This window comes from Halichoerus grypus, chromosome 9, assembly GCF_964656455.1.
Source record: "Halichoerus grypus chromosome 9, mHalGry1.hap1.1, whole genome shotgun sequence".
NCBI classification, from domain to species: Eukaryota; Metazoa; Chordata; class Mammalia; order Carnivora; family Phocidae; genus Halichoerus; species Halichoerus grypus.
In genome coordinates, this window is record NC_135720.1 from 129444931 (window position 1) to 129589109 (window position 144179).

Genomic DNA, 144179 nt, shown 5'->3' on the forward strand with positions numbered 1-144179 from the left:
ACTCCCCTTTGTCTACAAACCATAGCACTCCTTCTTCTATCTGGAAATCATAGCCTTGACTTGTGAGGGTTGTCTCCCAGGATTCTATACCTTCCCAAACTGGGCAACCACCTTGAACCCACTTATCTTCCCCACCCAGGTACCTTTGCATACCCTCCACTTAGACTTTCTTTGATGCATTTATTCAACAAGTATTTAGATGCCTTCTTTTGGCCTTGTAAGGGAGTTACCATGGAAACTAAGGTGGCCCTGGCCCTTGTCCATGTGAAACTTTGCATCCATGGGACAGTAAGACATTAAATAATAGCACACCTAATCATGTAACTATGAGCTGTGTGCAGAGGAAATTTACGTAATAACATGAAGGTTAAATAAAAGGGCTGGACGCTAACTGGCGGATATCCCCAAGATCCAAAGAGTATGTAGGAGTTAATTTGGTAAAAGATAGGGGAAGTGTCTGAGGCAGAGCGAACAGTGTGAAGGTAGGAAGGGAGCCTGAAACACAGAAAATGAGACAACAGCACAAGATGAGGTAGTGAGGAAGGCAGGGACCAGACTGGGCCATAAACTGGGCCCGAATAAGGCTTCAGACTATTTCCTACAGGTAATTGAAAGCAACGGAAGGATATAAACAGAGGAATTATGCAGTCAAATTTATATTTTAAAGACCATTCTGGGAAAATAGACATGAATAGACATTAATTTTATATAACAACAATAGTAAATGAAATTAAAAGTAATTATACACCCTGACTAACTGGGGTTTATTCTAGGGATGCAAGTCGGTTTAATATGTGAAAATCAGTCATTGGAATCCACCATATTAACAGGTTTAAGACAGGAGAAAAATCATATGGTTGTATGAATCAATTCAGGAAAAGCACTTGACAAAATCCAACACCCATTCATGATAAAAACTATCAGAAAAATAGGAATAAAAGGGACTTCTTCAAACTAGTAAAGAATGCAATATAATTTGCATCAGTAAATCAGACTTAATGGTGACTGATGTTTTTTCACTAACATTGAGAGTAAGGTCATAATTGCTATTCAACATAGAACTGGAAATTCTAGCCAGTGCAGTAACGAAGAAAAGGAACTAAATGCATACAGATTGAAAGGGAAGTAATAAAACTGTGCCTACTTGCATATTACATGATGTCCACGTAGAAATCCTAAGGAATCTACAGAACAACTCCTACAACTATTGAATTCACTGCTACTACAAGATCAACATACAAAAATCAGTTGTATTTATATACACTATCAATTAACATGTGGAAACTAAAATTAAATAAATACTACTTAGAATCACTAAAGAGACGAAATACTTAAGTATAAGTCTAACAAAACACATATAGGATTTATGTGCTTAAAAATACCAAAGAAATCAAAGATCTAGGGCGCCTGGGTGGCTCAGTTGGTTAAGCGACTGCCTTCAGCTCAGGTCATGATCCTAGAGTCCCGGGATCGAGTCCCGCATCGGGCTCCCTGCTCAGCAGGGAGTCTGCTTCTCCCTCTGACCCTCCTCCCTCTCATGCTCTCTGTCTCTCATTCTCTCTCTCGCAAATAAATAAAATCTTAAAAAAAAAAAAAAGAAATCAAAGATCTAAATAAGTGGAGAGATATTTCATGTTCATGAATAGGAAGATTCAATATAGTAATGATGTCAATTCTCCCCAAATTGATATACAAATTTAATATAATTCTTATTAAAATCCCAGCAAGGTTTTTTGAAGACGACAAGATTATTTGAAAATATGTATGGGAGAGGTACCTGGGTGGCTCAGTCGGTTAAGTGTCTGACTCTTGGTTTCGGCTCAGGTCATGATCTCAGGGTCATGGGATCAAGCCCCTCATTGGGCTCCGTGCTGAATGGGGAGTCTGCTTGAGGATTCTCTCCCTCTGTTTCTGCCCCTCCCCCCTCTAAAATAAATAAATCTTTAAAAAAAGATATGAAGAGACACTGCACCGAAGAAGATACGCAAATGGCACATAAGCACATTAAAAATGCTCCACACCACTAGCCGTTAGCTAAATGCAGATGAAGAAATGAAGAACAAGGTGAGAGAACACTATACACCCATTGGAACAGCTTAAAAAATGATGACAAGGACGCAAGGAAGGGGATGCAGAGAGAGTGGATCTCTCCTACATTGCTGGTAAAATCATACAGCCATCTGGAAAATGATTTGCTAGTTTCTTACAAAACCAAATATACAATTGCACTCCCGGGCTTTCCAGAGAAATGAAGACTCATGTCCACATTAACACCTGTACACAATTGTTCATTTCAGCTTTACTTGTAAGAGCCAAAACTGGAAACAGCCAAAACGAATTCATAGGAATTCACTCATCTGTAACATGAGTACTACTTAGCAAAAAAAAAAAAAAAGGAACAAACAATTGATATGCAACAACTTAGATCTCAAGGGCGTTATCTTGAGTGAAAAAAGCCAATCCTAGAAAGTCACATACTTTATGATTTTAAGGGGTTTGGCATTTTTTTTTTAAATGTTTTATTTATTTATTCATGAGAGTGAGAGAGAGAGAGAGGCAGAGGCAGAGGGAGAAGCAGGCTCCCCGCCTAGCAGGGAGCCCGATGCGGGACTCGATCCCAGGACCCTGGGATCATGACCTGAGCCGAAGGCAGACGCTTAACCATCTGAGCCACCCAGGCGCCCAAGGGGTTTGGCATTCTTGAAAAGACAAAATTATAGAGATGGAAAACAGATTGAAAGTTGCATGGGTTAGAAATGGTGGGGAAGACAGTGGAGAGAAGTAGGTGTGACTACGAAGGGGTAGCATGAGGGAGGTCTCTGTGGTGATGGAATAATAGTTCTGTACCTTGATTGTTGTAGTGGTGGTGACATCAATCTACACATGTAATAAAATGAAACAGGACTATACTCACACATTGCACCAATGTCAAATTCCTGGCTTTGACCTTGTACTATAATTATTCAAAATGTAACCACTGAGGAAACTAGGTGCAGAATATGTGGGTCCTCTCTCTCCTATCTTTATACCTTCCTGTGAATCTATAAATACTTCAAAATTAAAGTTAAGAAAAGGAGGTTGCTTTGGTTGTGGTATGAAGAGACTAAAGGAAGAAATGGTAGAATGGTTTTGGGCTCAGGGAAATGACAAGCAACCACTGGGAAGTTTCCTATAGTCATCGCTCTGATGAGGCTAGTAGTGAGAGAAATGGAGAAAAGTGAACAGATATGAGAGATTTTTAGGTCATAAGATGGAAAGTTTTCCTTTGGTGTTGTACATAGGATGAAGGAGAGGACATTGTCAATAATAACATTCAGGTTTCTGGACAACGCAATTGCCATGATGGTGGTGCTATTCAGTGAACGAGGAAATGGCAAGAAGAACAGGATAGGGGTGCAGGGGTTTGGATGTGGAGATTGACTTAGTTTTAGACTCACTGAAATTTGAGTGCTTTTGAGAGCAAGGAAGAACTGTTGACAGTCAGAAACTCAGAGTTGAGTATATGTGAATCCAGAACATAGGATATTTAAAGCCACATTGAATGAGATTACTTTAAGAAAGTACAGCAAGTAGAAGAGTGAAGACCTACTAGTCCTACCTAGGATCTAGTTTTGAGAAATTCCAACATTTAATAGGTTGGGTAGAGAAGTACAAGTAGACAAAGGATACTGAGGAGGAGTTGCCAGAGAAACAGGAGAAAAACCAGGAGCAGATAGTACCAGGGAAACTGAGGACAGAACGTCTTTCAGAAAGAGAACGACTCACAGTACCGGATGGTCTGGGAAGTTCTGGTAGATTAGAACATATGTCCCTTGGGTTCATGACATAGAGGTGGCCTTATTGAGCGTCTCTTTCCCTCCCCAAGCATGGTGGAGTTGATTAAGGAGGCAGTGGAAGGGAAGACAATGGATATGGCAAAGTATATATAATTTTTCCTGAAGTTTGGCTGTGAAGGGACAGAGAGAGCCATGGAGGGAGGTTTTCATTTGTTTGTGGTTAGCTGGTTTCAGAGACATGTCAATGGAGGAGGATTGAAAATACACACAAGTAAAAGTACATGATAGAGTACCTGAGAGGCCACAGGTTCCAGAGCACAGAGGTGGAGACATCATGGACCATTTTTCGAAACCAGAGAGAGAAGTACCTTTCATTCGGCAGTGACAAGGTTTGGGTTGCAACGGTAATCATGGCACTTGGGTTTAGTCTGAATTCTTCATCTGAATAAATATTCTTTCCTTAAATTACAGGTTAGAAGGTTAGACATGTCAAAGAAAAGTAAGAAGGGACGTTGGAATCGACCCAGCTTAGAGGCTGAGAAGAGTTGCTCCTCCCAACGGTGTGTGGGACTTGGACGGAAGCCACTGGACTTGCTTTCATCCCTTGCATTCTCTATCAGGTCAGCACCCTTCTCTGAGCCTAGGCTTCTTCAGGTACAACATGAACCATATGGTTTTGGAGAGGAGAGGTCTTTGGGATGATCTACTTTTTTGTTGATATTACTTTGAAAAAAGTTGTACTTTCTCTGCTCCCAGCTTCTCTTAGGAGCTGACGGGCCTTACAGGTAAATCTGGCCAAACCCCCTGATTACAGTGCACCAGTCTGCACTGTGGCACCCAGTGTTATACTGGAAATATAAAGAACTGATTGGTTTTTAGGTGTCTATTTAAGAAGGAGTGGTGGCTCACTTGTATTTGGGCAGAGAAGCCCTGATTTCTTGTTACACCCAGCAGGCCTCATGACAAGTCAGGTCCCCAGGCCCCATCAGCAGGGCAGGCTGAAACAGTAGGACAGGCACCTGTGCTCTTGTATCTGCTGAGACCACAGGTGGTGGTTCTGTTCTTCTTCTATGGTACAAAGAAGAACTCTGTTTTCTTGAAGGGCCATAGGCTCAATAGAATCAATTCTCTTTCTGCATGCTTTTGTTGGTGCTTGGAACCCTGCCAATTTAAAATCTTTTATAATATTCTCTGCACAGAAATGTCTCCCTCTCTATTATGCTAAGCGAAATAAGTCAGTCAGAGAAAGACAGATGCCATATGATCTCACTCATATGTGGAATTTAAGAAACAAAACAGATGAACATAGGGGAAGGGAAGGAAAAATAAAATAAGACGAAATCAGAGAGGGAGACAAACCATAGCAGACTCTTAACTCTAGGAAACAAACTGAGGGTTGCTGGAGGGGAAGTGGGTGGGAGGACGGGGTAACTGGGTGAAGAGCATTAAGGAGGGTACGTGATGTAATGAGCACTGGGTGTTATATGCAACCAATGAATCACTGAACTCTACCTCTGAAACTAACAATACACTATGTATCAATTAAATTGAATTTAAATAAAAACAATTAAAAAAAAGAAATGTCTCCCTCTCTTTTTATGTGTATATCTGTTGGGGCTTTTTGTTTGTTTATTAATTTATTTTAGGGATATTTTAAACAATATATTATGAATTATTTTAGTGTTATAACCAAATTGTAAAAATAGTCCCAAAAGTTTTCATATACTCTTCTAGCTTCCACAAATGAAACCATTAGACAACTATCAAAACCAGGGAAGTAAAAATAGTACAGACAATACCATTACTTAATCAACAGACCTTATTCAAATTTTGCCAGTTGTCATACCCATGTTCTTTCTATAATCTAGGATCCGAGCCAGCATTTCACAATTAATTGCATTTCGTAGTCATGACTCTCATCTGGGACAGGTCCTCATTGTCTTTTTGTCTTTCATAACCTTGATATTTTGAGCTTGTCTCTTAGTGTGGGTCTATCTGATGTTTCCTCACAGTTGAATTTAAGTTTGTGTGCTTTTCCCTTTTAAGCACTAGGTCTTGGAGTTTGGGAGCCGGAATTTGTATACTACCCATTCATCATGAGCCTGTGTTCTTAGTGAAAGGCACATTCATTTAGAGAAAAAAGAATCTGCTCCTGGCTCTACCTCTGGAGCTATAAAATTAATCCTTAATGCAACTAATACAGCACTTACGGTTCACCTCCTGGGTTTTCATGAAATATTTTTTTAAGGAACATGAACTTTAAGTGTTATATTGTTTAATGTGCTATTTAAAACAGCTAAGTACCTGAGGGTATCAGTTCTTAAATCCCTATCATTAGTCATCATTAATTCACAAGGAACACAGCTAAATCATCAAAAAACTAATGCTTAGCCCAATTACTGGATCAACAGAAATTCTTCAAGACTAAAGTCACCCATAAATAACTTCACAGCATAAAAGTGCCTAGGCCAAATGCACCAGCCACCAATCATGCGGCATGAAGGGGCTGACTTCCCAAGAGATTTGCAGGCTGGGTACCATTACTGACACCTCTAAAATGAATATGGGGAGCTGACAGTGGTCAAGAAGCTCTTTTAAGTTTTTAACTCAAATGCCACATGAAAACTCTGACTGGGCTAGGAATCAGAAGCCCCATTCCAATGTCCCAGCTTATTACCATGTCATCTTAGTCAAGGAACATGACTTTGCTCATTATTCATCCATTTCTTTTATTGACCCATGTTGAGTTAAAATAGATCAGGTCTTTGGCCAAAAGGGATAAGGAATAGTGTTCTGGGGGTGGGTGGTGGGTGGAGGGCAAGTGTGAACAGAGCCGTTTGGAAGAGGAGAGCAAGGGTTTTGCAAAGAGGTCACTGTAGATAGATGGCAAGCAAAAAGGGCAAGCAGCATAGGAGCTAACTCTGTAGGGTAAGGAATGGTGAGGCTTTGGGGAGCACTGCAGGGAAAAATTAACTCAAAATGGATCCTAGAGCTAAATGTAAAAGCTAAGATTATACAACTTTTAGAAAGAAATATAGGAGAATTTGAGTTGAGATCCTGAGTTAAGCAAAGATTTCTGGGATGTGATACTAAAAGCAATTCCACACAGAAAAAAAAAAATGATAAAGTGGACTTCATCAAAATTTAAAACTTCTGCCTTTTTTTTTTTAAGATTTTATTTATTTATCTGAGAGAGAGAGAGTATGAGTAGGGAGGAAGGAGAAGCAGAAGGAGAAGCAGCAGACTCCCTGTTGAGCAGGGAGCTGGATGTGGGACTCGATCTCAGGACCCTGAGATCATGACCTGAGACAAAGGCAGACACTCAACCAACTGAGCCACCCAGGCATCCCAAAACTTCTGCCTTTTAAAAGATACTCTTAAGAGAATAAAATGGCAAGTCCCAGGATAGCAGAAAATGTGAAAATATTTGTAACCTGAATATGTAAAGAGCTCTCATAACTCAATAATAAAAAAACAAACAACCCAATTAAAAACTGAGCAAAATACTTGAACAGATACTTCAGCAAAGAATATATACAGGTGGAAAAAAAAAAAAGCAGATGAAATGATACCTCAACATCATCAGCCATTAGGGAAAAACAAATTAAACCACAATGAGATAACTTCATGCCTATTAGAAAGGCTAAAATTTAAGACTTATCATACCAAATGTGGCAGAAGATGTGAAGGAACTGGAACTCTCCCATTACTGGTGGGAATGTAAAATGTTGCAATCACTTCGGAAAATTCTTAGTAGGTTTTTTTTTTTTTTTGAGAGAGCTTGAGCACGTGAGGAGGGGGAGGGGCACAGGGAGAGGGAGAGAGAGAATCTTAAGCAGACTCTGTGCTGAGCCTGGAGCCCAATGCCAGGCTCTATCTCACGACCCTGAGATCATGACCTGAGCTGAAATCAAGAGTCAGACGTTTAACTGACTGAGCAACCCAGGCGCCCTTTGGCAATTTCTTAAATTAAAATATTACCTACCATATTATCCAGATATTCCACCCTAGGCATTTACCCAGAAGAAACGAAAGCACATGTCCATACAAAGACTTATACATGGATCTTCATAGAAGTGCTATTTGTAATACCCCAAACCTGGAAACAACCCAAATGCCCATCAGCAAATGAATACATTGTGGTATATCTTTTTAAAGGAATGCTACTTAGCAGTATAAAGGATTGCTAAACCATTGATACTTGTAACAAGCTGAATGTCAAAATAATTATGCTGGGTGAAAGAAGCCAGACGAAAGGTGTGTACTCTGTATGATTCTATTTCTGTAACATTTCTGGAAAATCATTTTCTGTAATGACAGAAAACAGATCAGTAGCTGCCTGGGAAGAGGTGGGGGTGGGAACGAGTGGGAAAGAAGGATTACAAAGGAGCATAAGAAAAAACTCTTGGCAGTGATGAATATTATCATTATTGTGATGTTGGTGATGATTCTGCAGGTGTAGATGTACATCAAAAATCATCAAATTATATACTTTAAATATGTGCAGCTTATTGTATGTCAATTCTGTTTTATTCAATTATATGTCAATTCTATTTTATTCAATTGTGTGTCAATCTAATTTTATTCTATTGCATGTCAATTCTATTCTATTCTGTTTGTCAAATCTATTTTTTTTTTAAGGTGGGGGGCGGGGCTGAACTATCCATGTCTCAGATAATCTCCCAGAGGGCTAGAGGACTTTATCTGGAGGCTGCACAACAGGGAACAGAGTTCAAAATTGTCTTGCAAACTTGCCTGGCAATCACCCCACTGCTAGGTTCTAGATGTGGGGCCTGGTACAACCAGCTCCGGGGTAGGATTGGACTAGAGATGCTCCCACTTGAATTGCTGTCCCTGCTGCCTCCTGAACAAAGATGTAGCTGCCCCTTCCAAGTCCAGCATGGATCCTGAGTCCTCATTTCTCTAACTTCGGATTCAGAGTCTGAATCCAACTTCTGAGTCGGAGCTGCATCATAGGTGGGTCCTGGGCCGAGTGCCTATGTGGTAGCTGCAATAGAGGCTGGGAGCATACATGCTTGCCCTGTGAGACTGGAGGGTTCCCCAAATACTGCAAGGGCAACCGGATGCTGGGTAGCCAAGAACAGCCAACATCAGGAGTCAGGGCCACTTTTGAGCTTACCCTTCATGCCCTTCACTCGCTAAGAAAGGAGTTTTTAATGAAGATTTCTGTGAGAATCCAATGAGATCATATACGTGGAAGTACTTCGCAATTTTCAGTATAAATGCAAGCTGTTATTTTTCAAACCCATAAAACTTTGGAACTGAACATTTTTTTGGCCAACTAGCGTCTTAAAAGAATACGCTAAACAGCGGAGGGAGAAGGCCCTGTGAGCAGACAGTGGGAGATGCCAGAAGACGGAGAAAGCCCTGGATTCCAGGTTGTGAAGCAACCAGCAGAGGGCCCAGAGAGCACAGCCCAGAAAAGACGACTCCTTGAAGGAAATTCTTTCTATAGCTATTTCTGGAACTTAAAATATAATAAAGATGGGTGTCTTAGGAAAAGCAGGACAGTTCATAAATGTATACACTTTGAAATCTTACATATACCTGTTATAAATAAGTTGAATAAGAACACCCTTACAGGTGTCAGAAAATATTTTTGTATGAATGTGTTTGTATCTGTGTAACACATATTACCGATTCAAAATCTGGGGAAATGCTATCCTATCCATTCTAATTTAACTGTTTGTTCTATGTTGTCTGATGGCATCATTTTGCATCCCCATCCTTAAAAAAATAAAACATGCCACACATACAGAGTTTGTTAATGCCAATTGAACGGACTAGATTCTTTAATTCCATGCATAACTCCTATGACTTGGCTTTCCTTTCAGTTTGTACTACCATGGTCAACATTGAAAGTAAGAGCCTTTAGTCTACAGAGACACACAGACAAAGACCTCACAACTGCATTTAGGAGGTTAAATATCTAACAGCACCCGCGATATAATAACGAAGTAATGTTAATTCCTTCAGGTATTATTTGCTATATGTTTTTAAATAAACTTTTGTATTTTAGAACAGGTTTAGAATTACAGAACAGTTGTGAAGACAGAACAGAGAGTTCCTGGATATTCCACACCCAATTTCTCCTATTGTTAACACCTTGAGTTAATGTGGTGCATTTGCTGAAATGGGTAATCAGTATTGTTAACTAAGGTCCGTATTTTATATTCTCTTCAGTTTTCACCTAACGTCTCTTTCTGTCCCAGGATGCCATCTAGGGATCCACATTACCTCTAAGTCACTGTGTCTTCTTAGGTTCCTCTTAGCTGTGGTGGTTTCTTGTTTTCAGATGACTTTGACAGTTTTAAGGTTTACTGCTTGGGTATTTCTTAGATAGTCCCTCAGTTGGGATTTATCTCATTTTTTGTCATGATTAGACCAGGGTTATCTGTTTGTGAGAGGAAAATCATAGAGGTGAAGTGCTCATGAGTGAAGACACTCATCATGTCATATCAAGACACACGCTATCGACAGGACTTCATCACCATTGTTGTTGACCTTGGTCACCTGAGTTGGATGTGCTCTGTACCGTGGTCACTCTGTGCTCTAGAAACTCCATCTGCCATTTACGTTTTCATTGTTTTTCCAACATTTTCTCATGAGAACTTGAAAACACACAGCAAAATCGAAGTTGTAAACAAGTTTTTATAATATTTACATATATCCCCAACATAGATTCTACAACTGATCTTTTACTTCACTTCCTTTATCACATACCTGTCTATCCATTCTGCCATTCAGCACGTCAAATCATCTTTTTTAAAAAAAGGTACCAAGTTGCCATTTACTTTAGATTCTGCCAATTTTGCCCCACAATACAAGAGGAAATAGGACAGACTTGTTGCAAAGAAACAAAAGAGAATCATATTGGATTTTAAAATCCAGGTTCTAGAGATATGGGAGCAGGGGCACATCAAAGAGAACCATAGAGGGTAAAAATTAGCCTGCAATTTAGAGACTAGTGGAATGTCCTTTGACATTAGAAAGTGTGTCAAAAATACCACTGCAACTCCAAAGATTGCCAAGCATCCCATGGAAAGACGCTAAAGAAAACTATGTCCCAAGGCATGTGTGACATCAGGGCATTTGAAGAAAATGGAAGAGCATTTGCCAGTTTGGGATAGCAGGAGCAGATCTCCAAAGGCACTGTGTCAGAAAGATCTGGAATTGCCTTCCCATTTCCTGGATCCCATTCCCAGCACTAAATGGAAAATGCTGGGGTACCAGATTTTAATGATCTATTCCCCTAAGGCAAAGAACAACACAGTGAATGTCCCTTTACACTTCTCCTTGTCCATCAGTGTGAGGTTTTCTCCAAGAGAATGGTCTTTGTATTAGTTCTCTAGAGATGCTGTAAAAAGGTACCTCAGACAGGGTCTTAACAACAGAAATGTATTTCTCACAGTTCTGGAGGCTCAAAGTCTGAAATGGATGTCTGCAGGAATGGTTCCTTCTAAATGTTGTGAGGATCTGTTCCTGGCCTCTCTCCTTGGCTTTAAGATGGCCACCTTCTCCCTAAGTCTCTTTGCCCTGTATTTCCTCTGTCTCCGTGTCCAAACTTACCTTTTTATAAGGACACACCAGTCATATTGATTAGGGCCCACCCTAATGACCTCATTTTCACTTGATTATTTTTATAAAGGTCCTATCTCCAAATAAGGTCATATTCTGAACAACTGGGCTTAGAACTTCAATGCATGAATGGAATGGAGGCGGGGGGCGGCGGGCACAATTCAACCTGTAAGTCTTCAAATTCATTTCTTGTATAAACCTTAAAAGAATTTGGAGAAACTATGTACCCCTCACACAGTTTAACACTGACATTTGAGAATTTAAATCATAGGTTTAAAACAGTTCCGAAGGATAAAATTGCTGACATTTTGTAAATATTAACATTTTTAAATAAATGATTACTCTTTCAAGTATATCCAAAAGAATCTAAATCCCTTAACAATTTGATTCAATGATCATAATCATTAAAAATACATGCATAATTTCCTATGGAAATTTTAAATCTTTCCGTTTTCCCCTTCCCATTCCAATTCTCCCAGAGTTTTATCTTTGTGTAATATATTTCCATGCCAGGAAGTCCCATTTTTGATCATCCTATTATATTTCTTTTTGATGAAATTATGAATGGAAATTAAAAATTTTAAATGTTTTATTTCCTGGGATCATAAGTCTATTATAAGTGTTTAAACTTTCTTTTTGGTATTGTTATGCAATTGATCAAGAAAACAAAATGATGTTATAAAATAATTATCCTTTTGTAATTTATTGAACAGAAAAAATAAAATATCATTGAAAATGCTTCTCTAGAAATAATATAAATAGTGCTTCTCCCTCCAATTAATTCATGTATCCATTGATGAATGGCTTTATACTAGAACAATACAGATTTCTGCACTGATTTTATTCCTGTCCTCCACCCTATTTTTACAGAAGTAACTGCTCAGAAAACATATTCATTGTAATAAATAAATGGGAATGAAAAGTGTTTGTTACAGCGATTTTATCCGATTCTTTGAAATTCATTCAAATTACATGCCAAATACTAACTAGTCATTTACCATCAAAAATTATTTTTAGTATTCCTCTTGCTAAAAATTCTATTAAATTCTTCTTCAAATTGGTGAAAATTTAAAACCACCTGACATGCGAATGAGAGTTATTCACACGTTCAAGTTCTCAGAGGGACATCTAGATTTATCAAATAGCTCTTGGTTATACCTGTTGCTCTTTTACTTACAGCACCTTGTCTAGAACAGATCGCTATCTTAGTTAGAGTTCTTCAAAAAAGCAAAGCAAACTCTAAAATGAAGTCTTGGGTTCAAGTGGTTTATCCGAGCGTCGATCCCAGAAAATATATCACAGTGGGGACTTTCTGAGTACCATGTAGAAGACACCTCAGAACTGTCCCATCAAGCATGCCCTTTCATTACCTGCCCCTGTACCTGGGAGAACCAGAGAGAACCTTCCTTAGGCAAACACTCGGGCACTTACCACGAGAAGGTGCAGTGAACTCAGAGGTGGGCTGGAGGATACACTGGAAAATCAGCGTAGTCTGTAATACTGAAAAAAAAGGGAAACATTGTAATTTTCGTGACTGATAAAAATATGTATCTTATCACATTTTTTTAAAGATTTTATTTATTTATTCAAGAGAGAGAGAGAGAGTGAGCACGAGCAGAGGAGCGGTGAGTAGAGGGGGAGAAGCAGACTCCCTACTGAGCAGGGAGCCAGATATGGGGCTCCATCCCAGGACCCTGGGATCATGACCTGAGCTGAAGGCAGCCGTTTTACCTACTGAGCCACCTGGGCACCCCTCTTATCACGTTTTAAAATATATTTTCATCAAAACCTTGAAGCTGCATTTAATTTATAAAAAATATTCTCCCTATATTGACAAAACCAATAACCTTTGTCAAACCTATCAGCAAAATAAAACATTTTCTGACAACAATAGTTTAACTTCATTTTTGATTCAAATAAATGTTAATATAGGATTCAAAAATCTCTTTAGCTATTCCTTGAATTGAATTTGAATTTAATATAGTAAACATGAAACACTACCAACTACTGAGAAATAAATTTCAAGATGCATGTTGTAAAGAGATGATTCAAATGGTGTAGAGATAATTTATTTATTCACTTTATAATAAGTCATCCAAACAAGAAAATGAATTGACATGTTGTTTCTCATTATTTAATTTATAATAATGTAACATATTATTTAGCTAAAATTGTAAATTATTTTTGAAATGAGGTATATGATAAAAAAGCATGGTATTCCTTTGATAAGTGTGTTTGTGTGCATATATGGATTATTGGTATTCTGCTCTGGGGAATAATTAACTTAGAACCCAGTAAAGATGTCATAAATAATGTCATTAATTTCTAGACCTCAGGATAAAACATGTCCTCGTCTTCAAAGGAAGAGAAAGATACTGCTGAAACTCATCTGTGTAGAAGAAACATATGATTTTATTTTTTTGTTGTTAACAGTAATAAAAAACATTAAGTGTTTTATAAATAAAATTAGATGGAAATTAATTTCAACTAGAATAGATTTTTAATGATATGCTCTTATAATGTGCATTTTAGCTGCTTTATTTAAGAGCACACACCAAGAAATAATGAACACATTTTAGTTGTGGATTTTTATCCAATTTACTTCGGGCAGTTTGCGGTTTCCAGAAAAACATGCTGGATCCATTTAAAAAAATCAGAGTCACTAACATATACTTCTCTGACTATTTAAAGGTGTTTTACTTTCCTACTAATGAAACATTTTAGGCATAAATATTGAGGATGGCTTAACAGAATTGCCTGCACCTAAACACACGAGAAAAGTCAGGTATTAAAATAATTTAAAAATTTTAAATAATTGAAAACTTTAGCCACGATTTGCTCTCATGAACTCCCCCCACCCCACCACTACAAATAGAGTTGCCATTTTTGACATTAGTCGAGGAATAACAGAAGCAAAATGGTTCAATGAACATGATCATCTCTTCCACCTCTTTCTGCAATGTAACCCATTATCTCATTTTATTTTATTATTTTTTTAAGATTTTACTTATTTATTTGTCAGAGAAGGAGAGAGCACAAGCAGGGGGAGTGGCAGGCAGACAGAAAAGAAGGCAGAGGGAGAAGCAGGCTCGATCCCAGGACCCTGGCAGACACTTAACCAACTGAGCCACCCAGGCGTCCCCCATTATCTCATTTTAGACCAAGGCTTCACTCTTAACAGAAATGTGTACACAGAGACTAGAAGACCAAAAACTCCATGGTGTTTTAAGGAGTCCTTAAAGGAGGCTGCTTTTTTGTTTGGTTACCCATAGGTTTTTGAACTCAGGAGCCATGCACTGAAGTAGGATTTGGGATGGATGTGGGAAGGGCTTTTGTGAACACAGGTAGGCTCTTAGGTCAGTCTGGTAAAAACCTCCGAACTGATGAAACCTTTGAATAGCCCTGATGTAAAGACCACCAGAATGCTGGACATGCATGTATTCAATGTTAAAAAATACTGCCAAATTGCCCCCCACGGTGTTGGTGCCAATTTTCACTTTCACCACCTGTGTGTGAGAGTTCCCATCACTCTAGCTACCTGCCAACATTTGAAACCATCGGACTTTGAAAGTTGTGTCAGCTTGGCAGGTGGGTTTTGCTTTACAAAATTTCCAAATAATCACAATGATTTCATGGATTTTGCTTTCCATGTTCCAAATTATTAGTGAGTTTTGGCTTATAGGGTTGTCAGCTGAGTTTCTACGGAAGTAAATCGTCCTTATTTCTTTGCCTCATTTTTTGATTTTTAAAATTGAATTTTGAAGTTCTTTATATACTCTATATGCTACTCCTTTGTCTGGTTTAGTGTTGAAAATGTGGTCTCTAATCTGTCCCTGTACCATGACTTTAATTCATCGTCCTCATTGTTATCATCATTTTTATGCCTCGACTACCACTAACATTAAAATACATTGAGTGCTTACCTTGTGCCAGGCCTGTTTAAATAACTCATGTGTATTATCTCATTTAATTCTCACAATAGGCCTATGAAGTAGGGTTTATTATATCCCTGTTTTGTAGACAGAGAAACTGAGGTATACCAAGGCCTAAGGAAATCAATCAAGGTTCTCCAGCCAGTCAGGGACAGAGCGCTCATCCTTAATCACTAGACTGTCTCATATAACTTCATCATAATACAATACAAAGATTATTGCAGTGTTCAAGACTTAATTTTGGTATAGCATAAATGGTACTGAGTTTTATAGTCAAAGATATAGTCCGTTTCAATTCGATTGACATTAAGTTCAATGGGTTATACATTATAGGAGACCTTCGGACTACAAAAAGGAAAAGGAAAAAGAAAAAGGCAGAGTCCCTGCCCTCGGACTGCTTACAATGCAGAAAGAAAGACAGACAATTTTAATACTGCATGATGAGCCCTATAATAAGATACGGCAAAAGTTGCTAATAGAATATCTAGGAGGGGGCCCTAACATGCAATCATGTGTGGTTCTATAAATAATCATACCATAAGAATGATTTATATTGAATGTTCATTCAATAAAACGGCCTCATCTCTATCATATGTACCAACCTTCCCTTATTTTATACATTAGTTTAGACATAAATGTCCTAATGAATATGGCTGATCTGCTTGAGATCTTTGGGACTCAGTGGCCGTCCTGCTGCTTCTTTCCCTTTTCCTTCTTCTTCACTCTTCTCCCCACTCCCCGCACCGCCCCCCCCACCCCACCATCCAAAGCTGCATAATCGCTTCAAAGAAATTAGTGAAGCTTTAAGTTTTCATTTGAGCTGAAAATAACAAGAGATCACTTAAAACTGCTGACACCTCAATTTATTCCTCTTTAAAATAGAAAAAAGTAATGCTAGACACTAAATGAAAAATTGTAGTTCCTTAGTGTGTTTTGGAGGGAAGGAAGATTAAGAGCTGCAGGAGATTAACTGTGCTTGCAAACATTTGTGGGGCCAAAGGGAAAAAGCGCATCCAGTGGTAAAGCCGTTTGTGACTTCACACGGGAGCAAACATTGTTGTATCTGGGTTTGTCCTATTATGTCATTCCAGATTGGCTATTTTTAAGCACACAGGCACAAATATTTATTTCTTGGCTGCTAGTTTTCGGTCTCACCTTGGTTGCTATTTTAGCAATCGTCCTATAAAGGGCCGGCTCTGTGATCTCACAGGGTGCTGTGAAAAAGAGGGAGGATCGGGGAGGCAGGCAGGAGGGCCTGACGAAGAGGGCAGAGGGTCTGTTTCCAGGGTTGTTAGCAAGCACAGGTGAGCCGGGAGAGCAAGCAGAAGCCAAGTCCAAGATGTCGCCGCTGCAGAGGGCTGGGCTGTTTGCCATTTACGGGAGAAGAGCGAGGTTCTTTAAAATTCCGAAGGAGTGAGGCTGGGTGACGTTGGCAACAGAAGCAAACCAACAAGAAGGAGCAAGTAGCCTTCTTCCCTGGTCATTCCCCACTGGAAGACGCAAAGGTGGAGGCAACTGGCAAAACAAAAGTGGAGTTTGCAGAGTCAGTGTCAGAATCTCAAAGCTGAGTATTCAAGCCTGAGTTGGAAGCTGAGAGAGAAAGTCTTAATAGCTGGCTCACTAATGAAGTCCACTAGGATGGAGCCTTAGCCTCGCTATCATTTAGTACACTCAGAAGACACGGTCAGAGTCAGGACAGTAATTAAGGAAGTAGGGGAAGACATATACCTTCTCCAGGGAAGAGAATAGTATTAGTTTCCCTATGAAAATGTTGATTTTTAAAGTACCCCTGTGGGGTTACTCATGCATACTATTGAACATTATTTATTAGCGCATGCATTTATTTAACACATGTCAGGATGTACCTTCTAGGTTTATGGTGTTTGCAGCCTAAGGATTCTGTAGGTGGAAAAGGGGGCTCATTTAAAGCTAACTTTTCCACTGTGGCCATAACAAATGTGTCTAATGCTGGCCAGGGTCCTAGGCAATTATCTTTTACCATGGCCCATTCTTTTTCACCAGGAGGGCTGTGTTGGAGAGAAAGAGAGAGAGAAAATTAAAAATATTTTAAAATATAAACAACATATCATCCCTGCTACTTAATCCAGTTTTGCAATCTCTCAAGAAATTTGGGAGAGGAAGGAAGTTTGAGTTTCTGTCTTTAGGCACTGATTATATAAGGTGAGATTAATTTTCCCATATGTGCATGAAATCCACCTCACTGCTCTGCAGGTATACTTCCGCCTCACGTAAGTCTATTTGCATCTAGCTAAGCACACAGAGTAGGGTGTAGCTTAGAATAGAAAAAAATAAGAAATGGAAGGTAAGAAGAGAGAAAAAAAGTGTGAAGGGCAAAGGGAGACACAGCAGATAATTTAATTCAAGGCTCATCCTTCAGAATGGGTCAAACCTATTAGGGTCTAGTCACTCATTCTATCATGTAGTATTTATTGACGTTCACATGCAAAGTGTTGCAGGGTAGTCTGTAGGTTGCAAGCATACAAAGAAAAATAAAACACGACCCCTACCCACTTAACCAACTGAGCCCCCTTTTCCACCTACAGAATCCTTAGGCTGCAAGCTTTTCATACCAGGGGTGCCTGGGGGGCTCAGTTGGTTAAGTGTCTGCCTTCAGCTTAGTTCATGATCTCAGGGTCCTGGGATCGAGTCCCATGTCGGGCTCTCTCTGCTCAACGGGGAGCCTGCTTCTCCCTCTCCCATTCCCCCTGCTTGTGCTCACTCTCTCACTGCCTTTCTCTGTCAAATAAATACATAAAATATTTATTAAAAAAAAGAACTTTCTGTCCAGTGGAGAAGCTGCATGAGGGAAATAAGCCACAGTGTGATACGGCAAGAACTCTGATGAGATGTATGCAGGGTGCTGTGCGAGAAGAGACGAATGGCATCAAAATCACACTCGAAGTCTGGAAGGCTTCCTAGAGGAGACAGTACTTTGAGTTGGATGAGAATAAAGGACATAAGATTTGGGGAGGTACGATCAGCATCTTTTAAGGCACAGGAACAGGAAACAGGTCAGTGCAACCAGAGCATGGGTTGAGAGATGGAACAAGAGATAGGAGAAGATGGAGCTATCAAACACTGTGGAAGGTATGGAATTTTCTGCTACTTACAGCCTAACATGTTAGCATCACGGCAGATGATACAAGACTCCTGGGTCAGAGACAAAGTGCTTTATTATCAATGGTGTAGCAAGAACATGAGCTTCAGCATATTCGCACTGGTTTCCTTTCCCCCAAATCCCACATGAGTGATGTGATGGACCCAAGTGGATGCTACATGTTCAGTGGGTTTGCTTTGCAGCTGAGGCACGCAGACCCAAGGGCACAGCCTCTTGTAAGCAAGCAGCCAGCTATCAAGTCCCCCCACTCCAAGGGAGCGAGCAGATATGCAGTGGTCACCTGGATCTCCTTAGATCCCTCTGTGACCGGCTGCAGGTACTGCTCGGTGTCAGGAGATGGACAAGTCTTGCAGTCGGACCCACTCGGCAAGAGGGTGCAGAGACACTCAGCACCCATGGTGGAAGGTATTTCCCAACAGGGGCTGGAGAGCTAAACAGGGGCTATCCCACGAAGGGCATTTTAGTTGATGCTGAGGAATTTGAACTTTGCCTGAAAGCATGCGGAGCCACTGAAGACATGACCGGAGAAATGTGACGATGATCACTACAGTCTGAAAAGATGACTCTTGTAGCTACTTGTGGGGAGGACTGGACAGCTTGCTGAGATGGAGAAGAAAAGCCAGTTAGGAAGCAGTGCCAGTATTCCATGTGTGAAGCAAACTCCCCAAAGTCAAGGTAGGACAGGTTGGGGTGGGGGAAGGCGGCAAGACCAAGGATATTATGTAAAGTAGGATCTGAAGCAGTTCTGTGGGGTTGGTTTTCCAAAAAAAAGAAAATTTAAAGATTTAATTAATTAATTAATTAATTTGAGAGAGACTGTAAGTGGTGGAGGGGGCAGAGGGGAGGAGAGAAGGTGAGGGAGAGAAAAATCTCAAGCAGACTCTGCACTGAGCGTGGAGCCCACTTCAGGGCTCAATCTCAGGACCCTGAGATCATGACCTGAGCCGATACCACGAGTCGGATGCCTGATTGAGCCACCCAGGTGCCCCACTCCAAAAAAAGAAAATTTAAGAAAAAAATCTAATGGGCAATATTACTAATAACTTACTTTGTGTTCTGCATTTCATTAGCATTTTGCATGTATTAATTCATTTGATCTCATTCTCTGTGAAGTAGATACTATTAATATTGTTATTTTATAGATGAGGAAACAGAGAACCTAGAAGGTGACCTCTCCTAGTTGCCAGGTAGGCAGCTGGGCAGATGGTGCTGTTCTCCACTGAGATGAGGCACAGCAGAGGTGGGGCAGGTCTGGGAGGGAAGACTAGGCATTTGGTTTTGGCCCATATTATGAACTGAATGTTTGTGATTCTCTTCCCCCCCACCAGAAAATCATATGTTGGAGCACTAATCCCCAAAGTGATGATATGTATTTATTTATTTCATTAATTTTTAAAATATGTATTTATTTTAGAGATAGATGCATGCGCGTGCACAAGTGAGTGGGGGGAGGCAGAGGGAGAAAAATCTTTGAGCATTCTCCCCGCTGAGCATGGAGCCTGACATGGGGCTCGATCTCACGACCCATGAGATCATGACCTGAGCTGAAAACAAGAGTCAGATGTTTAACCGACAGAGCCACCCACGTGCCCCAATGATATTCAGAGATATGGTCTTTGGGAGGGTGGCTAAGGTTCAGTGAGGTAGTGAGTGTAGCACCCTTATGATGAGGTCAGTGCTTTTCAAAGAAGAGGAAGACAAAGAATTCTCTCTCTCTCCATGAGCATGCACTGAGTAAAGGTCATGTGAGTACACAGGGAGAAGCTGCCATCTGCCAGCCAGGAAGAAGGCCTTCACTAGGAACTAAATTATCTGGCCCCTTAATCTTGGCCTCCAGAACCATGAGAAATAATTTTATGTTGTTTAAGCCACTCATCCCATGGTGTTTTGTTATGACAGGTCCAAGCACACTCAGACAGCACAGTTGAATGTGTGATATCTGGGAAACATCTGAATGGAGATTCTTAGTAGATATTTGAATACATAAATTTGGACTCCAGAAGGGAGCTCTTTGCTGGAGAAATAGATTTAGAAGTAGTTATTGAGTGGGTGGTAAGTGAAACCATGAATTTGGATGAAGTCATCTGGAAAAGTGGGAAGAATAAGAAGAGAAAAGGGTTATAGGATGAAGCTGAGACAGGGAACCTTAAGGCACCCCATGAGAAACTGTTTTTTTGTTTGTTTTTTGTTTTTTGCTCCTTTTCCTGCTTTTATTCTTGCTAGGACCTGCATCTCTGCCTTACAGAGATGCTTTATAGAACAAATAATGTTTGTCCTCCTTGCAAAGGTCAAGGAGTTAATAATTTCTTTGGAGTCTTCAAGCATACCAGAAAACATCTAAGGAGTGACCGAGTGGGGTTGTCATAAACATTTTCCAAGACCACTGACTCATTAAGACCTCTGTCTCCAAGGCATAAGTGACTTATGGAGGACACCTAAAAACCTATCTTTTTTCTTGGATGCCTGAGAACACACGTGCACGGAACCACAACCCTCAATAAAAACCCCAGACCCCAAGCAAAGATGAAATTCGCCGTCTTTTCCTTTCTGAGTCTCCCGGATGCTTTGTCTATATCTATGCTCTCTCTATGTCTTTAATGAACTCACTCTCACTTCTTCTCAGCTTGCACTTGATTTCTATCCTGCATGAAGCCAAGGACCCTCTTGGCTTGTCCTGAGGGACTCCCCTCTGGGTCCCTCAAAGCTGTAAACACCTACATTTTAGGGGCAGGTAGAGAGGAAAGCCCCACAGAAGACCAGAAAGAGATGATCAGAGTGGTTGGAAGGACACAAAGAGAGAAGGCACAGAAGCCAAAGGAGGGGAGAATTTCACATAGAACGGAGTGCTTCATAAAAACTGGACCTCAGATGGATTGAGTAATAGAAGCACCATGCACATTGAGTGAGGCAATGTGTAGGCAATTTCTGAGTGTAAAGAGAGTAAGTTAAGGCAGTGGATAGGTAGGGAGTCATTGAAATCTGAATTGTGGGTGACAGACTTGAGACACCATGTGTTAAGTGAGGAATTTACCTCGATGATAACTTTACAGGATGTCCCATCTGTGTTGGTTGGAGGAATATGTGTGAAGCAGAAATGGCAACAAAGTGGACAGCCTTCTCCTTTTCCTAAAATATATGTGATTCTATATCTCTCTGGAAGAGAATATTGTTGGCTTTTAAGAAGGTCATAGCAAGAATATGTATTCCTCTTGCATAGATTGGAAAAATAAAGTGGGCATGTGTCCCAGATATCTTAGTTGTGTTTTAGACAGCATTTGGATACTGATCTAGTATCCCTGTGCCTTGATCTTCTGCAAAAAATAAAAATAAAAAATTGAAAGTGAGCAGTTAAGAGAACAGAGCTAGCTATCTTGTTGGTCATGCTAAATGTACTATTGTTTTTTGAAAGTGTTAGGAGCATTGTAAGATAGTAGGAAGAGAGAACAGGCCCAAAGAGACCAGGCATGGAGACCTCTCTTATCTTTCACTGCAGTTACTTAACCAGCTCAGGGAGAAGATAAAGGAGAAAGAAATGCTTAATAAATAAATAAATAAAACATGGGCATAGGGTCAAGCAGAGTACTTATTGTAGAAGGAGGTGATTATTATAATTAATGGTGATACATATGGGTAATGTCAATTTGTGAAAGTTGTGCTGGTCTCTTATTTATTCTATTCTTCTATCTTCTTCCTCTGGCCTCCTTAATAGGCCTCTGCTAACTCAGCTACTCTTCCCTGTTAACCTGGTGGCCCTGCTTCTGTCTTTGTATTTCTGATGTGTGTGTGCACGCGTGCATGTATGTGCATAATTCTAAATAGCTAGATACATAGCTATGACAAACAGTTCTACAGACAGCAAGAGTCCCCAAATAACAGAAAGGGCTGGATAATATTCTTACTTGAATGTAATCCAAAATGCAATCAAGTTCATGGTCTCCTGTGATTAATAGGACTTAGCCCTTGCATCAAAGATGAAAGAGGAGGATGCTCTTCCCTTGATATTGACTATTGTACATTATCTAGCCTATGGAAGAATTACAAGGGTTTTTAGAAATCAAAATTTCTAACTTTTTGTCTCTATAGATGAGAAGACTAAGGCCTAGAGAGGCTAAATTACAAGGTCACACAGCTGGACGGTGGCTAGGCCAGGATCATCACAAAGGTTTTCGAGTAACTTTACTGTTCCTCATTTCATGTGGCATACCTGTGATTAGAAGAGACTGAAGACATTATTATGTGTTCAGACACATTTGAATATATTTTTTAAAAACTTTGCTCTCACTACTATACCCTTCTGTTTTTCATGCACAGCCATGGGTTCAAAGACCTATTTAGCTTTTACTTGGATATTCTTGGACAACAAAATTTTGTTATTTGTAGAGTATCAAGCTGTATCATTGAGATCTTTACCCCTTTTATCTTTCTATATCCTAACTTTTAAAAGCTTTTTGGGGAGGGGTGCCTGGCTGGCTCAATCAGAACATGCGACTCTTAATCTCGGGGTTGTGAGTTCAAGCCCTACACTGGGTGTAGAGATGACTTAAGTAAGTAAAACTTAAAAAAAATATAAAAAGCTCTTTGGGGAAACTTTCAGGATGATGATGAAGGAAATAATATTGTTAGCTTGACATAAGCTCAAGTTCCCTTTGATAACCGTGTCGAAGGAAAGATTCCTTAGGAAACGGGGTGGTGTCTAAGCTGGGAGGTGGAGAAGAGGAAGCAAAGAACACTCAGAGGGGTTGAGCTAGAGAAAACTGCAGGGTCTCAGTGGCAATGTCTCTAGGTCCTCCTGTTTGGTCTCTTCTGGAGATTTTTGCTACCTTGCATATTCACCTTTGAAACTTGCTGTTACTTCCTTCCTTTAAATATAGCAATCATGTCCTAGATGCATGTCATTCTCTCTGACATCAAACAAACAGCTCATGTTCTTTGCTGGCATTGTTTCCTTTAGCTCAAGAAGGGCCTCCCATAGCAGGTCATGGGCTCGTTAGTCATAATTTCCCATCTTCACTCTCCTTTCTACTTTCTATCAGAACCTAGAGCACCAAGTATCAAATAATTGATTTTCATGAACGTTTGTATTAGTTACTATTTTTTCCATTTACCTTTGCAAAGAGCACTGTCGAAAGTTCTGACGTTAACCACTTCTTAACTCTGTGGCTAGAAACAAATCACTCTGGCTTCTCAGAGTCTTTTTTTTTTTCCTTTGTAAAGCTGGAAAATTTATACCTGATCTGCTGCTCCAATGGGATAAAATGGGAAAGTGCCTGTCATTTTCTGGTAAGTGTGATAAGCAGAATTCAAAGATGGGCCTTAAGATTCCCACCTCCTGGTTTATATACCCTGTGTAATCTCCACTCCTTGAGTATGGGCAAGACGTGTGACTGTGACAGGATTTCACTGCTATGAGCCGATTACAACTCAGTTGACTAGTAGCTGTGCAAAGGGGTGGGCCTGGTCTAAGCAGGTGAACTTTTGAAAGAGAATGAGAGGCTTTCTAAAGGAAGAATATAAAGCCAGAGAGATACTCCTGCTGGCTTTGAAGAAGTCAACAGTCCTACTGTGAGCTGTCTATTGGGGGGGTGGGCCTGTGGATATGGCAAGGACTTGAGCGTGGCTCCAGGGAGCTGAGCATGGTCCCAGCTGACAGCTAACAACAAAGCAGGGATTTCAGACACACGGCTGCAAATACAAAATTCTTCCATCCTCTGAGGGACCTTGAAATGGATTCTTCTCCAGGTGAGCTTCCCAGTGAGAAAGCAGCCCAGTCAACACCTTGATTCCAGCTTGGTGACGCCGTGAGTGGAAAGCCCAGCTAGAGGCTGTACTGGAATTGTGGCCCATGGAAGCTGTGAGATAATAAATTAGTGTCATTTTAAACCTAGTCCTTATTATGCAGCAGTAGAACCTAATACAGCTACTCGGTACTGAACACCAAGAGGTGAGGGGTGAAGGAAATGGAGATTCTCTATTCTCTCCCTCCCCCTGCCCGCAACAGCTAGGGCACAGGTGTGGCCAATCAGACGTGTCCACCTGGAACTGTGCATCTATAGAGAGGGACACAAAGACTCAGAGACTATTAGGGGTCCACCTCTGAGGCCAGAGGCAGTGGCGGCAGAGCCTAGCACAGTTTCCAGACAAGATGTGACCGTGATCTGACTGGTTAAGCCACATGGAACCAGGTCCCCTTAGTTCCTGACTATGTTCCATGCTTTGGGGCTCATGTAAATTCTGTGAACTGTACGCTGCCCTTCTAATGCGTTTATTCCTGCTGCAACTAGCCAGAAACTAGCTTCTGTTATTTGCCACCAAGAACTTGGATTATTATAGATCATACCTGTAAAAATACCTTGTAAACCATGACAAATACCATAAATGTAACATGTTATTTTAACTGTTTCTCTGCCTTCACTTTTATTCAGGCTCACACGTGTAACCTTAGGTCTTCTCTGAGCTGCTATAATTCTTGGTGTCATTCTGCATGTTGATATTCCAATAAATAAGTGTACCTTCATTCTAATAAATAAATGGGACTCATAGATAAGTCTTTGTGAAAACAAAGGGACTATCATCAAAAAACAAAAAACAAAAAACTGAGGGAGAACATTTAAGCTTTAAGAGAGGGACCATTTCCTGGGAGCTTGAATGGTTTAGGTTTAAAGGACTTGGTTTAAAGGACTTGCCTCCGGTCAAACTTGAAGGTCAAATGGAGAAACAGGTGTCTGCTACAGTGGGGGTCTCCAGGGAAGACGTGTCCTTGACCATCCTTCAGAATGGGCTTGAGTCCTGGAAACATATATTCCAATTGGTTTACATTTCCATATAGGGTTCACATCCTCACGGGTAATGAACCAGAAGCTTGTGTGTATCTTCTCAGACTCCCTGCATTCCTGCCACTGACAGAATGGGAAACCAACGAAATGAGAAAGAATAAACACACAGGGGCACCTGGGCGGCTCAGTCGATTAAGCGTACAACTCTCGATTTCGGCTCAGGTCATGATCTTGGGGTTGTGAGATCAAGCCCTGCATCTAACTCCACGCTCAGCACAGAGTCTGCTTGAGATTCTCTCTCCCTGTCCCTGTGCACCTCCCGCTTTCTCTCTCTGAACTAAATAAATCTTAAACACACACACACACACACACACACACACACACACACACACAACCACTGCATTCATCAGAGTTGTCTCAGGGGCTTTCGGGTGTGGCTGGGCAAAGGGCTGGGGTTGGGCCACCCACCACGTTCAGTCCTTGCCGCCATGCTCTTGGATGAAATATTGGGGTTTGAGGCTATAACAAGTTTGAGAGCACCTGAGAGCAAGTATATCTGTTTTGACTAGCTAAGTCCAGGGCCCTTGGATCGATTTACATATGGCCACTGGGGGTCTGGGGACCCTTTGTGCAGAAGGGCCTCTGCATTTTAAGGAAAAAGACTACAACCATGACCTTCTCCACTCACCATATTTATGTCTAGTCTGCAGCAAGGGGAAATGAGGTGTTTGCCGTGATTCCTGGCAGGAGAGCAATGGTGAAGTGGAAGGCCTACTTGGGGCTGGAAGCGGTCAGGAAGAAAGTCTTGTCTGTGGAACACAGAGCAGGTGGCGGGAAGAGGAGGAGTTGGTGGTGGCGTGATGCTGCGCTGAATAGCTTCCCAGCGTACCGACCTGAGCACTTCATTTAAGTTCCTAAATAGAGAAAAAGCCATTAACATGACCTCAGCAGAGAAAGCTGTAAAAGTGAACCAATTTAGCAACCTCGGGTAGCGGTTTACCTGTAACACTTGGAACAGAAATGGGGAGAGTGCGAGAAAGCCAGTGGCCCAGTGACAATGGGAGAGGCAGAGCACATGGGAGCTGGAGGAGCAGAGCAAGGGCGGGAAGTGGCCCGCCCACCTCACTGGCATCAGGCTGGACAGGGGTGGAGGGAAGGTAGAGGGGATCAGGCTGAGGGCTGCCTCAGACGTGGCTCTGGGCAGGGTCACAGCTGTCCTGGAGGATCCTGTTAACCTAGGTTCTCCACATTGACTTGGCATTAATGGTTCATCCATCAGCATAGGAGAAGGCCGAGCGTGGCCAGGGGACTTGGCAGCTTTTGAGTGCCATGGCTTCTACGTGGTCACTTTCTTTACAGGTGTAGGCTTGGCTGGGAATAGGGTTGCATGCCAATTGCCGCAGCAGAACCAACCTGGCCATCAACCCCTTTTGGTTGCTGCGAGATCAGAGGAGCTATGAACATGGCCTGCAATTGAGCGAGGCCTTGTAACTTTCAATTTTCCTTTGAAAAGGATGCATTCCACTGAAGATAATATAATTTCAGTGTTTCAAGACTCCAAAGAGAACTAAAAATAGCTAAACAAAGTTTAAATTATATTTCCTGGTTTATATAAAAATGGATATGGTTGTAAGTGAGGCACTTTATGTTTAGAACAATTGATGGCCAGTTTATACACACGGTTCACTTTGTTCATAGTACCAAAAAGTCAGAGCTGCAGCATTTAAGCTAAAAACCTGAAAGTTTCCATGACAGAACAGGGCATGCTGGTATTTGCAAATACTTGGACGAGTTACTGGAACCTGACATGATTGGCACCAGATACTTTTTGAATGGACATTCTGATCAGTGACTCTGGGCAAAGCTTCAGTATGGCTGAGAAAGGGAAGATTCTGATTAAGAGCTCTCCAACCTACCAAGGAGTGTCCAATTGGCCAGGAATGAAAAGAACCATGGTGTGAACAAGCCAAGGGCCATACAGTATACGTTGTATCTTCGAATCACCACAACATGATGTTAGGTATTAATATCCCCGTTTTACAAGTTAACAGTCACATACCTAAGTTAGTAGGTGGTCAAACAATGATGATGGTGATGATGAGGATGACAATGAAGGTGAGATCCTACCTATCATGCTTTTCTGGTTACAGAATAAATTATCATGATCAGTGATCTCATTTGATCCCTATAGTACACAGGTGATGCAGGTTTTGTTATGATCATTTTTATTTCTTGTGTAGGAAAACTTGGACCGAAACTGCTTTTTTTCCAAAGTAAGTATCGAAAGTAATACTCATTCATATTTGTGGCAGATCCACAGATTTTTTTAGCTGTGTGTCATTGAGCAAACAACCTAACTTCTCTAAACCTTAGTTCCTGGCACTGACTTTCCAGAGTACAAGGAATGAATGTGATAATCATTGTAAATTGTTTTTGTATTGTTAGGGCTCAATAAATAATAACTATTTAAAATTCATTATCATTAGGGGTGCCTGGGTGGCTCAGTCAGTTAAGTGTCTGCCTTTGGCTCAGGTGATGATGCCAGGGTCCTGGGATCGAACCTCAAGTCGGGCTCCCTGCTCAGCGGGGAGCCTGCTTCTCCCTCTTCCTCTGCCGGGCCACTCTGCCTACTTGTGCTCTCTCTCTGTCAAATAAATAAATAAAATCTTAAAAAAATAAAATAAAATTGGTTATCATTAGAGATTCAAAAATCCTTGGGCCTTTTTCATGGGGTTTATTTTACAAAATTGCCAAAAAGATGTTCATATCCTGGAAATGTACCCTGGCATAACCAAGACAAACTGGATTGAAGCTAGATTGTCTGCTTATATATTTTGTGTTTTTATGCTTTCTCCTCAATATATTAACTCAAGAAATACATAGTTAATGCGAATACATAGTTAATGCTGTGTACCTTTAATTGTGCAACGTATCAGAGATGAGCCAATGCACCAAACCTGGTCCTGCTTTCAAGAGCTTACAGTCCAATGGGGCAACCATTTATGTGAATAATCCCAGTACAGTGGGGTGAGTGCATTTTGACCCAGCAGTTCCACTTTTAAGTACTTTCCTAGGAGAAAAGAGAAAATGGGTCAACATGTATCCATAAAAGTACTTGTATAGGGGGCTGTTCATTGCAACTTTATTTATAATGGCTCAAAATGTAATTGATCCAAATGTCTTAACAGTAGGAAAATGGAAAACCAGATTGTGTTATATCTGTACACGTAAAAAGCAACAAAAAGGATAAAACCTGGATGCAAAGATATGGAAACCTTAAGAACATCATGCCCATGCTGAGGATAAGAAGCCAGACACAAAAGAGTACATCCTATGTAATTTATATGAAATTCTATATAGATAATACTAATCTATGGTGAAAGGAATCAGAAAAGTGGTTGCTTAGAGTTGGAGGTAGGACAGGTATTGACTGGGAAGAGGCATGAGGGAGCTTTCTGGAGTGATGGAAATGTTTTCTATCTTGATGGAGGGAGGTGTGGAATAGAATACACAGGTGGATGCATTTGTCAGAACTCATCAAACTGGACATGTAAGACGTGTGCATTTCACTGTATATACATTCTACCTTAATACACAAAAACCTCTGTAGTCTTTTATGTTTTTACACTTTATAAATGGTATTTTTAAAAATCTTATTTTCCAAATATTTGCTATTAATATGTAGCAAGACAATGACTTTTTATATATTGGCTTTGTATCATCTAACATTGATAAATTCACTCATTCATTCTGGTAGTTGGCTTTTTATGTAATTTTCTCTGGGTCCTGAATGTGGTAAACCTCTTTCAACCTTCCATTTCTCTTAACTACCCACTTATGTTTCCCATTTGTGTCTACAGTTGGGATAATTTCTTTCGATCTGTCTTCTTGTTCTCTGTAGTTTGTTGATTCCACTCTCAAACTCATCCATTGAGTTTTTAATTTGCATTTTTGTGTTTTTCATTTCTAGATGTTCCATTTGGTTATTTTTCAAATCTGTTAGGTCACTCTTCCCCCCCCCCCCGCCCCACTCAAGTTCCTGTTCACTGCAGATATTTTTAATTCTAATTTCTTTAAACATAGCTATATGTTTATATAACATCTATCTATATATATATGTTATAAATTGCCTCTGATTATTCAAGATACTGAAGTCTTTCAGGATCTACTTAGATAGTGTTTGGTTTTTTTTCTGCTGGTTTTTTTCCTTGATGTTTATAACTTATTTTCTTGTGGCTTGGTTACCATGACTTTGCACTGCTCACTATCTATGAGACATGACTTTTGGTGGTTACTGTGGCTTAGGTGAAGGAGCTCTTCTCCAGTTTTGCATTTGCTTCTGCCAGACATTTGGGGACACTACCTCTCTGTAACCAATTCAAATTAAGTCATGGCTTAAAGTTTTCTGAATCACTCCTAGGTTTTTAATTTAGGTTATAATTTCTCAGGGGGCTGATCTCTGGGTAGAACTACCAAGAGACAGTGTGTGTGTGTGTGTGTGTGTGTGAGTGTGTGTGTGTATGTGTGTGCTTCCCTCCCTCCTTTGCTCTATTCAACATTAAGACACTTCTATCTTGGGAGGTTTTTTTGAGGGGGGAGAAGCAGGTAGTTTTACTTCGGATTTATCTTTATTCTGAGAGTTCTTTCTTTGGGATTCTAGGTTAACATAAGAGAGACGTCTAATATTAATCTTTCAACCTGGTGTCCATCCTTCTTACTCTGTAAGGTCTTTAAAACAGTTACATAAGTCCCGAGCATATGTCTTCAGGGCAAAAGAATTTTGTTGCTTTTCTTGCCTTTATGGGTTCTTGGAGTCTCTTAGACCTTGGTCTGGTAATTTCTTATTATCTTGTTATTCCTTTGATGTTTTTAAAGAGATTGGAAAATTATTGTTTTCCATTATTTTTAGTTGATTTTAACAGGAGGGTTGGTTCAAATGGCCTGGCCCTTTTTTATTGGAAATGGAGGAAAATGAAATTTGAAATACTGTTTAATAGGCTCTTCTTCATAATTTCTAAGTATAAAAATAATCCTCTAAATTGGTAAGTTTCACTATGTAAAAATTTAAAATTCTGCATGGCAAGAAATAAAGGACATAAAAAAGAAAGAAATCATAAGGAAGAAGGAAATAGACATTCAACAAATAGGGAAAAGTATTTGAACTCATATAAAGAAGCTCAAACTCAAGAGAAAGGACTTATAGTGTTAATATATGTAGAGCTCTATATTATGGTTGATTGATGCATAACAGATTACCCCCAAGTTTATCAGCTTAGAGCAACAAACATTTCTTACCTCTCAGTTTCTGAGGTTCAGGAATATGGGAGCAGCTTAGCTGGGTGGTTGTGGCTTTCAGAGTCCATCATAAGATTGCAGTCAAGAGGGGCGCCTGGGTGGCTCAGTTGTTAAGCGGCTGCCTTCAGCTCAGGTCATGATCCCAGGGTCCTGGGATCCAGCCCTGCATCGGGCTCCCTGCTCAGCTGGGGAGCTTGCTTCTCCCTCTCCCACTCCCCCTGCTTGTGTTCCCTCTCTCGCTGTGTCTCTCTCTGTCAAATAAATAAAATCTTTAAAAAAAAAGATTGCAGTCAAGACTGCAGTCAGCAGGGACTGCGGTCTCATCCGAAGGCTCAGCTGGGGCTAGAGGGCCCTCTTTGAAGGTAGTTCATGTGACTCTTGGCAGGAAACCTCAGTTCCTCACTGGCCACTTGCTGAAGGCATCGGTTCCTCACCATCTGGACTTCTCCATCAGCAGCTTGGCTGACATTGCAGCTGGTTTTGCCCCAGAACAGATGACTCAAGAGATAGTCCCCAAAAGAGAAGCCAAATGTTTTTTGCAAGCTAATCTTGAAAATGACATACCATCTCTTCCGCCATGTACTGTTCATCACTGAGGCCAATGTGGTACAGTGTAGGAAGTGACTATGAATGAAAGTGGATACCAAGAGATAAAAGTCATCTGGGGTGTCTTGGAGGCTGCCCACTACAAACTGCTAAAGTTTAATTCAAAATAAAAAATCCACACAGAAAAATGAACAAAAGATATAAAAGTCTATGCATATAAAATACACATAAATAACACATATTAAGATACATCTGAAACATAAAAAAGGTGTTCAACCTCATTCAAAATAGGAATAATGTCAATTAAAACTATACCAACATGCTATTTCTACCCATAAGATTGTATAACCCACTGCGTTGTTGAAGATTTGGGGAAATAGGGTCTCATATTTTGTTGACAAAGATAAACATAGGTGAGATCTCTATGAAGAGTAAATTGGCAATAACTATCAAGAGTAGAAATACACATTTCCTTTGATCTGAAAATTCCACTTCTAGGAATTTATCCCAAGTATTATCTGGCACATGTGCAAAATGATGCCTGTATGAAGATCTTTATTGCAGCATTGACTTATAATAGCAAAAGATTAGAAACCATCTGAATTTCCATCTAAAGGGAACTGATTACATAATTTATGGTAATATACATATAATGGAATTCTATGCATTTCTTAAAAAGGAATGAGGCAGACCTCTATGCCGATTTAGAATTTTCTTTGTCATATACTGAAAGATGTGAAAGCAAGGTTCAAAACAGCATGTTGTCACTTGTGAAAAAAACATATATGTATATGCTTGCACATGAATACAATATCTCTGGAAGCATATGTAAGAGATTGGAATTGTAGTTGCTTTTGTAGAGGGGAATCGGGTGGCCAGAGAATAAGGGTATGAGAGAGACTGACTTCTTACGCATTCATTAATGTACATTTTGAATTTTATAGTGTGTGTATTAACTACTCGAAATAAGTTTTTAAAATACACTTTTAAAAAGCATATGGTAATAAACTGAAATGATGGTGCCTTAAACTAAGCTGGTGTCAATAGAAACACAGAGAGAGAAAATTAGTAGGGCATGGTGGATAACTGCCTTGGTGAGCAGGAGGAGGAAGAGTTCAGAATGGTGCTCAGATTCCTGGCACAGGCATCCAAGTGGATAGAAGAGAGAGAACCTAAGAGTATATCTCTTAGAAGAAATTTCTGTTCCTCAAAAAGTTTAAAATAGAGCTATGATGCAGCAATTGCACTACTATGTATTTACCCCAAAGACACAAATATAGTGATATGAAGGAGCACACACACCCCGATGTTTATAGCAGTGATGTCCACAATAGCCAAACTATAGAGAGAGCCCAGATGTCCTTCAACAGATGAATGGATAAAGAAGATGTGGTGTATAAATATAATGGAATATTACTCAGCCATCAGAAAGGATGAATACTTACCATTTACATAGACATGGATGGAACTGGAGGGTATTACGCTAAGCGAAATAAGTCAATCAGAGAAAGACCATTATCATATGGTTTCATTCATACGGAGACTATAAGAAACAGTGCAGAGGACCATAGGGGAAGGGAGGGAAAACTGGATAGGAAGTCATCAGAGAGGGAGAAAAACCATGAGAGACTCTTAACTATGGGAAAGAAACTGAGGGTTGCTGGAGGGGAGGTGGGTGGGGGGATGGGGTAACTGGGTGATGGGCATTAGGGAGGGCACGTGATGTGATGAGCACTGGGTGTTATATGCAACTGATAAATTATTGAACTCTACATCTGAAACTAATGATGGACTATATATTGGCTAATTGCATTTAAAAAAAGAAATTTCTCTAGTTAATAAAATTATCGTTTTATTTAAAACCCCCACATTTTTAAAAATTCAAGGTTATTCATTTCTATATTGTACCATGAACTTCTTGCAATTAGAAATGATATGTTGATTAACATAATAAAAAAAGAAATGATACTTTAAATGTCCTTGTATCTCTTATAGTACCTTGTATAGTATTTGACTTTTTTAGATACTCAGTAGATATTTGTTAGGTAAATGTCTTAAAATGAAATTTGTAAAAATGTGTTTCATCTTTTCAGAAGGTAGATTAAATAATTGCCCAGATTTGTGCAGAGTGTGGACATCAAAGAGATTGAAAAGAAAATATTTTACCATCTCTTTACTTGAGGGTGAAGGGGCCAAGGTGGAGAAAAGATGAAGTTTATGCAGCAAGTTGCTAATTAGAACAAGGCATAGAACTTTGAAAACACAAGATAATTTGTTTTAAGATCTCTAAAAAAGGGGGGAAAGCCAGTCTAGCCAGCAGAGGGCTCTCATCATTCCATTCAATTGTAGGCTTAGAATTATTCATGAGATAAAGACAAATGCTAGTTGAAGACCAGTAGAGAATAAATATCCTCCCCCACCCCATTAAATTTATACAACCATTGTAAGGACATCCTGCCAAGTCATCTTATTACAAGATGAGGGAATTGAAACTCAGCAAATGTGCTTTAAAGACTACATTTCCAAATGTCAAGGATGGCATCCTTGTCTTGTGTTAATTGAAAACTGAATTTATCTCTAGTACCCTATAACACGAGGATTGCTTGGAATTTTTCCATATGTTGGATGGCAAGAAGAAGGAAGTTGTAATGGGCTGTGTCCCCTAATGTAAACCTATCTAAAGCAGTGATGTTTGTTGAAATTTTAGTGCTTTATGAAGACCTAGAGGGTTCTAAAAACTAGAATTACTAGAGTCTATGCATTTACAATTTTTCATCGCTTTTCCCATTTTTATTCTGCTGGGTCATATGTAATGGTCTCTTATTTATACTTGAAGTCAGGGAATTATTGGGACCTTCTGTTGATTTTGTGAAGTCACTCAGACAATAAGTTAGTGTCCCTCCCATTAAAATCTTCTGACCCCGGGTGCCCTCATCATCTGCTTTGTCCTCTGTGATTTAACACTGAATCTGCCAGGATCATACATATAACCTATAAATATCCTTCATTGGATTAATAGAGCCTTTGAGTTAAGAGAGCAGAGAAGGACATGTATGTTCATTGATTTCCAAACACTGGGCTGTATTCTTGGTCCATTATGACATTTCCATCCATCCATTACAGTGACTCTAACACAAGGTATGTATTGTACCCTCAATTTATAGTTGAGGAAGCCCAGCTCTGAAGGTTGAATGAGTCACCCAGAATGGTAAATGCTGTGGAAATGGGACTAACTGGGTTTTGCCTGCCTATAGAGTTCATGCTCTTTTTGACACTGCATTGTGCCCTGTAATATGGACTCAGGCTTTGGCCTTTATCTCTGGCTACCACCCTCTCCCCAAGCCATTCAAGGGATCTTGGGTGGGGCTTTAAGGCAGTGTGTTCTATAACCTTCGCAGTGTCTACTGGGAATGTGGTTTAATGATGGTTAGAGCAACAGTGCAAAGCCCCTCTCCAGCGTCTTCCCAACTGTCCATCAACCATAGTGGACATAGCAGACAGTGATGAGACCCATGCAGGTCTTTTGTAGTAACTGCCTTGGTATGGCCATGGCTGCTCTTCCAATTCCAGCTACTAATGACCTCTGACTCTGGGACAGCCTGCCAGTAAACACAAGTGGGGTTAATGAGCCACCCAGTCAGTACTCGTGCTCCTTGTTGTGGACTTTACGTATTGACCATATGCGTTGAGCTTGTATAATAATGATCCTTACTCACAGGAGGAAGGCACAATGGCCCATGGTCAAGAGGACATACGCTTCTGGGTTTGCGCAGACTCCTTCACACCTTCTCACCCAATTCACCTGGAAGGCAATGTTATATGAGCAGGATGGTAGTGTGAGGCTGGTTGTAAGATCTATAACCATGGAGGACAGGGGTCTTTAGCAGCTCAGTCAGGAAGCCATACCAAACACCACGGCCTTGCGAGGATCATTAGCACATGGGAAGATGTGCCAGGTACAGATGTGCACAGGGAGTCCAGCCCCAGTCCTATCTAAGGCAGAGGATTATGAAACCCCATCTCCCCTTAAAGTCATGTGTGGAACAGTCTTGCAAGGTAATTTTCAAAGCAACACTCCAACACTAGGGTTTTCTTTCTGAAATCTGTTTCACTGAATGGGCTCATCTGAGGGAGGACAGACTGTTGTTTCCTTGATTGGATGATGTGGGATTTCGGGAGATTCTTGAATGAAGGGAAGAGAGGGAGTTTGGCAAATGGAAGCTGAGGGCTATTATAGGCCTATGAGTCAGAGGGACTGCATGCAAATGATTTAGAGAGGGGTGAGTGAGTGAGTGAGGGTAGGCGTGAGCCAGGGCTGGAAGGCAGACCCAGAGAAAAGAAACCAGGCCAGGGAAGAGGGAAGGTAGAGCACATGAGTCAGGGTTCTCCAGAAAACAGAACCAATAGGCTGTATGTGTCTGTGTGCATGTGTGTGTGTACATATATGTATGTGTGTACTTCCATACATTAGAGGGAGAGGATTTTAAGTAATGGGCTCATGCTATCATGGAGGCTAGCAAGTTCAAAGTCTGCAGGGTGGGCCAGCAGGCCAGAGACCCAGGGAAGAGGTCACGCTACAGTTCCAGTCCAAAGCCTGACCACTGGCAGAATTCCCACAGGAGCCTCTATATGTCCCAGTGACCTGGGCTCTTTGACTGTGAAAGAAGTGCATTGAGGTCTGAGATAAACGTGAGAGCGCCTAACCACAAAGTTCTGCAGAGGCCTCTGAACCATCCCCAGAGCCTGGGCCCACATCCTCTCTCAACATTGCATCCAAAGGGACCAGGCAGTCAGTCATGTTACCGGCTTTGCCGAGCACTAGGATGGCTGGACTCCAGAAGACAGCTTGGGAAGAAGGCTCTTCCAGGCGATGTTCAAAATGACCTGAAACTTATTATATTCAGTCAGATTTCAGTTGCTGCCATGTCCAAGGAAAGTTCAAGGAGAATTCCTGTACATCAGTGCTTCCAACTTTGGCTGTGCACTGGAATGACTTAGAGGTGCTTTTAAACCTCCCAATGCCTAATCTATAACCCAGATGGATTCAGAAACTCTGGAGGAGGGATCTGGGCATAAGTGTTTTTATAGCTCCTGAGGGCTCCAAATAAGTAGGCAAGGCTGAAGAGCTCTGCTAGACCCCTCCAGCAGTACTTTGTATTTCCTTCCCTCATCCCACCCCTTGAGGCTCTGCTCAATGTCCACTTAACCCATTTTGGGGGCCATTCAAGCTGCTAGGCATGGGAAAGAGGGTTTTCTTGGGGCCTGCGCCCTTCCCATATTGCCTCAGAAGGTTTAAAGTGAAAATGTTGAATATTTTGATCTTGAGGAGACAGAAAGAACAGTTGATCTTCTAGACATCATGAGGGAAACAGAAGCAGGATTTGGGGGAGATCACAGGACATAAAAGAAAGGGGGCAGGTATCCGAGCTGATCAGAGTGGGCTTGGGCCCCATTCTTCCTGGGTAATTCTTCCTTGGGAAAACCCGTCAACCTCACTGAGCCTTAGTTTCTTTATCCTTAACATTAAGATAATAATGTCTACCTTTCGGGGCTGTGAGGAGGACTAGAGATGAGGAACAGCAAATGGCCATGTGTAGTAGGTGGTATAATCACCTGTGGTATAACTTACTGGTGATTGCTTAAATTAAGACAGACAAGTAAGAAGAATTAAAAGCTGGAGTCTGATATCCAATGACCTCTGACCCTCAATCCTCTCATTTGTAAAATAAGGATAATGTTCCGGGTTGAATAGCCTCCCCCCAATATTTATGTCAGCCTGGAACCTCAGAATGTGACCTTATTTAGAAATAGCATCTTTGCAGATGTGATTAGTTAATTGATCATCTTTCAGATAAGTTAAATTAGAAGTGATCATCTCCCCTAGTCTCATAAATCAAAGGGGGGGGGTTACAAAGCAAAGGGGACACAAAGAAATCTCAGAAGCCTAGAAACAGATGGGCTCACGTGGCCCTGAGTTCCTGCCCTAGGAGAGGGGACAGGTTTCCTGGCCAACAAAGTATACTAGGAACAAACCTTCCTTTTTTAATTCCTCCAACTGAAAAGCCTGATCTAGAAAACCATTCCTTTTCTTGCTTCTACCATTGTGGGGGGAAGAGCCTGGCATCTCCATGGTGCAGGTGGATTTAACTCTGGGACCCCATATCTTTCTCCTCTAGGCACTGCCCCTGCAGCCAAGGAAGGTGCACTAGGGGATGGGGGATATCTCTGTGGTGGGGTGGTTTGAATGAAGTCATTCTGGACTTAGGGGAGCCCTAAAAGCAATGACTGGTGTCTTTAAAAGAGAAAGGAGAGGCAGATTTGGACACAGATTTCAGATTCCTACTATGGTAAGAGACACAGAAACACACAGGGTAGAATGTCATATGAAGATGGAAGCAGAGATTGGAGTGGTACAGCCACATACCAAGGATTATCAGGAGCCATCAGAAGGAAGCCTTCTTCTCTAGAGCCTTCCAAGGGAGCATGGTGTTGCTGACACCTTAATTTCAGGCTGCTAGCCTCCAGAACTGTAAGAGGATAAACTATTTTTTTAAGCCACCTAGTTTGTGGTCCTTTGTTGTGCTAGCCCTGGGAAATGAATACAGATAATAATAGCTCTACCACTTCTAGTCTGTTATAACTATAAATGAATTTATATTGTAAATATAATTAAATTTAGTGATGGTTTAGGCTAAATGTTAACTGGGATTATCCAGATACTGGATAAACCGTCTAGCCTGATGTTGACTGGCACCTGGAGGGTCTTTCAAGGATGACTGTATGAGGGATGAAGTGCAGTGACAAATGTTGAGTGGAGAAGGGGGCGAGGAGAGAGGCACTCAGGCAATAAGTCAAATCCAAAGCTGCCCACCCTTGGCATCTCCACCCACCAACAGGGAGCAGAGCTGGCTGCCCTTAGATCGCAGGTACACAACACAAATAGCCTAGAGCCTCGCTGGCTCTCATCTTCAGAGACCCTGCACCCCCATCACGGAGTTGTGCTTTCAAGCTCTTTCCCAATAAGCAACTACAGGACCAAGATTTATGTGCATGTAGCATTTTCATTAAACCCCTTAGAGTGCACAGGAATCTCCCTTTATGGTTGTTAATGCAGTCATGGAAGTAATCCCTGTTTTAAGTAATCCTAGGGTCTAAGATGGCTCCCAGGTGGGCCCCCAAGAGTTCATCTGTGAGTTGGAAGGACATTTTGCAATAGGTCTTTTCTTTCCCACTGCTGAGCAGGGAGAAATGACTGAATTGGCTGCAGACCTATCTCTTGGCGTCTTCCTTTTTTCTTGGTGATATGTGAGGGTGCCAGAAGGTCGAAATGGCCGCACGTCCAGCAGAAGAAAATGCAGGCAGTACCGATGCAATCTATTTTATAATAAAAATAATTTTACTTAACCACGTGACTCTACACATTGGCAAAGTTGAGATTACGCATGTATGTAAAATGACAACGTGAGTGCATTTTAAAATACACTTAGGACAATTTTCCAATGGAATAAAACACAACATCTTAGATTGAGAGTTTTCAGAATCACATACCAAATTCCTGCCAAGGTAAGAGTCATACAGTATTTGTTTTCTTAACTCAACTTCATCTAACTTCATTGTTTGAATCTTAATAAAATTAAGTGTTGAGTGAAAACAAATCCCTACAGTGTCACCAAATGTATCAGCTCAGGCCAGACTTAAGCCTTCAGCGGAAGGTTTTGTAAGCTCTTGTAGTGGAAATGCTTTTCCTCTTCTTCCTGTCTGCATCTCAGAGGGGCTGAGTCTAGCAGAGCAGCTGGTAACACAGTGAGCAGAACAAGGCTTTCTTCTACGTTCCCACAGATGCCTCAGGAGGAAGGGCTGCAAACTCCTGACCCTAATGCAAATGGCCCGAGCGGTGACCACCAGGGTCTCTGTCCTCAGGCCACGCATGCATATGGCCCAGACCATACACATAGTAGGCACTTGCTCAATGAATGAACGAATGAATCCTACAGTACGGTGGAGTGCTATGTTGTTCAACCTATAGGTTGCAATCTTACTGTTGGATTAAGAAATCAATGTAATGGTCACAATATATTTCAGGTAATAGAATGGAAAATAATAGGATAGAAAATAAAGCGGTCTATCACACACATTAAAAGTGTGAATATGTTTTTATAGAGTCATGATGTAAAGCGTATTTCCGAGGTATGAGTCAGGAAAACTTTTGGGGGAGTGGGAACAAGGGCATTTGTGTTGGATAGATCTAGATTTAAATTCCCATGCCACCAGGAGGCACTGAACATGTTACGTAAATCTGAGTGTCAAATATGCATTTAAAGTCTGCTGTATATCACGCACTGTGCTCTGTGTGTGGGATACAATGGTAATAGGTCATACTGCCTGCCCTCAAAGCAGCTCAGTGAACCTTTAGTAAGTGTTCCATTTCTCCTCAACACTTCAGGCGCTCTGGGACTGGTTGACAAGATGTGTGGGTAAGAAGGAATCTTGGTGGGGCACCTGGGTGGCTCAGTCAGTTGAGCGACTGACTTCCGCTCAGGTCATGATTCCAGGGTCCTGGGATGGAGCCCCGCATCTGGCTTCCTGCTCACCAGGGAGTCTGCTTCTCCCTCTCCCTCTGCTGTTCTCCCTGCTTGTGTTCTCTCTCTTTCTGTCAAATAAATAAAATCTAAAAAAAAACCAAAAAACAAAAAACAAGAAGGGATCTTGGGGAAGTTCAATCCAGTTGAAGCTCTTCAAGAGCCAATGGAATCCATTTTTTTTTTCTTTGCTCTGCCTCCTCTCCTTTTTAAGAATGGTGACAATCCAACACTAACTTCTCTCCCCAGCTCTAGAGCAAACTGAAATTCCTGTAGTGCCGGCCAGACAGTCAAGATTGGAAACATCGAGAGTGGCATGTCACAGCTGTGCCTTCTCTTTCCACTCCTCCAAAGGCATGCAGAATTTTGTTGACCCACCAGTGGCCAAGATCACTGTCTAGCTCTCTTTGTGGGTACACTGACCATAGATTAGCTCCCTAGTGGGATGGAGTTATCTCTTGGCCACCCACATGGTAAAAACATTGTGACCGAGGCAAGGTTTGTTTTTGAAGTCTGCAGCTAACCCTTTCTGAACCTTTTTCTTTCTTTCCAATATCCTCATTTTCACTCTGCTAAGCATACCTTTTCCCCTATTAAACACTTGCTTTCAAGTCATCAAATATCCTTCATTGATCATTGCATACGAATGAGTGTAAGTCAACAGGTCACCTCTCTCATTTATGTGTTAAATGGGTCTCTCCACGTCCAGGGTAATACTTTATCCATGGTGAGGGATTTTTTGTACATTTGTAAGATATTTGGAGTGGCAGTAAGAGCAGAGACCCTTTCCATGGTCCCAGTCAGACCATGGAAGTGGCTGAAGAAGTCTCGGTTAAGAAAAAGTAAGAGTCAGACTAGACCAAGCCTTGATGATAAGAGCTATCATCTCTAAGAAAGGGCAGAGCAGGAACCTAAAAGAAAATAAGTTCTGATGTAAACGGGATTTGTCTTCAGTGCTCCCCCTGCCCCCACTTCTCTTTTGGGGATCAGTCTTCCTGATTTGGATCAGTACCCTGTAGGTGCTCTTTGGGGTAATCAGGGCTATCCAGTCGTCCAATCTGGAGCTCCACCTGCATGCAATCTTTATTCTCCAGGCCATTCCTCAGCTGCTTTTCCTCTTTATCAAAATTTATTTGCACTATGTTTCATTCTGTCAATGTGCTTTCCACTGCTAGGTCCCACGAAACTATAACCTGATCATCACTGGTAATAGGATTCTGGGATTTAACATGGAGAGAGTATCTTCAGTGAAATGGTGGCTCTCATGTTGACAATCTCAGCTTCTGGGAAAGCGGGAAGATTACTGGTGATGAAGCCTATAGAATTAAGAAGCTGTAAGTAACCCCTAAGTCAATTCTCTGTACATATTTCCAGTACTCTGTCACAGTGTAGGGCTAGGCCTTGTTGGGGATACAAACAACTGAACGTAGCCCCTGGTCTCAGTGAGCTTGCAGTCAAGCAGGGTGGAATGGAGTATCTTGGATGCCACCACTCCTTTAAATAATCTTATTTACTCATGGTAGGTATTATCATGTGACTTTAAAGAACCAAGCCTCAGAAAAGTAAACTCTTTTCACCAGGTTCTAATTACGTAGCAAGGGGTGGAGTCAGGTTGAGTTCAGATCTGCTGTGGTTCTTAAGCTCATGTTCTTTCCAGTTTCCCAACTGCTATGGGAACAGAAGCCAAGAGGCTGGATGACGGACAGAGATGCAAAGCTGGGTGGGACAGGTATGGCCCACTCTGGGGTGTAGAGAAGGGAATGAGCCTTGTGCCTCAGAGAGCTAGAGGGAACTTTGTAGAAGACTGGGAAGTGGCGCCCAGGAAAGTCAGAAGCCACGAAGAACAACTTGTTTATGTAACAGTTGCTGGACAAATAGCAGTCTTTTCAGGGAGGGAGAGCAGTTTAATGGAAATAGGAATAAAATCATGCTGGAGGCCAAAACAAGGGGTACTTAAGAGGATGAAAATTATTCCCTGTGGGTCACCTGCTCTTTTACCCCATCTGCAGCCGAGGGAGAGGGGGAGAGCCAGTGCAGGAGAGGGTTTCCCTAGTCTAAGGGATGGGACCTCTGCAAACCTGGCCTGGCCCACAGTCTTATCCGGAATCGCTGCCACAGAGGAGGACAGTCAGGGTCCCCAAGGTGAGGGGCTTTTTCTCAGAAGTCCCTGATGACACAGGTTGTGAGCTTCTGGGGAGAAAGGGCGAGGGAGCCAGGTGCTTCTCCCTTCTCTTTTTGGAATCCTGGCCAGTTTCAATTTACATAACACAGCTTAATCCACAGAAACAGGAGCTGGGAGGCAGGTTCTTTCTCTCTCTCTCTTTTTTTTCCTCTCTGAGACATGGAAACCTTTATTTTCCCCCTACACCACAAACTGGTGCTGTTAAATAATATTGGATAATTGCACCTGTCGTACTCCCCATATTGTGCTGAGGAAAAATAATTGCTGGTTTTCTGCTTTGCAGTTTAGCTCTGACTTCGTCATTTGACTTGGAGCATGTCATTTTCTCCCATTTTAGACCGTACAGCCAAACTGTGTGAAAGGACCGCGGGTAGCAGCCCTGCGTGTGTGAGTGGGCGCGGGCCTCATTCAGCAATGATTTCTAATTTATACAGCATTGAAAATGCACAGCTATAAATAAACAGTTCTGACTGGCTTTGCTGCCTACTCAAGTGCTTTATTAAAAAAAAAAAAGAAAAGAAAAGAAAAAGAGCCACCAACTGCATGAGAGAGGAAAACAATGTCTGGGTAAGGATTCTGGTTTCTGACACTTGGGTCCGGGAGGGAGAGGCCCAGACCTGGGATGGGTTCAGGGCTCAGCCAGGCGGCCTTCTGGGAAGCCTGGCCTCCCCACTCCTCCCTTGGCCCCCTCCCACTCCCCGCGTGCAGGCGCCACGTGTTTGGGGATTACAGTATATGCAACTAACTTCCTGTTATGACAAGTATTGCAAGCGAGTAGGTGCAGAGGAGCTGAAAATAGCTTGAGAAATGCATGACCCATTTGAGGAGAGGATGGGGGCTAATGGATTGTTTAGGCAAACAGGGTAAGTCTTCGCCCCAAGTTGAAAATTGGTGTTACATGTGAGATAGCAACGCTAGAATGTAGGGACCAATCCACGAGGCATTGGAGGTGCTCCTCTCTCTGCCTCTGTGGATGGGAGTTTCCATCAAGTTGGCATCCCCTGACCACCACCTTCGGTCCAGCCTTGCAGATATACACACATTTTTGCTTTGTTAAGTAAATGCTTTCAGATGGCCAGTTACTGCTCTGTTCTATAATCAAGAGATAGGAAGATGGCCTTAGGAATTGACCACGCGTGTGACCTTGGGCCAGTGACATACCAGAGCTAACTCCTGTGGTCCTTTCAAGGACCAAATAGTTATGCATATCTCTTCCCAGCTCTGCCTTCAGTGGCCTGTTGGTAGCTTGAAAAAGGTTGTGGTGGAGTGTTCCCACCACGGAATGGGCAATCACTATAAATAGGGGCCTTACAATTTTCCTTTTTCTGGTGAGTTGGTTTTTAAACATTTATTGGCACACCAATATCAGAAACTCAGTTTCTTCATTTGGAAAATGAGGACGCGATACATTTTCTACTTAAAAGATTCTCATGAGGATAAAACGAGATCATGGGGGTGAGTGAGTTTGTCAATTACATGACCCTACACAAATATTATTGCTGATTCTTTCCCCATGTGGTTGGTATTGTCTTCTAACCACTAAGGACCTAGCCTTCTGTAGGCAGCAAATCCTACAAACCTCTTAATGAATGTTTATTTAGTGTATTTCGTGTTTGTTGCAGGTGTTTTGTTGCTTCTCCTTTCTTAAGCTCTAGCAGCACCGGGAGCCAGGAGGTGGTCTTGTATATTTGCTCAATGGGAGGCGGTTCTCAGGTATTTCTGGCACTGGAATGGGTCCTGCATCATGGTCAGTCATACAGAAATCAAGGTTTAATTTGGTCCCAGGGACAGTGAAGCCACAAATAGAATTCAGCAGGCTCATCCCAGCCAAGAGCTTACTATCACTCTGAGAAGTATGCAGCCCCAGTCATCTTTGGGGTGTGGAAAATTTAGGTGATCCCCTGCGGGCTTCGCATTTGGGGAATTTCCACTGTGACAACTGCTTCTGGGCTTCTTCTGAGACCAGGTGCTCTGAGCACTCAAGCAGCAGCAGGTATAGAGTTCCCAGTTCAATCCAAAAAAGACTTGCGGCTCATATTTATATATTAGTAGATAAAGGATTAGGAAGACAGCAGGTTTCTTGGTGCCTGTCCTAGGCTTCCCGGGGCTGCCTGCCCTATTGTGGCAGTCTGCCCTCTTCTCTAACTCAAGACCATTTTTGGTATTTCTGAGGTTTTCTGGTCTTGGAATAGATATGGCACAGTGGCCAGTCATAGAGCCATCAAGGTTTGATGTGGTTCTGGGAATAATTTTTACCAACATGTACCCATTTTTACCAGATTTCTCCTGAATGGTGCTAGGTTGGGAAACCCAAGTACAATTTACTCTGCTGTCCACACCCAGCCCACATGGACCTGGTGAAGCACCGCTAGACTCCATGCTTACCCACTAGTAGACCCTTATCATCTGTGTTCTTTACAAAATGTGCCTGTAAATAAAGACCCAGAAAAACTCACTAGGAAAATCAAAGCAGGGTTCATGAATGTGCTTGTTAATCACCTAGCCATCAGCTTTGTTAAACCATAAGCTAACTCAGCAAAGTGATTTGTGCCAAAGCATTCTTAGGGGTCCTCATGGCCATGTCACATCCTATCACTTACTCCCCAGGTAAGATGTACATTTATTTGATGAATGAACCAATATTCAAATGGAAGAGATTTTGATGACAATGTTGCGAAGTCCCACATTTGGACCTGCCCCAAATGCTTGCTCACAAGAGGGGCAAATTGCCCCATATTTTTTAAAACTTACTTTCTCATTGCCCCAGTTAATTTGCTCTCTTATCGGGTGGACAGATGACTTTGGTAGCACCCATCTCCCTACATCTCTATCTAGACTGAGGAAAACAAAATCAATGAGCAGTCCATGAAAATAGCTAGTTGACAAAAATACTTATTTTTAGGAAAGTTAGGGTCATTCAAAATGGCACAAGACTGGGAGTTAGAAGATCTGGGGGACAAATGCTATTATCTTGGTTGTGACACTAGTTCTTTGGCGCTTGTGCAGATTACTTCTCAGCTAGGTCCTCAACACCCTCCTCTGTAAGGTGAAGAGTTTTGGTGATCCCAAATCCCTTTCTCTCTCTAAACATTCTCTAAAGCCGAGTTATGTGAGTTTCCTTGGCCTTTGGCCAGATTTTGACCACAGAGGCCAGACAAAGGTAACAGATTCTGAGACAACAGTTGTTTTTGGCATGTCCAGTAAACCTTGCAAAAAAACGAAGAGTCCCCAAATTAAGCTACCTTCACAAACCCTCTTATTTTAAAATTTAGATATCATTCCCTGTCCTTTCTACCTTCCTATATTGCTCCACCACCTCCGAACCAGAAAAAAAAAAAAAAAAAGAAAAGAAAAAAAAATCTCATGTTTTCTTCCTCCTTTGTTCTTGGAAAACAGCCTGTGATCACTTCCTCTTTCTCCTTGGCTGCATTGTGTCACCTGTATGATGAAGAACAGAGAGAGACATCAGACTTCAGGGTTTCCCTAATGGGTATTCTTGTGAGGGTAGACATTCACCCTGACCTGGGACAGTAGAAAGTCAAGGACATTTAGCCCAACGCAAGAAGATGTACTTTGCAGAGTTCTGAAAACCTAGCACCTCTGCAGAAAGGACAAGAAGCAACTCTGTTGTCTCCACTTGGTTCTTGGCTCACAGCTAGCCTGTTGACCAATGGTGCCATTTGCCTTCACGGGGTTCTGCAGGTCAAATGTGAGCCACTGATTGAGGTTGTTTTTGGCCAAGCATTTACAGGCTACACACAATCCATCAACAAACTCTGAGATTGTGCAAATGGAGACGAAGAGACATCAAATTAGAGAAGAAAGAGAAGAGTGGAGATTCACCTAATTAAGGTTCATTCCGTGACCTCTCCTCAAATCAGCGTAACAGCCTGAATGGAGGAGTACTGGCATATTGATTAGATTTTAGTAAGCTCATTAGGAGGGTTTTCTTCTGCTGAAATTATAGCCCTAGATTTCTAGAATGACTTCATTCAGCCAACAAGTTGGTACCTCTCTATTTATTGATCATAAATCTTTGCATAAGCTCTGAAATTTCTAACACTTCATTAGTGCATTATCCTTCCCACTTGTTGTAAATGTTATCAGTCCTACTTTGAAAATTTTTCTCAAATCAGCCTCTCCTTGCCCATTCCAGAGGCCTGTTAGTTCTGGCTCGGTGCCACAGCAACCTCATGCTTCTACTTTCATGCTTCACCCTTCAAATCCCACCCCTGTCCATCAGTTATGCCCTTCAATGTCTTCTACTAATTTTATTTTGCTAGAATTCCACTTCTCATAGGCTGTAGTTACTGATGACTTGAAGTCTCCTTCATCACCCTGATTTTCGAGGAGAGCCGACTCCTAATTACACAGCCCTTGGGGCCATCCTATATTCATGTCTCTCAACATTTTTAAGGACAGTCTTCTCTCTCCTTCTTCTACTCATCAATCCAGATATCCTCACTCACTCCAGGGAAGCCTTACTAAGTTATCCAGCTTTATAGGCTTCATGTCGTTTTCATTTATGCTCTCACTTATTTTTCATTTTTGATGTGGATTCTCTCCTCCCCCATCAGGTCTTCTGTATGTTAGGTCTCTAAGTACAAACCCAGAACCTTCTTTTTTCTGAAGCATACACTCTTTGCCCATAATAAATCCTTTGTCAGCCAAATGACACATTAATTCCTTCATGTTCAAGAGCTTGAGCAACGTAAACTTCTCAACTTAGTTGCCCCTGCAGTCCCTCTGAAGGCTCCTAAAACCCTCTTACCAACCCCAACCCCTCGAGTGTAACTGTAACCATAACCACATCCTTCAACCCAGGTGCCCAGGATTGGAGGGTCCTTCTCCATTGAAGAAACACAACAGATACCGAAAGGCTTAGAGAGAACGAGCCCAGGAGTGGGAGTGATGGCAGGAAGTTCCTTTGTGGGAGGAGAGCAGGTGACTCCTTCCCCGGGATCAGAGTCTCCCGCATCCAACACTAAGCAGCTAGACAGAGCACTAAGACATTGCCATAGACCCACAAATACGTTAGAGAAAGCATCGTCCCAAAATGTGTCTCTGGGACTTCCAACAGTCATTTCTTCTGTAGTGACTTAGGTGGTGTGAACATCACAGAAATCATATTTTTCTTTTTGTTTCTAGCAGGTGGGAGGTGGGTCCTTAGTCCTGAATTCTGGAGCTGAGCAGTCTCTAGGCTTCTCTGAGTCCTCAGAATTTATCTCTGACTCTGATTCCACAATACATGGCTGGAGATTGGGAGCTGTTGACTTAGTAATAGATCTTCTTATCTTACTCAAAGTTCACAACATGGATTTCATATTCTGACTGGGAAATAGCGTTGTTCGTTATCCCTCTTTCCTTCATGGCAGGGCAATTTCTCCCTAGGAATGCCTCCTAGTTGGCAGTTAGGGAGCTAAGTCCACCCCTCATTCATTTTAGTCCTTTCTTTATCCTCTGTTAGATAGTACCAAGGAATAAAGATATTTTAGGCCAAACATTTAATGTTTGTCTTGTGCAAGATCTAAACGTTTTCTGCTGTCATGGCAAAAAAAAAAAAAAAAAAAAAAAACCCAAACTCATTCTTTTAATCAACATCACTATGGATACCATATGTAATTATATTCCTTATTATTCCAATAGTCAGAAAACAGAGTAAGTAAAAACATTTTATTCACAAAGATTTACACCTCTGTATCTACAATCACAAAAGCTACTGCTGCTAGACTTTGAACTGAAAATTTGAAGAACATTTGCCTAGTTTCCGCGGGTTGGCTTGGAAAAGGGTGAGAAGGCAGATGGTTGGGGAGATAGGAGGTGTTAGAAGAATGAGGTTTGAACATGAATGAGTAAAAGTTTCAGTGCAGACGTAGCAGGAAGGAGATGGAGCTGAGGTTCTGGCTGGAGAAATCCTTGTGGGAAGAGAGGCAGTGAAAGGAGAAGCAATAACCCAATGTGGACTCTGAGCTAAGAGAGATGAAATTAGGACAAGAAAGGCAAAAAGGAGATATATTTCTGTTATTGACCAAATGCTGCTCCTGTAGGACCGTGCTTTAGAAATACACGTGGAGTCATCTCCTGATAAGAGTCTTTTGTTATGAAATGATCAGGGACAATGTGCAAGGCAGAAAAAAACTTAAATTTCTTCATGGGTAAAACCAAAGAGGTAGACTAGGTGGCCTCTAAGCAGCTTTCAGCAATGAAATCTCCCTTTAAAAAAAATCTGGTCTACAGAAAATAGTATTAAAGGAAGGTTTTAATGTCCTCCTGTCCAAGCCATAGACACAAAGTCACTTGGTTAGACTTGAATTTTCATCTGATGAACTCTAGTTAGGGTGGAAAGGATTTATGGTCGCAGGCCCTGACAAAGGTTAGCCTGACTCTCGGCACATGTCCCTCAGGAATGTTAGCAAAGGGGTAGTGGGCCAGAGATAAGCTGATTGCCTCTCCAGCCACACCTACCCAGAAGAGGCCCTGCCATGGGGGCCTGGCACTTAGCTCCTTTTTACGCCTGATATATCCTGTGGGTTGTGTTTCTTTTTCTGAGGAACTCATGTCTTGATGTCAGCATTGTTGTGTCTTATTAAGGAAAAGAGAGAAAGAGAGAAAGGAAGAAAGGAAGGAAGGAAGGAAGGAAGGAAGGAAAAGAGAAAGAGAAAAAGAGAAAGAAAAAGGAGAAAAAGAGAAAGGAAAAGAGAAAGAGAGGGAGGGAGGGAGAGAGGGAGCACACGATTGAATGTCCATGCCTTGACAATGCTAAACTACATGCACACTCGCATGGCCAGCATTCACCAGGAATGTCCTAGGCAGACTGGCACAGGTGGTCACCTGACTTAGAGGTCATCCCATCACTGAAAAGTTGAAGTGTTTTGACACAGCTTACGTGGTTGGTTTGTAGCCAGGTGAGAGACATACCCTGGTTTTCTTGATTTCCATTCCAGTGTCCTTCCCCATATTTTGCACTGCCTGCCCTAACACTCATCTCTTTTTCAACAGCTCTCCAACCAGTATACCATAGCATCACCATCTATGATCCTTAAACTCTCTGCCCAATACTTTCATCTCCGATCATCATAGTCACTCCTTGACCACTGTCTCCGGAAGCCCTGTGTACAAAGTCCCATTTAATGCCTAAAGAAAAGAGTCCTTAGATATCTTCTTTCTGCATTGATTGAATAAGCTAATGGAAAGGGGAGTGTCAAAGATGGATAAGACACACTCCTAACCCTTACAGAACTCAGAGTCTTGTGTAAAAACGTATCTCCATGCAGACCATAGAAGGCTTCCTGGAAGAGGTGAGTTGATGGTGTGAGACAGGCAAAGACTGGGGGATGTGAGAGACTGAAGCCCATGGTGGGGAGGAACAACATCAATGTGTAAAGAAAACGAGTAATTTGGTGGTTCTGCTGGAGCACACATTTAGACAATGGAGATCAAAAGCCACAGCAGGGACTGGTTCACAGAGCCCCTCGTGTGTCATTCCAAGAGTTTGGACTTTCATCTGTAAACTGGGGAAGACTTTAAGTGTTTTAAGCAGAATAAGACATGGGAAAATGTGCTCACATAGATAGCTCTGTTTAGTTTTACGCAATTTAAAATGTTCACTGCAACTGGGATGTTAAGTGATCTAATTTCTCTTTTAATTTTTACTAGACCATTTGTAATTATGATCTGTTTAGAACTTAACCCATTTATGATCCTATTCTGATGCTATATAGGACTTTTGGCCCAGTCTATTCTTTAAGGATTTAAAAATCTAGACGGAAGAGAGGAATGCACGGCCACCTACGTGTGTGTCTGTCACTCACAGGAATGTTCGTATGTGCACGTGTGTGGGTCCACATGTTGATGCTAGCCTATTTGCTCATTGGGACCTAAATGTAGTGAAAAATTGGATGTAGCTCTTAACCAATGAAGGTTATTTAAAAGAGCTTTGTGCTGAAAATAATATTAAATTTGGTGAAAATTTTTTTAATTCAGCGGATGTCTTAAAGTCACTGTAGAGTAACAACTTAGAAGTTAATCATTATTGAATTCAATACAATTGTTAAAAAAGTTATTGTTCCATAAGCTCTGAATAATCACATTTTTCTCTGCAAATTTCCAATGGATTAGTTTCTTCCTTTTTTTTATATAGATTTGGGGAAGGCATCAAAAACCTTACCAAGAACTTCAAGGAGCCAAACTAGTTAGAATTAGATGTCAACACATCTGAAATGTCAACACATTTTTTTTTCTCCGCTCTGGATAATTTCCTGTGATTTGGAATTCTGATTTTGGGAGTAAATTTTAGTATTCCGTGTTTTAAGTGTTTGCTTTCAAGGATAGTGCCTTTGAGATTTCCCCAACCAGTTACATTCTCCAAGAGTAGAAAACATATGAAAAAGCCAAGTGGCATGCTTATTTCTCCAGGGTCTCATTTTCCTCTCAGAAATATACACTCTTATGAAACTGTCATGGTTTTTTTTTGTTGTTGTTGTTGGTTTGTTTTGTTGTTGTTGTTGTTGTTGTTTTTGGGTACATGGGCTTGTGTTTTCACACCAGTTCATAGATTGGGCAGAAGATGCCACTTGGGCCGTTTCTATTTTGATAGAACAGAATGGCATGTGGGCGTGTGATGTGGGGGACTGTATGTTGATCTTGCTTCCTCATATACAAAATCAGGCTATGCTTCCTGCACTTCCCTTTGGGGAGGGAAAAATCATGATTATTTTGCAACGTGACTTTTTGATGGTTACTTTTCCAACAAAATAATATTCTGTGAGTGGGGGTGGTGGGAGAAGCAAGGAGGAGAATAAAATCTTCCATTTTAAAATCATCTGAGTTAAGCTTTTTTTGTTTTTTTGTTTGTTTGTTTTTTGTTGTTGTTTTTAAGAAGCAACATGGTTCCAGCTACCTATAATTAGAAAGCTTAGTTTGCTGACATATTCACTTTCCCCAAGACCCTGTTTAAATGAGAATTCCCATCTCAAGTATAGGATGTGATTTTATCTGGTAAAAGTTTTACTAAGGGTTGAGAAGCAACCTAATGGCAGAAGGATGGGAGAGCATCTGGGAAGGCACTGCTGATGTTGGAAGAACAAAGAGGGTCATCTGGATCCCTATCCTTCAAAAAAGGAAACCTTGACATGTAACAGCTTGTATCCCTCAGTCCCTCACTTATGGGAGGAAGAAGCTGAGTTCATTTTTTTTCATGCTGGGGATGATGACACCTTGCTCTCTGGGTCCTGAGCTCGCTAAACAAGATTATTTTTAGCCTTGAAATTAAATGAGGTGTCGTTTGGGGGAAGAGGAGAGATAATTTGATGGGATCCTTTGAGAAAATTCAAACTTCCCCCAGGCTTTCCCTTTGCCTACTTTGGTAGGACCTGTCTGAATCCTTTGAACAAAGGCGTTAAGCATCATTGACTTCTGCTCTTGGACTAGTTCCTCCTGTTTCCAGGAGGAGTGGAAAAAGTATAAGGAAGGCATGTTTCTGTAGGTAAAAGAGAAACAAACTGACCCCATTTCCAGTGGTTGAGCTTCTCTCCAAGTAGATAGATGCCGGCACTAAAGATGTAGCTGAGAGAGAAGAAGGCTGTTAGACCCACCGGGCTGAGTTTGGCAAACACAGGATACACCCAAGTACCCGTCTCAGAGTAGATCCATAGGACCCTGCAGAAAATGACAAGTCACAATAATTAGGATGGTGGGGGTGACTTGGTGGTGGAGCCATTTTATCCTCAAGATCAGTGGGGTTTTGGAGCCCAAGCAGATGAAAAGAAGCCATGGGGATCATTTGTCAACAGCTGAGGTGTTCCACAAACCTACAGAAGTGATTCTTTTCTGGATAAATAGATTTGATTCAAAGAGACATCCTATTTCATAAGCTGGGCTTGGCTATTTTACCTAATCCATTAAAATTCAACGTTGGTGAAAGAATATGGGAGAACATCAAACACATCATCAGCCAAAGAGAGTATGTGAGGACATGAATTATTCCTTTCCCTGAGAGGTATGACCTGCTGAGACATTGAACCTGCTAAGATGGCATCATTCACTGGCTCTCAGCCAGACAAGTGGGGTTTGCTTTTCTGTACCTAAGAGTCAGGTGTGGCTTTTCATTAGCCCTCTGAGTCTGTTGGAGTAGGAGGGACAGAGATTGAGCATTATTGCTTTATTACAATATGCCTCTTAGAGGTAGGAGGGGTTTAACTGTCGGCCCTGATTTCAGCTCATGAATATAGCCGTGGATAAAGTGTTCAGTAGGAAAGGATGGATTTACAGGAGGCTCAGATCTTGCTCATGTGAGGATAGCATAGAAGTCATTTCTGGAAGCCAAGAGAAGGAAAAGAAATGCTAGGAGAGGAGCCACGATGTCTAAGCAAAGCCTGCAAATGTAGCATGCTGGAAACCAACTGCACTGGAAGATGCCAAAATCTGAAATAACTTTTAAAATTAAATATGGGGAAGATGATGTATCAACTAAGTTTATAATTGGTTAAGAGGACAGAATCTGGAACCAGCCTTCTGTGATACAAATCCTAGTTCTGCCACCTATTAGCTATCTTACCTTCAGCAATTTATTCAGCCCTTCTGTCCCCTGCCTTCATGTGAAAAGTGGGGGGTGCACACAGCATACATATTATAAAGCTGTCATCAAGATTAAGGGAGTTAACACATGTGAAATAAAGTAGTGCCTGGCCCATTGTGATCATTTAATAAGAGTTCTAAAGCTTCTCTCTTCTTAGGGATGGCACAGAGCGGTCCTAGCAACCTTTCTTTGAGGCTCCTTATCCCTTGTAACAATTAGGATAGGCTAGGTCATGCTTCAGAAACAACATTCAAATTTGGATACCTCGGGTTATCAAAAGAGTTCAGAGGGAAGAATAAAATTCTGAGCCTAATTAAACTTTCAGAAATCCAAGTGTACTTTTGGTTGTTTCAAATACTTGAGATTTGTCAAATGTTCGTGGAAGAGACAAGGACTAGTATGAGGGTCAGGACTGGAGTGAGGCAAGAGAGGCACCAATGGTATGAAGTTTAAGATGCCAACTCTGTATATCAAAGGACATAATCAAAAAATTAAAAAGGAAACCTATGTAATGGGAAAAAATATTTTCAAATCATATACCTGGTAGAGGATTAATATCCATAATATACAAAGAACTCCTCCAACTCAACAACAGCAAGAAAAAAACCCAACAACCCAATTAAAAATGGACAAGAGACTCAATAGACATCTTTCCAAAGAAGATATACAAATGGCCAACACACACCTGAAAAGATACTCAACATCACTTATTATTAGGGAACTGCAAATCAAAACTATAAAGAGATACCACTTCACACCCATTAGGATGGCTAATATCAAGTGTTGGAGAGGCTGTGGAGAAACTGGAATCCTTATGCACCATTGGTAGGTACATAAAACAGTTTCACTGCTATGGAAAACAGTGTGGCAGTTACTCAAAAAATTAAACATAGAATTACCATATGATCTAGCAATTCTACTTCCCTGTATATACCCAAAAGAATTGAAAGCAAGAACTCAAAGAGATATTTGTATACCTGTGTTGATAGCATTATTCTCAATAGTGAAAACATGGAAGCACCAAGTGTCCATCCATGGATGAACTGATACATAAAATGTGGTATAAATATGCAATGGAATATCATTAAGCCTTAAAAAAGAAGGAAATTCTGACACATGCTACAACATGAATGAACATTGAGGATATTATGTTAAATGAAATTAGCCAGCCACAAAAAGACAAATATTATCTGATTCCACCTATATGAGGTACCTAAAGTCATCAAATTCATAGAGATAGAAAGTAGAATGGGGGCTGTCAGGGCTTGTGGGAAGGAAGGAATGGGGATTTCCTGTTTCATGTGTACAGATTTTCGGGGCACCTGGGTGGCTCAGTTGGTTAAGCATCTGACTCTTGATTTCGGCTCAGGTCATGATCTCAAGGTCTTGAGATAGAGCCCTGCATTGGGCTACATGTTAGGCATGGAGCTTGCTTGAGATTCTTTCTCTCTCTCTCTCCCTCTGCCCCTCCCCACCCCCCACACACTCTAAAAAAAGAAAGAAAATCTTTGTAAACAGACTCTGCTAGGTTCCTCCCTGTCTACCTCACCTACTTCATATTTCACTGTGCTTATCTATGGTGATACCTATGTTCCTGGGGCAGAACCCCATCTAAATTCTTTTTGGCAATTGGGGGAAGGTTAAAGTTTCTTTCTGAGCCTTCTGTTTCTTAAAAATAATGAGTCTAAAATAGTCCTCATGCCAAAGAGACACATTTTGGGCGGAAATTTTGCTCCCTTACCTTATTCTGATCAACATTGGAATTCTGTGAGACGCGCATTCCATGGGCATGTACATCGGAAGGATATCCATAGCACATGTCTCTCGCATGGCTGCTTCTCATGACAGGCCAAGAAAGGTATAAGGGACAGAAAGTAAATCCCCAAGGAGCTAGGGCTAAGAATTTGGGGTTAACAAGGAGATGTGAATGCACTCCAAATGGATTGTTTTAATTAGCTCACTTTGTTTACTTTATATACTAGAAATTAGGGCTTCCTAGTTTCCATGCACATTTATATAAGATAGTCGGCAAATAAAGACATTCCCCCAGAAGCCTGGAAAGTTTCTCTTTGTTTACTTCATTTTTGTTTCCTTCAGCATAAGGTTCCACAAAGGAAAGTTCCTGAGGTAAGTTAATGAAGTCTGTAGTTTCACAGAAAAAGTGCAGAGAAAGTTATAGGTGTGTTAAGTATCAGCAAAAAAGTAATATAAACAAATAACAGTATCAGGCAAGAGTGCAATTATTTAATGAGGGGCAGCCAGTGAGAGGCCTGGGTGAGGAGATGCTCATACTCAGGTGGGGTCACATCTTTTTATTTTTTTTAAGATTTATTTGTTTATTTTTTTGAGAGAGAGAGAGCATGAGCAGGGGGGGATCTTAGTCAATGTCAGCTCTTCCCCAGCCCCATGTAGGATCCCATGAAACCACATCTAAATGTTTGTCCACTGCACCCTACTCCAGGCTTCTTCATCTCTAAGGGTTTCTATAATTGTCTACTTGCTGGGCTTTCTTGCACCCTTCAATCCACTTTCCATACCACAGGCTACTAGTAATCTGGCAATCTTTCCAAAAGAGAAATCTGCTCATGGCACTCCCCTGCCTCCAGGGGATCCCCACTAATGCCTTAGGAAAATACCCAGCCTACCTGGCCTTGCCCTGCCCCCCTTTCCGCCTTCAGATCTACAGCCCATCCATGTTGGATCCTTCTATGTTTCTTAAATGAACCCATCTCTTCAGCTCTGGGCCTTCATTCATGCTGCTGTCTCTGCTTGGAACACCTCTGACTGTTTCCCTTCCCAAGACCCACTTCTCCTTGCTCTGTGCCTGGTGGGACCAGACTCATGCTTCAAGTCTCAGCTTAAAAGTCAATGTCTCTACATCAAAAACTAATGATGTAATGTATGGTGATTAACATAACATAATAATAAAAAAAAAAGTCAATGTCTCTAGAAAAGATTTCCCAAAGGTCCTGTAACCCTCATTCGGTTGGGTTCTTATGACACATACTTCCTTCAGCATGAATTTACTCATGGGACAGGGGTCGTATCGATCATGCACATCTGTTTTCCAAGTGCCGGGAAGATGGCAAGTTCTGTAGATGTTTAAATGAATGGCTCTTTGGGACGGTTCTACCAGCACCTATGGTTCCCTTTAACTGCTGTTCAATGGCTACTATACACAGCTCTCAGCTGCTTGATCCACCGAGAACACCGCAGCCTCTGAAACCCAGGAGATGGACCCATGGCCTTCCAAATTCTACTTAATCTATTGCTCACTTCATTAATACTTTGAAGAGGCCAATAATCCTGTCCCTCAGTTCCCCTAGAGAGCAATTTTATATGTCCTTCTAGAGCTGTCTGCCATGTGAATCTATGTGAGTCAGGCTGGGCGGGCACAGATTGGCAGCCCAAAATTAATGTTTTATAGTTTTCTCCTCCTAATTCTTGTAGTGTCCAATGGTTATCGTAAAATTCGTAATTTCTGTGTCTTACAGTACAGCAGCAGTGGAAGTCTGTGGGTTAGGGACTAGTAAATAACAAGGGGTTTGTGGGCTTTCTGCATATAATTCTGAGTGCTAACACTCATACTGTATCTCCCTAGCCCAGCAGAATAATAGAATTAAAGGACCCCCTGGCCCCATATTTTCATGCCGACTTCCTACAGAAGCATGTACGATGGTCACAGTTGCATCTGAGGCCAGAAGACAAACACAACCTGGATTCACATTTTGTCAATAAATGCAACAAGTTAGCAGACTTCCTACAATGAAAACGTCGGCAACAATGGCTGGGACCTGGTGATTCCTTAAGGTAGGGGACTGAGCCTACCGCTGCCTTTGCAACGCACCCCCACGTCACCCCTCTGCTCACCTGCCCTCCCAAGCTTCGTACTCCTCCCTGCAAAGAGCTCCCAGTCACACATGAGCAATGGCACGTCGAAGACACCGCCAGCTTTAAGCTACAAAGATGACTCCTGGACCTTCTCTGTTTTCTACGATCTGATCATTTTTTTGCTACTTGGTTGCCCCCTTGCCCCTCTTGCCCCTTAGATGAGGGCACTGCCCCTGCATTCACTTTCCACTTCTCTCTGTCTCTCCCTCTCTCCCTGTCTCCCCCTTCTCCCCCGTCTCTTCCCCCCTTCCCCTCCTTCTCTCCTCCTCCCTCTCTCTCCCCCCCCCACTCCCTCTCTCCCCCCTTCCCTCTCTCTCTCTCTTCAGCAACTTCATCCCACCAGGAGGGTTCCCTCCCTGGATCTCCACTGTACCACCTCTCTTGGGAAGGCCAGGTCTGAATGTCCAAACTGAAGTTCCTCTAGGCAAGTGGTTCTCAACCTTGGCTGAAGATTAGAATTGCTGTGGGGGCTTTAAAAATCCCAATGCTCAGGACATATGCCAAACCAATTAAACCAGAATGGGACCCAGATATGGGATTTTAAATGGAGTCTCTTACTTATACCCCCAAACTATTTTTCTGCTTCTCTTAGTGCAACCACCCTCTTCCCAGTCCAACAGCCCAAAATTCATAGACTTGTCCTTGATTTTTCTTTCTCATTTGCCCACGGCATGCCAATTAATCCATAAAACCTGTTCTGTTCCTTCCACAGTGTGTCTCAGGGCTGCCCTCCATCCTGTGGATACCAAGGTATCATTCTTCAGGTTGGTATTGTTTCTAATTTCTGCAACAGGCATTCTGGTTGAAGAGGAACTGAGGTTTGCTCAAGAGGCATGGGGAGGGCAGCCGGCCATGTCCTTTCCCCACTCCTCGGCTTTCACCTGTTTCCAGTCTGCATCGTGGGTGACCCAGGCTCCAAATGCTGATAATAAGGGGGGGGGCGGTTGTGTGGCATCTTTATATTTATTTCATATGTTAATTTACCCGGGGGCTAAGGAGTACTTCTGTAGAAAATGGGGCTGGGAGTCTGATCTCAAGACTCAAGGTTGTGCAACTATGGTACATCTAGATGGCCCCAGATGAAGGTTGTATTTATACCCAGGAAGGAGTAACAGGGGCTCTGGGCAGGAAATCACCATAAGGCATGAGTGGAAATAGGAGCTGATCTGGGAACTCAGCTCTGTGCATCCCTCTGGCAGTTTTTAATGTATTCTGGAGGTAACATATCTGTATGTATAGTACATGTGTAAGTGTGATTGTAAATGGATGCACAAATTTAGAGGATTGCTATACCAGAGGGCCCAGGCAGCTTCGATGTGGGAGCTCACCTGAGTGAGCACAGTAGGGAAGAAAGGAATGATCTCTTATGCTTCATAGGAAGGGCAATTGAGGAGCGACGTTTCAAATACCTCCCCCACTGCTGGGTGATAGCTGTGTATCTGCGTGATGCTTGTCCTCAGCATGCAATGCCTTACCCACTAGCAGAGACACCGGTAGCACTTGCAGACTTCTGGTCTACCGAGCACAAGGCGGTGGGGCACTGCAGGCCAGCCGGGGCTGTTGCAGTGGCTGGTAACATCGTTCTACTGACACAGGGCACCAGTGGGCAACAGCAGGGTGGGTCAGCAATGGGGGCAGCAAGCTGCGCTGAAAGCAGAGCCGGGCGGAGACGTTGGGCGCAGGAGGCTAGGTATCGTCACCTCTCAGTCTGCATAGGTGGACAACATGGGCAGCTTATTAAGACTCTTAGAGAAGAGGGTCCTGGAGGCCTGGGCCACCTGCAGCCGGGGCAAGGCTGCTCTGAGCACCCAGATGTGGGCTGACCCTGGAGCTATGACATAACCATGGACAAAGAATAGGTCATGGGGATTAAATCCCATGGTAAGAATATTCCGGCTAACTTTTATTTGTGTGTTATTTTACTCTATTTTGCTTCCCACGTCTTGCTGCTCCAATCCATTTTAAGCACCATTGTCAAGACAGACTTTTGCCAACATAATTCTCCCGCCATGTTATTTGTAGCTCTCACTTCCCCTCCCTGCTGTAGAAACAAATAGCAACAACAAAACCTCACGTTGTCTACACTGTGCCTAACCTCTAGCCTGTCGGCCACCAGCCTCTGGGGGTGGGGAGTTCGAGGACCACTTCCTATTAGCCTCAGTCACCTACAGGTCTGGTGACAGTGAGGGGCTGACCACTGCTCTATCATGATCTGTGCTCTCTTGGCCTTGGGACCATGCTCTGTTGTTCACTTTCTCTCACTTTTATCACTGCAATCCACCAATCCTTCTGGGCCCAGATCCAACACGCACCTCTCCTGAAGCCCTCCCCACACCACCCAGCTGGATGTAACCGCTTCCTCCTCTGCATTCCTGGGGCTCCTTATATTTGCTAAATGTCATCCCTCTCCCATCTTATGTTCTTAAAATGCACGGCTCATTCCCCCTTTATTAACTACAAACCCCCTATAGGCGGGGGCTTGGCCTGATAGCACTTGGCTTTTCCCAGCAAGACCAGCCCTGTGTTAGGGGAAATATTTGTTCAATAAAAGAGTGAATCAGAGCCAGCTGTAGGAAGGTTTCTGTTTTCCTGCTCCTCACCAAGACCTCAGAGAGAGTGAGGTGAGGTGCTTAGAGGTGAGAGAGATGGGAGCAGGGAGCAAGCTACTGTATTTATAGGTGAGTCATGCTTTCCAAAGGAAATGAAAGATTTGCAGTTATTACTACTTTGCAAAGCTTTATTTTCTCACTTACGGGCCAGCCTTCCAATTTTGCAATCTGAAAAATCACAAAAATCAAGTGCCACATGCAAGGCAGTCCCCATGGTCTTGGTGGCTAATTTTAGGTCGTTGTAACGTGGTTTCAGCTGGGCAGTGCTTCTCCAGCTCAGAGTTACTGCCGTTTTTCTGACTCATGTTTGTTTCTCACGCTCACTCTCACTCTGGCCTCGGCCCATATTCTTTACCTCATTCCTGCTAGGCTGTTTCCCTATTTGACCATCCAAACTGGCATGCCTAACAGCTGGCCCACGGCCACTTCCCTAAAACATCTCCACGGATATGCACAGTTTGTGGAACTTCGTTGCTGGCCATCTGTGGCTGTGAGGGCCCATGGGCCCCAAAGCCTTGTGTAAGGGTAGAGACAACAGGCAGCAGAGTGCGAGCTCCCACAGCCGGGAAGGATGGGCAGAGGTAGGGAAGCTTCAGTCTGTGGGGCAGCATAGAGGAGTAGTTGCTTCGTCCTAGCAAAAATGAAGACTAATGCGCCAAATGCTGATTTAGGACTTCATCGAGGATAAGGAGGTCCCAATTCCAAACCACTTCAGCTCCCCACCGGGGCCCACCCAGTCACGTTCCAGCTGGTGACGGGTCTCTGCCCCTCCCTCCTTTGCTCTTTGTATCCATCACTTTAATGTCCAATCCAAGCACAGAGCTGGGAACCATGACATCATGGAAGTTTATCAACCATAGAAATGAGGTTAAGCTTTTTTGCATACTACATCCCCCCCCCACTCCACATTTCGCAGAGTGTGTTTTGCACAAATGGGGAGCTGAACAAATACCTAGCCCTGTGGATACTGTGGAAAGTGAACTGCATTTGGAAATAGGAGCCCTGAGTGTAAGTCCCAGTGCTGATTTTCCCCAGCCCTATGACCCTGGGCATGTCATTTCCTCTGCTGAGGCTTCAGGCCTCCAGTGCTGGATGGCCTCCAGTGCTGGATGACCTCCACGTCACCTCCACCACTCACCCTCTCTCTTTCCATTTGCAGATTGACTGATACTGTCATCAGTTGGCTAACATCAATTCTCCCGAGTTAGCACAAATGCCACTAACTGGCGTCCCGATCTTGTTCTTCTTTAATTGCCACACTTCATCCAGAGTCCAATCATCTTTCTTACATAAGCCACATCATATCTCTCCTCCGCTTAAAACTTTCCCACAGACAAGCCCTCAGGTTCAAAGTCCGGACTCACTGATGTGAATTGATGATCCAGATTTTCCCTGTCTTCCAGGTCAACCCTCTCCTCAGCAACTCCAGCCCTTTGCAGATGCTGTTCCCTCTGCCTGAAGGTCTTTTACATGTCTCTTTTGACTTACTCTTACTCATTCTTTGGGTCTCAGCTTAGACATCAATTCCCTTCAGAAGCTAGCTCACAACATCCCTCCTGGGCACTCACAGCACCCTGTGCTTCCCCCTCACTCTGTCTTCCCTTTATTTGGTCACTTTCTTCTCTCTCAGACAGTCCCTAAAGGTGGCATGGTGCCTTTTCCATCATTGTAGCCTCACTCACTTAGCACAGTGCCCAGAGCTGATGAATAATTGAATGGACACAGGATGCATTCATACAGGACCCCCGCCTCATTGCACCTCCTCTCTCCAACCCCCTAATTCCCTGCATGGTCGGATCACGTGTCCAGGCACCGACAAGCTAAGCCCTATTCACCACTGCTTCTCATCTTTATGGCCACCACAAATTCTCCCCAAAATACCAGTGGCTTTTGTGGTCTTTTACCCTCTTGGTCTCTGAAGATAAAAAGGCAACAGTCAGATGTGACAGTCGATGTCCAACTTCCAAGTCCTTAGGTAGAAAAAGTTAACAGACTGGGTGCCTGGGTGGCTCAGTCAGTTAAGCATCTGCCTTCCGCTCAGGTCATGATCTTAGGGTCCTGGGATTGAGTCCCACGTCCGGCTCTCTGCTCATCGGGGAGTCTACTTTTCCCTTTGCCCATCCCCCCACTCATGCTCGCACTCTCTCTCTCTCTCTCTCTATCTATCTCTCTGTCTCTGTCTCTCCCTCTCTCTCACAAAAATAAATAAATGAAATCTTAAAAAAAAGAAAAGAAAAAGTTAACAGACCAAAAAATGCTGCCTTATATACTAACTCCAAAAGTTACACTCCGCAAGGAAGACCAAATCAGATGGAAGTCCACACAAGAAACGAAAGTATGGAAATTCATATCCATAATCAGCCAGACACCACCTTGCTTCTGCTCCACACATAACAACAGGAAAAAGATACCTTGATGTATCCATGCTCTTACCCAACCCCAGCTTCCAGATATTTTATCTTTAGGGATTTATTCCTTTGGGTTAAGCCAGATATGGCAAATACATGGCACATATCCTGCCACTCTCCATTCTTATGCTCTTGGCAGATACTGCTAAAGGATGACAAAACTCTTTTCTGGTCAGGTCTCAGAATCCTTCTCAACACTATGCTCCAGACATCAACTGCCAGTAGGTTCCCAACTATCACCTACTCTCTAAAAGTGTCCTTTGTAAAAACGCAAAGGCCCCAGACTGGAGAACAGCATAGATCACTGGAGTCTTGGGGTAGATTTATGGAGAAAGTGCTTTCTTTCTTCCAGAAAGGAGGAGAAGCAAGAAAGATTTGGGGTACTCAGGGAAGGAGAGGTGCAGAAGGGTGGGAGGTGCCTACATTGCAGGAGGAGGAGAAAAGGTAAGGCAAGAGCCACCAACGGAGTTCTGGGCACAAAGCTTATGGGCTCTGAAACAAAGGATGGTGAAAGCCAATGAAACAAGCACTGAGAGAGCCCAAGTCTTTTGGATTGTGTTCTCTTTCTGGCTTCCATCTCTAGCAGAGCCCTATACTGAGTTAAACTTCCCCCAAATAGGGAGGGATTGGGGGATGACCCAGATTGTCAGATGCGAACAGTTGATGTAAGTATAGACTGGAGAAGGAACATCACGATTAGCTTCCACCTGCAGGTATTATGCTTGGCATGCCCTTATCAGTAGAGCAAGAGCATGGTAGTGGATAAGAAGGTGACAGAACGGGGGTTTCCAATCATCGGGTGGAAGGCCAAGCCTTTTTCTTTGATTACAGACCACTGAGCAGCACTTCTGAGTATTGGTGTCACCAGGTGGTTGAATAATGAAATCTAGGCCAGCTACTTGAATTACCTCTCCTGCCTCAAACGAGGCTGTTCTGTAAGCCCCCGGGCAATTACCCAAATGCCCTGTAGGAGCTCTAGTGCCAGATGTTGATGCAAATGAGCCCATAAAAATACAGGCAACAGGAATGGGCCAAACCTAGCATGCTCAACCAGTCAAATGCCTTTTTAGATGGAATATATTTGGATGCGTCAGATCATTCGGCCGTCTAAACATTTTATTTTTTTTCTTTTTAAAATTTTTAATTTAAATTCAATTAATTAATACTATAGTGTATTATTAGTTTCAAAAGTAGAGTTCAGCGATTCATCAATTGCATATAACACCCAATGCTCATTACGTCATGTACCCTCCTTAATGTCTATCACTCAGTTACCCCATCCCCCCTACCCTCTCCCCTCCAGCAACCCTCAGTTTGTTTTCTATGATTAAGAGTCTCTTATGGTTTGTCTCCCTCTCTGGTTTCATCTTGTTTTATTTTTCCCTCCCTTCTCCTATGATCCTCTCTTTTGTTTCTTACATTCCATATAGGAGTGAGATCATATGATAATTGTCTTTCTCTGATTGACTTATTTCGCTTAGCATAATACCCTCTAGTTCCATCCACATTGTTGCAATTGGCAAGATTTCAGTCTTTTTGATGGTGGAGTAATATTCCATTGTATATCTATACCACGTCTTTATCCATTCATCTGTCAATGAATGGGCTCTTTCCATAGCTTGGCTATTTGGACATTGCTGCTATAAACATCCAAATATTTTATTTGCAAACGGAACCAATGATCAATATTCTCTGGGGGAAAGTAACAAGTGTAGCTTTGCAATGATGACTTGTTCATGAGAGGGAGAGAGGAACGCCTGACTTACTGCCTGTGCACGCACGCCTGTGTACCCTTGTGCATGTGATGTTTCCATGGCATCAACGTCAAACAATACACATCTCTCCTACCTAAAAATTTAGCGATGGTTAAATCCCTGTTAGCCCAAGATAAAGGCCCTCTTAGAGTATCCCTCATAGTCCTGAAGGAAAAAGTCTAAGTAGATTTTCTCTGCAATTCTTACCTGCTGATATATGCAAGGCTAGCAAGAGCCAACAAGGTGAGACCTTTTTTCCTCTGTGGATAGCAATGCGGCCTGAGGATGACTTCAGCCAGTGTGAAGGGTAGTATGGATGTGTGCTGGAGGAGAGAAAATGATAAATCATAATGTCAGGCTGCCCCAGCTGCCTGGCATGCCCCTAGTTCTCTCTTTCCTCTCCAGTCTACCTTCTTATGCAACTATCAGATGAAACTTCCCCTAACTTGGCTTAGATCATGCTCCTTAGATGCCCCAGGGCCTGCAGTGGCTCCCTATTGCCTTCCATGCTGGCCCAAACTCCTTTGTTTGGCCACCAAGGCTCTTGGTAATGTGCTACCCTCCTCTCTGCTCCTGCTTATTGTCCTCCTCTTCCCCACCCCCCCCACACACTTACACACCCACCCCTTCCCTAAAACAAGGCTGTTTCCCTTCATCTCCCTTTGTACTCAGTGTGCTTGCTCCCACCCTCACACTTTCATTCATGCCTCAACGCTCTGTGTGGAATGTCTTCTCTCCCTGTATTCGAATCGTTCATGTTCTTCACAGCCAACACAATCTTCCACAACACTGTCCCTGCATTTTCCTCTTGCTAATTTCTCTCACTCAGTCCGACTGCATTTCTATCCTGTGCCATGTAGTCTAGCACTTATGGTGTGTATTTGGAAGATCTGGGGGTAGGGTGAGCAGAGAACACTGCTTACTGGGAACATCTAATAGTGTTAGTATTTTATAGTTTCTACATTTGCAGCTGTCATTCTTCTTTCATCCTGGCCCCTCTTTTCCTCAGCTCTTGGCAGCCTCTTGCATCTCTAGCCTCCACCCGTGAACTCCATCCCGTTCCCATTCCTGAGCCCCCAGACAGCTGTGTGAGCACCTCAGAAACCATAGTCGCTGGGGCTTAGAAATGCAACAGAGCCCGTGTCACCGTGCTCCCACGCCCAGCTTTGTTGCTGGGGCCCTGGGTGCTAGCCCCCTGAGTGGCCTTTGCTGTCAGTCACATCAGTGTTGTGCTCAGAGGCATCCCCAGGGGACCACAGCTTCTCACTCGACCTGAACTAGCTAGGGGATAGTCAGGAGATCAAGACTCTCAGATGACAAGAAATGTGGCAAGTTTTTATGGGGCAGGGGTGGAATGAGAAGGAACGAATCTTAATAGGGCATTGCTGGGCTGAGAGGTTCTCCTGGGGCCCCAACAGGGCGGCAAGTGGGTGGCACAAAGCAGTGAGGCTTCTTACAGGCCCCGGGTACCCACATTTTAGTAGCAAAGCTTAGAGGAACAACACTGCAGACAAACCATGGCTTTTATAGACTTTGTCCAAGATTGGTCCCGAACATACTGACGGGTTGCATGTACAAGTGGCAAGACATGTAGGTCAATTGGCACATCCTGCACCTTTCTTTGGTCTGATTTTAGGCTACAGTTTCTGTGTCTCTCCCTCTAATAAAGGGGCATAGTGGTTAAGGGCACACACTTTCAAATCTGACCTTGGACTCGATACTGAATCTGTTTGAACTTCAGCTTCCCCCATTATCAAATGCGGAATAGTCCACATGTCATAGAGAGTACAGCTCTGAGGACTGAGATTAGAGTATGGAAAGGGCTTAGTCCTCGGCCCCTGAGAGCTGCCAGTGAGCATTAGCTATGATTGTCACGATTATCACTGTGATTATGTCCTTCATCTCATCTGTGGACCTGGAGTGGGGTGAAGCAAGGTTCTAGGACGTCCACAGTGCCAGGTGCTCGGAGACGGGCAGACAAGCAGCTGAAGCAGGGTCTCAGAGCCGCCCCGTGGCCGCCCCGTGGCTCCCTCCCCAGCCCACAACTGCTGCCCACGCTCTCAGCCGCACTGCCTCAGAGCCCTGGCAATGCCAGGCGACTGACATCAATGCTCTTTTCACCCAGAGGCCACCTCGGGAGGCGAGTGATGGGGCCACGTGCCCAGCACAGCCACCTGCCCCTCCACCTTGCCTTCACTCTGCCGCAACCAGGAAGATCCAACTTCTGTTAGAAGGCATTAACAGTTCCATTATCCTGGCCATTGATCTGACGGATTTTATTACCCTGCCCATAGTCAGCAGCTTCAGATCTCTACATTAATGATCATTGGGAACAGAATTCCTGTGGAATAATGTAGTGTGTTCACATTAGGAGCAAATGAGTTCAGAGTGATTAATGCTTTTACAACAAATAACTCAGGAATGCATGACTGGTCACCTCTTCTAGAAGCCTGCCCTTTGCAAGTGACATTCAATTGGATTTCCAAATGAATTCTCCCTGATGACTTCTGGGAAGTTTACTTCAGTGATGTCATTAGTGACGGGCCATATACTGTGGCTTAATACCAGCTAAAAGGTCTTTAAAAGAACCACATTTTTTCGTCGGGGCTGGGGGTAGGAGGAAGACCACAGTCTGTGAACCTTCTAAACACTGGGCTAGTGGGAAGAGCCAAGTGTAATACATTAAACCTCTTGGTATTTCAAATGTGCTGGTATTTTACCTCGTGTTCATATCAATTGTATAACTTTTGTCAAGCTGCACATATTTTTTTTTTAAAAAAAAAGGAAGAAAAAATCAGTAAGAGAAAAATAAAATATGCTTTCTGCTTCCAAAAAATCTAATAATTAGGCTGGGATTGACACAAATTAGAATGCTGCCAAAAATTACTGAAAACAGTGACTCATTCTGTATTTCAATTAACAGTTTCTCAGTTTCCCTTATAAACAGTGAAGCTGACAAAAATTAATTATCTCAGAGGGGGTAAAATATTTCCTTCCAGAGTAAACAAAACATCACGGGCTGAAACAATAGTATGTGTGAACAGAGACGATGGAATCAAATTATCTTTCCTTGTCAATTAGCCATCGTTTTGGGAGATTTTTCTTTAAATATCTCATTCCAGATGCATTGGTTAAAAGGACAGTGTTGCTCTTTTCCCATCCTTTTCTACTAAATCATGCCTTTTCCTCCTGTCCTTGGTGTAGTGCCTACTTCCATCTGAATATCTTGGTGATGGAACTCTAAGCATGAAGAAGTGATTTAAGTATTAGTATAGTCATGCACTTTAGATTCCCTGGTTGAAAAATAGCCTTGTGCATAAGTACTGAAATTTACCAGCCCGCAGAGCATTCTTAAAAGGTCACTTGAGGGGTGACGTGAACCATAATGAGCACTTATTTTTACTCGCCTCATACTAGTAGGGACGTAGCTGTTATAAACAGCTTCCCTGGTTTGAGGCTAAATGTACCATGGGATGCATTTTCCTGATTCTTGTGAAAGAGGCAAGCCTTAATCCCTGAGATAACCCATGGAGCCAACAGGTTTTCATCACTGTCACGAAGGCTCCAAAGACTAAATCCATAAGCTTAGGATGGTCACACTCTTATCTCTAAGATCCTCGGGGGGCCAAGAGCACTTAATTTCCTCCAATGAAGGAAATTCAGGGAGCCTCTACATTTTAAAAATCAGATAATAACATTTAAAAATATGATCTCTGCCTCTTTCCTCGATTTCTTTTCCTTGTCAGACTAGCCCTTGTGTTGCTTTGAGTTGACCAAGAGAAACAAGCCAGCATTGACCTTCTTGGACTGATCATGGAGAGGCTTTCTCCTTGAGATGCTGTTTCTCATAAAGACTTTACATAATATCGCCCACTTTGTGTTCGGTCTCAAACTTCGCTTCCTTCCCTCTGTTCAGGCAATGCTTACATTTGAGAATCAATTCCTTACATTGACGTTTTCCAAACTGAGGTCCTTTTCCCCAAGTCTCTAAGACAATATTTTCGGTTTGTTTATGGTACTAATATATAGATATTTTTAAATAAAATTTTATTACACTGACAAGATCTCATTTCTGAGGACATGAAGGGTAATTTTTACTTACTATACCTGGAATATAACACTTTATGTGTTAAAAAAAAAAAAAAGAAAGCCTTTACAAAAAATCTCTTCAGGGGCAAACACATGGCCAAAACATCAATTAAAACTTAAACGTAAATACAACAGACATGAAAAGGAGGCAAACAAACCTTAATAGAATGCTATTATACTCAGGCTCATTAATACAATGCTGGATCATGTTCCTTAAGCTCAAAAACTACATGTGGTAAAAACACACAGTAATAATTGTTTTGTAATTCCCAATAAGGCCATCTCTGATTTCGGTAACTACCATTCATTTGCCAGCTAAAACCTTGTACCTCATTCCTCACTGCTGTAGTTTCTGCCTCTAAAACCCACAGGTTGGGACAATAGTGAAGGTCTTCCTGGGAATATTTTGTATCCAAAAGCAGAAACCATCTGTATTCTTTATGAACCCCTATGTTGTTACAGTTACATTTTTGCTTTAAGTCCATCTGATACACGGAAATCCAGAAATGTAGACATGGGCTATATTGTTTATACATCTGGAGACAACTTTTCTCTTTTTCTATAAATTTTTCCACCTATGCTTCCTGCAGGAGTCTTTTCGGCCTCAAATACCAGAGTTTAGAAGACACAGTGATTGGATTTGTAAAAATTCCCTTTTCCACTTTCTAGAAACTCTAGTGCACAGTGTAGGCACCACTATAATTAAAGAGTCAATGTTTAAATGTCTGGGGAGGGTGATTGGGAAGATAAACCACCCACAGAAAGACCCACAGGCTTCCCTTTGATCTTTACAGTCTTCCTAGGTGGGCTGACACAGCCCAGCTTGGTAAAAATTCAGAAAACCTAAGTTAAAAACCAATAGTCTTATTTACCATGGAAGAATAGTACTGTTTGCAATTTACTCTGAAATATACCAAAAATAAGATGAGTTGATGGATGGGTAGATGCACAGATTTGAGATAAAGCAAATTCAGTTAACTATGAAGAGTAGGATCTAAGTGGCAGATAACACAGGTGATCACTGTAACATTCCTTCGACTGTACTTGGTTTGAAAATTTTCATAATAAAAGGTTGGGAGAAATGTGACCTGGAAAGAGAAGTAAACGCTCCATTGGGCTGAGGAAGGAAAGCAGGGTGTTACTTATGAACTCGTACATGAATTGAACAGGTGGTTAAAGGCTAACTTTCTGGATCTTCTAAAGAGAGTTTCTAAGTGATTTCTTACTTACTACACTGTGGTCCTTTGGGTTAATATGTAGTTTGGCCAATATCTCAAGGCAGTATTCTTCTAATAGGAAGCTAGTTGGCTTTGACAGCATCCAGCCTGGTGAAGAAGTGGCCGTTTAGATTTGACCCAGTTAAGGGTGAGGTAGAAGAAAGACCTGCAATCTTGGGACCCTACAGTCCTGCTGTAATCAACGACTCATTCCTTCATGTCTTATATCCAAACTTGATTCCCTTTTCCCTTCTAATTCTTCCCACAGCTGCCCAGCCTTTTATTCTCCCCAGCATCACCTCCCTAGCTTTTTCCTATCTTGTACATACTCAACATTGCAATTACACCAACCTTCCGAAAACAAGTTTCACGTTGCTACTCCTGCTCAGAAACTTTCGGTGGCTCCCTGTTGCCTCGGTCCACTGTCTACCTTCTTTTCCTAATCTCATCTCTCCCTCTGATTTTCCACAGTGTCTCAATGGGCTCCCCATCCTTTGACTCAAACCAGTCTCCTCCTCATCCTGGTCTTTCATTCTGTTCCCTTCCCTAGAATTCCTCCTTTTTCCATTTACTGAGTTCTTTAATTCTTCTCTCCCAACCAGCCACACACACCTTTGAGATGCCTCACAACCAAAAGCACACACGTTAACGTGAGAAGGTATAAAAGAAAATCAGGACCCAGGAAAACACTGAAATGCAAATATGCCAACCAGAGGTTTGCTGGGCTGCTGTGATTGAGATTCAAACAGCAATAGGTTTCCGGACAGCCAAAGTAAAAAGAGAGATGGAATGAACAGTCCCCTTTTTTTGTTTGTCTTTGTTTAGGGGAAATCAAGTTTTTCCACTAGTATTTTCCACTAGTAGGTGGTGTCCCCGAAGCTGAACAGTTCAGAGATCTACGTTCCATAAAGTGATAAAATCTGAAGGCAAAATAATAAAACGCAATCTCTGGAAGGGGATTCTGCCAGTAAGGAGATAATATTGTATAATTATGTAGGCTTCCGGTGATCTGAATAGTAGATGGACTCCAGAAATACCATTTTCCCCCATTGGGTGTTTTTGTTTCCATTATGAGTCAGACAACAGTCGGTATTTTATTCTCTGTTTAGAGCCTGAAGTAGAGGTATTATACACTGTTGATGACACAGAGATCTAAGTGCTCAGAGGAATTCAGTCAGTGGTAACATTGACAGCCCCTTCCTGCAAATAAGAAGCCTCCCCAAAGAAACCACCCGCTTCTGGGAGCTGAGTGCCCAGGCCTTACTGCAACCTGTGGGGCCCACGTCACGTCCACCCCACACCCACGTCACATGCTGCCTTTGCACGAGATGCTCATGCTCCTGTCCTTCCCACAGCTCTTTGGGGCTGCACTTGACTCTCCAGGGCTTAGCAACATTCAGTTTTATTTTTTATGCTGTCAATTTAATTTTTACGCAGTCAATTTTTTTTTCTCCTAGTCTCACCAGATTATAAACTCTGAGGACAAAGCTCTCATCTCCTACTTTTTCGGGACTCCTCCTCTGCTTAATAAACACATTTTGCCCAATTTTCTGTATTTGAACTTATATATTACACAGTAGAATTAAGTCCTGAATTCAGCCTGCAGAGCCCCTGATGATCGGGTCACCTTGCCCATTTTATTTCTATGCCCTGCTGCTCCTACCTACAGCCTTGACCCCACTCTCACCCCCTAATTACTCCTCCTCCACTCACAGGTCCCTCCCTCACCACTGATACATCACACACTTGTCCCTCCTCTCTGTCGACCTCCTCCACCTCCTCCACGCCTTACAGGGCTCAGTGTAGATAGTCCTACCTCCAGGGAGCATTTGCAGCCATCCTGAAACGTCCAGTAGGTACCCTTCCCTGGTACAGTTGGACCTCCCCGTGCTCATGCACATCATAGCATCACATGATTTTGTTCACCTGATATGGGCCAAACAGGATGGAACCAACTGGAGGCTTAGGGCTATCCCCATTTCATCTCCAGTTGCCCAACACAGTACTTGACCTACTCTGGTCACTTACTATTTCTGGCATTAATGAACGAATCAGTGAAACAAGGGAGTGGGGCAGAAGAGGAAGGGACAGTGTTCCGTCTAGCCCAGGAGGACAGTCTGGCGTTCTGGTATGAGAAGACAGCTGCAGAGGCCACATTCAACTGACACCAGTAGCCATGTGCCAGGCTGTGTCCATGGTCACATGGTCACATCAATCCCTCTTCAGGCTGATCACCTATCGATGGTGCCTCAAAGGCTGAAAGTGGGTGTTGCGGGTCACAGGGAAACCTGTGAGCAATTTGACTACCGGGAACAAGCTCAGGATGTCAATGTCATGGCAACTCAGTTGGAGACTCAATTAAGGGGTGTCACCATCCAGGAGCCGGCAGCCCCGCAGGAAGTCAAAACCTACGTAACTAGCAGAGGCTGTGCTTTGTTCACTTTGGGATCTGCTGGCCATGACTCTCTGCTTGGAGATCGGGCCAGGTGGAAACCCCCCAGGTTTTGTTCGCTATTTTCTTTGTATCTCCTCCTCTGTATCAGTGTGTAATCTACCCTTCCTCCCTGCTTCTGTGCCTGGCTCCAGATAGCACACATGGAGACTTGTTTTTAAGACATAGACAGATGGGCAGCTCTCTAGAAAGCTGCTCCAAGTTGGAGGGAGGAGACTGTTCTTTTCAAGAAAGAGAAAGTTTCAGAAGCACGAGAATCTACTCTTGCTTTAAGAGCCACGCTGTCTCAGGGCACCACTGCCTCCCCTCAGATATCACATCACGGTGGCAATAAAGGACACAACGTGTAGGCAGCTGGTCTCCCTGGGAGATAAGAGCAATGCAGGAAAGCACCCTGTAAGCACAGGCGCCAGGGCAGAGTTCCAAACTCCCCACATGACTGATCCCATGATGGACGGGTTTCCACAATTTCTCCTTCCTGACTCTGGCTCTCCCTTGCTGACCCATCAGGGTATTCCTAAAGGGACTCACCAGCTGTTCTGCAAGAGCCGCAGTTGCTGGCTGATGACTTTCCCGAACACAAGTAGTTGGTTGATTTAGGGGTAGTCTGTAGGTGGGCGACGAGGGACGCATGAGCTCACTGCAGGGGTGTCTCACCCACAGAGGAGGCAGTGGCCCGGAGGGGCATTGTAGGATGGTTAGCAGCATCCTTGGCTTCTACTCCCTAGATGCCAGGATATGCTTAGATACCAACCCCCCTCCGTCGTGACCATCAAAACTGTCTCCACATATTGCCAAATGTCCCCTGGTGAGCAAAATTAATCCCTGTTGAGAATGCCTGATTTAAGTAATTAATTAGCAAAGGAAGAGCATCTTACAGAGGTAGTTGACAAGGAGCAGTTAGAAAGTCTGGAGGTGGGGGCACCTGGGTGCCTCAGTCGGTTAAGCCTCTGCCTTCGGCTCAGGTCATGATCCCAGGGTCCTGGGATTGAGCCCCACATCGGGCTCCCTGCTCGGCGGGGAGCCTGCTTCTCCCTCTCCCTCTGCCTGCTTCTCCCTCTGCTTGTGCCCTCTCTTTCTCTCTCAAATAAACAAATAAAATCTTAAAAAAAAAAAAAGAAAGTCTGGAGGTAAGGTAAAGAAGGAAAGAGAAATTTTTGATAAATATGGTCAAATGTGTCAAGTGTTGAGAAGGTATCAAGGCATGAGCACCCCTCCCCCCCAACCCGGTTTTAGAGACAAGAAGGCTGCAATGAGCACCCAGGAGCTTGTTTCTTGTGTTCCCAAGTTGCTTGTTCTTCCTTCCAGGTTGACTCCCATTGTTCCTTGTCCAGTTCCCTGTACCTCTGGGTTTTAGCCTTTTATTCATGGTAATCTTGGGCTTGGACCTCGGAGCCCCTGGGCACGGGGGAAGGGCTAGCATGGGGATGTCTCTGTGGCTGCCACTGCCATCGGTTCTACAAACCCTAAGGCTGGGTAGAAACTAAAACAACTTTCTAAGTGCAAAATTTGGGAACCTACATTCAGGACAACTTGATGACAGTGTGCTTGCTCAGATCCCCCTACACCCCTGGGAATGCAAGCCTGGGGCACTGAGACAATCCTCCCACAGCCAAGAAATTTGCTTCACTTCCTTATCACGGTTTTCTTAGGAAAAACAAAACAAAATTTCTCAAAAGGTCACAAAATTCCTTCTCACCACTGAATAGTAAAATGTGGCTTTTATGAGCTCCTAGATGTGTTTTGAGAGTGATGCCCAAAACACACAAGCTTTTATTCCTACTAGTTCATACTAGGAGAACTCTCTGGAATAACCCTCTGAAATAATCCTGCACTTTTTGGTTTCCACACTCAGAAAAAAAAAAAAAACCACAAAGGTTTTTGTTTTGTTTTGTTTACCTTTAAATCTGAATTTTTACTGGTAAAATCGGTTCCTATTAAGGGAAGTGAAATGCTGAACTCTCCCTTGTCTTTATGAGGCTTTTTTTTTTTATTCTGCCCTCAACATAAGAAGACTCTTGATTACTATTGAGGTGTTCAAACATTAGGTTCCATGGCGGTCACCAAAGAACTTGTTCTATTTCTATTGAAGTTCTACATTTGTGGGTTCACTTTTCACATACATATACTAATGCACCCCAGTAGTGGCCTCTTTGCTCATCAGCAGAAACCCATGGTTGGATCTATTATCAACCAAGCAAGCCTGGCAATAAAGAGGCTGGGGAATTGACCTTTCACACATTTTCACAGAGACGGAAAGAGGCTGTTTTTTCAATGCATTCTCCTTGTTTTTTCTTCGACCACCTCTCTTTCATCTGGTTAACTCCAACGTGGTCATGTCTTCATTCTTCTTAGTTTCAGCCTCTGCCAGTCTTCTTCCCTGATTCAATGGCTATTTTGAACTCCCTTTGGCTACATGAATACTCAGTTACCTAATTAACATCTGTTGATGGTGGTAACAGAGGAAGGTGTAAGCCTGAAAAGCCTGCCAGAGAACATTCACCTCCCAGCCACAGTTCCCATCAGAAAAAAACAGTATTTTTCCTTTAATAAAAGATATGTAATTACCATGACTCTGTGCATCTCTTTGAACATACATCAGTCAGTAGTATATCATGTGTCAGAAAGAACAACCAAAATCCGCATAGATATTTCAAGACATCAGTAATCCCTCTAGAATTCTCCTCACTTAGAACTTTCTGAACAAAAGAACACCTCACAGTTTCAAAGCATTTAGTGTCAGCCACAGACTCTAAAGGCAGGCCTCCTAAAGCTTCCTCTCTGCCTCCAACACCCCCTTCACCCCAGCACATCCCACTCCGCCCCTGAGGAGGAATTGTGGGGCCAGTCAAGGGCACAAGGAAGCTACCAGAGTAAGAGGTGAAGAGTTCATTCATTCTTCCATGCAACAATCTTTAATAAGGGCCTACCTCATGCTAGGTGCTGTGAGAGGTGCTAGGATTAAGGGGTAAATATGGGTGCCTGGGTGGCTCGGTTGGTTAAGTGTCTGACTCTTGATTTCAACTCAGGTCATGATCTCAGGGTGGTGAGATTCTCTCTCTCCCTCTCCCTATGCTTTTCCCCTTCTCTTAAAAAAAAAAAAAAAAAAGGTAAACATATGTGGTCCCTGCCCTTGTAGATCTTAGAGTCTAGTCAGCAAGATTTTCCATAAACAAGTGAAAAACCACATAGATACCAATCATATTATATGTTATGAAGGAAACAAACAGGAATCTGCACCAGAAGAAAAGTGGGGGGGGCATACTTTAATTAGGGTAGACAGGGAAGGCCATCCTGAAGAGGTCATTTCTGAGCTGGGGCCTAAATGATAAGAGCGAGCCATGAAAGAGCAGGAGGACAACATTTCTGATAAAGGGGACAAAGCATGTGCAAAGGTCCTGGTATAGGAAAGAGCTCCATAAGGGTGGCAGGCTCAGAGCAGAGGCTGGCCACCCATCAGACATGGGAGGCCACAGGAGGGAGTTTGGGTATCATTGTAAGTGTAACAGAAATCACTGAAGAGGGCGCCTGGGTGGCTCAGTTGGTTAAGCGACTGCCTTCGGCTCAGGTCATGATCCTGGAGTCCCGGGATCGAGTCCCGCATCGGGCTCCCTGCTCGGCGGAGAGCCTGCTTCTCCCTCTGACCCTCCCCCCTCTCATGTGCTCTCTCTCTCTCTCATTCTCTCTGTCTCAAATAAATAAATAAAATCTTTAAAAAAAAAAAAAAGAAATCACTGAAGAGTATTAGGAGAGAATACTCAGTTTCAATCCATTTTGCTGTTATATGGAGAAGGTTGAGCATGGAAGCAGGAAGACCAGTTTGGAGGTGGTGAGTGCTTTAGATGAGAAGAGACTGTGGACACCAGAGTGTTGGCAGTGTGGAGCTAGAAAGTGAACAGATTTGCTAAACATTTTGGAGGAGAATGGACAGGATTAGCTAATGGATTGGATGTGAGGGTGATGGGATGGTAGGAGGTGGCAAGGTCAATGCTGGTTTCTGTCTTGAGCAACTGGCAAGATGGCGGCTCCATTTTCTGAGAAAGAGGAGCCCTGGCCAGGTTTGGCAGTGAGTATAACATGTCCACTTCAGGACCTGTTGACCTAAAGGTGTCTGGGACACTCCTATAGATAATGTCTATAACAGATGTGTAAGGTAGGCAGTTAGATGCGAGTCAGGAACTGAAAGGAGGGCTGGGCTGCAGACTGGGCACCGGGATGAGGATGAATGTTCCTAGGGAGAGAGTGCTGGCAGAGAGGATGGCCCGGGGCAAGCCTGGAAGCACACCATCATTTAGACGGCAGGCAGAGGTCACAGCAGAGACCAAGGCAGGAAGAAAGCTAGTCAGTGTGGTATCAACCGAGCCAAAAAAGTAGAGTTTCAAGAAGGAAGAAGCCTACTATGCCAAATGCTGCTGACAAGTGAGTAAGTTGGGGGCAAAAGCAGGAGCCCCGGGTTTGGCCATGTGGTGATAGTTGGTGACCAGAATAAGAGGAATGAGCAGAGTAAAGCATAGATGATACTTATTATGGGTCTGTTCCATTCAGAGAGGATTTCCTGCTTCTTTTTCATGTGGCTTGTCTGCCCAGAAGGAAACTCCTAATTAGCCAACCCCACCATCACCCCCCAAAATCCTGGTAAGAATCAGGGCAGAGCTCAGGAAACTGAAGTTATAGCTTGAGATTTGTCTTTGCCTCGGGTGGTATAGAGAAGGGATGTCTTTCATCTTCTCATAGAATGGTCAGTTGGAAGACATGAAGCCAGAGAATAGGTCTCAGAAAAGTGGCCAAGCAGCAGGCTGCCATCTTGCTTTGGCAAGGCCCTAAGCTAAGGGGACAAGATGGACCACTCTGACTTACAATAATAGAAGGGATTAGGAAACTGGGGGGTGTGGGTGGGGAAGAAGCAGCACCTATGTTGGCCAAGTCTTTGTCTTGGGGCATTCACATCTAGCAGAGGCTCGGAGGAGAGCTGGGAGTTTGGTTTCTGGTTAAATCTCTCAGTGGGGCATATCCCAGTTTGCAAACAGGACTTGCATTTCACCCCTCCCCTGGTGAGGTAGCCCAGGTGGTTCTGTAGATCTGTGCGGAACTCCCACATTGATGTTAACAGGAAAGCAAATCAAGCAATCCTGAGAACATAAAAACCCAACCCCGAACATTACTTATATACAAACTAAACAGCATGCACCAGAATATAAAGAAACACACACTTGTGCTTAATTGTCACATTGCCCAGCATAGAAGGCAGGCAATTTGGTCACCTCGAGTGATCACTTTATGATCAAGAGCCTTTCCTTAATTGCCAGAAATGTCTAAGGGCCTCCCCTCCAGGGACACCTGCCAGGATTAGAAAGGAGAACACTCCCCCAAATTCATCTATAATCACAATTTAGTATTATTAAAGAGCAGCCTGCGGAATAAGCCTTGGGGACCAGGGCTCTTGCCCCTGATAAAGGGATGAAAAAAATGGATTGCTGAATCGTTCATTCTTCTTCTTTGCTTATGCCTATCCTTTCCGAAGGAGCACTTTCGAAACTTTGCATTTTCCCTTCAAATGTATCTTGACCTTCCTATGTTGCCACTCCTTTCTCCATGTCTGACTACATTATTAAGTGGAATAGTTCAATTAGGGGTTAGTTGCATAATTTAGAAATTTGTGACTTGGAGAGCAGTAGAAATGTTTGTGGGGGGGTGGGGGGAGATAACTCAATCCTGCACAAAGGCCGTAAAGCACACCTACATTCGTGGGACTCCATCCCACATGGAGTCCTGTGCTCATGCTTTTCTCTATGCTTCGGAACGGCCCCTGACCATGGATTCAAATTCTCATTGGTGTAGTTTTATTTTTCCTCTTCAGCTTTTCTGCTCCTACTGATGCAGAAGTCATCCACTCCATTTCCGTGTGGCTATTTTAGACATTATAACGTGCTCATTTAACTTGGTAGTGTATAATAGAAGTCATTATCTCTAGCCCCACCCCCCGCAATCCAAGGCAGCCTTAGAATGCCTTCATTCCAACCATCCTCCTCCCAATTTACATTCTATTTTCATCCAGCATTTTAACTCATTCTTTTTTTAAATCACCATAAGTTGAACAAATTGCTTGCCATTTGCTTTTGGTATCTCCGACCTCCCTTCTGAGATCATTTTCCTTCCTCCTGGAGCATTCCCGTTAGCCTTTCCCATTACTGAGGGTCTGTAGGTGATAAAGTTTATTTCCGCGCATCTGAAAATGTCTTTATCTTGCCTCTGTTTCAGAAGATACTTTCAGGGAGTAAATAGGCTGGCAGGTTTTTTTCTTCAAGACTTGAAGCTGTTACTTCACTGTCTCCCAGCTTCTTTGTTGCTAATGAGAAACCAGCTATCAGTCTAACAGCAGTTACTATTTGGGAAATCCATCTTGTTAATCTGGCTGCTTCTGGCATCTTCATGTGTAAGGTGTCCACAGTCACACAGTGGCTAGATGTCTGCCCTTCATCCTGCGTGGGGATTTTTGCTACTTCTTGAATCTGAGGGTTAATTTTTCAAAAATTCTAGGAAATAATGTGACTCTCTCTTCAAGGATGGCCTCCTCCTTCGAATATTGTACCTCCCTCTCTTTGTTAGCTCCTCTTTGGTTTTATTTTAGCTTTGGGGACTTTCCATTACTTTCTTGTCAGAAGTCAGACATTTAAACATCTTTTCAAAAATATTTTAGTCAACGTTTTAAGTGTCTTATAATGTTTGTTTCGGGCTACTGTTGCATTCTACAGCCAGAAACAGAAGTCACTCAAGACCTTGTTTCCTTTGGATGGATAACTCGCTCACGTGAAGGGTGTGGGCATGATTCAGAAGGAAGCGGGGATTTTATGGGCATGTATCAGTCAGGACCCCAGGAGGGACACAGAAGCCCACTGAGGGATTGCAAGGAGGAAGGTCTTAGAGGCACAGGGAACTGTTGGAAAGGGTAGGGCAGTAAGAGTCAGGGAAACTTCTGCGAGAAGGGGTGATTTAAGGGAGCTGGCCAACAGGCTGTGGCTACTGTCATAAGTCTCTGGGAGCTGCTACCATCGATGCCAGATGCTTGTAGTGTAAAGTGTGTGAATCCTGGGTGCTTGTCCTGCAGCCACGGCTAACCTCGGGTCTGTTTCCCCACACAGCTGTTTTCAGCTGCCGCTAGAGAATAATAGCTTCTTCTCTTGCACCACTCGTGAGAGTGCCCTTTATTGCCTGGCTCTCACTGGGAACCATATGGAGAAAGGTATTCTAGGAGCTGTGTGTAGTTCTGGGCTTTATACCCTTGCTACTCAGGGGAGGATGGAGAAGGAGTAATGGTGATTCCAAGGAGACAGTGATTTGGCACTTGGGTCCTTATGTATCGCTGAAAGCTTCATGTTGCACATATATTATTTTCTTTGTTCCTAATAACATCACGGAGAAGAACAAGAAACATATACCTACTTTTTATTTTTTAAGTAAAATCAGAGAAAAGGATGAAACAGAACAGAGCAGTCTTTTTTTTTTTTTTAAGATTTATTTATTTATTTGAGAGAGAGAGCAAGCGCGTGCATGCAAGCACAGGGGGAAGGAGCAGAGGGAGAGGGAGAAAGAGTCTCAAGCAGATTCCGAATTGTGCGCAGAGCCAGACGTAGGGCTCGATCTCATGACCCTGAGATCATGACCTGAGCCAAAACCAAGAGTCGGACGCTCAACCAACTGTGCTACCAGGTACCCCCTAAACACACTTATTTTAAGGAACCCAATACCCAGAGAGGTTTACCAACTTTCCCAGAATCACACAGTAAGACAATGGCAGAAATGGGACCAAAATTGAGGTTTTCTGGTACTTAAAGGCTATTCTCTTCATGAAATCAAAACTTAACTTGTAGGAAACATCGGAGATCAATCATTTTTGCAACTTAGACACAGAGCGAAGAAATTTTGCTTCCATTCACCCTAATCTGACCTTTAAGGATCAAGCTCCAGCACCTTTTTTCCTAATAATTTATCCCTTTCAACTCTTCAGCCCAAGAAGCAACTTAACGGATGTGAAGATAGCAAATGCTTCACCAGACAGTCCATTTTCTGATGACCTGCACTTGAAGATGTCTCAGATTATCTGTGCCATGCTCCAGAAGTCACCACCTCAAAAAAACCCATGAACGTTAAGTCCCATTCTCCCTGGATAGGTAACTCATACTCCATTTGTCAAATATCATTCGACAAATATTTCTTAAGCACCTTTTGTGTAAGGCTTACAATTTCTGTGATCATCATAATATTTTAATGCTACTAACTCTGACATTATTAGGTTAGCAAAGTATTTTAAAATATGTCAGTAAAAGTATGCATATTAATTAAAATGTTCCCACATATAAGCTTTATACTAACCTCCCAGGGCTGATGGGAGACAAAAGACTTTTATTAAATACTATTTGATAGGTTAAGTATTTTAGTATCTCTGCCAATCATTGCTATAAATGCATATTGAATAAAAATGAATAAAAGAATATTTATTGTCAAGCTTGAAATGGGTGAAAAAGGGAACTGTCACTGTATTATTTTCTGTTCGAGTCAGATGTCCTCAGACAATAGCAAAAAACAGCATTTTCAAGCAATGGCCACACCCTCTTGCCACTTACTAACATCATGTTTTCATTCTGTGTTTAAACATTCATAATTAGACAGCTGATTCTCTGAGTGGAGAGATGGGGTGCGGGCCAACATGCCTGTAGGTTTTTGTGTTAAAGGAGCGTCTTTTTAATGGCATCCATGGTATTTTCAGTTATTTTAGTTGTTCAAGGGCAGTAAGTATGTTCATGACAAGAAAGGCAGGACGAAATGTGCAAAAAGCCACAAGTGAGAGAAGACACCGTCTCTCTCCAATCATACAAAAAGTAGAGTGTCCATAGAGTACACGAACTCTTAGATAATTGGCAAAAAATGTATACTTTCACAATGGGAATGTATGAAAAAATTTCACAGAAGCATGAATGAAAGCTTTAAGAAGTCCAAGTTCTACCCACATTTTGATAACTCTAGCTCCCCACACAAGTATGTGTCTTACAGCCCAGCCCTCACTCCCAGATTTAATCAAGGCAGCCTTACGTGGGTTGAAATCAGTGGAATAAGAAGCTGCTATGTTTTTTGATCTTCTCCATCATGATAAGTGAGAAAGGCATTTGTGATAAGTAAGAAAAACCATCTGATTAAAAGGAAAGTACATTCAGCTAATCACAGAGCTGACCTCACCAGTCAGAGGTTGTACAAGTCAGCTAGCCCCAAGCTGCATTTGGTCGGCACACATATTGTCTACTTTAGCAGTGGCCCCAAAACTCTGAGCCAGTACTTTTAAATATGAAGGTTTCACATTTTGTAAAATGCAGATTTCCAACTTGGGTTTGTTCTTTTTTTTTTTTTTTTTTTTTTTTTAATGACAGCTACCCTCTTTGGACCATATAAAATGCCTCCCTACTGTTTCCACAGCACTGAGGGGATTTTTCTCCCTTCTCACTGTTCCTATGCTTAAAGAACTGCTCTGTTTTCAAAGAGGAGAAAATTAAAGTGAAATCTAGTGAAGTCTAGAATCTCTGTGAGGTTTCTTCTGTGTGCTTGCCTCCCTCAGTTTCCTTACCCTCCCAGCCCCTTCAGATATCCACATTTGTGACCTTGGATTGGGTCTTAACTTTATTGGCCCAATGGCACCACATCAATATACCATGCAGGGCCAGATCCAGAAAACCAAAGGTAAGAGCAGAATATCCATGCAACTGTGAACTCAGCCTCAGACTGGCATCCGTGCCAATCAAACCATTTATGCAGGCCTAGAATCACGTCTCTCATCTGCCCCTTGGTTTTTATTTAGAAAGAAATTACAACAACCACAATAATGACCAAAAGCAATTTTTTAAAAATGCTATCCCTCAAGAATGTCTTATTTTTAATCCTGATGTACTCACAGAAGAAGGGCCCATGAAGATAAGCGATGGCTCATAATTATAGGACCAGAGGCCTTTTGGGGACTTGGAGAGTCTCCCAGTGTGAGGATCAGTGTTGGGACACCACGGTGTAGGGAAATTGAGTGATAAATGATCCATGTGGCACATCCAATAATTTTAAGACTTTCCTGGTCAGGACTGAAAATGAAACCACCAAGGTTGCTTAATGGCAGGCTCTAGAACTGCATGTATGTGGGTGCCCGATTATAGATAGACCCACCGTTCAAGTTTAGAAGGGCCATTAGGTCTGCTGGGGGCTAAGCAGAATACAAAGAGCCCACAGCAACAGAAAAGGGAAAGAAAGCCCACATTTGCTAAACTCTTAACCATGTGCTTCACACAGTGCTGGGCACATGACATATATCACAACCACACCAAGTTGTCTCCCTAAAAGTAGGCTCTGGCCAGGAGCACCTGGATGGCTCAGTTGGTGAAGCGTCTGACTCTTGATTTGGGCTCAGGTCGTGATCTCAGGGTTGTGGGATCGAGCCCCTGGTCGGGCTCTGTACTCAACGGTGAGTCTGCTTGAGATTCTCTCTCTCTAACCCTGGGCTCCTCCTCCCCCCAAACGTCTTCCCCATCTACGCAAATTCACCCAGTTTCTTATGCTAAATATCAGGGGAGTGATCTTGGATTTTTTCCTTTGCCTTATCTTTTAATCCATCAGCAAGTTTGTAAATTCTACCTCCAAAATACTCCTGCAGTCCCTCCATTTCTGCCCATCTCCACACCTACCTCCCTGGCCCAAATACCAGGACTCCCACCGGGATGCTTTCAATGGTGTCTTAATTGGTCTCACCACCTGCGCAATGTTCTGTAGATGACAGCCAGAGTGGGCCTCTCCTGATACAAAGCGGGTCATGTCACACCCCAGGAACAACTCTGCAAAGTCTTCCAGTGGTAAGACAAAGAGGATGCACAATCCTCAGCCTGGCCCCCATGGGACTGCAAGCTCCCACAACCCTACCAGCCACTCTCCCACCTAGTTGGCATGTCTCCCTTGCTCTCCCTTCCTCCAGGGCCCCGAGTTCCTTCCCACCCCAAGGGCTTCACGGGTGTGCTGACCTCTGCCTGAACTCCTTTTTGCCCTGCTCCCTACCTGCTAACACAACTCATCCTCAAAGAGGCCTTTTTCTGATACACAAGTCCATATTAGGCACTCCTGCTGGTCTTTCTCCTAGGATACTTAAAGTTTGTCCTTATACTTTAATTTGGGGGATTGTTTAATATCTGCCCCTTCATAGACTATACATTCGGTGAAGGCGGGGTTCTGTCTGTATCCTACATCATCTGTCCCCATACACACAGCGCACAACAGACGTGAACAAGACACTCAGCAAAAATGTTTTGCTTCTCTTTAGACTCCTTCATTCATCCCTCCCTCAAAAGCACAGGGAGAAGGGCAACAAGGATTTAATCTAAAAAACAAAACAAAAAAAGTCTGCAAAGATACACTCCAAGCTCATGTAGAATCACTGAGCATAAAAGCAGGATCCCCACTTTGAGCAAAGCTTTTACTCTCACTCCCACAGACGGACAGCCACCTAGTCTCATGCGGCTCAGCATGCATGAGCTCCCTGGAGAAAGAGCTCTTTCTTGTCCCCATGTGCTCACTCCTCCTTAGCTTTGCTTTTGGGTGAAAGGTTAGAGAAAATGGATGAATCTCGTGAGCATATGAAGGTGAAAAAGGATACAGCTGGTAAATAAGTAAGGCTACTGGTAGGGTGGTGGAGTCGACTAGATTTAGGAATTAGTTGACAAAGCAAGCACCTATATACACGGATGTGCCCATGAGATTATGAGGGGGTTGCAGGGCAGGGCCAAGAATGCAAAACTCAAGACAGAAAGTGTCTGAGAGCTAGGAATCCATGGGATGTTGGATGTGTGGCTTGGGGATAAGTGGAGTCACCATCCAGGAGACTAGACAATGCCCTGCAGAAATATTCCATTGCCCAGTAATGCAAGGACCTGGAGGTGAAAGAGATGGTTGCCATGGAAGTAAAGATGAATTAGACAAACTCGAACTTCCAGTTAGGCACAAAGGACCGCTCTGCAGCAGGGAAGATGCAGAGACCAGGAAAGGGGGTGGGGGCAGGTGGAAAGCCCGTGGGCAGCCCCCTCCTCCAGGTGAGGATGGGGATCCACAGCTGTCTTGGAGTGGCTGCCAGTAGGCTTCCAAAACAGCCAGAAGCATGGTGTGGCTTTTCTGTGCTGACTCTCTCATCAGGCAGGGGATGTTCCTTGGAATCTGACAGAGAAGGCTCTCCTACCTGGGCTGCTCTTGGGCATTTTCACTTCCGTGCTGAGATTGTGGGACGTTAGCTCTTTCCTACCCACTTAGGGTTTTTTTCTTTATCTTGGTATTTTGGAGGGTTTTAGGATCCTCTGTTATGAGTTTCTCCATCTGGTTATTCTCCAACAAAAAGTCATTCTTCTTATTGGTTGTATTGCACATGGTTGCCATGGAAGTAAAGATGAATTACATCACACAGGAGGGGAGACCCACCAGCATACCCTCAAGGGCACGGAATGATTTTAATTATTCAAATGCCTAGTAACTTCTTAAAAGATATATATATTGTTTTGATCATTAAAAAAAAAAAAAAAGCTTTGACCTTAATTTTGAAATTGGGATGTATTTTCTAAGGGGTATTCTTCTATTTAGAAAGCAGCCTGTTGTTAGAGAACCACGGGATAATGGAATTGTGAAAGCAAACCACTCTTCAGCACACACTGGAAGTTCTCTGAATCAGGATTTTAAAAAATAAAAAAATAAAAGATAAACTTTGGCTATTGTGTTTCCTGCTCTCAAGAGATGAAGCAAGCAGGCACCATGATCGCTTGGTTCTAATTACATAAAACTGTGAATGGACTGGTAATCCTTTGGCAGTTCATTATCACAATCTCCCCTATTTACCTTAAGACTTCCTGAGGGGCAAGATGGCTTTATTGTCCTTCCTCAGTTAACTCTGCTCCCTAATCCTGGTTTAGCTTCGGATTTCACTGCTGAGCCTGAAGGATTCATTCAACTTCTCACTGTTTCCCAGGTGAATGCCCTGGGAGAGCCTAAACTCCTTAGATTAGGAACTGAATAGAATGAATAAAGGTGTAGCTAAAAATGGTTTAAAACAAGAGGACAACCCATAAATAACCCCGAAGACCCATTCTGACCTTCTGGCCTCCAGAACTACACGATAATAAATCTGTGTTGTTTTAAGCCTTTAGGCGTGTTACTTTGTTAAGCAGCAAGAGGAAATTAACACATACAGCATGACGAAGGCTCTACCACCCCTTACCACCATGCCATCAAACCGCTCTTGAGCAAGTCACTGGAGAGTTCAATATTGCTGAAGCCAATGGAAAATTCTAATTCAAGTCATCTTACAATGTCATCATACTTGACCTCTAGAAGTTTTCACATGCAATACTTCCTCTTTCTTGAAACTTTTGTATACTTGATTTCTGGGAGGCCAGAGGGCACTGGGTTTCCTCCTAACTCATGAGCACCTCCTTCTCAATTTCCTTTGTAAAATGCTCCTGCTTCCCCTCCTAGGCACAGGAAATGGAAGGTTCTAAGGCTTCGTACTGGGGTATCTTCTCCAACCTTACTTACTCTTTAGGTGATCTTATTTAACTTGAAAAAGAATCATTATGATGAAGACAACCAAGGTTATGGCACCAGTGTGGAAATCTCCTTCATGCTCATATGTACAACTTGCCTATTCTGCATCTCAGTTTTGTTGTCTGTTAGGCATCTCAAACATGTCCAAGCAGAACAAAATTTCCTGTGGCTCCCTCCCTCACTTTACCCAAATTTCTGTGAAAACATCAGCTTACCATAGAGACATCCCCTGGGCACTCTGATTATGCTATACCTTATAGACCTACTAGTTCTAAACACACACACACACACATACACACACATACACACACACATACACACCATGCTCTGTCTCCTCACCCTGCTTTATTTTTATTTTTAGTACTTTCCCTAAAGTACCTGACATCATTTATTCTTTATTCATTTGCTTGTCTTCCCCACTAGGATGTATATATTCTCCACAAGGACAGATTTCTGTGGTTTGTTTTTGCATCCTTAGTGCTTAGAAGAGGGCCTGGTACATAGAAAGCACTCTATAAATGCTTGTTAGCACTGCCCCATGTTAAAGTTAAATGCCTTGCTTATTATTATATGTATTAGCTGGTTATATATTATATAAAAATATAGAGATATAATATAATGTAGGCTTCCTATAGTGAGATAACATTTGATAAAAATGGTGTCAATCAAGGTATGGTTTACAAAGGTATTTTTTGAGGAGAGTATATTTCCAACTATCTCACTGTATGAGAGCTGCATGGTTTCTGTTAATTTTGAACTGTGCTTCAAGTGTCCTCAGATGGATCTCCCTTACCACCCTGTGAGTGACATGGGCTGGGGCACTCTATCAGCAGGACATACTTTGGCTGGTATCTTATGTCCTGGGGAAACAGAGATGGATGGGAGGTGGAGTCTCCCGTGGGAACCTTGACCAGGTCCCTCTTTTTTTTCAGATGTGGACTTTCTGGGGAATAATAACTGGAGGGGGGGAATTGTGTTTATATTTTTTTACTGCCACAAATGTTCTCTCAAAGATGCTGCATAACACAGCCTCTGCTTTTAATAAGTTAAAAGACTGAGTGGAAATATATATATGTGTATGATATACATATCTATCTATATATTTATCTATCAATACATATATATATAAAAGATTAGATATAAAATATCTATAGTTTAAGCTTCTTGAGGTTCGGAAACCAACCTAAATTGTTCAGGTTGCCCCCAAGGAGAGTTGATCATTTCTCTTATCACTCCATAGAGATTTCTCTTATTCTCTTATCTCCCCATAGAGATGAAAACAGCTCTATGTATATCATAATGGCTTTTTAAAAATGAATAATTCTTTATTTTGTCTTTTAGATTTGAACTGAGCATTAAAATCATCTGGGAGTCCTCTTTTCAAGTATATGCTCAGTTACCCAGGAGGTCTTAACCTGAGTCCCATAAATGGAATCTATAGACTCATAGATTTCCTGATTCACAAAAAGATCTATTCCCAAAGGCTGAAAAACACTGAGCTACACATAGATACCTAGATTGTGGATCTCCTCTGCTCAGAGAAATGGTGGGGTGAGGAATCAGGAAGGCATGGGGGATGGGGTGGTAACTTGTGATGACAAAGGGTGGCCCTTTGGTATGGACGTGCCCACAGATGACCTTCTTTACTCATCATAGTTCACCTACCACTGCTTAGCAGCCCAACTATGTCACAGCAGGCTTATGAGTGGGAGAGAAAAATCTGAGATTGGGTCTGAATTTAGGGAGAGACAACATCTTGCATGCTATGAGTGAGTAAGAAACTGAAAGGTACAGAGTTGCCCTGTCTTGACATTATGACTCCCCAGCACACCCCCAGAGAGAGCCCAAAGGCCTTCTAGATTGTTTAGTCATAACACACCTGTCGGTCAAAACCAGGCCAGGACACAGGGAACATAGAAGCCCTCTTCCTGTCCACGTCTTTCATTTGGCAATAATTACACACTGTGGCTTGACACCTCATATGGTGATGTCTTCTATTAGTATTAACTATTATTTTATTATTGCACCTTTGTGTGTATATACTAGGCTCAACCAGATTTAAGATTTAACCAAATCAAAAGCTTTGTCAAATATTGACCATGGTGCTACACACACAGTTGGTACTTAATCATTTTTTCAAATGAATAAATGACAATGCATGAAATAAGTAAGACGCTGTATCTGGCACTTGCTCCAAGGTAAAGAGCCGAAGTAAGGCCTGTCTCTTGAAAGCAGGTTATTTTGAAACTTCCTTTAATATCGATGAAAGCTTTATCAGTTCTAAAATTCTGTGACCATGCATTGAGAGTTTTATATGATGATAACATATCTACCCCATCCTTAATACTTTATAAAGTGCTTGCACACATGTTCTCAATAACTGTGTACTATTTTAAAATGTAGAGGGGCTCTGAGGGGGTTCTCTGATCTATTTCAACTCTCCCCGGTGGCTACCTGAACAATTTAGGTTGGTTTCCAGAGAAATAAGTTCCCTAGCTCCCTTCAGGTTAGGATCTGATGGTTTCCTCAGTTACTGAGTCCTCTTCCTGCTATTTAAGTCTGTGTGCTCTCATTCTATCTTTAGTAGTCATTTAGATAAGACCTGGGGAGTTAATGTTTTCCTGGCGAAACCTGGAAGAACACTTTGCTGTTCTTCTTCTTCTTTCATGAAGATTTGAGAACGCTTAGCAATGAAAGAGGCAGGTTGATCTACTTTAAATAAGACAGCCTGGCTCTAATGGGAGTTCTTAGGGCACCAGCCAGTGGCAGCCTGTCAATGGTGAATACAAATATCTCACTGATGTTACTATTTGGTTTGAATAAAAAGCACCGGTAGAAAAATGTCCATTAGAGATGACAGTCAACTTTGAATGGCCTTACTTCAATAATGAGTCTCCAATGAGCTAGAAGGATCGGGCTGGGAGGATTCCAAAGACCTGATGAATCATTAAGGGGTTAGAACCACACTGTGGCAAAGGGGAGAGTGTTATTTCTTAATTTGACAAATACTACTCATTAAACCCAGGGCAGCATCACAGATGGCAATGGGAAAAATATTCCAAAGCTAAAGCTAGAATAGCAAACATAAGTACTGTTGTGGAATGAAAGAATCTTTCAGGAAAGCATGCAACTGGTTATGTACAGCAATAATCCTTATACTGTGGAAGAGAAAAGGGGGTGATTCCCTTTAGATCAGGGCCAGCCACATATGGAGGCAACTAGTATGAAGTGTCCAGGCTGACCCCCCACCATCACTCTGACTGTCACAATGGTGGTTTCCAGGTACTCACTCCTTTGGATTGTCATGGAAGGACACTGTTAGCACGTAGAGTTGACAAACTGACCCAGTAATAGTTATTTCCATATTCATTCATACTGGTATCTGAGAAATTAGCAGAGAGCATTCCTCGAGGCAAACGATCAGGGGGATTCAATAGTAAGAAAAAAAAAAAGTCCAGACTAAGGGACATGACCTGAGAAAGAGGCATGAGATGCAGTCTTGAAGATCTTGGGTTTGGAGCAGAACACAAGGAAGCATGGAAGTTTGGAGGTGACCACATTAGGGATACCCAATGCTGGTTTTGCTGATGCCAACATTTTTCCATAATGGCTCTGTTGGGAGTTTCTCCAATTAAATGAACAGAAAACAGAAGAGTCTGTGTCTGACCCAAGGCAGTTTCCTTCCCCCTCTCCTCTCTTTGTCACCAGTATCACTCCTCCGTGGACTCTGGCCCTTTCTCTCTAAAGCTCTCTAAGGTTAAGCCTAATTGATTGACCATAGGACAAGGAGCAGGGTCAACAGAAACTCCCACTGTGAAGGCACAAAATAATCTTAAGACCCTTGTTGTACAATATCTGCCTTAATTAGTTTACGGATATGTTGTACATTATCCAATTATCTGCTTCCAAAATTACCAAAAGTCCATATGGCTGTTTAGCAAGGTCACAAATGCCAGGCATTGCCATTGCAAGTGTTTGGAAGAAATCCAACTTCATGTCTATGTGGAAAATGGAACCCCAAAGAGGTAGCAAGCTTGTAATGGTTGTAAGAGGACTTCTACATAAGCTCACAAAGCCATGAAAAAGGTGTTCGATATATGTGTTTGGCTCCAAATTAAAGACACTTCCTTCACTCTTGCCTTTTCATTTTAGTAACATCTAGCTCAGTCACTTGTCCCAAATCACTTCATTTTCTTAAGTCAAGTTTTGGCTTATTACCATACAGATGGGGATTCTGGATTTCTTTTTTTTAAGTGAGAATTCTCAGTTTGCTATGTTAATCAAGCAGAGTGACATCCTTTTTGATTGCCTGGTGAATTATGAAACCAGATCGAGTCACAGATTTTGCACTTATTGTAACAAAAAGCAAGGAAGAGTGAGTTAGTCTTAAATCCAGCTGTCCCATTTATGAGCTTGGTAGCCCCTAGGCAAATTGCTTAACCTCTCTGAACCTTTTATTTTTTTCTAATTTATAAACATCAGGATATGGTTGTCATCTAAGGAAAGTTGTGGGAATTAAATGAGCTCATGTTTGAAGAACAGGCTTAGCACAGTATATAGTGCCATTAAAAATCAGGAATATTTCCTACATGTGTGTCTCAGATTAATGTTAATGGGAATTTGGGAAGGTGAGGAGGTGGTTTGACCAAAAGAAGGTAGTGGGAGGGATTCGTGAGAGGTGGGACTTATTTAATATATAGTTTTTTGTCCTGAACTCTGAATTAGGTCAGAAATTGTGTATCTTTGTCAATTAATAATCACTAACTCACTGAGTACGTATTTAAAGTGAAAGTACATTTTTCTGGGGGCAGGGCACATGAAGGGGCAGAGTTAACAGAGTTGCTTTTCCAAACTGGTAATCATGTGAGTTTTAAGACAATTGGAAGGGTTAGGAGTGGAAGAAAGTCTGTGAACTTGAAGAACCTTCATATTCTCCCTTGAGGTGTCCCCTGTTTTTTTTAATGTCATTTACTTTGCAGAATCTGAGACCTTCTTCCAAACTCCTCACTAATGTGGAAATGCATTTGTAAATATTGAGAAGCTGAGCTGGGACTCTGAATATGTCCTGCATACATGCAGTGCCAATGACTCAGACCTCCTCTTTCATCCAAGATGGGGCCAACCATGTACCAGCATGGCTTGTCCAGCTCACTGTTCCTGGCATTCAGATACCAGTGACCTGAATCTCTCAGAATAGCTTCTGTTTACTATTCAGCCCCTCAAAAATAAATGCGTGAATAAAAAACCAAATGGGGATAACTCCAAAGAGACAAGTAAAGAATAAGTGCATTTGCAACGAATGGTCCTAATCAAGTGTTAGCTAAAGAGCTGCTGATGAGCTGGGAGATGTTCTTTGGGTGTTGGGGTCGATTTTTCATAAAGGTGGCTTGACTTCTTTCCTAGATCAGAATTTCATTACATGTTATTCACTGAAGTCACTTCTCTTTCAGGACTGCGGCTGCCAAGAAATTGCCTGTCCTTACGGTTGGGTGTCTTTTCAATGACTTCAGAGGCAACTTGCAAACAGTGTTGCCTGGACATCCCCTCTGCTTGCAGTGACTCCAATTACAGTAGCTGTTTTTGCTCATTTTGTATCCTCACTGTGCTCTCTATTTATTTATTTATTTAGAGAGAGCACGAGCCAATGTGCGTGAGCGGGGGGAGGGACAGAGGGAGACGAAGGGGGAGACTCTCAAGCAGACTCCCTGCTGAGCATGGAGCCCAACACAGGGCTCCATCTCACAACACTTAAGATCACGACCTGAGTGGAAATCAAGAGTCGGATGCTCAACTCGCTGAGTCACCCAGGTGCCCCCTCACAGTGCTCTTTAAATAAATAGTGATGGGATGGAAAAGGAGTGAATAGGATGATGGGGACCGAGACGTTTGGAAACATAAATAAGGCACTTTGGAGTTCTTGGTACAGAGCCTGATGCCTTTCCAAGGTCACTGAATTTGCCCTTTACTCACCATTGCATGATTCAACCATACTGGAAAGATACCATCTAGGGCCTTAGGGTAAACGAGCTCTCGATCGTAGAGAAAGAGGATCCAGAATGACAAAAATACAAACTGGAAAATAAAATACAAAAATAGCATCATTAAGTCTGTTTTCCATCAGAGCTTTCTAAGTTAACAAAGGAAACTTGGAGAAATAAAAATAGAGACCAGTTTTAAAGATATCCTATAGACAGGTTATAGAAATGTAAAATGAAGACAAACTTCCTGACTGTTGAATTGCTATGTCCACACTCTGGGCATTCCAGAGAATTGGGGATCAATTATTCGTCCTCGTGGCAATCAGGGAGGATATAGATAAACAGGATTCACAGACCATTAAGTCATTTTATTTTAACCAATGACCTCTCTAGTCTAAGCTTTCACCAGGAGTACTGAGATCAGCCACATGGGGTGGTTTGAGTCTTACACTTTCCTTGCCCACCCTCTGAGTAGGCATAACAAGGGGACGCAGGGAGACTGGGAGAGGGCAGAAGTGACAAGGGCCCAGGATAATTCACAAGCTAGTTAATGAGAGTTGCATCTCCCCCTTGCTCAGAGCTTTGGAACGATCCTCATCCTCTCATGCCCCTTGGCTGTCTTATCAAAGTGTCTCTCCTCTGTGTTACAAAGTCAATGCAGAGATGGGGGAAAAAATAACCATTAATTTTCCAAACTTCCTATCTTCTTAAATTCCAAAGACTCCATTTCTAAGCCCTAAAAAAAAAAAAAAAAGAATAAACTCCATTGCTACTAAAAACCTGGTCTTTAGATGTATGGGAGTGGAGGAGGAGGTATCCTGCGAAGTAAAACTGGAATGCCAGGACTTGCTCTGTTATCTGAGAACTCGTCAGTGTTTGGGCAGTTTCATTTTGCTTTTAAGTCTGAAGTCTCAATACTGTAGGATGCAGGACAACGACAGGCGGAGGGAGGCAGTCATTTCTAAGCATAGGCCCTGCTGGGCAGCCGGCAGGCTTGATCTCAGTTTGTTTCCATTCTAACCAATGAATGAAAACAGAAGCAGTGTCATCGAAACGTGGGCAGTATCAGCAAATACGCTCACTGTCGCTGGCATATGTCGGGCCCCCTTCCAGTGTCCATTCATTCAGCAAAATGAATGAGGTACTCACTGTGCACCCCACACTAGATTATTTTGGACAGACTCTCTTGCTCTCTCCCCAATTGTCTTTTCCACGAGCCAACTCTGAAGTTCTCATACCCTCTCCCCACCCCTTTTTTTATGGTTTCCACTTGCAGAAGTAACATATGCTCATTGTAGCAAGTGAAACAAGATGTATAAAAGGGAAAATGAGTCATCTGTCTCCCCAGCACCCTGCATTCCCAGGACTCTGGTGGAGCCAAAGCTATCTTAGTTGTAGTTTGATTAAGAAAGATCCTTCAAACTTCCCCATTAGACATCCACAAGGATCTTGAATCAAACTTTTACAAAGATAAGAAGGCAGTGATAATTCTGGTCAGTAATGAGCCTTCTTTCCTGATGACACTGGGCAACACGGCGCAGTCCTCAGACAAGACATTCATGCAAATGCACTTGCTCTGATTCACAATAACGGGCACCTGAACAGCCTTGCTGCCCAGGAGAGGTGTTGTTCATCCAAATGGACATGTGTATTATATCACTAACACATCTTTGTGACTTACTGTGGAGATCGGAAAAGCCAGCGTGGTAAAAAGCAGGTCTCTGAAGGCGGTCATGAACTTAATGTCTTTTTCCCCCTTAATTCTTTTTAGCACATCTTCCATGCAGGCGACCCCGTAGAAAATGGCCTGCAAGAGCTAAATTCATTACAACAAATGAGGGCATTTTCATTTGCTTTAATTAATACATTCTTCACTGACGTAAAGCTCCATCCCTCTGGGAGCAATGTTGATTTGAGAAGGAGGGGGCTGTTGGCTGTGTTGGTTGAGAGCCAATTCAAGGGCTGGTCTTCCAGCTCAGTGGGCCCTGACCTTGCTCGCTAAAACTGATTGAGTAAAGTCGTTTAGGGGATAATAATGTGTACAGTATTTAGTGTAATGGACTCGAGCTAAAATGGAAACAAAATAAAGAGTCAGCTTAAAAGGAGAATGTAATGAGAGATACCTTAGCTGCACGGAGGTAGGCAAAACCAAATAAACAGCACAAGGGCAAAGAGCCAGACACAATGGTGGACATATTCTGGCCTCTTCCCAGGAAGAAAAAAAAAGTTAAATGCCCAGTGCTGCAATCTCATTAAAGAAGCTGGAATCAGGGTCAAGAGCGCCACAAAGGAGCTCTGTGATCTCCTGAGGGAGATTCACAAAATGGCGTCTTGCTTATCTGAGAGAGAAGCCAATGTCCTTCTCTGATTGAAAGAGGGTGCCTGAAGGCCTTACAAAGAAAATCTGGCTAAGGGAGTGATTTAAATCCACAGGGATAGAGCAGGCCAGGGGCTCTGGTGCATCACTAAGTACCATGAGGTCCTGGAGGTGAGGTCAAAGAGAAGTAGGGCCCTTTTCAGCAAAGTAAGACCAGCTAAGGGCAAAGTGCCCATTCTTACTGTTTTGCACAAATCTGTGGCTTTTGATTGAAGGCCTCATGGGTCACAATACAGAGTTATGGTTGGTTTTGATTGTACTTGCACTAGATCCCATCCTATTCCGTGAAAGTTCTGGGTACAAAAGGGGCAATCAAGACTCTGCTCTGAGAGTATGAGTCAGGCAAGGTCTGGAACCTAGGGCATTGCTCTCAGGTTGGATCAGGTTGGCTATTGGGGAATGACCTCTAAGGTCTGAATTCTAGGAAAAAGAAGTTCTAGCAGAGCTGGCCTCCTCCCATTCTTTAGCCTGAAGGGGTGGGTGAGGGAGGATCCAGAGGTGAATTGGGCCAGCCATATGCCCAGCTGGGTCCTCAGACCAGCAGCACCAGTGTCACCCAAAAGCTTGTGAGAAATGCAGGACCTCAGCCCCACCCCAGACTATGGAATCAGAATCTCTGGGAGTGGGGTCCAGCAACTTGTTAACAAACTCCTTAGGTGATCCTTACATATGCTAAATTTCTGGAAACGCTCACTGGATTAGACATAAATTTATCACTGAAAATTCCTATTGACTACTCAAAGCCATAATAACAGACTTTCATTGATTTCTTGTTATATGCCAGGCTCTGATCTAGGTTTTTAAATTTCTCATGACCACTTTATGAGGTAAGTCTTATTATTGTGCTCTCTCCCAACCCATTTTACATATAAGGAAACTGAGGCATAGAGACATAAACAAACTTCCCTTAAGTCTCATGGTGGGTAAATGGGGATTCAAAACCCAGAGTCTGGTTCTTGAATCAGACTTTAAAAAAAAAAAAGTCAGGTTTCTTTTGTTTTTTTTTTAATCATTTATTTGACAGAGAGAGAGTACAAGCAGGGGGAGCAGCTGAGGGAGAGGGAGAAGCAGACTCCCCACTGAGCAGAGAGCTCGACACAGGGCTTGATCCCAGGACCCCAGGACCATGACCTGAGCCAAAGGCAGATGCCCAATCAACTGAGCCACGCAGGCACCCAAAAGTCAGGTTTCTAAGAACGGTTTAGGTAAAACACCGTGGGAGGTTGGAAGAAAGGCAACTATCTCTTGGTGGGAGAATTAAAAATGACTGTGAAAAATACTGATGCCTGATTTTCAACCTATCCCCCCAGAGATTTTAATTTCCTAAGAGGTGTGGCCTGGACTTCAGGATTTCTAAAAATTCTCCCAAGTGATTCTAACTGGGACCACTAAGGTTGAGAACCAGTTGCGTAGAGGAACTTCTGTTTGGACATTTGGATCTGGCCTTCCCAATAGAGGTGGGACAGTGAAGATCCAGGGAGCGAACCCTCCTGGTGGGATGAGCTTGGAGAAAGAGAGAGAGAAGTGGAAAGTGAATGCAGGGGCAACGCCCTCATCTACAGGGCATGAGGGGCAAGGGGACAGCAAAGTAGCAAAGAATGATCAGCTGGTAGAAAACCGAGAAGGTACAAGAGTCCCATGGTCCCTGAAGGGAGGAAGAAGTTTTGAGCCAGAAGGGTGGTTCCAGAGAGGGGTGGGCAACAGTTTTACATGTCACAAAGAGGTGGCCACCCCAATACTCATCATCTACTTTTTTTTTTTAATTTTTTATTGTTATGTTAATCCCCATACATTACATCATTAGTTTTAGATATAGTTCATCATCTACTTTTGACATTCAGCCCTCGGGCTATAGAATTTGGAGCAGTCTTTTGTACATGGATGTTAGAGGAAGTCACCTCCTCCTCCACTCTTTCCACTCCCCCAGAGCAGCTCTCACCTCATCCCTGGTTTCACTTCCAGCGGTTCAGGCCACAGCAGGCAGCTGTTTTAGTTAGGAAGGCGGGCATGGGGCCTGGGCCCTGGCGCGGAGGCCCGTGCTCTTCTATCAACAGAGCAATTAATCACGTACTGAGCACTGAGCGTCTGCCAGGTTTTCCGTCTTTGGGGAGAGGCTACCTCCACCCAGCATGTGAAGTCCGTGTGTGACCACTTTCCTTAGCAAGAGCTTCCTAGAGTCACCATGAGTCAAGCTCGTCCTAACTTTCTCTGGCTCTTCCCAAAAATGTGGAAATTGGATTGGCAGGAACGAACACATGACTCAGAGCCTCCCTGGCTTCTCCTTCAACAATAAAACTTTTCTCCACACTGCAAATTTGCCAATCACCTCTCCACCTCTCCCCACACACACCCCCACCCCCCACCGCCAGCCCCACTCACATGTATATGCTAACTGTGTACGTGGAGCAGCCTCGTCCCCACTGATCTCAATCTGCATTGACATGCCATCAACTGTATGAACAAGGAATATTTGTGGAGCCCTCACAAAGGAACTCAGGAGGGAGGCGCTAGGGTGTTGCCAAGAGAAATAAGCCAGAACTAGGGCAGAGAGGAGCCACACAGCAGAGCTGGAGGGCAAGGAGAGGGAGGCGCCATGAGCTCCTTCAATGGGGAGGTTTCTTGGAGGGCCCTGAGGACAGGTTAGTATCAACTCACCCAATGCGACATGGGTCTGCTCATCCCCTAACGACAATACAATGAAGTGTTTGTAAAACAAGCACAGAAAGAACAGTCAAGGGGGAAAATGGTAGCTATCAGGGACTGAACTGTGTCCCCTCAAAATTCTTATGTCGAAGTTATAACCTTCAGTGGTTGTATGTGGAAATAGGGTCTTTAAAGAAGTAAATACGCAAAAACAAGGTCAGTCAGGGTGGGTCCTGATCAAGTATGACTGGTGTCTTTCTAAGAAGAGGAGACTAGGATGCAGACCACATGCACCATGAGGCAGGACCACGTGAAGACACGGGGAGAAGAAAGTGGCCATCTGCAGGCCGTGGACGGGGCTTCAGGGGAAACCGACTCTGCAGACGTCTTGATCTTGGACTTTCAGCATCTGGAACTGTGAGAAAATTAATTTCTGTTGTTTAAGTCACCCAGGCTGTGGTACTTTGCTTTGGCAGTCCGAGCAGACCAACACAGTAGTGATGAAACAAGATGGCAACAACCGGCCTCCTTTGAAGAATATCACAACAAAATGACTGTCATTTACATTTCTCAACTATTTGGGCTGCCCAAGAAAGCAGAGCTGATGGTATCTCGATCAGGGTTTATTTCAAGCTACAGCTCTGTGATTTATCTCTTCTACCAATTCTTTTCTAAGTCTGTTTGTTCCTTGTGCCTTTTTCTGAAATGTTGCTGGTCTAAGTTTGTTAGCTGGCTTCCGTTTTTGCTGCTCGCTAAAAAATTTACCACCTGGGAAGGCTGAATTACATTTTTTATAAGTAGTGCAATTTAAGAAACCATAGCTAAAGGAAATTTTGTTTTTACATTCACGTGTCTTCACAAGATTCACAAAAATCTTGAAATGATGGAAACTTCGCCTTTCTAAGTCATCAAGTTAATTTCTTTGCCTTTAAGCCAGAACCTTCTTCAACTATCTCAGGAAATGAGAATTTCTTCTATTTAAAAAATAATTCCAGAGAGGGAGATTCCACAAGTTTCCTGAACAAGACATTACAAATCTTATTGGATGAGTCAAGTCACCCAACGCCCAGCCCAGCTCTGTGCCTGACTTGAACAGGCTGGGACTTTCTTAGGTCTTGCCTTTGAAATGATGCAAGACTTGCAGTGGGAGACTATGCCAGAATAAAAGAGCAAATGGAGACTAATTGTGGTGAGTATTTTCTATAACTGTGGCAGTGAGGGTAGTTTGGGGGCAGGTAGAGGAAGTCTTTGCTAAAATAGATCTGCACTATATATGTAATAGACTGTTTCAAGCATCATTCATGTGCATTTAGCTTAAGTAAAGAACTGAGATAAAAAACACAGAAGAAATGATATGAAGAATATAGGCTGGCATGAAGAGGAGGGGGAAAAGAAAAGAGAAGAAACCAAGAGAACACTGAAGGACAGGTTGGAAAAAGAATTCTAAGAATGTTCAGCCAGGGTTGCATAGCGGCTGACCACTGGCTTCAGAGTAACAGCAGGATGGGTAGGCTGTGGGTAGGCTCCCTTACAGGTGGGCTGGGGTTCCCTAGAAAATGACTCTGACCAGGTAGACCCAGGTTCTGGTCATTTATTCGTGCAACCAACATTCACAGAGTGCCTGTTAGGTGTCAGAAACTCAGAAACTGTATTAGACATAGTATAGGCTAGGGCGGGTTCTGTGCTCATGTGTCTTTATTAAGAAGAAGAGAGGAGAAAGAGGAGGAGGAACCCTTTCTGTATGTTTACTATTTTACATCATGTAGGTCAGGTTCCTTGGGAAACAGAAGCAGATTCTTAGATCTGCCTGCAGAGTGTTCATTGAGGAGTGCTCTCAGAACAGCTGTGAGAGGGAGGGAAAGGGGCAGGGGGAGCAGGAAAGAGCAGCAGGAAAAGATGAAAGGCAGTGCCCTTGCATGGAATCAGCTGGGCCCCAAAGGAGCTGTGGAGCTGAGCTGGCGCTTCAGAGTCGTCCTGGAGCCTGGCCTTTCTACCCCAAATCAGCCAGTCATTGGATGCAGCAACCCCAGGGAGGGCCTTGAGCCTTGTCTAGGCAGCTCCCTTCTGCTAAGGGCATTTCTGGGACAGGACCTTAGCTGTGAATCATCAGCAGCCAACACTCCTCCCGGAAGTTGGGGAATGAGTACCTTGATGCTGGGGACATGGGGGGATCTGGGGGCCACACCAAGGCATCCACTCCATATGAGGATACTGAGGCTCAGGGATGTTAGGTAACTCACTCAAGATCACACAGCAACTGAACAGCAGAGCTAGCATTCACCCCCAGGCAGCCTGGCTCCAGAAGCTGGATCTTCAATCACTGACCTCTCTACGGTGTGTAAAGAACCTACCAGAATGTCACGGTTGCCCAGTTAAGTTACAGCTATTTTATTTTGGGTGTTGGTGGTGGCAATTTCCTGCCATCAGTTGTCATCCTTTCAGCTATCTGAGAGCTGAAAACAGTGGCCTTAAGCATTTTTGTGAATAGACAGTCAAGTGTATTCCTGAGCTTAGGAGTTGAGCTTAAAGTTCCACAGATGAATGTATTCGCCTGATGATGGAAATTAAAGGTTGGCCCCAAGTGGGTCCTGTAACATAAATGGATCCCTGTCTTCTCATTGTTCGTGAGCTGCTTTGGAGTTTGGACCAGTGGAAGGTCCTCAAGGATTTCTCTTCCCCCGGTCCTGCTTTGCGATCTCTGAGGACCTATGTGATGAAGTTGCTGTTGTCAGGGTGACAGCTTGAGGAGAAAGAGGTCAGAACTGCACGAGGCTTGGGCAACTTCATGATAAATGGTGGGAAAGGTCGTGTCTCTGTTGGTTAAGGGGGGAGGGGCCACCCAGAATCTCCCCTGGAGATCCCAGTTATGTGGCACAATGTTTCAGGAGGAATTTTATTTTTAAAAAGAGGAAAACCCAGTACACTGTATAAAGCCAACAGGTTAAATTGTAGCTAAAATTCCCCTCCATCCCCACCTCCTAAGTTCCTTGAGGTCAGGGGCAGTCCCTGGATGGAAATGGAGTGGATAGAGAGGAGGGGACCCAACATTTGTGGAAGTCCCAGGCACTGGAAGCCTGAGCTGACATGAGCACCCTGAGGATGTCCACAGCACTGCCATGTCTCCACACCCAGCTTCAGGGGCATCCCCATTCAGCATGACTCACTGCTCTCTGCTGGAGCCTGCCAACTCTACTCCCAGGATGGCCCCAGTGCCTGAAGGCTGTACCTGTACAGCTAAATTAGGTGGCTCCACGGTGGCCATCCTCTGGCTGGGAAGCTGGAGCATGCACCCTGCAGAGAGAGAGCCCGAGCAGTGAGGCGGGTGGGCAACTCTTGCCTGGATCTAGAACCCACCAACCAAGGTGCTGTGAGGTGACCCATGTTCCACTAAATCACCTTGCCTTCTGCATGGCCTCTACTCAAAGATGAGAAACTAGAAGCTCATCACCACCCTCCTATCTTTGCTCCTCATCATCCAGTGTGAACAGCATTCTGAGAGCTTCCTGCGTGTTGAGTCATGCATCCCTCATGGCCATTCTGTGATGAGGCAGTCCTTTTATTTCTATTTGGCAGATTTGGAAACGCAAAACACAAAGAAATACCTAGCCCAGGATCATAGACCCTGGAGGTGGTAGAGCTGAGGTGCCATCCCAGAAACTCATGACAGTAGAGCTCATGCTTATAACCATGCAGCTACACAGCCTCTCTCTCCCAACAGAGAATTAGCTGCCTCTTCCCTAGGGTGGGTATACTCCCTCATTAGGCAAAAACTCAGATCTCCCCTCTCTTTTCTTTACTCTCCTTGGGCACTGGGCAGGAATTGGTCACTGTCACCAACTCTCAGTGGCACCCCTCCCATGCCACCCCCTGCCACCAATCCTGTGTGTCTTCTCTTTGAATGCTATAGGATGCTTCAAGAAGAAAATGGGGATGCTCAGAATGTTGACCTGCACTAAGGTGGATTGTGCTCTTGAAATGAGGCATAACTGATATTCAGCCAAGTAAAAATTAAAGCTATTTAAAGGGAGGGGGATAAATTTCCTGGAGAGCAGGAAAGGGTACTGACTTCAACAAGCTTACATAAAATAAATTTAAGAGTATTACAGCCAGTTATGAGACTCTGTGCCTTTATAAATACAACTATTCACTAATAATTAATCATTAGTTAACACCAATTAATCATTAGGAAACACAACTATTAAATCAGCCCATGAGGCCTTAAGAGCGAGAAATGTTAAGGCCCAGGATCTCAGCTTGAGTAACATATTTGGAATCTATCTTTAAATTGATCCTCTGAAACACAGTCAACCCATCTTCACCAATTAGAAAACTTTGCATTAAGTCATACTTTCAAGATGGCACCTAACAGAGCCCGGAAGGGAAACAGCCACAGGTAAGCAAGGCCCTCTCTGCTCATTTCAAGAGACAAAAGATGTCAGAAGAGATAATACTGCTCAGGAAGGCAGAAAACGCTGAAGGTCAGTGCAGTCAACATACCAAGTCGCTTAATTTTTCTTCTGGGGGCACTCTGCACCAGCCACTGTAGCAAATACAATGTAGAATGTTAGGAGACAAAACTCCTGTTTTAGAGCCATTTACAGTTTGATTGTGCAAGCAGGCTCATGATGTTTATAACAAAACCAAACCAAAACCAGTGCTTTGGAAAGATGAATCTGGAATCTGAGAGGTTGACGGATGGATTGCTAATAAGAGGGCAATGAAGAGATAATCTCGTCACCCAGGTACAAATTAATAAGAGCCTATAATTAGAGGGATAGTAAGATTGGGGAAGAAGGGAATGAACCTAAGGAAAGGAAAAACATAGAATTTGGTGGCTGATTCATCAGGGAAGCGAAAAGGGGATTATTACTAGGAAAGAATAGTGTCTTTGACAAGATAAGTGTTTTTTTCCATTCTTGGAAATATGAGGGCTCTGGGGCATGGAACTGAGAATGAAGAAGTCAGGGAGCTGGTTCATGGTAGTAGGTGGAAAGTCTGTTCTCAGCCATGCTTACTGTGAGGTGGGACATCCATACTGGAATTTGGTTTAGATTCCACCATCAATCCTGGCTACAGACCCCCCTGTCTCTTAGTTGACTATTTTTTTAAAAGGCTTTATTTATTTATTTGACAGAGAGATAGCGGAAGAGGGAACACAAGCAGGGGGAGTGGAAAAGGGAGAAACAAGCTTCCCGCTGAGCAGGGAGCCTGATGTGGGGCTCGATCCCAGGACCCTGGGATCATGACCTGAGCCGAAGGCAGACGCTTAACAACTGAGCCACCCAAGGGCCCTTAGTTGACTATTTTTAATATAAAGCCAATAGATACTCAAAGCTGAGGTTTTCACTGTATTATCCTAGCTCCAAAAAAGCATTTCTTTGTGGTTTTTTATTTGTGTGTTTGTTTTATAAAATTCTATGATTGAAAGAAAGAGTCACCTTGATAATTTCAAGTACACAAGAGCTGCCAGGGCTCAAATCTTTCAAGCCCAAATCAAAAGCCAGCAAGTGGCCAGAGAGGAGGAAGGAGAACCTCCAGGCCCCTTGGATTTGAATCTGAATTTCCCCTCCTTAGCACTGTAGAGTGTCACTTTTCCTGACCATGCATAACCTCTGCTTAGGATTGTGATTCCCAAGGATTGGAATATTTTGCCTAGTTTCTGAAATCAGAGGTTTTTATGGCACCCTACATTTTAGTTAAAAAATCTCAAACATTAATTAGCATCCCCAAAGGCTGTACTATTTTTAGCTTTTAACTTTAATATTTTTACATACTCCCAAAACAGTTTTTAAAAACCTATTTTTTTCCCATTCATTCACACTTCATTCATCAGAATGTGGTCAGCTGGGCTACAGAGACAAGAAGGAATTGAGTCATAGGATTGGTTGGTAAATTGTTGAAAATGTGTATTTGCCATTTGGTTGAGTGATTCATCCTTTAAGATGGAGCCTGAGCCTATAAAAAATTGAAGTGGGATCTGAACATGGCAAAATGTGTTTGCTTTTCTTAGATAAATCTGTGAGTCTGTGCTGGAAAATGGCATCATTCCCCCATTGGAAATTGTGCTTCCCACGCAACATACGCCACTCTGCCTTCCCTCACAGATTTCCCCAAGCAAAGTTCAAAATCCCGCTTGTGTTTGTAGTCAATCCCATGGTGAAACCATTAATTTAGTCTTTCCATTTGAGCTCATCTGAGAAGAACTCCAAGATATGATTCTTTTCAAAAGAGTGTTTAACAATTAGCACAAAAGATAGGAACCGATAACTTCTGAACTGGGTTTCTCAGAGCAAACTATCAAGTCAAAAAGAAAGCCAAAACTCACAGACAATGAAGAAGGAAGAAAGAGAATGGAATTTTGTATTTAATAAAACTCAAAGGTCATATGTGTAAAAACACTGTTACTATAGACAAATAGCTTGCTTCCTGGTACGGTCATATGGACTTACCAGATTTAGCAATGTCAAATACTTCCACTGTCCGCCATTGAGAAAGATTTTGGATTTCTGCTGGTCTCTTCCTCCTTTTTGTGAGATGTAATAATTGAGAAAAATATACCAGCTCGACACAAGGAAGTGGTATATGCAGGTCCAAGTCCTCGTCATGGCTCTGACCGGGGAGTCGCGAATGACCCGGGTAGCTTTCCTCTGGTGTCCTTCTGCGGGTCACAGCCGGAGTCATAAAGCATGCCCGAGAGCTGTAAAACACACCCCTCTGGGATTTGGGAGTTCCAACAAGACTGAATTTTGCTTCTCTCATAGGCTCCCTCCCTGATAAACTTGGGAGACAGGATTATTGCTGGTTTTCAGATGCTTTCATTTAAATAATGATAAGTAATCCCCAGATTTGCATAAGTTTCAACGCTTAGGCTTTGAAAAGGAGCAGGGTGGGGGAGGCAAGATCTGCACTTTGCACTGTTTGGCTGGGGTGGGAGTTAAGGGACCTTATTGTGAAACACCAATGAACTCTAATCAATACTGTCAGGGCCATATCCTCTTCTTTCTTTTTTATCTGGGCGGAACAAGGAAGTTGGAATAATACTTCTTGAGAGATTAGGATCAGGTTGATAGACTAGACGGGAGAGATTATGGGCATGTTTATGGCACAGAGGGAGGTCAGTAGAAAGGGAAAGGATATTATAATCTTGCTCCTGAGGTCTCTAGGGCCCTATAAAATCTGTAACAAACTGCTCCTCCAGGGAGCAGCCCCAAGGCATTTTTTTTTTTTTTAGTTTTGTATCTATACCTTAGAGAACCAAAGGTTACCCAGGGTTGCCCCAGATCATTTACAAGGGTGTTTCTGTGCCCTGAGAAGAAAGACGCATAGCAAGAGATCTGTGGCCAAAGAAGCATAGGAAGAGGTGTGTAGTCATGGCCCACATACCTGAGTTTAGACATTGCTGGGAGAGAGTGGGGGTCTCTGCATTGCCTTAGAGAGGACGAGAATGTGCTTAGGCTGGGCAGACTTTACAGAACCGGGCCCTGCTCAAGCTCAGCAGAAGGTACCTGAGAGAGCACTAGAAGTGTGATACCTTGTGACATCACCAGCTTGTTTCCCTGGGCAACTAACTCAGAGGGTTCTGAGCAAATCCCCGAGGGAAAGGCTCCCAATGCTCTTATGTAAATCTGGAGCTGGTGCTGTTCAATGATTTAATCAGGGCTAACAAGTACTGGGAGAAAGAACTAGAGGCCACACATGGAGGGCAAAACAAAACCAAACTCACCTCCTAAGAGTCATCAAGAGAGAGGGTATATGGTGGCCAGGGGTGGGGAGAACAAACCTGAGCCAGCAGTAGAGGGTCTTCATTGAAAGTGTTCCCAAGGGAAAGGATGATCTGGCAAAGGTGACATAAAACTCTGTGCACAATTTCATGGCCTAGGTTAAAAGTGGAAATAGAGCAGCTCATGCTTTGACAGTGTTTATTATGTGACAGGCCTTGCTCCAAGTGCTTTATACATACTAGCTCATTTAACACTCTAAACACCAGTTTGAAGGAAGCACTGTTCTGAACCTCACTATGATGAACCTCGTTTTCAGATGGGGCTGCTAAAGGGAAGCTCAAAAAGTAGCAAGAGACGGAGGTGCAGTTTGCACTCTACCCAGTGTGCCTGACAACAAAGAAGCAATGTTTGCACTGCATACCCTCGGACTGCCTTGGCGATGTTTCTCCACCCCATGCTATACCTCTTTTATCCTCTCTCTTGCCCATGGGAAAATGCCCTCAGGAAAGGATCCGATCTGTTTTGAAACTTGGTGCACATATAACTTATTGTGCTATGTCCCCTGGGGTGTTTTCATGGTACATGCCATTATAGATTTAGGGGTTTTATCCCTTTATACAAAAATCTCAAGCCTAAGTCTGCAGATGGGTAAGGATTTGAGGCAAAAGCGAGAAAAGAGAGAAGACAAAGACCCGAATCTCTGGAACATGTACATCCAACCCGGAAGCTGGCCTTTTAACACTTGGATTTTTTTTTCCTGCATTAATCTCAATGCCCATAGATGAAGCCTTTCATAAGTATTTATACAGTTGCGGCACCTAGGGGGCTCAGTAGGTGAAGTGTCTGACTCTTGATTTTGGTTCAGGTCATGATCTCAGGCACATGAGATCTAGCCCCACATCAGGCTCTGTGCTGGGTGTGAAGCCTGCTTAAAATTCTTTCTCTCCCTTTCCCTCGGCCCCTCCCCCCTTCAAAAAAATAGAGAGAGAGATACAGTTATTTAAACTTATTTGTACGTTGTTCAGTGTTTGATATTGGAATCCAATTGTTAACATTTTAATCTGATAACATTAATCTATCTATGAGGATTTGTATATAGAAAATATGTAATTTTTTAATTCAATATATTTTCTTACAAAAATTTCCACAAAAATGTTGTCTAAAGGAAATGCTACCTTGTGGCCATGTTCACATCATAATTTGTATCTGTGGTTGAGTAACCAGATAAATGTCCATGAAGCACTTTGACCATCTGTTTCCTACTCTGAGACCAGGTGGAGCTTTGGGGAATAAAGACAGTGTCACCACTTAGGTGCATGCTATTATTAACTAATACATAATAAATCTGCTGTTAGCCAGCCTTTCTCCACTCTCCAAGTATCTGGAGGCTTCGTGTCATATCTAGGAGGAGAAGAGAATTGTTCCTAACTTAATAAAAAACTTGACAGAAATACACACTTTTTTCATGGGAAATACTAAAAATATAAACTAAACATATTTCACATTTTGAATGGAACAGATAACTTGACTATTAAAAGTAACTTTCTTTAAAACTCTCTAACTTCTGGAAGTTTAGAACACCAATCTTTAATTTCACAAATACTTATTGACTGAGCAACTGCTAATTGCCAGGTACTTACTAGGCTCTGCAGATTCCCTGGGGAATAAGAGAGATCCAATCCCTGCCCTGATGGAGTTTTTATTCTAGTAAGGGAGATGGACATTAAATAATAATACAATCAGGTGTTGATTTATAATTATGGTAGCTTCTGTGGAGGGTAACAGTGTGAGACTGGGAGTGGTCGGAGGTCAGGGAAGCTGGCCCTAGGAAGCCACCTGTGAGCAGAGCTGTCCTCTCAACACTCCCAACAAGCTCCGACTGTCCTTCCCAATCTTTTTTTGTGAGCTCCTCTTTCTCTGCCAGTTCCTTATGTGTTCATGTTTCCCAGGGAGCTGCTTCAGCCCTCTGTCCATCTCCCTACATACTCACCCAAGTGATGCTGCCCACTATCATGGTTTCTACCATGACTTTCCAGTCTATAACCACAAATTTTATATCTGTGTTCCCAGCCCTCCCCCCATCCCCACAAAACTTCAAACATGTCTTTGACTACTTGTTGCATATTTCCCTGAATGAGTCAGATGCACGTCACACTCAAGATGTCTAAAATGAACTCACTAGTTTGTCCTAAACCTGACCTTTTGTCTCTATCCTCTGTTTTGGGGGGGATGACCCCATTGTCCAACCTGGGAATCTTCTTTGTCTCTTCTGTCTCCCTCACTGCCCAAGTCCCGCCAACTTCATCTCCCAAATCAAACTCAAGTCAGCCCTCCTCTTTCCATTCTGTCTACAACTGCCCTAGTTCAAGTCTTCCCAATCTCTTCCCAGTTGGTACTGTCTTCTAACTTGTTTTCTGGATTCTAGTCTTATCCCCAACTCCATTCTTCCCTAGGTCAGGAAATGAGTCTACCCAAAAAGCCAATCTTAACATATTCCTCCCTGGCTTAAATCCCTTTACTGTACCAATATCACCTACAGGAGAGAATCCAAGTTTCATAACTTTTTATGAACTGTCCCATCTGGCTTTGGTACTCTCTCCAGCCTCATCTGTGGTTTCATATTTTATTTCCTCCAACCACACTTGGCTAGGTCATGTGCCAGTGCTTTGCTCCTACCACCTCCTCTCCCTGATGGCCTCCTTTCAACATGTCTTTGACTGGATGTCTCATAATCATCCTCCAAAACGCAGTTCAGTTCTCTAGGAACTCTTCCCTGAACATCTCCTCAACCAAGCCATATTAAATATCCCCCTCTAGTCTTCCTTAATACCCTGTGCATCTCTGCAAATTGCGTGAGGATTATTACCGTGTTAGTCCATTCAGGGTGCTATGACAAAAATACCAGACTGCGTAGCTTATAAATGACAAAAACCTATTTCTTACAGTTCTGGAGTCTGGGAAGTCCAAGATCAAGGTGCCAGCCGACTCAGTGTCTGATGAGAGCTTCCCGGTTCATTGATGGTCATTTCTTGCTATGTCTTCATCTGTGGGAAGGGATGAGGGATCCCATCTAAGGCAATAATTCCATTCATGAGGGCTCCACCCTTGTGGTTCAATCACCTCCTTATGATCCCACCTCCTAATATCATCACTTTAAGGGTTAAGATTTCAACATATATATTTTGGAGAAACAAAACATTTAGTCCATAGCAATTAGAAGTGAATCTCTTTTATGAAGTGTTATCTCTCTGGGTTCAGAGATGGTGTTTTTTTGGATTCTTAGAGCTTAGCATAGTGCTGGACACATAGTAAAAACTTAATAAATATTTGTCGAGTAGACAAATATGTATATATCAGGCATACTTGTCTACTGAACCTTACTATAAAGCCAGTTCACTCATGAAAAACATTATGTTCAAAGTGTTCAGCTGCTGATTTCTTGGGAGAAGCTTGAACACTAACATGAAGATACAGCCCAGGCCCTGCAGGAACTCACAGTCAAGTGGCAGAGACAGAAATCTAAACAAAAAAAAAATTATAGCATGATGTGATAAGTACTATAATAGAGGTATGCATAACCTACTAATGGAACCTAAATTATCTTGCACATTTTCTGTCATTCTAAATATACAGAAGATTGACTTCAAGATAAATGCATTGAGTGAATCATCAGAAACTCCAGATGCCACGTAGAAGAAGATAAGGATTAATGTGATCTCACTAAGCAAAGTAGCCATGGCCACAGCATGGACAACGGTTTTGTCTAATAGAGATTATAACCCATTCCTAGGCCAGTCACAAAATGAGGAGGTACAAAAAGCAGGGGCTCAACCTGGGCTTGAGTCTACTGTGTGACCTTGGGCTGGTCAGCCATCAACCTCATTGAGGCGTTAGTTACCTCGAGTGTGAATGGGACTTGGGGTACCTAGAGTGGTGATTGTCTTGCTTCCTAAAGCCAGGACATCTACTGAACTAAGGGAGTAATTGACCAAGGCTGGCCTCTGAAGGCACTAGAGGTAAGCCACAAGCCCATAGATACACACCAACTCCCACACATACCATGGAGCCAACTAGAACGCAAGGTGTTGAAAGATGCTCCATGGTGTTGGCTACAGGTAGCACAGTGGTGTGAAGGATATCAGGATGACAGAGCTCAGAATTCTTGAGGTTATGGTTGAGGTAGGTAGACTTCACCTTCTTGAGGTTATGTGGGATCGAGTCCTGCATCGGGCTCCCTGTTCAGTGGGGAATCTGCTTCTCCCTCTGTCCCTCCTCCCTGCTTGTTTTTTCTCTCTCTCTTAAAAATAAATAAATAAAATCTTTAAAGCTAGTATACCTCCACACACCTTATAGGCTCCCTTAACTTTGCCCACGCTTCAGTAGAGTCCCATCATTAAATTCCCCTCCGAGTGGGCTACCTTTTCCTGCTGGAACCCTAACTGGTATAGCCAACCAGACAGTGAGTTCCTCCAGGGGAGTCTGATAACACCTCTGGGAACTCAGAACTATTCATGGTTCTAGGTAAATTCCGGATGCTGGTAAAAATCTGTTTGCAAGGATCAATTCTGGTATTGTGGTATTCTTCATATTGACCTAGGGGGTCTCTAGCCCTTGGGTTTCCTGATTATTACCACCCTAGTCACCCAGAGCTGTTTGTATTTCCCTAAAACCCCTGCTGCCTCTGACTCAGTATCACCTCACTGACTTCTAAAGGACCTCTCTCCGGTAAGAGGTAAGTGATTCTCGAAATAATTAAACATGTGTGTGATGTCCGGTTGGAGCCAAGGTGCAGGGAAAATAGGCTCTTTTTTTCAGTGGATTTTGCATCCCTAGGAGCCTTTGTCCATTTGCTGTACATGCATCTATGAGTTAGAATGAAGCATTTCACCTGTTGGGTTATTTATGCCACACCTCAGAACATTTGCTTTTCTCAGAGGTCACTGTGACTACCCTGCTTTTTAAAAACTAGAACAAACTGAGGGTTCTAGAGGGGAAGGGGGTGGGGGGATGGGTTAGCCTGGTGTTGGGTATTAAAGAGGGCACGTACTGAATGGAGCACTGGGTGTTATACGCAAACAATGAATCATGGAACACTACATCAAAAACTAATGATGTATGGTGATTAACATAACATAATAAAATTAAAAAAAAAAAAAAACTAGAACATTTATTGAAGGCCCCTTCTGAAGTCTCTTTGGTGAGAACATGTGTGGGTTTCTAGCCACAAAACCAAGCCAACTCTGAAAGACAGAGGAATCTATCCTCTTTGTTAGTCTACGAGAACTTTCCTGGCCCATCACTTTGCCTATCGCACTAGGAAACCTCATTTAAACCTGCCTTACCCTTTGCTCTGGGGGTTGGTTTTCATAGTGGAGAATGCAGCATTCTGTGCTGCTCTTCTCATATTCACTCAGAGGAGCAAAGTTCTCCTTTGGCAGTTTTTTGAAGATCCATTTTCAGTCAAGAGGCCAAAGATCTCTTCCTGTTTACCAGCACGAAATTGACACATTGTTGTAAAAGTTGAGAGCAGGAAAGAACCATTTGAGGTCAGTTAATTCAACCTCTTCATCTTTCAGAGGAGAAAATTAAAACTCAGAGAGGTTAAGGGACTTACTCCAAATCACGGAGCTATTAATGGGGGAGCAGAGACCAGAATACAAAGCTCTTAATCAGGCCAGGGAACTCTCACTGTTTCTTGAATTGTTTTGTTTTATACCCAAGTTCTAGAATTTTCAGGTGAGTTTTTCCTGCTTGAATTAGTTTGTGTCACTTGATTATGTGAAGTCTGATGAAGTTATTAAAGTAAAACTGTCTTACTAGAAATGCCCTTTTCAGTCTCCATGTCAGATTTCACGTTTTTTGCAAATATCATGTTAATCAGACATGCTTAAGTTTTTCATAAGAGAACTCAGATATTTCCAACAGATTTTTACATCCTGAATTAATTGGCACAATTGAGAAACATATTCAGTGCTAACCAATCGGCACATTCTAGTTTCAATCTTTTGAAATTCTCATGTGAATTTCTGCTCCCCTGGGAAATTCACCATAAGAAGATCAGCAGTTAACCTCTGTTATCTTGTTTTGGCAGTCTGAATAGAAATATGTATGAGTCATGTATAGTCAGATACATAAACTTCATTTTGATTTGCTGATTTTCTATCTAATAATTATATCATTTGCTGGAAGGGGGTATTGACATCTCCAACAATAATTATGGATTTGTGTATTTCTCTTTTCAGCTCGATCAGGTTTTGCTGTATGCATTTGAGACACTTGTTTGGTACATACATCCTTAGGATTGCTATGCGTTCCTGGTGATTACTCCTTTTATCCTTATGTAATGTCTTTCTTTGCTTCTAGTAAGTTTCTTTGCTCAGATAAAGTCTACCTCACCTGATATTAATATTACCATTCCTTCTTTTTTAAATTGATGCTTACATTGTACATATTTTTTAATCTTTTTACTGCCGATCTACCTATTTTGTTGAAATTAAAGTGAATTTCTAGTAAATAGCATAGATGGGTTGTGGTGGGTTGTTTTTTTTTTAATTCACTGTGCCAATCTCTGTCTTGTTTTGTTTTGTTTTGTTTTTTCAGTCTCTGCCCTTTAATTGGTATATTTACACCATTTACATTTAAGGTAGTTGTCTACCATGTAATTATTTGTTATTCCTTGTCTCCTTTATTTCCTGTACCTCTGTTCTTCCTTTCTTGCCTTCCAGTGTATTAATTGAATACTTTTAAGTATTCTATCTTGACTAAATTATAGTGGTTTTGAGTGTATCTGTTTGTATAGTTTTCTTAGTGATTGCTCTGGGCATGGCAATATACATATATGACCTACGAGAGCCTATTGGCATTAACCTTTTACCATTTCAAATGAAGTGTGGACTCCTTGCTTCCACTTTAGTCCCTTTATTTTTCCCACCTCTAAATATCATAGTCTTGAGCACCAGATGGTGTTGTAATTTTTGTTTTATTCATTAAATATGATTTACAAAGCTTGTGAGAAGAGTTAGTCTATTGTATGTACCATAATTTTGCCCTTTACATTGGTCTTTCATCCTTTCCAATGCTTCAAGTTTCCTTCTTTTATCATCTTCCTTCAGTATGAATTACAGATGACCCTTGAACAATGCTGAGGTTAGGAATGCCAATCCCCATACAGTCTGCATGTAGCATTTGATGCTCCAAAAGCTTAACTACTAATAACCTACTATTGACTGGAAACCTTACCAACAACATAACTGTCAACTAACAAGTATTATGTATATGTATTATATATGGTGTTCTTACAATAAAGCAAGCTAGAGAAAAAAGTGTTTTTAAGAAAATCATAAGGAGAAAATGCATTTATAGTACTAGTTATATATTTATTGAAAAATCTGTGTATAGGTAGGCTGGGCTAGCCAAGGGGCAGCAGCAGTGGTGGGCCTGCCCACAATGGTGATGTTCCTGCGCTTGCTGGCCTCAGCTCTGCAGCATCAGCTGTTTGGGGGCCCACAGGTGGCAACAGAAGTCTGGAGGTACAGTACAGTTGCCCCATCTACCTAGAAGTATACCACCAGCCTGTAGACATTGGCAGCTGTGGCTACTAGTGAGTGCCTGAGGTTCCAGGAGGCCACAGACCCAGGGCAGCACATAAGGAGGGATCCATGGCCAGCCCAGTAGGGGCCTGAAGCTCCCAGCTGCCCCTGAGCAGCTTCCAGAGACTAGGGCATGAAGGATCAAGAGCTCAGACTCCCTATACAATGTGGTCCTTGCCCTCTAGGCTGTTCGTTTGTTCAGCCTAGCCTCCTGCCAGTCCCAAGCACTGGACCCAACCACCCTGTTGGCACACAGGGAAACTTGCAGATCTGCCTGGTCCTAGGACCCCCAGGGGCTGCTGACAGCCTTGGTAGGCCTCCATGAGTACTCAGGGAGCAGCAGGTGGGGTCTCTGCACCAGTCACCTTTTGATTTGATCCAGTGGAGACTCAGGTGCGCAGTGGTAAATAAACATTTGTGGCCTTGCTGTCAACTCTTAAAAAAAATATCCACATTTAAGTTGATCTAGGAAGTTCAAACTGGTGTTTTTCAAGGGTCAACTGTATTTCCTTTAGCCATTTTTTAAAAGACAAGTCTGCTAGCAACAAGATTCTTAAGTTTTCCTTTTGAGAATGTCTCATTCCCCTTTCATTCTTGAAGACTTTTGTAAGATACAGAATTTACTGTTGACAGTTTTTGTCTTTCAGCACTTGAAAAATGTGCAACTTTCCTCTGGCCTTCATGGTTTCAGATGAGAAATCTGTTTTTATTTGAATTTGTGTTCCCTTATGGTTGATGTGTTTTTTCTCTCTGGTTGCTTTGATGACCTTGTCTCTACCTTTTAGAAGTGTAATTATGATGTGTTGTGGCATGGATGTCTTTGGGCTTATCATCTTTGGAGATTGTTCAACTTTGTAAATATCTTTCACAAACTTGAGAAATTTTCAGCCATTATTTTTTTTTTGAATTCTCTTTTATTCCAACTCTTTTTCCACTCTCCTTCTGGGACTCCAATGACATGAATTTGGTGATTTTGTTATTGTCCCACAGTTCCCTGAGGCTCTGTTTATATATTTTTTCCTATTTTCTGTTTTTCATATTGAATAAATTCTCTTAATTAGTCTTGAAGTTCATCGATTTTATCCTCTGTTATCTCCACTCTATTATCAAGCCCAACCAGTGAGGTGTGTTGTTTTGTTTTGCTTTTTAATTTCTATTATTGTATCTTTCAGCTCTATAATTTCAACTTGGTTCTTTTTAATAATTTCTATTTCTTTGTCAATATTTTCTATTTTTCATTTGTTTCAGGAGAATTTGTAATTGTTCATTAAAGCATTTTTACAATGACTCCTTAGGATCTTTGTCAGATAATTCCAATATCTGTTTCATCTCTGTGTTGGTGTTGGTTGATTACCTTTTTTCATTCAAGTTGTGCTTTTCCTGGTACTTGGTGTGGCCAGTAATTTTCATTGTATCTTAGACATTTTGATTACTATCTTAAGAGTCTCTAAATCTTATTTAAGTCTTATTTTAGCAATCAGTCACCCTGTTTAAGTTTAGCACTCAGATCTGGCTTAACTTTTGTAGGCTATGGTTCCAGTGATTACTTAATTTCTTGAGATTTTGTAATGCCTCTTTGATGTGCTTTGTTTATCTGGTGCCACTGGAGCTCCCAGTAGGACAACCAAAAATATCTCCAGACATTTCCAAAAGTCGCCTGGGAGAATATCACCCCGAGTTGAGGAGCATTGCTCGAAAGAAGCCAGAAGAATTCAATGTCCCCAGTGTGGGACAAGCCATGATCCTGTGGGGAGGGGAGAATACATTCTCCCCCAAAGCCTCATGGGAGGACTTTGGGATCCCAGACTGTGGTTGTGTGTCCTAACTCCTCTGGCCTGGGACAAGGAAAAGGCTTGATTTGCCTCCTACTACATCTGCTCAAACTTGTACTCAGGGAGGATACTGACAATGCCTCCTATAATGAAACAGGATTTGATTTCTTGTATAACCCAGCTCAAAGGCTAATCTAGCCCAAACAAACAAGTGGTCTTTATTATGAAATTACAGCTATGAAGTTTCAAGGTGAAATCCTCTTAGCATTACATATATATGTATGCATATTCGTATTTTCTGCTTTAAGACATGCTGCCAAAGATCGTTATCAGATACATCCTTTTTGCTTGTTAGTTGGTTTTCTCCTTATTTCTACATTGCTGAGATGACATCACATGACCTTTTGAAAGTTTTGCTTTTCTGCCTGGAAACATAGGGCAGTGTTTCATAAAAGTGAGGAAAAGGTTACTATGCTTTAAAAAATCCCCTTAACTTAAAAAAAAGAAAGAAAAGAAAGAAAGAAAGAAAGAAAGAAAGAAAGAAAGAAAGAAAGAAAGAAAGAAAGAAAGAAAGAAAAAAGAAAAAAGAAAAAAGAAAAAGCTGCCAGATTGTTTATTGCAGAGTTGACTCATTTGGCCAAAAGGAGTTGTTTTGGCTAATCATTTACTCAGCTGCCCTCTGAATAGAAATGCCATCCTCAAACTGTATGAAAATTAAATGAAACCTCACAGAATACTTGTTTACCAAATGGCTGAAGTTTAAGGTCAAATCTGTTGGCTTCCTTGGCATTTTCTGCATGCCAAGCAAGTCTGAATTATTACATATTAATTATTCAGCTCGAATTGCTTCACATTATCTGGTTGGTGGAGGTCTATGATCATTAAGCAATTGCCACCATCCTCCTCCAGAACATTCGTGGCATTTGGGGCTACTAAAAGTAAATCCAGTATGTCTTGGAGTCCAAAATAAATCACACGCCAATACAGAATAAAATTAACCTCTCTCTCTTACCTTCAACAAAGGTAGATTTCTTTGAAACATGGCCTGCTCAGGATAAGAATGTTTTATAGACTGTGAGCTCCTGGAGATAGAAGTACAGCTGGGTTCTCACCTGACTGGAGGAAATGTCTCCTTCTGGACCTCAACTCTGGCACCAACCCTTTGTATCCTTGTCTTGAAAGAGGTAAGAGCTTTTGTCCACAATATTCTGCCTATTCCCCTTCTTTGTCCACCTTCCACAAGTCAGAGGGACTCTTGTTAAAAGGATTTGGAAAAGTCCTAATAGGGAATAAATGAAGCACAGCCACCTGTCTTCAAGGCTGTCCTCAAACCATGAGGCCTCCTTGCCAATGAATTTACTTGAAGTGCTGGGAAACTGACTTTTTTCCCCTGTTTTTGGAAACAATGATTACTTCACTGAAGGCCTGATGACATCCTCCCCCACCATAGTAGTAACATGAAAAGAGTTTTTACATAGTTTTTTGGCTCTTACTTGGCATCAGTATGAGCATCTCTGGTTCTATCAATCTGGTTGTAACTTTGAAGGTGAAGACTGGCTTAGGAGCTCAGAGAGAATGTACTGGGTCTAGAAGCCCTGGGATCAAGGGCCAAGTAGAAAAATCCAGCCCTCAGTCCTGACACTGCTGTGGTTCTGTTGTCTGCCATCAGTGATATCATTGTGGGGATGTTATGAGAAAGAGGGTGACAGAGGAAATGTCTGCAAGTTGTTGGATGATTTCGATGGCTCTCAAATTACTGTTATTTTGGTGAGGCTGCCAGCCTGCAGCTCAATGTTGGCTTCTAAAGAAGTGTGACCTCCAAAGCGAAGTGAGGCATATTTTCACACAGTGGTCAAGAGTGTGAGTTCCCAGGTCCGTGTGCCCTATTTCAAATTCTGGTTTCACTTCTTCCCACCTGTGTGCCTGTGAGCAAGTTAATGAAACTTTCTTGTCTCAGTTTCTTCAACTATAAAGTGGGGATAATAATAGTGCACAATTCATAGTGTTGCCATGCAGGGTGAATGAAACAGCACATGTGAAGTGCTAAGGATAGAGCCTATAAGGTAGTAAGTACTCAATAAGCATTAGGTCTTATCATAGAAAGTACTTGGAAAATATCTGTCCTCACAGTCACCACCTGATCAGAATGGCCATCTGGACCAGAAGTACCTCACCACCAGGAAGTATGTCTGCAGTAGCAAATTTTGCTATGTATCTTTGGTGAATGGCATGGTGGAGGTGCCTAATCTATCAACAGGTTCTCCATTGCAAGCAGCCTAACTTCTTTCCAAAAAACATTGATGGGAACAACTTTCAAATGTATTTCAGAATTGTCATAAGGGCAACATTAGCTTTTAAACTGAAGAAAAGTTATTACCCTTGACCTGGGGATTTCCATTCAGACTGTAATGACCCATAATTTCCCAATGCCCCTGCTAAGTTTGTTAGGAACTGAAAAGGGCAACTGAAATTGACCTAAAGTCCAATGTTGGTGAATTATCACTATCTTTCTCTTTGAGAGAGAAACAGAGAGAGAGAGAGCATGTGCTGGGGGTGGGGGAGGCAGGTTCATGTGGGCAAGGAAGGGTAGGAGGAAAAGCAAACACTCAGTGTTGAGCTGGTGTCTTTGTTTTAATCAAGGGGAGTGCTAAGTGATCATCAGAAATGTCTTCTAGTGCTCCCTTCTGCAGCACATATACTAAAACTGGAATGATACAGAGAAGATTAGCATGGCCCCTGCATTAGAAATGTCTTCTGGTAGCAGAGAGAAATATGGAAACAATTCAAGTATGCCTGACCGTTTACGAAATTTTGAAGCTTGAGAAAACTGATTTTGAATGCATAGCCCAAATACTATCTAGATAGAAGTATTTCCTTCTAAAGAAATGAGATAGTAGGAGTAACTGTTGGTTAATGATGAAGGTAAACGTGCATGATCCTAATGGACCATACAGAGGCCTGGGGGGAGTCCTAAGAGTTCTCTGTGTCTGTGAGGTAGAGAAATGGCCCTCAGCACCTCAGAGTTCACAGGCAGGGAAGAAAAGAGAAGACACTGCTTGGCCTTCTAGTTTCTCTGTCCTTCCACCTCATTCCCAGCTCAGCAGGGTGACACTGGGAAGCTGAGTTATGGATCATTGCCCAGCCCCACAGAAAAGGGAGTCCTGTATCCATGCCCAGAGTTCCTGAGATGGTGCTCTGTGAGCCCCCTCAGTGAGCTCCCCTTGAACAGACCACAAAAGAATGTTCCAGCCTCTCATCCTGGATGGGTGCTATGGACTCAGTGTCAAAATTCACATATTGAAACCCCTGCCCCCAAGGTGATGGTATCTGGGGATGGGAGCCTTTGAAAAGTAATTAGGTCATGAGGATAGAGCCCTCATGATGGGATTGGAGCTCTTATAAGAAGAGACTGGAGAGAGTTTGTTTCCTGTCTCTGCTCTCTGCTGTGAAGAGACAATGAGAGGGTCATCTTTTGCAAACCAGGAAATGAGCTCTCACCAGACACCAGATCTGCTGACACCTTGAACTTGGACTTCCAGCTCCAGAACTGTGAGATATAGATGTCTGTTGACTCTTGGCCACCTTTTATTCAGTCTGAACTGCTAAGGCAATGGTTATATCCATTCCATCTTCCTTCCATTTCTTTAGGTGGGAAGAGCTTGCTGACAGTGTGGGATAAGCAGATGGTGGGTCCATTTGGCCTGGTGTGGATTGAGCCTGGGTGGAGGTTAGAGCTAAGAGCTCCTTCAACTGCCTAAGAAAAGGAGAAAGATAAGGAAGGGAATGGAATTTATCCTTTGAAGAGCTAAAACTATAATTGCTAGACACTGGCCATTTAAAATTATTGTAATGTATGGTTTTCATTAATTTTTTAAGACAAATATATCATCCATATCAATAATAGTAAATGCTAATGTTTATTAAGCACATCAAAGGCCCAAGCATGTGCAAAGCACTTCCCACATCTTATATCATTTTTTCTTTCCCAGACTTCTAAAGCAAGTATTATTGTGCCATTTTATAATTCAAGAAGCCCCATCTAAGTATATGGGTGGTTAAATAATTTGTCTAAGGACACAATAACGAATAAAGAACTGGGACTTAAAGTCATTGCTGTCTGAATCAGAAACCCACTATCATCTGGGGGCTCCGTATACTTTCTTTGCAACTATTCCATAAATGTAAAATAATTCCAAAATAAAAAGGTTACTTGAAAAAAATAAAAGCCATTATCTAAATTGCTCTACTATTCTATCCTCCCAAATAACTTATGAAAGTTTTGCTTTGTTTGTATACTAAATTTCCCGGAAATTTTGAAAAATAGTGTGTTATATTTTCACCTGGGGATCCTTCCAGCATCTATATTCCCAAAGTATTATTTTGTATTTCTTCATGGAAAGCACTGAGAAAAGCACTTGCCCCTTGAACAGTTCCCAATAAATGTTCATCATCATCATCATCATCATCACTGACTTCACAAATAATCATTTGTTACATTATACTTTAAGAATCAGTGAACATACTAAACTCCCCCACTAGACTGTGAATGACTCAAGAGTAAGAGACCATAGCACGTGTTTACTAACATGTTATAAAACAAATAAATCCCTGTGCTCACAATTAGATCTTTCAGCAATGAATCATCAAATCGACAGGTAGTTTGTTTCGGTTTCTAACTTGCCTTTGCCCTGGAGGAAGAGGGTTGTTGCCAAAGGGGTGTCTTCTCCACGACTCTTGGCCACCTTTGTAAGAGGAGAAGCCCCATTGTTCCATCCATCTGTTGCTTGGGGTAGGGATGTGATTGACATAAAGCCACACATTCCGAAGGTAATTTTCCTGCAGCATGTCCTCCCTCAGCTCTAACTCAGTTAAATCCAGCTGTCCTGTCTGCTGCGTTGTGCATCAAGGGAAAATCTACACATGGGAACAAAATTAAGGTGACCTCATGCCCTTTGGACACAATTTAAAAGGGGTCAAATCGTCTTTTTCTAGCTGTCAGGTTCAATGTTTCTTATGCCATGTCCTCATTTTCCACTGAATGCCAACACTGTTTATAAGTTTGTGGGATCTAGGAAGAGTGAGGGCACAGCTCCAGAAGCCTGATGCATCGGGAAATGTGAACTCTGGAAACAAAAGTGTGCACTGTGCTTTTGCTGAACCAGCATACTGTGTGTGTTCACTGAGATGGCAGGCCCATCGCGTATTTGCTCGACCAACTGGTGATGACTAGGGTACTGTTTTAAAAGATGTTAGTTCTAGGTAATTGCAGGAAATATCCTCTAGCTCAGCACTATTCAACAGAACCTTCTGCAGTGACAGAGATTTATGTATCTGTGTTGTCTAATAAGGTGGGGTGGGACTAGAGGGACACTGCAGTCTTGGGTAAAACCATCTCAGCTTTATTATAGGGTGACCACTGCTCAGAAGCATGACGTTTGTCAGAGGAGGTTGTGGGGTTGTGGGCAGGGGTGTAGATGTGTATAAACATAACCCCAAGTTTTTATATATGAAGCGAAATTCTCGGAATGGGTTTTCCTTTTCTCTGTCTTGTCTTGAATATGTCTATTTTCAATAAACTAAGCAATCCTTTAGAAATTACACCTTTTCAGTCTTATACCTCCAAAGAGTTATTTTTGAATCCCTGCCTCATTAACAACTGTGCCATTTTCCCTCCTGAAGAAAAACAATTGTTTAAATTGGATGTCTTGGTTCATGGTTAACAATGAGACTTAGATCAGGTGTGAATTTTGGTCCCAAGGTAAAATTGTTACTAGGACATTAAAACACACACACACACACACACACACACACACACACAAGCATCATATGACCTCCAACTCTACATTTTGCTATTTGCCACAGGTGAGTTATATAATTGGGAGGGTGAAAGAAGATGGATAATTTTATTTATTTTATTCTTTTTTTTTTTTTTTTTTTTGAGAGAGAGTGTAAGTGTAAGCAGGGAGGAAAGAAAGAGAGAGAACCTTAAGCAGACTCCATGCTCAGTGCAGAACCAATGCTGGGCTCCACAGGCTTGATCTCACAACCCTGAGAGTCCGACGCTTAACCGACTGAGTCACCCAGGCACTCCGACTTCCTAGAAACTTCTTAAGCTCCAGCAAATAAACCCTAAATAGATGAGCCTGCTCCTCAAATCCTAAACCCGTCCAAAACTGTCTGTATCCCAGCATGAACACAGGGCACTATTCTGAAAGTAGGAGCTTAGATCTATTCATTGATTAAAAGAATGATAGATTTTGTCAAAATAGAAATAAAACATTATTTCAAATACAGGTTCTTCATGAAGTCTTGTTGCAATTTTAAACCTTCACCATTTTCTTTGTTTTGATGCATGACCTTGAAAAATCAGTAAGCATAATTAGTCAGAAAATCAATTTCTTTCTTTGTTGCTTATAGAAATTAATTTGGCAAGCTACAGTTTTAAAAAAAGCATGTTTGTACTAACCATATTTTGTATATCTAACCCATTGTGTTCAACTGCTTGTGTTCCCTCTCTCGCTGTGTCTCTAGAGAGAGGGAAAACGAGTGGTGGGGAGGGGCAGAGGGAGAGGGAGAAGCAGGCTCCCCGCTGAAAAGAGAGCCCGATGCGGGGCTCCATCCCAGGACCCTGGGATCATGACCTGAGCCAAAAGCAGATGCTTAATCGACTGAGCCACCCAGGGGCCCTGTTATTTTTGCATTTCATAGAGGACATATCCTCAAGCATAAATCTCCTATTTCTTGCTCATTGAAATCTTGTCAGTCCCAAGAGAATATTCCGGACATCATTCTGCATCAAATCCATGGGTTTTCTGACCCAGGATCCCTGAGATTTGCTAGTTCGGGTCAATAGGAAGATCTAAACAGCAAGGCCACACCATGTTCTAGAGGGTTTACATCAGCATCTCACGGTGCTGCCTTCCTTCTAGGGATACCATGCCTCCCCACCAAATCTCGGCTCCCCTCTCCTGTACGCCTTCAGGATGGTTTTCCGTTTCCCAAAAGCATAGCAACTAATCTCATCTCTGCTAAACAGAGAGTCTAAAGATAGCTGTTGCACTTGACCAAATGGCACAACAATGATTTCCCTGTCAGGTTGCAGGGTGTGGGGGAGAGGGGTGAGGTTGCGGGGTGGGGGGGAGAGGGGTGAGGTTGCAGGAGGTAGAGGGGTGAGGGTTGCGGTGGGGGGAGAGAGGGGTGAGGTTTGCGAGGGGGGAGAGAGGGGTGAGGTTGCGGGGCTGGAGAGAGGGGTGAGGTTGCGGGGGTGGAGAGGGGTGAGGTTGCGGGGGTGGAGAGGGGTGAGGTTGCGGGGGGGGGAGAGGGGTGAGGTTGCGGGGGGGAGAGGGGTGAGGGTTGCGGCGGGGGGAGAGAGGGGTGAGGTTTGCGGGGGGGAGGGGGGAGAGGGGTGAGGTTGCGGGGGGGGGAGAGGGGTGAGGTTTGCAGGGGGGGAGAGGGGTGAGGTTGCGGGGGGCGGAGAGGGGTGAGGTTGCGGGGGGCGGAGAGGGGTGAGGTTGCGGGGGGCGGAGAGGGGTGAGGTTGCGGGGGGCGGAGAGGGGTGAGGTTGCGGGGGGCGGGGGGGAAATGCCTTTTCCTTCTATCCTATCACTCCCAGATGGAAATCTTTGCCACAGAAAACTAGACACCACACCGTATAAATCTCTGGGACACTGGGAAGCAAGGCAGGCCAGGCTCTAACAGACTGCTCTTCGTTATATTCTTTCTCGGGACATAGGAAGAACTTTTCCTGACGGTAAAGAAGACAGTAAATGAGACGTGAACTCCAGGGCTCTGAAAGGAGCCAAGATGGCGGGAAAGGGGCACCTTCTCGACTTTAGGGCATGAGTGTTCCCGTGGCCGGAGCCTGGAGGCCCTGCCGATCACCTGGATAGGTGGGTCGGGCAAGCCCAGCGTGGGTGTACGCAGCAAAGCAGCGAGTGATAGGACAAACCTGGCCTTACCCTAGTCTGTATCTCCTTAGAGCTTGTGGTCTGGGGAGCCCAAAAAGCGGTCACCCTGCAGCTGAGTCTGTGACCCTATGTGTACCCTACCAGGGCCCTTCTGGCAGCAAGGGCGCCATATTGATGGGCGTGACCTGTGAGTGATTTCGGTGGTTTAAAGTTTAGAAAAGTTTTGGTTAGATTAGAGAAGGGGAGTGGTACCTGGACAAGTCGTCAGGGGAGGGCTTGAAGGTGAGGAAGGCCTTTTCCCATTTTGGAGGACACATCCTGCTGACACCTGCCTGCCCCACAGCTCTGTCTGCAGGTCCTTTGGGCCCAAACGCTCATGGTCAGTGACTAAGGGCGCCGGGATGCACCATTCACCCTATAGGAGTTTGATAATAAATACTCAGGTGAGTAACTTTTGAGAACAGAAGGGAACAAGATGTCCTGTATAATGTGTAAGTTGGGGAAAAGCCCCAAGTGGAGGATAAAACGGTGTTCCACTTTTGGATCTCAATTTCTCTGGAGTGCAGGGAATTTTCCCCTTACCCCTTTCCTCACCTCTGACCAAAGGAGTAAATAACATTAAACCTCTTCATGTGATTTCACACCAGAACTGTGATTGAGCGGATACCTGGTGACAACTTACTGGCACGCAGAGTACATGTTCAGAAACCCAAGACGCATGCAGTTCTAAGAAGCTCCACAAACCCACGTCCCCGCGCAGCCATGGCAAGGCCCCTCACCCTCTCTGCAGGTCTGCGTCTTCACAGAGTCATGAGCCTCTGATGCTGACTTTAATGTGGGGCAACTCACCCAGGGATGCTGGAGTCTCCCAAGAAGGGAAATGCAGAGGTGGAGGCCAAACCTACCTTCCCTGCACGGGGGATTTCCAGGCCCAGAGCAGCGCTTCCCAGTGTTAAGTGGGAACGGGCAGCCTCAGGACCACCTCACGGGGCCACACAGCTACCTCTCCCTCCAAGCCAGTTGTCAGACTGGGAAGGCAGTCACCTGCAAGCCACTTGACTTCAGATTTGGCCTCAGACGCGTGTGTTTTGGGCACAACGGCTCTCTTCCTGAATACCGCCATCGTGACGAGGAATGATGAAGTGCTAAGGACTCCCTTGAGGGTTGGTGGTAACTCATTTTGCAGATTGAAAAATGAAAGAGTAAGATAGGTGTCTCTGGTTTGAGAGTCTCTGAAGCTGTTTGGCTGCGAGAATGCTATCAAAGCTGAGCCGGCTGCATACCTGACTGATGAACGGTGACAGTCTTGGTTGCCAGGAAGTAGTGTGGGTGTGGTCCCTAGCAAAAGCTACTTTTTTCTTTTTACTTCTTCTTCTTTTTTCTTTTTTGGTGAGTGGGAGTTCAGAGGCACTTCCCTCCAGAGCTGGCATCGCCCACCTGGAGTGGAGTGTGCAGGAATAGCGTGAGGGATGGAGCACCTGTGAGTGTGTTGCATGGGGGTACAAATATGTCACAACAGGTTTCTATCAATGAAGCTAAGAACTGGTTTCCTTTTAAACAATAGCTTAATTGAGGGGCGCCTGGGTGGCTCAGTCGGTTAAGGGTCTGCCTTCGGCTCAGGTCATGATCTCGGGGTCCTGGGACGGAGCCCCATGTAGGGCTCCCTGCTCAGCGGGAAGTCTGCCCGTCCCCACGTTCCCCCCTCCCCCCACTCCTGCTTGCTCTTTCTCGCAAATAAATAAATAAAATAGCTTAATTGAGGTATAATCGATATACAACAAACTGCCCGTATTTAATGTATACAATTGTATACATTATACAATATATTGTATACAATATGTATACAATATAATGTATACAACTTTGAACACACAAGCATTTGTGACACGATTACTGCAATCAAGGTAGTAGACTTATCCAATGCCCCGCTAAGTTTTCTTGTGTCCCGTAGGCTTTTTTTGATGGTTGTTTTTGGTTTTTTTGTGGTAGAAACACTTATGGAATCTACCGTCTAAGTGTGCAGTAGGGTATTGTTAACTATGGGCACTGCACGATACAGCAGATTTCTAGAACTTACTCACTTAGCAAACTGAAACTTTATACCCACTGCACAACAGCTCCCCATTTAGAACGGACTTTTCTTCAGACTTCTATATTACAAGAAGTTATAAGAACTTTGGGATTTTCTTCCATGAAGCAGCATGACTTAACAGTGGTTTTCAAACATTTTTTTAAAGCCCTGGAAGCCTTTTTTTTTTTTTTTTTAAGTCTTATACCTGAGCCCCAAATTATAAAAAAGATCAAAGCAGAGTTGCTCTGTTAGGAGTGGGTGCTGGCCCCGGGGACCCAAACCTGCTACTGATCCTCCTTCCTTTAGCCAGGAAGGCCCCAGAGGCACCCACATAGAGGCCCCAGAGTGTCCCAGAACAAAATGTAACGAACATGTGGGTAAGTAGGAAGAGGTCTGGCAGACCTGGGTTTGGATCCTGTCTCTGCTGCTTGTGAGTCATGGAGACCTTCATTCATTTGTGAACATATCTGCACCTTGCTTTCCTCATCTGTGAAATGGGATTAATAACCCTCATGTTGCAGACTGGCTACAAGGATGGAGGCAGATGCAGTTAAGGCATCCAGCACCACATTTGGCACATGGAATCTTTATACAATTTATTGTGGCTGTAATTATTTCAGGGAGACTTTGGGATGAAGGTTACCTACTCGAGGCTGAGAAAGAAAAAATGACGGCAAGGAGACTTCCCCTAGGTCAGAACTGTTAAGGCTGTTGCTGTCCTATTTGGTACTCCTTTCTCCAAAACACCCACATGCTTTGTGTGGTATCTTCTCTTTAAAAACAGGACAGTCAAGAGGGCAAATAGACAACCCACAGAATGGGAGAAAGTACTTGCAAATCGCATATTGGCAAGTGTCTAATATTCAGACTATTTCAAGAACTCTTACAACTCGGGGCGCCTGGGTGGCTCAGTCATTAAGCGTCTGCCTTCGGCTCAGGTCATGAACCCAGGGTCCTGGGATCGAGCCCCGCATCAAACTCCTTGCTCAGCGGGAAGCCTGCTTCTCCCTCTCCCACTCCCCCTGCTTGTGTTCCCTCTCTCGCTGTGTCTCTCTCTGTCAAATAAATAAGTAAAATCTTTTTTTTTTTAAAAAAAAGAACTCTTACAACTCAACAACACAAAACCAAAAGCAAGCCAATTTAAAAATAAGCAAAGGCCTTGAATAGTGATTTCCCCAAAGCAGGTATACAAATGGCCAATAAGCACATGAAAATATGCTCCACATCCTTAGTCGTTAGGAAAATGCAAATCAAAACCACAGCGAGATATCACTTCGCAGCCACCAAGATGGTAATAAACATACGGAAAAATAACAAGTGCTGGCGAAAATGTGGAGAAATTGGAACCTTTATACATGGCTGGTAGGAATGCAAAATGGCATCGCCTCTACGGAAAACAGGTTAGCAGTCCTTTATGAAGGGAAATATACAACTGTCGTTGACCTAGCAATTGCACTGTTAGACATGTACCCAAAGGAACTGAAAACACAGGTTCAAACAAAAACTTACACACAAATGTTTATAGTAACACTATTCCCGATATGTGAAAGGTGGGAATAATCTAAATGTCTATCAACTGACGAATGGGTAAACCAAACGGGGTCTCTCCATACAATGGAATATCATCCACTTATAAAAGGAATGAAGTCCTGACATGTGCTACAATATGGATGAACCTTGAGAATGTTATACTAAGCGAGAGAAGCCAGACACACAAGACCACACATTGTATCATTCCTTTTACATGAAATATCCAGAAGAGGCAAACCCATAGAGACAAAAAGCAGATTAGTGGTTGCCAGGAGTGGAGGAGGTGAGACTGGGGAGTGACTGCTAATGGGTACAAGTTCCTTTTAGGGTGATGAAAAAGTTCTGGAACTAGAGAGTGGTGATGGTTGCACAACGTTATGACTGTACTAGATGCCACTGAATCGTACATTTTTAAATGAATAAAATGTAGGTTTTCTGTTATGTGTGTTTTAACACAATAATTAAAAAAAAAAAGGCAGCACAAGTGTCCATCCAACTAAAATACAGCTGGTCCATTTTTTAAGCAATTTTGAAGACTGGTTTTTTCTTTTTTCTTTGACCTTCCTGCAGGGACACAGCAAAACAGAGCAGTGAAATGCCAGTACATTTGTGCTAAGAAAGGCTCACTCTTGTTTCAGGGGTACTTCCTTCCAGAAGGCCAAAGAAAACTGGCCTGGAAAATATGAGTGCCCACTCCTCCCTCAAAGGATGACCTAAAATGGAGAACTTCCAGAAGCCCAGCCAAGAGCACAGTGGGGCATGACCAAGCACCCCAACTCATTGATGTGGACATGGCTACTCTCAGCTTAGTCGGAGATGTCACAGTTTAGGTCTTGGCTTGTCATGTCGCCCATTAAACCCAGAACCCATTCCTTTGGCTCCTTCCCTAGGAAGGGGACATGTCAGAAACTGTAGTTTTCTGGATTTCAAATGAGATCAGCTTCAGGGCAGGTGTCGTGTAATCTGTGGGCTGCGTTTGGCCCAGATACCACCCCTTTGGCCACTTTTGCTGTTGCTATTATTTTTAATTGGTGGGGCAATCATTGTATCCCTTTGCACAGCTTTCATCTGAATATTTTAAAGCTCTTTACCTCCATTCCATTCCTTTGCAGCCCTTTTAGCAATGATTGTCCTTTTGCATTCCAAGCTGAGAAAACAAAACTCTTGGTGAGGCAAACTCCCGTCAACCAAGTAAAAGGCACACCTTAGTGAGGGAAGCACCTGCCTTCTTACCTGGGATGCCCTGACTTCACATCTGACTTTTACACATGAATTCTTGTCCTATTGTGAGTCAGCCAGGATTTGATTTTGTTCTTCTGTCTTTAGTTAAGTCCTGCTTTATCATTCCACAGCTTAAATATAGACCAACACTCCATCTTTATAGTACAGATTTCCAATACGCCATCAGAAACAGCAGTAATTATGAGTGGGAGACATTGGACACAGATTGGGGGGGGCACATGAGGACCAGTAGGGAGGAGGAAGAGCCACCATATTAGCAGAACTGAATTCTAACATTCCCAGACTACCCTCAGACACATACCAGACCCCAGTAACCACAGGATCCCTCTGATTCAACTGAAGGGAGGCACAGAGCTGGCTGCAACGAAATAACTAATCAGTTCTTTCCTCCCCACACCCATTCAGTAGTATGGTGTGTTGGCACAATGCACAGTACTTGTTAACCACTCCAGGAAAAGAAAGAGCCACTCACCCTGATTAGCTGTCAGAACTAATTTTCAGCCATGTTATTATATGGTAAAGAGGAGAAAGGAAATCCAAGGAAACTGTGCTTAAGGCCAGTGCCTAATCAGGTTTTTTCCCCTTCACCTGTTTCATACAAAAGCTGCCTAGAATCACGGTGTGAGCCGTTAGGTTCTTCTCTTCAAGTGTTAATTAAATGTGATATTTTAAAATATACACTCCTTTCTCCAGGTAGAATAAACTGAGCCCTTTGTAAATTGCTCAATGCCCGTTGGTCCCCCTTGCAGCTCTACTTCATTGCCTTGTACTTTTTATTCCCCTGTTGGGCCACAACTCCAACAGCAATAAGTATAGAGTAATTATTTCTGCCAGAAACATTCCCCCTTAAAGGGGCTTGCCTTATTTTGGTTTTGTGTATGCGTGTGCTTGAAAGAAAGGCATATTATAATATCAGTCTTCTTTGTTTTCCTTCTTACCCACTGGTTCTCCAAGATGTCGTTGGCAAACACAACACCATTTGCTTTTGTTCCCTATACAAATATTTTCCACTTGAGCCCTGTTTCTTCCTTAAAACTGCTGAGTGTCTAGCTATGGAAAGCAACTGTTCCCAAGTAGTAGACTGAATGAATGCCTGTGCAGTTTTGATTTAGGAACTGTGTACTAAACTTTGGCCTGAAATGTCTCCAAATCTGGAGCAGCTTATAGTCTCTTGGGTCCTTGAAGGCAATTCAAACAGTAGGCATGTGTGTGTAAGGTGGGAGCTGAGGGCAGATGGAGAGACTTGGAAATCTGGTTAATCTGTCTGTTCCAATCATGCAATTATCCACTCGACAATGGCTGAATACCTACTACGTGTTTGCTACTTCTGGGCAAGTTGGGACCCAACTTTGTATTCATAATATAAAATGAGTAAGTTTTGTCTCATGTGAACAGACAAATCACATTGTTATCTCTTACTCCGATAAAACCACCAGATTATTTTACAGAGTGCCCAGTTCTTGTCTTGCCAGAGTTCATTTCAACATGGTACTTGAAAACATTCTCTCTGTCAAGGTCAAGGTCATCTAACAAAGCTTCTGATCCTACACTAAGCTACGACAACAAGGGGCCAGGCCATTGGGAACCACATGTCTGGATAACATGCTCAAGATTTTGCCTTCTCCTTCCAAACCTCCTGCACTCCCCAGAGAGCATAATTTGATCATGCTACTACGACTCATGCCCCCAGAAGAGTGGTCTGTATCTTACCCTAGACCAGATTCTACCAACTGTTTCTTTTTAAAGCATTGTAGTAAGTCAAGCAATGTTTCCTTAATTTGTTCCCATTAAGCTCTTGATAGGTTTATCCAAACTTCCAGGGCTCTCAAAAGTATATGGCTAGGTAGACTTTTGGGTGCTCCATCCCAATGGGATTCTCATTTCAAGCATACATCTAAGTATGAAAGACTTGCGGGCAAGTGCTGGAGGGCAAGGACTGGCTCTTTCTCCCTGTGCAGCCCACCATGCGTAGTCTAGTGTTGGGGGCGGGGGGAGCACACAAAATGTACTACTATAGGTTAATACACTTGGAATGCTCCATTAATTTGTGCCAACTAGTACTTTCATTCAAGTAGTGAAAATGAACTCTGGCCCTTCTCCAACTTGTACACTGATTAGGAATATAATTAACCCATTGAATAAACCCATTGAATAGGAATACCTCTATAACAAGAGGGCTATCAAAATTTCAGGCATCCTATTCTTTATTTTCTTAAAGTGATATAATATTTTTCCTGCCATTTTGAACAGTTCAAGTGCCATGCAAGAGGACTTTTACAAGACCTCATCATAGATTACATTTTTTTTCTTTTCTTTAAAAAGTTTTTTTTTAATTTAAGTTCCATTTGGTTAATATACAGTGTAATATTAGTTTCAGGTGTGTAATAGAGTGGTTCATTACTTCCATACACTACCTGGCTCTTATCACACAAGAGCACTCCATTTTCAAAGGTGCCTACAATAATGTCTTTCATTCCATAGCTATTTTGAACTATGATCTTGCCATTGTGTCATAAACATAAACAGGTAGAGCCTGTTTCCTTCTCCACCCACCCCCACCCCTGGCATCTAGGCTGGCCCAGTGACTTCTTTTGACTAATATAATACTGCAGAATTACACTGTGTCCCTCCAAGGTAAAGTCTTAACTTTGCCTTTACTTTTTGGAAGGCTCCTTCTTGGAATCCAACCACCATACTAATAGGAAGCCCAAGCAGACATGTGGATTAGCGTATATGGAGAAGAACTGAAGCTCCTAGCTGAGCTCCCAGACAGCCACCAGCACCAACGACCAGCCATGTGGCAGAGGCCATTTTGAACTTTCCAGCTGTCCCAGTACCCCTGCAATACCATGGAAAGGAGAACTGCCCAAATTGTGGGAAATAATAAAAAAAGCCCTTACCTTTGTATTGTGGTAATTTGTCACTCAGCAATGGTTAGCCAAAATAGATCCTTTAAGAGCCCATTTTTTTTTTGCTCAGATTTTGTGTGTGTGTGTGTGAACTGATGTTTAAAAAAACAAAAACAAAACAAAAAAAAACTGTTCTTATACATTGCATTTATCTAATGCTTTATATTTACTACTTACATGGCAATTTCTAATAAATCTCACAGTTTGGGGAGGGAGAAAAGTGTCATTCATTCTGAGGTTGAAACCTGCTTCTCTAATCATTTCTGCTCTACTCTTCATACTGCTTCAGGAGCAAGCTCTCTAAAATACAGAACAAATCATATCAGTTTCTTGTAAAACAACTAAATGTTCCTCATTGATTACATAATAAACTACTTACTTCAACAAATGCTTTTATGTTGAATTGAAGGTCAATTTTCCAATACAAAGATGATGTTTGGAGTAGGGATTTGCTAGAACAAAATAATCATCACTGTGTAGAGGCTGAGGTCAGAAACAGAACTGGAAATCAAAAGACACAAAAGAGAATTCAAGTTTAGGTTAACATGGGAGAGTTGGAATGCCTAGAGATTTATAATGGAGAATTCGAGGGTTGGTGTGAGTTTTGAACAATGAGGTAAGGCACCTTGGATTTGGATTCTTAGAGGCAATGTTAGACTAGTGTCTAAATAGATTGTGGTTAGAGTTCCTATATTTGTCCTAGAACAGAAAAAGATGAAATAATATACATGGGGCTAGAACTTATGTACAGTTGATCAAATGCAACATCTACAGTGTAAGAAAGATAATATTAAAAATTGTCACACATCTGTCTTCTATCAATACAGAGTTATCTAAGCAGCCTGGATCATGCCTTGCATCCCAGATGCAGGCAGCCTGTGCAGAAAGAGGAGAATCACTTCTGTCCAGTAAGGTGGGCTTCCTTGGACCCAGGACACTCAAAATGGAGGGTAGAAAGAGGAGTCATTTTGTCATGAAGAGTCTGCATTTCTGAGTCCCAATGCCCCAAACAAACAAGTTAACCTTGGGGATTGAAACCTTTTCCCCAAATTATCATGTATGTGCAGCAGGACTTGTGGCTCTTAATCAACCACCCTGAGATTTCTAGAATATGAATGAGTATTCCTTGAGCAAAAACATTGATTAATGAAATTCCTGGCATAGGAGTTTGGGTGGTGACTGGGGTATGGGATAACTGGACATACCTAATATCTGAAATCATGCTTTTTGGTTTCCTGACAACTCTTACGGAAAATTGGGAAGAATGGAAGGTGAAAAGAATCCAGAAATATTTTTAGTTAGATGGGGACATCTTAAATACAGGCCCTGAGTGCCCTATTCAGCCTTCTTTGGTAAAGGATACTTATTGGGCAGGGGGATGAAGTCAGAGACAGCTTGCTTCCCTGCTCCTCCATGGGTCTTTACAACCCTCTTCTTCCCAAAACTTCCCCATCCCCTACCACTACCCACACCCTGCAACTAAGTTATCTTTTGTTCAAGCAAAAATCAATATTGCTTATCTGTGAATACCTCCAATAGTATTCAAGCTACGTGGGCTTGTAGCTAGGACTCCCAACATTAACAGGAGTAGTGAGTGTGTTTCCATTTAAGGACCTTCAAAAAGAGTCATATGAAAACAATGCCTTTCCCCTTCCAAGAGAGTGTTGAACAAAGATCCATCTGCCCCATAGAGGTTGAGACTCTGTTTCACTAGACTTGGAAAAGCTGGAGGGATTTAAATTTGGGCATTAACTACAAATAAATAATACAAAATTAGAGTGAGCTTGCCATAATGTTCCTCCTAGGGACACATCCATTTCGTTAGGTCACTCTGCATTTGGGGCCTCAACTGCACTTCCCTGTGGCTGGAAATAGTTATGTTGTAGAACAGTACTTCTCATATTTTAATGCACATATAAATTACTTGAGATCTGGGTAAAATGCAGATTCAGTAGGTCTGAGGAGTGCCTGAGATTCTCCATTTCTAGCAAACTCCTAGGGGATGCTGATGCTGCTGGTCCATGGAACATGCTTTGAATAGCAAGGATGTGGTGAATCTACTCCATTGTCAATGAGTCAAAAGACATGGGTTCAATTCACCTTCTACCTGACTTTGTGAAGGGACTTAATCTCACTAAAATTCGTATTTTTCATCTATAAAATGAGAAGTAATAACATCTGCCCCCAAAGCATTAAGAATTCAATGAGATAACCAGTAAAGCATTTTATAAGTTTACATTGGTTGATGATCTTGAGGTTTGCATGGACTCTCCACCAAGCATGTACTAAACAGCTGTGGGTTTTTCATGGTAGAACTGAGAACCCAGTCCCCATGGCTGCTTCCTTGCGTCTGACTGGAGGGCTAAACGAAAGTTAAAACTGATCATGGTGACACCATCAGAGGCTAATTGAGACCTCAGTCCCCGGAAAATACAACAATATAGCCCTCTTCATTTCTGAAGAAAAGCCAAGGATACATATTTAGCTTTTGATTCTATTTCTTATTAAAGGGAAAGGATGGAAAATAGAAAACGTTGCTTTTACTGAGATGTTAGACTCAGTTAATTTCTTGGACAGATGGAGCAACTCTCTCCTAGGATAAAAAGTGATGTCATGTCAAAGGCCTTTGAAATCTCTGACACTTATTACAAGTCTAAGACCCTATTATAGTGAAGTTTCACTGTTGAAAAAGACCTCTTGGGCCACATGCTGATCATGTTGAACAGGAAAAGTCTTACAATTCATCCAAAAGAAGTGGCTTACCTAGGTCCTGGCTAGTAAGCTGGGTTATAGCTAAGTGTAAGTGTTATGACAGGGAGAAACTGCTTGGATAAAGGTCGGACAAAAATCACATCTGCTGAAACAATCATTAAACTCCCAAAGCAAATTTATATTAAGCCCCTTATGATGTTCTGTAAGGTTTCTCCAAGTCCTTTTTTACTTTGGTTTTGTGCCAGAAGTAGATGCAGATGCATCAGCTACCTCACAAGAAAAACCTGTTCTCACAAGTTTTATCACACCACTTGGCAGTGAAAAAGGCTTGGGTAGAGGCTGAGAACTTTCACATAGATCCAGAAAGCTTGGGAATTCAGCCATTTTGACTTACTGCCCACCACCAAAAAGAAACAGGCAAACTCTGAATGCCAGGATCTAAGATTCCCCTAATTAGAAAAAGAGAAAACTCTATAGGATTGAACTTTTTCTTTGGAGCAAATTCCACAGACTGTTGCAAAGACAGACCACTGCAGGACTTTTCAGGGTAGTGAGGGAGCTCAAAGTTGCCATGGCTCTCTACTTTCACATCCCCTGACCCTTCTCCTCCCAATCTCCATTGGAACAGAGTAAGTTCCCTCAGGAGATTGTACCTCCTGGAAAATGCCGGAAAGGGGAGTAAGAAGAGGAATTATTTTTGTTGGGCCATTCCATGCATTTGGGAGTCCACAAGAAGTATGAAACTGTCTCACTGCAATTAAAGAGTAAACAATGAAGACCATGGGATATGTAACTGGGAATCTATTGAGAATGTCTTCACATTACTCACAAGTTAATAATTTCCCCAAGAGTGGGAGTTTCTTGAGGATGTTTGCAATTTATTTTTAAACCTTTTAGAGCTTGAGAATAACACTTGTAGTTTCTCTTTTACTATTTTCATCGTATTCAAAGGTTTCAAGCCCAGGCATTTTAGAGCCCACCCACTTTCAGAGATGTAGACAAATTAGGTAAAAACACACAGGGACCTCTCAAACTCTTTACAGAGCTTATCTGGAACATGTGAATTTTATATTTACACACACACACACACACACACACACACACACACACATATATCTCCTAGACCTCATGATCTTTGTGGGACACTGCATGTTGATTCCATTGTAAATTTGAAATGGTAGCATGTTAACTCTATATAACCTACAGTGATGCCCCCAACCCATCATCATTGCTTATGCATATCATCATTGCTTTATCATCATTGGTGCTGTCAAGGGGGATTTTATGAGAACCTATTAGGTAGTTACCAGTGCACTAGGGACTGGCAGGGAAGTATGCCATCAAAAGGTATGGACCCTCACTGCCTGATAGAAGAGGCTTCTGAAAAATTATAAAGAGACATAAAAACCAGTTATATATTTGGATCTCAGTCAAATGTGCCTATGTTCCCAGCTTACTCAAAAGGAAAATAAACCACTGAACTTGCTTACCATTTGTTGATTTCACAGATAATTTTATTCCAAGTGCTATTAGGCCTAATGGACATACAGAGATAAATAGACAATGTGACTAAATGAATCGGAATCAATGTTGCCCACTAAAGAATAACACACAGAAAGAGCATAATAAATGTTAGCTCTTATCATCGTCATCATCATCATCATCATCCTTATCATTACTTCTGTTGTTAAGAACCTCTAAATCTAGTAGGATAAATGATATACACATAATTGTAATAGAAGGCAGAAAATATATAGATTGCATTGTTGGTACAGATAAAATGCTGTAGGAATTCAGATTAGAAATAACAATTTGAGATGTATGACAATAGAGAAGCCCAATATGCTCATCCCCTCAGTATTATGTGTCTGAAAAGACCATCAAGTAAGATATTTGCAGGAAACGATAGTTAATTTGTAGAACCCCAAGTGTTTCTGATTTTCTTAATAATATATTGTAACTCTGTGCACCATTAATTAATTCCAATCCTTCTATGATCTCTTTATATCTTTAGTCATATGATCACTAAATAAGGGATTCTCCAAGCTTGTTTTTTGCCAATTGTCTTTAGGTGATAGAATTACGGGATTTAGTAGGTAATGCTGTGGTCATTCTATTTTTATCTTCATAATTTTGTAAGTTTTAATTGTATTTCTTATCATCTTCTCTGTAGTTTGAATAAAGAATTCCAGTATGTCAATTGTTTTTCTTAAAATAATGCATATAATCACTTTACTTTTGGATTGCTTTCCCATGTGTCTCTGCGGTTCTCCTCTATCATTTTTAAGGTATGAACACAGAATGGCACACAGAATTCCTCAAGTAGGTGTATTCTGGTTAGGCTCAACACCGTGATGCTGTTTCAATTCTATTGTTAAAAATCATCCCCATGTCAGCAGGAACAACTTCATGTTGACCAGCAACGGTATGCGTCATTGGTCATGGAGCATTGTTATCTAGGTTACAGAAAGACATAGTATCAGTTATAAATTGGTGATGGCTACTTATGAAGTTGCCTTAAAAAATTACATAATATGATTAATTTTCTCTCACATGTTCTTGTTAACACCATGTGCTTGGGAATATATCAATCGCATTATTTGTTGAGCATGATTTATGTACTCAGCATTGTGTAAGGCACTCTAAGGGTTACTAAAGGAGTGTTTGGTGGGTCCCCTGCCCTTCAGAAGTTTTAAATCTACCTAAAACAGTATGAAGCATAAGAGGAGAACACATGACCCAGTATAATCCATAGTAAACGTTCTGCAATAAGCTGCAGGCAGAAAGAGCTTTTAAGAGTTCAGAGAGTAGAAAAATGAATGTCGACTGGAGTAGTTAGGTGAGGGACATGTTTGTGGGGCTGAGGAGAGCTCTTTTGGTCTGCATTATAGAGCAGAAATGGCCTCTTGTCATGCCTCCCAGTACTTAAGAGCCTTTAGAAATAAAAATCACAAGTGGGCTCCTTGTCTAATGAAGAACATCCTGTGTGTCCTCATCTGTTTTCAAAGGAAGCGACTATAAAGAATGGAGCCCTGTGAGTGCTTTTATACACTCCATGTTATCCTTGAGGAGAAATGATCAATCGCCTTTCCCTGAGGAAAATGTCTGAGTTATCTTGTCAGGGAAGATGAAAGTTTGCTGTCATCCTCGTACTTGCCACAAAGGCAAGGAGAGTATTTCTCAGCTGAAAGGGAACAGGTCTGGTCATATCCTCGACATTACTGGACTTAAAAAAAAAAAAAAGCAACATTATATCTGCCCCCTTTCGAGAACATGCCTTGATGAAAAGCACACAAGCCAACAAAATCATCAACTGTATGTTTCTTTTTTCATAAATTAGCCTGCACTACCGAGCTAATTAGTCAGAGCTACAAAAGCAGGTTGAAAGTGGGTTTGGCTGATCCCAAAGCTAGCATCTTAACTCTAAACCTCTTAGTCTCTTAGTCTCTTCCAGAGGAAGATCTCCTGGGGCTTTCTCGGGCCACGGACACACCACTCCAGGATACCGCCACCAGAAGAGGATGGTTTTGTGACTGAAAAGACATGACCTGTGCAGCGCTGACACTGGTGGAAAGTTCCTCCTTTGCTTGCTGTGGCAGATACCAGGCAAGGAAGGGTCTGCAACCAGAATGAGCACCCAGGCAAAGAAACCTGGATCAAAGCCTCAAGGCCCAGTGGAAGCCTCCCAGTTGCTCATTGGTAGACTCATTCATCAATCACAACTCTCTGAACACCGATGATTTGCTGACCACCCTTTTAAGAACCACCCATGCAAAGATAAATAAAGCCTCACTGCTGAGCTCTCTCTCAGCCTGCAGAGAGCTAGACATGGAAGTACATCATCAGAATACAGCATGGGAAGAGCTACGACAGTGTTACAAACCAAGTGTCACTGATCTCAGTGGAAGGTTGGACTAACTCTGAAGGAGGTGTGATGGTCAACACAACTTTTGAGCCACTGTATCTTAAAGGGTTAGTTGGAGTCCTTGTGGAGAAATGGAGGAGAAACTGGAGCATTTACAGAATTGCAAATAGTCTTGTATGGATGGAATATAGGGTCTAGGGAGTTGGGGCAAGGAAAGATGGGCTGAAAACAGACTCTCAACGGGAACTTTGATGCAATGCTAAACTTTGGAGTCAAATGAAGGATCTTTGGAGGTTTGTCATTGGGAGAATAACAGGATGAATGGGGTTTCTGTTTTAGACACTTTACCTTGTGGCAAAGGATGGGCAGGAAATGGGACTGAGGTCGGAAGAGAGTTCTTAGGCTATTAGCTCTTGACCTGGAGGGTGTGTGAGGGAGTGAGAGTGCTCCGGGCTTAAGTGACCAGTCCCATCAGCAAGAAAAAACCTACCAGCTGATTCTTTAAGGCTCTCCAGAGTCCCAATCTGTCTTTCCAATCTCATTTCCCTTTGCCAACTTGGTATCGCTACAAGTAAATTCCGTGGTTCTTGTTTATAGACACTGGGGTTACAAAACACACATAGTTCTCCCCTCTTGGAGTTTAGACTGTAATGGAGAAGATGACAAATAGCAATTAGAATTGGGTTTAATTCACTGGGACCCAAGTTAAATACCTTTAAAGATCCACAGTTTGGGACCCCTGGATGATTAAGTTGGTTAAGCGACCTGCTTTTGATCTCAGCTCAGGTCTTCATCTCAGTGTCATGAGTTCAAGCCCCAAGTTGGGCTCCACAGTGGACATGGAGCCTGCTTAAATAAATAAATAATAAATAAATAAATAAATAAATATCCACAGTTTAAGGCATGCCAAAATAGTGTCCTATGATTCTCATCTGTATTGCCTGACTTCTAGCCCCTAGTTATTTGTTGAATGGAGGAATGAATAAATGCAAAGAGGAGATTTCATCCCCTCAGAGTTACATGACCACCTCTGGCCATGGGGCTCCTATCTTTTCATCTTCATTCATAGAAAGAGGCAGTCTAACATAGTGAGTATTTAGATGCTGGAATCAGGAAACCTACTTAGGTACCAGTTCTTATGCCTTCGCAGCTGGGGGAAGTTGAGCAAATTCCTTAACCTCTTTGAGGCTCAGTTTCCTTATCTTAAAAATAGGGATGATAAAAGCTCCCTCACAAGGATAATATATAAAGGATTATATATAACAGATTAAAAGGATTTAAGTGGAAAGATTAAATGAAAAGATATATTTCAGTGCCAGCAACAAAGGATCACAGTTAAGGGGTAAGTGTTATGACTCTGTTGGGTCCATTTGTATGAGCTTTCTACCTACAGAGAACTTGAATGAGGTTCAGAGTAAATCCCTGCCCATGCCACTCCTCTACCGAAAACCCTAAGTGACTCCCTATTGCCTTTTTTCTTGGTACAACATTTAAGGCTCTCCATGAGTCCCAATCTGTCTTCCCAATTTCATTTCCCTTTGCCAACCTGGTATCACTCCAACTGTTCCCAAGGCCTTTGCATGGTAGAAAAGCCACAGATTTCCCTCCGATCTGCTAGGTCAAGGCACACAAGTTGTAGAACAGCTTACGTAGTAGCCTAGACCTGTTGTCCATCCTTCTCTTGCTCTCAACCCCTCAAAAAACTGTCTGGCTGAAAGATAACTTGGTAGATCAAGTAGAATAGCATACTTAACTGACCCATGCTGCCTCTAAAATCTAAAGAGTCCCACCAGCCTTTGTGCCTCTTTCTTAGTGGTAGGGGGTGCAAGATGATGCAAACTTTGCTTTTACCTCAAAAGGAATACCTCAACATTCACCAGACCATTGGGCCCCTAGGAACTTCACCATAGATGTGGGTTTCTGCTCCACAAGAGGAGTCTACCCCAGAAAAAGAGTGTTCCTTTAGTCTGGTTCCCTAGAATAAAAAGACACTTGGTATAGGACCCAACAGAGCTGCAGACAGCCAGCAGATCTAGGAGCAGTCCAAAAAAATTGTGGCAATAAACCTCTGAGACGTGGGAGATATTTGTCATCACAGCAAAAGCTAACCAATACACCTTCAGAGACCTTTATCTCAGCCAAATGTAACTTGTAACTCTGTCCATGGCCCCTTCCTTCCCATTGCCATTTCTTAACTGGCAAACTAAAGTGTTCTTTTTCATCTTTCTGTGCCTGATTCCAGTCTGCAATTCAGAAGTTGATTCTTTCTTAATCCTCAGCTGGAAATAAATTTCTCCAGGTTTAACACCCAAAACACTTCAGTTACATTTCTTTTATGGTTCAACACTCTCCATCTTGCACTTTATGATTTGTTTACATGCCTGCTGTAGCTTTTCTGGTTGACTCCCCAGTATCTATCTGCTCCATCTGAAATGGTTAGTCTAAGCTAAAGATAATAATCCAATCCTTTTATTAGTGATAGCTTTAGCAATGGTCTTAAAACCAAATCTTGGCTAGTGAAATATTAGGGAAAAGCTCTGGAGGATTTGTGGGGAAATTTTTCTTGCTTCTAAAAAAGAGAAATGAATAAAAGAAGGATCAAAAAAAAAAAAAAAAAGAGAGAGAGAGAGAGAGAGAGAGACAGAGGCAGCCCTCATCCCATCCTTTCTTTCTCTCCTTTGGTAGCAACGTGATGATGAAACAAACATAAAAGTGCACCAAACTGAAATAAGCACGGGGAAGGACAGTCCTGCACGATTTGGGGCCATGTGCCAATGCCGGGGGAGATTCTGAATCTATGTCAACTATAGAGCTTCTCCAGAGCAGTGTGGGCCTTGCCCAAGACACACACCCAAATAATTTATTACATGAATAAATTAAAAAAAACCTCTCAGGTTATTTTTTTTTTATTATGTTATATTAATCACCATACATTACATCATTAGTTTTTTTTTTTTTTTTTTTTTTTTTTTGGATTTTTTTTTTTTTTTTTTTAATTTTTTTTATTGTTATGTTAATCCCCATACATTACATCATTAGTTTTAGATATAGTGTTCCATGATTCATTGTTTGTGCATAACACCCAGTGCTCCATGCAGAACGTGCCCTCCTCAATACCCATCACCAGGCTAACCCATCCCCCCACCCCCCTCCCCTCTAGAACCCTCAGTTTGTTTCTCAGAGTCCATAGTCTTTCATGGGTTGTCTCCCCCTCCAATTTCCCCCACTTCATTTTTCCCTTCCTGCTATCTTCTTCTTCTTCTTCTTCTTTTTTTTTTAACATATAATGTATTATTTGTTTCAGAGGTACAGGTCTGTGATTCAACAGTCTTACACAATTCACAGCACTCACCATAGCACATACACTCCCTAGTGTCTATCACCCAGTCACCCCATCCCTCCCACCCCCCACCACTCCAGCAACCCTCAGTTTGTTTCCTGAGATTAAGAATTCCTCATATCAGTGAGGTCATATGATACATGTCTTTCTCTGATTGACTTATTTCGCTCAGCATAACACCCTCCAGTTCCATCCACATTGTTGCAAATAGCAAGATTTCATTCCTTTTGATGGCTGCATAATATTCCATTGTATATATATACCACCTCTTCTTTATCCATTCATCTGTCAATGGACATCTTGGCTCTTTTCATAGTTTGCTATTGTGGACATTGCTGCTGTAAACTTCGGGGTGCATATAACCCTTCGGATCCCTACATTTGTATCTTTGGGGTAAATACCCAATAATGCACTTGCTGGATCGTATGGTAGCTCTGTTTTCAACTTTTTGAGGAACCTCCATACTGTTTTCCAGAGTGACTGCACCAGCTTGCATTCGCACTAACAGTGTAGGAGGGTTCCCCTTTCTCTGCATCCCCGCCAACATCTGCCGTTTCCTGACTTGTTAATTTTAGCCATTCTGACTGGTGTGAGGTGGTATTTCATTGAGGTTTTGATTTGGATTTCCCTGATGCCCAGCAATGTTGAGCACTTTTTCATGTGTCAGCCATTTGGATGTCTTTTTTGGAAAAATGTTTGTTCATGTCTTCTGCCCATTTCTTGATTGGATCATTTGTTCTTTGGGTGTTGAGTTTAAGAAGTTCTTTATAGATTTTGGATACTAGCCCTTTATCTGATATGTCATTTGCAAATATCTTGAAGTCCGGAATTGTGATGCCGCCAGCTTTGCTTTTCTTTTTCAACATTCCTCTGGCTATGTGGGGTCTTTTCTGGTTCCATACAAATTTTAGGATTATTTGTTCCATTTCTTTGAAAAAAGTGTATGGTATTATGATAAGGATTGCATGGAATGTGTAGATTGCTCTAGGTAGCATTGACATCTTCACAATATTTGTTCTTCCAATCCATGAGCATGGAATGTTTTTCCATTTCTTTGTGTCTTCCTCAATTTCTTTCATGAGTATTTTATAGTTTTCTGAGTACAGATCCTTTGCCTCTTTGGTTAGATTTATGCCTAGGTATCTTATGGTTTTGGGTGCAATTGTCAATGGGATCGACTCCTTAATTTCTCTTTCTTCTGTCTTGTTGTTGGTGTATAGGAATGCCACTGACTTCTGTGCATTGATTTTATATCCTGCCACTTGACTGAATTCCTGTATGAGTTCTAGCAGTTTTGGGGTGGAGTCTTTTGGGTTTCCCACATAAAGTATCATATCATCTGCAAAGAGTGAGAGTTTGATTTCTTCTTTGCTGATTTGGATGCCTTTGATTTCTTTTTGTTGTCTGATTGCTGTGGCTAGGACTTCTAATACTATGTTGAATAGCAGTGGTGATAGTGGACATCCCTGCCATGTTCCTGACCTTAGGGGGAAAGCTCTCAGTTTTTCCCCTTTGAGAATGATATTTGCTGTGGATTTTTCATAGATGGCTTTTATGATATTGAGGTATGTACCTTCTATCCCTATACTCTGAAGACTTTTGATCAAGAAAGGATGCTGTACTTTGTCAAATGCTTTTTCTGCATCTATTGAGAGGATCATATGGTTCTTGTTCTTTCTTTTATTAATGTATTGTATCACGTTGACTGATTTGCGGATGTTGAACCAACCTTGCAGCCCAGGTATAAATCCCACTTGGTCGTGGTGAATAATCCTTTTAATGTACTGTTGTATCCTATTGGCTAGTACTTTGGTGAGAATTTTTGCATCCATGTTCATCAAGGATATTGGTCTGTAATTCTCCTTTTTGATGGGGTCTTTGTCTGGTTTTGGGATCAAGGTAATGGTGGCCTCATAAAACGAGTTTGGGAGTTTTCCTTCCATTTCTATTTTTTGGAATAGTTTCAGAAGAATAGGCATTAATTCTTCTTTAAATGTTTGGTAGAATTCCCCTGGGAAGCCATCCGGCCCTGGGCTTTTGTTTCTTGGGAGATTTTTGATGACTGCTTCAATTTCCTTAGTGGTTATAGGTCTGTTCAGGTTTTCAATTTCTTCCTGGTTCAGTTTTGGTAGTTGATACATCTCTAGGAATGCATCCATTTCTTCCTGATTATCTAATTTGCTGGCATAGAGTTGCTCATAATATGTTCTTATAATTGTTTGTATTTCTTTGGTGTTGGTTGTGATCTCTCCTCTTTCATTCATGATTTTATTTATTTGGGTCCTTCCTCTTTTCTTTTTGATAAGTCTGGCCAGGGGTTTATCAGTCTTGTTAATTCTTTCAAAGAACCAGCTCCTAGTTTTGTTGATCTGTTCTACTGTTCTTTTGGTTTCCATTTCATTGATTTCTGCTCTGATCTTTATTATTTCTCTTCTCCTGCTGGGTTTAGGCTTTATTTGCTGTTCTTTCTCCAGCTCCTTTAGGTGTAGGGTGAGGTTGTGTATTTGAGACCTTTCTTATTTCTTGAGAAAGGCTTGTATTGCTATATACTTTCCTCTTAGGACTGCCTTTGCTGCGTCCCAAAGATTTTGAACAGTTGTGTTTTCATTTTCATTTGTTTCCATGATTTTTTTAAATTCTTCTTTAATTTTCTGGTTGACCCATTCATTCTTTAGTAGGATGCTCTTTAGCCTCCATGTATTTGAGTTCTTTCTGACTTTCCTCTTGTGACTGAGTTCTAGTTTCAAAGCATTGTGGTCTGAAAATATGCAGGGAATGATCCCGATCTTCTGGTACCGGTTGAGACCTGATTTGTGACCTAGGATGTGATCTATTCTGGAGAATGTTCCATGGGAACTAGAGCAGAATGTGTATTCTCTTGCTGTGGGATGGAATGTTCTGAATATATCTGTGAAGTCCATTTGGTCCAGTGTGTCATTTAAGGTCTTTATTTCCTTGTTGATCTTTTGCTTAGACGATCTGTCCATTTCAGTGAGGGGGGTGGTAAAGTCCCCCACTATTATTGTATTGTTGTTGATGTGTTTCTTTGCTTTTGTTATTAATTGCCTTATATAATTGGCTGCTCCCATGTTAGGGGCATAGATATTTACAATTGTTAGATCTTCTTGTTGGATAGACCCTTTAAATATGATATAGTGTCTTTCCTCATCTCTTATTATAGTCTTTGGTTTAAAATCTAATTTGTCTGATATAAGGATTGCCACCCCAGCTTTCTTTTGGTGTCCATTAGCATGGTAAATGGTTTTCCACCCCCTCACTTTAAATCTGGGGGTGTCTTTGGGTCTAAAATGAGTCTCTTGCAGACAGCATATCGATGGGTCTTGTTTTTTAATCCAATCTGATAGCCTGTGTCTTTTGATTGGGACATTTAGCCCATTTTCATTCAGGGTAACTATTGAAAGATAGGAATATAGTACCATTGTATTGCCTGTAAGGTGACTGTTACCGTATATTGTCTGTGTTCCTTTCTGGTCTATGTTACTTTTAGGCTCTCTCTTTGCTTAGAGGACCCCTTTCAATATTTTTGTAGGGCTGGTTTTGTGTTTGAAAATTCCTTTAGTTTTTGTTTGTCTTGGAAGCTTTTTATCTTTCCTATTTTCAATGACAGCCTAGCTGGATACAGTATTCTTGGCTGCATATTTTTCTCATTTAGTGCTCTGAATATATCCTGCCAGTCCTTTCTGGCCTGCCAGGTCTCTGTGGATAGGTCTGTTGCCAATCTAATGTTTCTACCATTGTAGGTTACAGATCTCTTGTCCTGAGCTGCTTTCAGGATTTTCTCTTTGTCTCTGAGACTCGTAAGTTTTACTATTAGATGTTGGGGTGTTGACCTATTTTTTTTGATTTTGAGAGGGGTTCTCTGTGCCTCCTGGATTTTGATGCCTGTTTCCTTCCCCAAATTAGGGAAGTTCTCTGCTATAATTTGCTCCCATATACCTTCTGCCCTTCTCTCTCTTTCTTCTTCTTCTGGGATCCAAATTATTCTAATATTGTTCATCCTATGGTATCGCTTATCTCTCGAATTCTGCCCTTGTGATCCAGTAGTTATTTATCTCTCTTTTTCTCAGCTTCTTTATTTTCCATCATTTGGTCTTCTATATCACTAATTCTCTCTTCTGCCTCATTTATCCTAGCAGTTAGAGCCTCCATTTTGGATTGCACCTCATTAATAGCCTTTTTGATTTTGACTTGGTTAGATTTTAGTTCTTTTATTTCTCCAGAAAGGGTTTTTCTAATATCTTCCATGATTTTTTAAAGCCCAGCTAGTATCTTTAAAATCATCATTCTGAACTCTAGTTCCAACATCTTACTAATGTCTGTATTAATTAGGTCCCTGGCAGTTGGTACTGCCTCTTGTTCTTTTTTTTTTTTGAGGTTATTTTTTCCGTCTTGTCATTTTGTCCAGAGAATAGATGAATGAGAGAACAAAATGCTAACAGGGTAACAATGTCCCCAGAAAAATATACACTAAACAAATCAGAAGAGATCTGAAACCAGGGGAAAAGAAAGAGAAAGAAAGAAAAAAGAAAAAGATAAAAACAAACAAACAAACAGCAACAACAAAAACAGAATATGATCAAATATGATCAGGCTGGTGCATAGATCAGTGCCACACACTACATTTTGGGTGTATTTTGGTCTGTTAGAAGAAAGTGCCTCCCAAAATTTTAAAGAAAGAAAAACTTATATATGTACAAAAATAAGGGTTAATATGATGAAGGGATGGACTATGACTGTAAAGATGAAAATTATAAAAGATTTTATAAAAGGTATTGATAAGATAAGAAGTTGGTTGAAAAAAGAAAGAAGAGGATTAAAAAAAAAAAGGGAGAGAATGTGATCAGGCAGGAGACTAGAACAAAGCCATACACTAGAGATTTAGGGTATATTTTGGTCTGTTAGAAGAAACTGTATCCCAAAATTTTAAAGACAGAACAAGTTATATATATATATATACCAAAAATAAGGTTAACTACTATGAAGGGATAGACTATGACTCTAAAAATGAAAAATAAAAAAGATTTTTTAAAAAAGGGATTGATAAGATGTTGGTTAAAAAAGGGAAAAAGAAAAATTCAAAAAAAACAAAAAAGAAAAAGAAAGTTAAAAAAAATTAAATTAATTTTGAAAGACTAAAGAATCATGGTAAAAAAGCCATGGATTCTATGTGCAGTATTCCCCTAGCACTGGAGTTCTGCCGTTCTCATTGATCGGTAAAGTTGGTCTTGGCTGGCTGTTCTCGCGGATCTTCTGGGGGAGCGGCCTGTTGCCGTGGTTCCCAAATGTCTTTGCCAGAGGTGGAATTGCCCTGCCCTTGCCCGGTCCGGGCTAAGTAATCTGCTCGGGTTTGCTCTCGGGAGCTTTTGTTCCCTGTAAGCTTTCCATACAGCGTTGGAGGCTGAGAGTGAAAATGGCGGCCTCCCAATCTCCGCCCCGGAGGAGCCAAGAACTCGGGGACCCGCTCCTCAGTGTTCCCCCAGAGAAAAACAGTCAATCGCTCCCCTCTCCCCGGTCTCCGGCCACACTCCGTGCTCATCTGGCCTGTGACCGAGCATTTCTATCTCTGTCACCCGACTCGGTGTGTAGTCTCCAGATCCCTGCAGTGCACTCCCACGCCACTCCTCCCGGGGGAGGAAGGGGAGTCTCCCCAGAGCTGCCGCTTGTTGGGTCCCTGCTGGAGGAGCAGTGGCCTGACTGTGCCGCGGATCACAGTTTATGGCAACCCCAAGCTGAGAGCCCGCGCCTCGGCTCCATCTCTGCAGCCGGCTTCCCTGCTCCGATACCTGGGAGCTCTGCCGCACTCAGGCACCCCCGGTCTTTCTGTGACCCCGAGGGTCCTGAGACCACACTGTCCCGCGAGGGTTCCACCCCCCGCTTAGCCACTGGAGCGGCATCCCTCAGCGGAGCAGACTTCTAAAAGTTCCTATTTTGTGCCTCGCTGCTCTATCACTTGCCAGAAGCGGCGGACGGAGGCCCCCTCCCCCGCCGTCTATCCTCCCGAATATCGCCTTGGATTCACTTCTCCGCACGTCCTACCTTCCAGAAAGTGGTCGCTTTCTGTCCAGAGAGTTGTTGCTATTCTTTTC

General features: G+C 42.5%; 1 protein-coding gene, 1 long non-coding RNA gene and 1 pseudogene across 5 annotated transcripts; 1 reads left to right on the forward strand and 2 right to left on the reverse strand.

Annotated features, from left to right (window-relative positions):
* Positions 1-25920: 25920 nt before the first annotated feature.
* Positions 25921-30915, reverse strand: LOC118541253 (uncharacterized). The gene is made up of 3 exons (XR_004920005.2): positions 30515-30915; positions 28134-28289; positions 25921-26133 (listed from the first exon to the last, which is right to left on the reverse strand). It is a non-coding gene; the product is annotated as an uncharacterized LOC118541253 (long non-coding RNA).
* A 7186-nt stretch (positions 30916-38101) lies between these two features.
* Positions 38102-102285, reverse strand: ADTRP (androgen dependent TFPI regulating protein). 4 transcript variants are annotated; one of them, XM_036100870.2, is made up of 6 exons: positions 101864-102285; positions 92076-92210; positions 90387-90488; positions 63267-63382; positions 51327-51478; positions 38102-38434 (listed from the first exon to the last, which is right to left on the reverse strand). In XM_036100870.2, the coding sequence occupies exons 1-6, from the start codon at positions 102017-102019 to the stop codon at positions 38244-38246; spliced, it is 852 nt and encodes a 283-aa protein (XP_035956763.1). In that variant the 5' UTR covers positions 102020-102285; the 3' UTR covers positions 38102-38243. The 4 variants fall into 4 exon arrangements, with proteins under 4 accessions (XP_035956763.1, XP_035956764.1, XP_077911826.1 ...); XM_036100872.2 differs by lacking the exon at positions 38102-38434 and adding an exon at positions 43155-45259 and having other exon boundaries at positions 101864-102282; XM_036100871.2 differs by lacking the exon at positions 92076-92210.
* Positions 102286-115170: 12885 nt separating this feature from the next.
* LOC118541260 (U6 spliceosomal RNA) lies at positions 115171-115279 on the forward strand (annotated as a pseudogene).
* The last annotated feature ends 28900 nt before the right edge of the window (positions 115280-144179 follow it).

Excerpts from the sequence above, each read along its gene's own strand:
- ADTRP (XM_036100870.2), bottom strand. The coding sequence starts at position 102,019 with ATGACGAGGACTTGGACCTGCATATACCACTTCCTTGTGTCGAGCTGG. Across the intron at positions 51,479-63,266 it reads AGCCTTGCATATATCAGCAG|GGTCCTATGGATCTACTCTG; the intron begins GTAAGAATTGCA and ends CATTTTCTGCAG. Across the intron at positions 38,435-51,326 it reads GCTCAACCACTGGAAATGGG|ATTGCATCGGTACTGCCTGC; the intron begins GTCAGTTTGTTT and ends ATTATAAAATAG.